Below are 144,179 nucleotides of genomic sequence, written 5' to 3'. Positions count from 1 at the left end.
GAGGTGCGAGAGCAAGGTAGTGTGGCCCCTGTTGTGCCGCTGCTGTTTCTATAGGTTGGTGTCCCTCCACAGTCATCATGAAAGAGCTTTCAGAAGGGGTCGCCATGGTGCCTGGGCTGGGGCTCCACTCCCTGCTGATGTGGAGACCGGGGGCTGCTGGCCTGTGACCGTTCGAGCTGTGGACGTCCTCTCTCCCCCACACAGTCTCTGGATGGTGGAGAGTCAGGCAGGGGCTGAAGCTTGCCTGTGGGGCTCGGAGCCCATCTCCAGACCCTGGGTGCGCTATAGGCTGAGCCCCTTCCTCACGCCTCCCCTTGCTCTCTGCTGTTGCCGGCTGCAGCCTCCCCGACCGCCTTTCCTAGAATCATGAATCCTCATGGAGGAGAGTTGATAGAATATCAAAGTCAGGTGCTCTCCTGTGCAGCATAAATGGCCTCACACCGTTAGCCTTGGCCTCCCTGCCCCTGAAGTCTGCAGCGGCTTTGACCCCGGACCCAAGCCCACTCAGGGATTTCTGCAGCCTTCCCAGACTTCCTTCAGTGCAGGATGGTTGAAATTGAACCCGCGGAATGAAGTAGAGCCCAGAGGCAGACGTCCCTGCACCTGGACTTCGATTATGACAGTGCCAGCTTGGATCCGGAGAAAGGAGAATGTCATCCTGAATGTCATCGTGACCTTGGGGTAGGGAGAGATTCAAAAAGTCCTCAGTCTCGTAGGAAAAATGAGATCAATTGTCCTCCACAGAATGAAGGATGTCTGTTCTCAAAAGGCAGATAAAGAAAATGAAAAGACAAGCTTACAGGGTGGGAGGTGTCTGCTGCACATGCAGCCATGGGACAATTTTTTCCTCAAACTCCTGCAAAGACTGGCAAGATGGCAGAAGCCTGGGCAGGAGACTCGAACAGGCCCTTCACCAAAATAGAACTGCTCGGGACCAGCGAACCCAGGCAGTGGCGCTCGACCGCGCTGGTGAGCAGGGAGGTGCGTGGAAAAGCGTTCCCCCCGCCAGAAGGGCTAAAGGGAAACTGGGTGGTTCCAAGTGGTGACCAGGACTGAGTGCTCCAGGCACCTGTGTGTCTCGCTGGGGAAGCCTGCGGCATCTGTGACAGCAGACGCCATGCACACCCAGGCCCCAGCAGCTCCATTTCTATGCATGTCCCTGGTGGAAATCTGTGCCCTAGGGAGCGCCTGCCGGGTGCAGGTGGTTAACGGTCCAGATCCAACCCTCCCTCTGCCCCTCAGCCTTTATCAAATTCCTCAAGCTGTGAGCTGAAGAGCATGTAAGAATTAAAACAGGAACCGCCATCAAAGGCGCTTATCTCCTTTCTACCCGAAGCATGGAGGAAACGCAGAAATCCCAGGGCTTAGCGATGGCCGACACGTCTGGGCAAGCCGTGGGCACTCCCAGGTGGGCGCAGTCAGCCTCTGCCGCTTTCCTGGCAAAGCTGTTATTAGCCTGGGTTCCCTTGGAAAGGAGGCTTAGAGGATCAGTCCTTCTTTCGCTGTTAATCGCGGAGTCTGTGAGCCCTTTCAAGCATGTTTGCTCTGGTGCAGAGCAGACCTCATCTGACAGGGGAATGGGCAGGGGGCCTGCTGCAGTGAGGGGAGCGCCCGGCTGTACCCACAGAGCAAGCGGGGCGGGGGTGGGGGCAGGCACACGGGGTCAGTGGAGCCTGTTACCACGGATGGTCTGCTCACAGGTGGCCCGGACAGTGGTACCTCTTGTCTGGGCATTCGTTCATTCATCCCACCAGTCATTCGTTCACTTAGGAATGTGTTCTAGGGGCTGGGGATACGGCAGTGAGCAGGACAGACGAGGTCCCTGCCCTCATTGTGGAGAAACCAGGGAACGAGTCAGATAAAGAAACCCATTGCAGTTTAGATGGAGATGAGTTCAGTGGAGAAAGGTAAGGTGAGGAGAGCAAGCAAGAATGATGGGGTCAGAGTTTCATGACCTCTGAGTAAAGGAGATGAAAGGGTGAATTACACATATATCTGGACAGAGAATTCTGGAGGCAGAGGCAGCAGTGTCCACGTGGGAAGAGCAGCAAGGAAGCCAGTGTGCCTGGAGCAGAGTCTGCGAAGAGAGAGAGAGCAGGAAACAGGTCAGAGAGGCAGTGGGGATGTAAATTGGTGGGGCCTTGCGGTCATGGTGACTCTTGCTTTTCCTGAGCACCTTGGTGCCATGGGCGGGTTTTGAACAAAGAATGGCAGAGCCTGACTTGGGTTCTGACAGGATCCCTTCGGCCACGTGTTGAGACTGGATCAAAGACGGCAAGGACAGAAACAGGGAGATCAGTTAGGGGCTCATTATTCAATAATGCCAGTGAGAGATGATGACAGCTTGGTCCCAGATGGTACTGGTGATGAGAAGTAATCGAATTCTTGATATATTTTAAGATAAAGGCAGTAGTACTTCCCTGTTGGAATGGAAGAAAGGTATATGGCAATGAGTAAAGTCAAGGGTAATCCCAAGATGTTTTGGTCCAGGCAGCTGGAGAGATGGATTAGTCATTAACTGAAATGACAAAGACCAGAGGAAGTGCAATGTTTGCAATGCAGATAGAGAGATCACACTGGAGCTTAGTCTGAGATACCTGTTAGACACTTAAGTTTAAATGTCCAGCAAGCAATTAAACATTTAAGTCTAGAGACTTGGAGAGAGGACTGGGTTGGAGAAGGTATTTGGGGGCTGTTGACACATAGAAGGGGTTTGAAGCCATGAGGCTGGGCGAGACCCCTTGGAGCAAAGTGTAGGGACAGCAGAGGACTAGGTTTGAGCTCAGCTCCCTGCTGCCTTGGGCACCTATGGTTCTAGTGGAGTGGTGGAGACAAAGTCTGAGAACAGGGGGTCCGTGAGAAAGAACAACTGGAGGGGAATTAGAGTGTGAGAATAACCAAGTGTTTCAAGAATGGGACAGTAGCTGGAGGCAAAGTCAGGTAAAGAGAGGATTGTTTTGTTTTGTTTGAGTTGGGAGATAAAACAGCAATTCGAAAGGCTGATGGTACAGCAGAGGGAGAGAAGAAGGGCTAGGGCACCAACAGCTCTCATGGATATAAAGATCCTCAACAGGGGCACCTGGGTGGCTCAGTGGGTTAAGGCCTCTGCCTTCACTCGGGTCATGATCCCAGGGACCTGGGATCGAGCCCCACATCGGGCTCTCTGCTCAGCAGGGAGCCTGCTTCCCCCTCTCTCTGTCTGCCTCTCTGCCTACTTGTGATCTCTCTCTGTCAAATAAATAAAAAAAATCTTAAAAAAAAAAAAAAGATCCTCAACAAAATGCCTACAAACTGAATCCAGCAATATATGAAAGGACGGTACACCGTGACCAAATGAGATTTACCCCAGGAATGCAAGGGTGGTTTAACACCTGAAAAGAAACAAGTATAATACATCAAGAGAAGAAAAGACAAAAACCACATGATCATCTCAGTAGACTCAGAAAAAGCACTTAATAGAGTCTGGTACCCTCCCGTGATAAAAACTTGCCAGGGTCTAGGGATAGGGATAGAAAGGAATTTCCTCAACTTGACAAAGGGTATCTACAAAAAACTCACAGGCAACGTCATACTTATGGAAGAAGACTGGAACCTTCTCTGAGATCAGGAAGAAGACGTGCATTCTCATTTTTCTTACTTTAATCAGCACTGTTCTGGAGGTTCTAGCCAGAGCAGTTAGGCAAGAAAATGACATATAATACATCCGGATTAGAAAGGAAGAAAGAAGTAAATCTATCTCTTATTTGCAGATAACATGATCTCATGTACAGAAAATCTTAAGAAATCCATTAGAAAACAATTAGACGTCACAAAAAAATACAGCAAGACTGCAGGATATAAGGTCAGCATACACAAATCAGTTGTATTTCTGTTCAGGGGCAAAGAGCGAACTGAAAATGAAATTAAGACAACTTTGTTTACAGTAGCATCCCAAAGAAGAGAATAGTTAGGAATCAATGTAACAAAAGAAGTATAAAACTTACCGCTCTGAAAGTAATAAAAGATTGTTGAAAAAAACAAACATACCGAAGTAAACAGGAAGACATCCCATGTTCATGGATCAGAAGACTTGCTCTTGTGAAGAGGGCAGCACTCTCCTGTGGATGTCTGGACTTCTGTGCCCAGCTCTGGGAACAGGGGCAGTGCCTCCTAGCCAGCTCACTGTGACAGGAGAGGAGGGACCCACAGAGTAGCCAGGGCTGCCTGGCATCTATCTGGTGGGCATTTGCCTGGGTATTTGGAGAGGACTGCAAGCCCTCAGGGTGGGTCTGATGTTGCACTGATGCCTGAGAGGAGGCAGAGTGAGCACAGATTTCAGCACTGGGCTGTGGTCTCATGTGATCTGGCTCTGCCCTTCACTTGTGTGACCCTGGGTATGCCAGTTACCCTCTCTGTCTTTTTCTGCAAAATGGGAATAAGAGTGTCTTCTTTGCAGGACTGTCAGGGGAATCAGGAGAAAAGATCGATGCAAAGTACTTAGCACTCTCTCTCTTTTTTAATAACAGTGGATTTCTTTTCTTTTTAAGATTTTATATCTTTATTTGACAGAAAGAGAGAGAGAGTGCATAAGCAAGGGGAGCGGCAGGCAGAGAGAGAGGGGGAAGCAGGCTCCCCACTGAGCAGGGAGCCTGATGCAGGGCTCGATTCCAGGACTCTGAGATCATGACCTGAGCCCAAGGCAGATGCTTAAGGGACTGAGCCTCCCAGGTGCGCTTGCCGTACTAGGTAGCCCTGACACATCAGCAAACACAGCACATCTGCCCTCTGCAGGCAGGGCACGTGGCAGGGGAAAAGAAAGATGAGAGGGAGCTTCTAACCCACTCCACAGATGGCTGCTAACCAGGAAAGTAAATCTGGAGGCACACAGCAGTGTTCTCAAGTGTTGGCCAGCATCAGGGTCACCCAGAGGAAGGCCTGAGAAAGTAGGCTACTGGCTCCACCCACAGGCTTCCTGCTCACTTTGTTGCCCTGGAATTTGTATTTCCAACGGCTCGCAGGTGCGGCTAGTGCTGCTGGTCTGGGGCCCACGTTCTGTGAACCTGTTTTAGAATGTGGTGAATGCCTTAAATTCTGCGCCTGTGCTGAGTGCCTTATATTGCCTCATCCTAACCCCAGCCCCGCTTGGTAGAGCAAGAAGAGGGGGCCCTGACCCACACACTCCTCTTCCAGCCACCACCTCTTCTAGCCCCAGGGTTCCCCCAAGCCCCCCCTTACAGAATTCTGCCCACAGACCCCTGTGGAACTCTGTTCCTCCTGCCTGGTGTTGCAAGCTTTTTAACAGCTTTGCTGGTACATTTGCCCTCCTGGTATATATATATATATATATATATCCCTGAGGCCAGCTATCTGTCCACTCTTCAAACTTTGGAAGTACAGGGCTGTGGGCTCATTTCCCTGGGACACCATCTTGCCTTTGACAGAACGCATCTCTGCAGAAGGGTATTTTAGGTTTGGACAGAAGGTCTGTCCAATTACTCGCTGTGTGACCTTAGGAAAATTACACAACCGCTCTAGGCTTTAGCCGCTATGTCTGTAAAATGGGAACATTAATACTAGCTCTCAGGGCTGCTCAAGATACCCGACTTTTAAGTCCCAAGCCCCAGCTCCAAAGGCAGGAGCCCAGCTTTAGATCCGAGCTCGGCACTCCCAAGGCTGGGTGGGCCGGACGAATTACCTGACCTTCCTGGGCCTCCGCTGCTTCACCGGGAACACCTGCCTCCCAGCCTGCAAGGAATGGGAGCTGCTAGAGCGAGTCCTCGGCGCCCCGGGAGGAAGGGACCCTTGTTGGGAGCTGCTGCCGGCATTCATTCCTGCGGAGCCTGGTCCCATCAAGCATTCGGGAAAAGGGGGTGAGACGTCTGAACCCGGAGCTCTCCCGAGGGCCAACTCCAGGCGTGGCATCTCGGGAACTCGCGAGCGCAGGCCCTCCCTCCCGCCCTCCCTGCAGGGTCCGGGGGCCCGGGGCTGGCGGGCAAGACGCTACCTGCGCGCGTGCCGGGCATTCCTGCGCCGCCGCACCGGGCGCGCCATGGGCCTGATGCCGGCCGCGCGGGCCTTCTCCCGGTGCTGCGCCTGCCCCCGGCCGCCCTGCTGCCTGCCCGCCTGCTGCGCGCCCGCCGCCCCAGGTAGCGCGGGACCGGGAGCGGGGCCGCGGGCGAGGAGGGCGCGGCGCATGCGTCTCGCGGGGGCGCGGCGGGGAGCGCGCGAGGGTCGGGGTGCCCCGGGCGCGTGCGTGTTCGCGGCGAGAGAGGCGGAGGCCGCTCTCTCCTCCTATCTGGGGTCCAGGGTGGCGGCCCGGAGGACTGGAGCGGGGACCGAGCGGGTTGGGAGCCCCGGGCTTCGGACTCCAAGCCCAGTGCTCGTCCCACGTCTGTCCCCCCGCCCCCCCGCCCCCGGGCCTCAGGGGGGCCACTGTAGTGGGGCGCGGGGCTGGCTACCACCAGCCGGAGAGGGATCCTCCGCCCCGGGGCTGACCCGCCCTGGCCAGGACCCGGCGACAGCGGCGAGGTGAGGTTTGCCTCTCGCTGTACTACTCCCTTCTGGCTGGTGTCAGCCTGTTGGTGGGTGAGGCGGGGTAACAGCCTCGTGTGTTGTTTTCCTGGAACAGGGCCAGGCACCTGGACAGACACCGTGCAGGAATGGTGGGTTGACAAACGTTGGCAAGGAAACTGAGAGCAGGAAGGGGCTTCCCAAAGTCTGCAGGTCTGGAGAGTTTAAGAATGTTTTTCCTCCTTGTGTCTTTTCCCTGATGTGGCCTGCCCCCACCCCTCCCCGGCCCTGTCCTGCAGTCCCCCAAATAGAGCAGGAGCATGGCGGGAGAGGCCTTAAGTCCCTGCTCAGGAATCTGCCTGAGAGGGAATGCCACCTGCCTCCCTTTCCTGCTGGGCCCTTGGGAGCCCACAGAGCCATGGCCCTGGGCCGGCCCTCCTGGGTCAGGAAGAAGGCCACCTGTACCACCCACCTGCTTCCGTGTGCCTGTGGTGGTGCGCTCTCCCATGGCTGTTCGCAGCCCCATGAAGTGGCAGAGAGACTGAGGACTGTGCCCAAGGCCCTCGGGGACAGGGATCTGCACCAGCAGGCTGACCTGCCTGTGGCCTGCGACTTCCTGCTCTGGTATGGGCTTCTGGGGCAAGGGGAGTGAGAGCAGGGGTTTGCCAGGGGAGAGCTGGCAGGCGAGAAGGCCCAGCTCTGAGCCCATCAGCAGGTTCATCCACAGGAAAGGCCGCCTCTGCCAGTTTCCTCTCTGGTGGCAATGCCGGAGCTTTGTGAAGAGCGTGGGCTGGGACCTCGAGGAACCAGCACACTGGCTGGGTTTCCAGGGATCTGCCAAACCTACTGGAACTGGTTCTTGGCATGGCTCCCTTCCGAGACGTGCCAGGAGGGCTAAGGGAGTTCAGGGCGGCTGCTCCCAGCCCTACCAGGCTCTGCCAGAGGGACCCCTGCCAGGGGAGGGGTGGGCAAGGCCCCCTGGCAGAAGGAGGCCAGGCTCTATAGCCTGAGTGCAGGTGGCCTCCAGGAGGTGGACAGCTGGGAAGGCAGCCCGAGGACCCTGAGCTGGAGTGAGCTTTCCCTCGGTGCTCCACAGATCCTCTCTCCCGGAGGGACGTGAAGGGGCAGCTTGTACCCTAAGGCTGCACAAAATCTCCTGCAGGGCTCCCCACGGCCATGCTGGGGATATGGGCTCCGGTCCGAGGCCTGCTGGTGCCTCAGGCAGGGCCTCAGGGGGCAGTCTCTTAGAGACCATACGGTCATCCCATTTTCTAGATGGAGAAACTGAGGCCCAGGAAAGGAGGCCATTCCTCTCCTCAGTAGCTCAGGTGGGACGTACACCCAGACCAGTGCACATGTAGGGCCAGAATCTTGGTCTTCATGGCCTTCAGTGGTGACTGTTGCCTGCTGCCTGTGTCTCCACCCCAACCCCGGCTCGGTCCTGTCACCAGGCTCAGCGCTCGGAGACCCTGTGTCTCCACCCCCCACCCCGGCCCGGTCCTGTCACCAGGCTCAGCACTCGGAGACCCTGTGGGGCAGTGTTGCCATTTCCCAAAGCCCCTGAGCAACATGGGAGGTCAGTGCCCACCACAGCGGCCGGTCCTTGGCTCTTCAACTACACTCCCTCAAGGCCATCCTCCAAGCCCTGTGGTCCACATCAGACTCCCACAAAGATCTGCCCTGGGGCCTCTGCTCCCATGCCTGACTCCAGCCTGCCTGCTTATCTCCTGCTCATCCTTGTATCCCAGTGTCCGTGTCCCCTCCTCCCCCCAAATCCCCTCTATCTATTTGGAAGTGCCCCGGGGCCCTACAGACTTCCCTTTGCTGGCTCCCAGCCCCATCTAGGAGGGCAGGTGAGTGGTGAGGAGGGATTCACAGGGAGGCCCTATCTGTTCTGAGTTTGGGAGGGGGCTCTCAGAGATGGGGGCCAGCCCTGAAGTAGCTGCTCTCTGTCTGGCCCAGGTCTGCACCCTAGAGGAAGGTGGGGCAGGACATGGCCTCCCAGCTCTGTTGCATTCGCTCCTGGGTGGGGAGGAGGGAGGCAGCGAGGAGTGTTCAGCTGAGTAGGCCCTGGTAGGATGTGCCCGTTTCCAGCCCTGGGGGGAGCAGGGTGAGGCGTGAGTGCAAGGGGGTGAAGGGTGGTTGGACAGATGGACAGATAGAAGGATGTCAGGGGACAGAAGCTGGGAGAGCAGGAAGGGCTAGAACCTAGAGGAGGCTGGATGGGTTTACCCGTTTTGTGGATCTCTGGAGGGAGTTTTAGAATTCCTCTCCTCGGTGTCTCTCTTCCTGACTGTGGCCTTCAGTCACCTGTGAGCCCAGCATGGGGAGCTGAGTGCAGGAGCCCTAGATCAGTCACCCGGCTTCACTCGGTGCTCCTTTGACCTCTGCTCCCAGGCCAGCACTAGTTCAGGACCATGGGTGGCTTCTGGCGAGGATGTGGGCAGAGGTGAGTGTTCCCGCACTCACAGCTCACATAGGATAGGAAGAACATCTAAGCTGTTGGCAAGGGCTTATAGGAAATTTGCACAGACTGAAGAGGAAGACATTCAGGCAGAAGTCTGTGCACCGGCCGGGCAGCAGGACAGCAGACACATTGAGGGCGCTTGAGTAGTGGGTAGAGCTGACAAGAAAGGGGCGGGTGTGTAAGTGGGGAGGGAGGCAGGCAATGAGTGTGCAATGGCAGCCAGCATCCCCCTCCCCACCCCTGCTCCTGGGCAGTTCCCCCTATATGTCTGCTGCTTACTCATTTGAGGTCCTAGCAAATGCCTCTGGTCATGACAGGCATGGTTCCACATTTCTTTTATTTCTATATATATAATTTTTTTTTCTTTTCAGCATAACAGAATTCATTGTTTTTGCACCACACCCAGTGCTCCACGCAATATGTGCCCTCCTCAATACCCACCACCTGGCTCCCCAACCTCCCACCCCCTGCCCGTTCAAAACCCTCAGATTGTTTTTCAGAGTCCACAGTCTCTCATGGTTCACCTCCCCCTCCAATTTCCCTCAACTCCCTTCTCCTCTCCATCTCCCTATGTCCTCCATGTTGGTTTCCCATTTCTAATTCCTGTGAATCAGGACCCCTCTCCTACTTCATCCCTACCACAGTATCCTTGGAGGGCGTCTGTGCCATGCAGGTCAAAGCAAAAGGGGTGAATACCTGTCAGAGCCCCGTGAGTGAAGTTTAGGCTAGGTGTGAGGCAGCAGGGCACGGTGAGGACTGGGGAGAGGTGGCGGGTGCTGGACGATCGTGGGCACAGATGCCACTGGACTCCGCCAATGTTGGTGTTTCAGAATTCAGGCCTAGTGCCTCCAGATCTTTGGAATTTTTTCAAGAGAAGCTGGAAATCCAGATTTTCATGTGAGATCTCTTGATTTTATTTTTTTTTAATATTAAAACATTTTTTTATCATGTTATGTTAGTCACCATAAAATATATCATTAGTGTTGATGCAGTGTTCCAAGATTCATTGTTAATCTGATTTTAAATAACTACTATTAAAATGGTGCACACATCTCCGTAGCTGAACAAGAGCATTTGGACCCGTGCGGCCTGTTGAGTGTATGTAGGTGGTTGGGCCCTGAGTGTAGGGAGAGGGAACAGTGACTCTGTGTCCCTGGCACCAGCTCAGGCCACTCTCAGGCTGGGCAGAGAGGCCAGGACACTGTTAGTGACGGGCCCTGGGGTGGCCTCAGAGAGGCTTCCCCGAGCTGCCCCAGGGAGCCCACAAGCAGTCTGATGGCAGCTTCAGCCCCTGCACTCAGTGCTGTTGACTGGCCCATCAGGCCTCACGCCTGTGGCCAGGGTCACTGCCCCCCCTCCCGCCGCCAGTCCCAGGAGGCAGACAGCTTGTCCTCCCATGTCCTATTGTAGTCTCTTCCTTAGCTCTGCCTGCTGCCCAGTAACCATATCCTTGGGAACTGCTGGTCAAGACTGGGGAAACAGGACTCAGGACTGGTAGGGGGTAGTATCCAGGCACCAGCGTGGGTGGGGAGCAGCAATGTGGCCTAGAACATTCTCTAGGCCTGGAGGCAGCCTGCGTGGGTTTTAACCTTGACCCTGTCACATGCTGAGTGACTCTGGGTGTGCTCTTAAAGTCGTTGGCCTCCCAGGTGTCTGAAAAATGGGGAGGTGCTTAGGGCAGCACCTGGCACCGTGAGTCTCCCTGTTAGCTGTGTCAGTGTCCTCTCCGCACGCACGCACATGCACGGCCGTGCATGCCCCAGTCCACCTACAGGCACACACATGCACACACGGCTCCCTATAGCGTTGATGGCATCCCTGAGTGCACTCCACACGGGCATGTCTTCTAGAAGGAAGGAGTCTCACCCCCAGAGTCTGTATGCTTTGTCCTTGGGTCAGGCAGGAGGAGAAGGAACCTTGACTGAGTCCTGCTCTATGCCAGGCCCTGCATTAGGGATGGATGGATTTTATTTCAAGCTAGCCACTGTGTGGGGAGCTGAGCAGGTGCCCAGAGTCCTGCCAGTGCTCGGTGGCAAGGGAGGGATTGAACCCTCACCTGACTGGTTCCCCATCCTGGGCTCGGTAGCCACATGCCTGGACAGAGTGGGGTTCTGGCATCATGCCCCTGGGGTACCCCCAAAGCCACCCTGTGGGGAAGGTCTCTGCATCACCCATGCCTATGGAAGATGTTGGGCAGTTGAAAATCCTCATAGAGCTTAGGGCTGGGAGAAGTATGTTTATCCTGTGACGGTCACCAAGGGGCGCGGGGAGAGTGCGCGCACGCTTGCTTTATGGATCTCAGCAGCTTCTGCGTTTTGCCTGGACTGCCAGGAACCTCTCAGCCGGCTGAATATTTAGTTGTTGTAGGCCTCGTCAGTCCAGAGTGCCTCTACTTCTTCCTCTCTCCCTCCAACCCTCATTTGCTTTCCGGTCCTGTATTAAATGCTTTGGATCTCTTGCTTCCTGATTTTTTTTTTTTTTTTTTGCAAACGTTTTTGAAATGCAGCATACAGGAAAGTGTATAAATCACAAGTGTACAGTTTAATGATTTCTCTCAAAGTGAACATAGCTGGGTAAGCAGTGCCCAGGTCCAGAAACAGCACATCCAGTGCCCCTTTTAGTCACTGACCCTCAGGGTGACCGTGTCCTGCTCTTGTGTTGCACGTTACATGGCTAGAGTCATGCCGTGGGTACTCTAGGTCTGGTTTCTGTTCAGTTATTTTTTTTTTTAACTTTTTAAAAAAGAACTATTATTATTTGAGAGAGGGTGTGCACACAAGAGTGGGAGGGGCAGAGGGAGAGGGAGAGAGAATCTGAGGCAGACTCCCCACTGAGGACGGTGCCAGACACCGGGGCTCGCTGAAACCAAAAGTCAGATGTTTAACTGACTGTGCCACCCAGGCATCCCTTTTTTTTAAAAAACTTTTGAAAAATTGTTGGTAAGATAGAACTAAGATAATGTTGACCATCTTAGCCATTTTTAAGTGTACAGCTCAGTGGCATGAAGTACATTCGCTGTCCCACCATCCAGCTCCAGAACTCCTTCATCTTGTATAACTGAAACTCCGGCCCCATCCTCCAGGCCCTGGCAACTACCATTCTCCTTCCTGTCTTTAGGAATTTGTTATTCTAAGTACCTCACAGAAGTGAAATCATACAGTATTTCTGTTTTTGTGGCCGGCTTATTTCACTGTCACAATGTCCTTGAGGTTTATCCAGTGTAGAATGTCCATTTCCTTTTTGTTTTTAAGGCTGAAGAATATTCCATTGCACGTATGTACCACGTTTTGTTTATCCATGTATCTGCTGATGGACACTTGGGTTGTTTCTGTCTTTGGATTTTGTTTTGCTTTGCTTTTTTTTTTTTTTTTTTAAAGATTTTATTTATTCATTTGACAGAGAGAGAGATCACAAGCAGGCAGAGAGGCAGGCAGAGAAAGAGGGGGAAGCAGGCTCCCCGCTGAGCAGAGAGCCCGATGCGGGGCTCGATCCCAGGACCCTGAGATCACGACCTGAGCCGAAGGCAGAGGCTTTAACCCACTGAGCCACCCAGGCGCCCCTGCTTTGCTTTTTTAAAGCAAGCCCTATGCCCAACATGGGGCTTTGAACTCATGACCCTGAGAAAAGGAGTCACTTGTCCTACCAACTGAGCCAGACAGGTGCTCCCTACCTTTTGGAATATAATCCATAATATACTGTGAACATGGACATACAAACATCTGTTCAAGTCTTTGCGTTGCGTTCCTTTGGTTCTGTACTAGGACGTGGAATTGCTGGGTCGTAGGGTAATTCTGTTTTACATTTTTGAAGCCATGTGCCTGTTTTCCATAGTGACTGCACCATTTTCATTCCCTTCAACACCGCACAAGGGTTCCAGTCTTTCCACATCCTCGCCAATACTTGCTGTTTTTGCTTTGATAGCAGCCATCCTTTTTTAAGATTTTTTTTGTTTATTTGACAGAGATCACAAGTAGGCAAAGAAGCAGGCAGAGAGAGAGGAGGAAGCAGGCTCCCTGCTGAGCAGAGAGCCCGATGCGGGGCTCGATCCCGGGACCCTGGGATCATGACCTGAGCCGAAGGCAGAGGCTTTAACCCACTGAGCCACCCAGGCGCCCCAGATAGCAGCCATCCTAACGGGGTGCAAGTTGGTGCCTCACCGTGGCTTGACTTGCATTGTCCTAACCCTCCAGGGTGCTGAGCCATGTTTTCCCATCGGCGTGTCATCTGTCTGGTTGTGTGAGCTGCGCGCCGCCATCTGTTCTTATCACTGTCTGGTTCTGCACAGTAGGAGTAGACCGTGGCACACCCACTCATTCTACTGCTGAGGAGCATTAGCAGCTGGTTCCCCATTTGAAGGGATTGCGAAGAGTGCTGCTAAGAACATTCTAGAGTGCATCTTTTGGGGGAAATGGTCCTGGGTTTTTAAATGTAAGCCACGCCTCTTTGGAGGTTAGTGTGGCATAAACAAACCAACCAATAAAATGCATAATTCCTGTTTCCTCATGGCCGGTAAAAGTTCCTCAGACTTAAATTCTGTAGCACAGGACAGGCCCTCAGGTTCCCTGTCGCAGGTGGCCCAGGGTCCAGCTGTCTGGTGTGTGCCCTCCCAGATTCTGATTCGCTTCCTCGGGAAAGAGCCACCTTGGGCCCTGACCACGCCCTCTGTCCCCCATTGTCCCAGGTGCCCTTCCCCCCACTGCTGAGCTGGCTCGCTGAGGGCCTGACCAGCTCCCCTCTGTGCCCAGGGATCTTTGGGCAGCGCCTGGAGGACACCGTCCACCACGAGCGGAAGTATGGCCCCCGTCTGGCCCCCCTGCTGGTGGAGCAGTGCGTGGACTTCATCCGGGAGCGCGGGCTCACCGAGGAGGGCCTGTTCCGCATGCCGGGCCAGGCCAACCTGGTGAGGGACCTGCAGGATTCCTTTGACTGTGGGGAGAAGCCACTGTTTGACAGGTGAGCTCCCGGGGGAGAGCGGCAGAGACGGGATCCCCATCCGTCCCACGCTGCGGGGACTCGTCCCAGGACTCAATCTCCAGGCAGCAGATGTGGGCTGGCATCCAGGAAGCCTGGCGGCAGGATGGTGGGTGGCATGGCTCCCCACAGCAGCACACGTGCTCAGTCCGCTCCCCCCGCCCCTAGTCCCCATGGTCAGAGCACGGGACATGGAATCTTGGCAGCAGCCCGGGGCCTCCTCTCAGGGCTGGACCCTGTCACTGGCAAGGCGCACCCATGTCCACGTAGGCTGTTGCCCCAGGGGATGTGTGTAAACCTTTGGGACTCTTGGCCTCCTGCAGGGCCTCCCTCTTGGCTCTGCCTCCTTGGGGTGACCCATCCCCGGGCCCCTTCAGTGGCAGCATGGAGCAGCAGCTCCCCAGTCTCCTCCACCTATCCTGGCCCAGTGCCCGTCCTAACCTATCGTGGGCTTCCCAGGTCCGGGCTTCACTGTGTGGGTAGAGTCCACTTCACTGAAGAGCCCAAGGACCATGACCCTGGAGGTGGGGCTACTTTGGGGCTCTTCTCCCTGACGGGACCTCTCCCATTAAAGCAGGCTTCATAGGAAGTTCTTCCTGCGTCAAGCCCACCTTGGCCTCCATGGAGCTACCCTTTCTTCTCAGATCTACCTTCACAGTCAAGGCCCTCCTCTGCCCCCAGGATAAACCCAGGGGCTCCTACTGGCAGCCCCAGACTTCCCAGCTCTTCTTTTGGTGCAGAGCACCCTTGTGCCTCCAGCTTCTGCCAGGACCCATCACTGTAGCTTGGAGGGTCTGTCGGTAGATGTGGAGCCTGGGACTGACCCCATTCCCAGGGGAGGTCCACCCTTAGGAAAGAAGAGCTATCGAGGAATGGAAGCGTTACCTTGCAGGCAGAGAAACTGGGACTCTCAGGTTAGCCACCTCTCTCCCAAGTCACACCTACAGTAAGGGCAGGAGCTGATTTGGGCCCCTGGGCTGCCCTCCTTGCCTGTGCATCCTGTCTCCTTTCACCACATGCACTGAGCCTGATCCTGGGGGAAGGAGTGGGACAGGTGATGGCACCTGCCCTAGAGGGGCTTACAAGCTGGTGGGCATCACAGAGCTGTGGGCTGCAGAGCGTTTTCCTTAGGTGCTAGGGTAAGGTGCCTGGATTTAGGATAAGTGTGTATAGGGGGGGCGGGTGGGGGTAGGGTTCAAGTACCACCAAGAAAGCCTTAAACCACCATTTAAAGGGAGAGGCTCTGCAGTGAGTAGGGAAGGAAGGAGAGATTGAGGAAGTGGGTTTCTAGGCAGGGAGGAAAGAAGGCCCGGTACCCTGACTGCCTTGCCAGGCTCCCTAAACCAGGGTGGGGCAGAAGATCTGGATATAACTGGCTGCAGGGACCTGTGGGCCAGGGGGCTATGAACTGGTGCTGCTGCACAGGGTAGGGGCCAGGAGCACTGAAAGGTGAGGGCCTGGAGGAGCCACGGTGGTGCTCCAGCCAGTGAGGCTGGCAGAATGGAAGGGTGGGAGGGCTGCTCTGAGTCCACTTCCCCGGGACGGAAAAGCTTTCACCTCCCTGCCAAAGGGAGACTTATCAGCAGGGCCTAGGCCACACTTCTCTCACTGCCCTTGTCTCCCCGGGCACAAGCCTACAGATCCTCCCTGCTTCCTGTCCCTTCCTCCAGCCTCCTGGGGCTCTAGCTCCGGCAGTGGCCGGCACTGAACCCACAGTGTTCCAGCGGTGGGTGGGGGATGGAGACTGGGTTCAAGCCTGGGCACCCCCAGGGGCTGTGAGCACCCAGGAAGTGGGGGGTGTTGGTGAAGGAGGTGAGGAGGCCTGGGGGAAGCAGTGGAGGGCATGGGCAGCAGCATGGCTGGCTGGAGAAGGTTAGAAGGAGCAGAGCCAGGGGCCATGTGGCCAGGCCAGACTGAGAGCCACCAGACCTGAGGCAGGGAGGGGCCCTAGGTATGTGGTCTGAAGTATATATGGTGTATTGATCCACAGAATCCGAAATGCTGTAGCCAGAAGAGACCCTAGGGATTAACTCAGTGAGACCAGCTGTGGACAGCAGGGCCACGTTCTCCTGGCCCCAGGCTCACCTTTCCTGAGCGCCTGCTGTGAGGGAGATGCAGTCTCAGGGTTTAAATCCAGGGCCCTAGGAAAGCAGATGAAATACCCGGGACCCAGGCTGATCCAGGAAGGTGAGCTTAGAGGAGGTGCCAAGACTGCAGTCTAGGATCTGGACCCAGAGGCCAGGAGGCCCAGGGCTGCTGCCCTCCACTGGGGGATAACCAGCCTGGGCAGCTCCAAGCTGGGGCACAGGAGACTGAGGCCTCCAAGGGGACACGCAGGGCACTGGGGCACTAGAAATAGTGTGATGAACACAGAAGCCCAGGCGTCTATAATGTAAATAGGAACCCGGAGGCTGAGGGAAGGGGCCTGACCTCTGACCTGCCTGGCCCCCAGTGGCCAGTGCCCAGTGATGCCCGCTCTTTCCAGGAGCTCAGCAGGCCAGCATGGCAGGTTCCTTTGACATGGCCCCACACCTGCCATTGGTGAGCCATTCTGGGGGTGGGGGGAGTAAGCTCAGTCTCCCCATCATCCACCCCTGCTGGGAGCAGAGCTCTTCTCATGTTGTACTGCACAAGGGCAACCACCAGGCCAGCAGAAGGGGACCCTTCACTCATCCAGCTCCCTGGCTAACTGGACACATTGAGCACACACGTGGACATGAGTGCGGAGGCTGCCCCTGGGGGAGGGTCACAAGGTGCTGGCCACTTCTGGTGTCCCAGGCCTCATGCACATCCCCCTGCCCACAGCACAACAGACGTGCACACGGTGGCCTCTCTGTTGAAGCTCTACCTGCGGGAGCTCCCCGAGCCTGTGGTCCCCTTCGCCAGGTATGAGGACTTCCTCAGCTGTGCCCAGCTGCTCACCAAGGACGAGGGGGAGGTTAGTGGCTCCTGGGGACCCATCCTGGGAAGCGGGCCTATTGGGAGGTGGGTGTATGGAGCAGGGTACAGACGTTTAGTGACTTTCATAGCCCATAGATCCTGGCCTATATCCTGCTCTGTAAGATGGGAGACCTTGACCCTCCCGCTCTGAAGGGGGCCTGGAGCAGCCTGCTCTGTATATGGGTGGGTGCCTGGAATGTCCCCTGTCTGTGTATGGTCTGCTCTGTGTGCAGACCTCAGTCCCTGGGAGGAGCAGCTACCTCCTAAAGCAGGCCAAGTTCCAGTCATGGTTGGGGGCCTGGGCCCAGGTGTGGGCCCCCACATAGTAGGGACTCCTGCTAAACTACCCAGCTCAACCTCAAGCTACCCAGGCAAGCCACAGGGTTCAGAAACCACCAGACCTTTCATCTATTTATATCCTGCCTCCTCCCAAAAGAATTTGAGACTGCTTCCAGGACAGAGGGCTCCCACGCCTACCCTCACCCTCTCCTGTAGGTGCCTGCCTGCAGCCCTAAGCCAGCTTTGGCTAGAGAAGGACTCTTTGCCGACCTTCGGCCTTGTGGGAGATGAGGGTCCTTACCTGGCAAATATTTGTGCCCCTGTAAGTGTGCTGAGCTGTGGCCCTGACATTCCTCCTTGACCCTGCAGAGGCATACCCTTCACATCAGTTTCCCAAAAGTAAATTGCTTTCCCAAGACTGGTGTCGCCGCTCCTCAGAGGGAGGTGGAGGCGGTGGCACCTTCTGGCCATGTGGGGCCTGGCGGCAGGGGCCTTGGTTAGAGGTCTGGACTCAGATTTCCTGTCCCCGCTTCCAGTCCTCCCTCCAGCAGAAGGGCCTGGAGTCTCACTGCTGGCCCTTGAAATGCTGTTTTTCTCTTTCAATCCCAAGGGGACACTGGAGTTGGCTAAGCAAGTGAGCAGCCTTCCCCTGGCCAATTACAACCTGCTCAGATATATCTGCAAGTAAGTGACTAGGGGCGGGAGCTTCCCTTCCCAGAGGGATTCTCCGTCATTCTCCCACCCCACACTCCTCTCCCTGTGTTGATGGAGCCAGCGAAAAGCATGAAAGAACACAGCCCCTGCACTCCGGGGGCTTACGGTCCCCATGGGAGCAGGCAGTGTTATAGTCCCTAGTGTATATTCCTGAAGAGAAGGGACATACCGTGTGTCCCTTCAGCCTTCTCTGGGTGCCTCTCGCTGTCCCATCCCCCAGGGGTCTGTGTCCCAAGCACAGTGGCCTCGACCCAGGTGCCTGGAACATCCAGGAGAGGACCTGCAGTGTAGCCCTCACCTTGCCCCACGTCTGAGGCATCTTGGCCTTCTTGGGCATCTGTCCCCACTGCAGGTGAGAGCTGTGTGTCCTGTTGCCACACTGACAATAGGCCCTTGTCCCACTGGCCTCTGCTTCTGATGGCCGTCTCCTAGCCCTCAGAGGGGTTAGCTCTGCCCTCTTCAGAGTTGGCTACAGGCAGCTGGCTGTGCCCAGCAGCCGTGGACACATGTGGACGTGGCTGGGCATGAAAGCCGGGCAGCTTCAGCAGATCTGGCTTCAGCTTTGCTTTTCCGCCAGCTGCTTCTTCCTTACTGTACAGGTTTCTGGATGAAGTCCAGTCGCACTCAAATGTCAACAAGATGAGTGTCCAGAACCTAGCAACCGTTTTTGGACCCAACATACTTCGGCCACAGATAGAAGACCCGGTAACCATCATGGAAGGTAATGGCGGAGGGGTGCATGGCAGTGCTGGGTGCTGCCCAGTCTGGCCTCCCCTTGGTCCTGGAAGGGTCCTCAGAAGCATCACCCTGCATCAGTCCGTCCAAGGGCCGGGCTGGTGGGAAGGGGATCTGTTCCAGGGGAGCCTCCCTTCCCCCCCACCAACCCCATGGGGTCCAGCTTGAAAAGAAAAGGAACTTTGCCCTGTGGAAGGGGTCACTGAGAGCAATTAGAATGGTGGGAGAGGCTGGGGGATGGAAGAGGTCAGTGCCCTTGCCCTTGAATACACACTGATGTTTTGGCTTTCCTTAAGTAAATGTTAAGTAGTTGTCACAGTCTCCTGGATGTCAGAGCTGTACCCTGGTGTATAAATAATGATAATAAACAGCAGGAGCAGCTGCGTGCGATAGGCGAGGGCCTGTAGGAGCATCACCTCACTGTCAGCTTCACGGGCTCATGATGCGGTTATTACACCTACTTCGCAGATAGGGAAACTGAGGTCAGGAGAGGTAAGGTGACTCAGCCAGGTTTATCAAAGCCGTTGGTCCAGGCTGGCCCAGAAGCTAGAGCCCACGCTCAGAGGGCCTGTGGAAGACTGTCCTGGCGTGGTTAGTCGGGGAGTCCTGCTGCCACAGATGGGAGCCCCGCAGCCAGCACCAGCTGAGGTATGCAGAGGCTGGCGGGCACTCACGCAGCACGGAGCCAGCTGGAGCCGCTGCCAGGCGAGCTGAGGCCGGAGTTGCCATTCCTTGCTGAGCATGACCTGGAAGAGAGGAGTGTGGGGGTGGGCTATGGAGCTCTGTGTCTGCCTGGGGTGTGGCTCTTGGGGTGGCACTCTCCTTCAGATCCCCCCCTTGGCCTGCCTAGCTCGGTCTCATCCCAGGCCCCCCAGGTTCTCAGCCTGCCAGGTTGAACAAACGCCCAACAGCAAACACTGAGTTCCTGCTTCATCCAGTTTTCTGGCTAAGGATTCTTATTTTTTCCAGGATTCTTAGTTACCTCCAGTGGGAGGGTCCACCCAGCCACCCCTCCTTCCTTATCCCCTGGAAAACTTCCCAGGCTCTGGTCTTTGGTGGAGGGTAACAGGAGGGAAAAAGGCAAGCGGATAGGTACTGTGCTCCCATTGTATTGACCCCCCCCCTTCATTGCTGACCCCCAACCCCCTCGGGCAGGAACCACAGGCACCACAGGCTGCATCTCAGGGTGCCGCGGCCTGGAGAAGAGGTATTGTGTGTGTGTGTGTATGTGTGTGTGTACGTACGTGTGAGAGAGAGTAGGGTCAGGGGAGAGTGGGTTGTACATGTTGGGGACTGCATACATTCGTGTGTTGTGAACACGTATGTGGGAGTGTGTGTGTGTGTGTGTGTGTGTGTGTGTGTGTGTGTGTGTGTCCAATTGCACCTGTAAGCCATCTCTGTCCCTGACCCAGAGCCTTGTGCTGCCCACTGTGTGGACAGTCACACACAGCCCCCTTTGGCAGTACAGGGAAGTGACATGGGGCAGCTGAGAAGGCTGTGACGTCTAGGTCCCGGTTTCCAGGGCCAGACTGCCACTGGCTCGCTCTGCGTCCCCTGTGGGCATAGTGCCTGCTTCTTCCCTACACCCAGTGGGATACAGCGGGCTGCAGGCACAGTGCCCTGTCTGTGTCCAAGGAAGGGGATGTGGGATTTTTTGTCTGCACTAGATTTGGAGGGTGTGGTGGCTGTCCTTTCCTTTGGAGGCAGATGTCAAGCTCTGGCTAAGTTCTCTTCTGAGGTGCAGCCTGGTTCCAGACTGCGGCCACCATGGGTTGGGCCTGGTCTAGAGAGCCTGGACTGGAGACATTCACAGCCAGGCTTTCTCACTTGGTCTTCTTGGCAGGCACTTCTCTGGTCCAGCACCTGATGACCGTCCTGATCCGCAAACACAGCCAACTCTTCACTGCGAGGGCCGAGGAAGAGCTGACCTCCCCGCGTGGCGGCCCACCGTGCACTGTGGGATGGGGCTCTGAGGAGGGCCCGAGGGATGGCCAGCCGGAACCCAGCAGCCCCAGCAGCCCTAGCAGTCCTGGCCTGCCATCACACAGGACCTCGTCTCTGGATGGGGCCACTGTGGCAGCGCTGTCTAGAACCTCCCCCACGGGCCTGGGTACCCGAGGCAGCCATGCTGCCCCCAGCCCTGGGAAGAAAGTGCAGACTCTGCCCAACTGGAAGTCTTCCTTCTGGCAGTCAGGGTCCCGTTCGGGGAGCCCAAAGGCGGGCAGCTCATCCCTGGAGGTGCCCATCATCTCCTCTGGAGGGAACTGGCTCATGAATGGACTGTCCTCCCTGCGCGGCCACCGCCGGGCCTCCTCGGGAGAACGGCTCAAGGACTCAGGCTCTTCACAGAGACTCTCCACTTATGACAACGTGCCCCCACCCAGTGGCCTCTTCCCCAGCACCCCCAGTGTGGCCAGCACAGTGTGGTCGGGTGCCTCCTCTTGCGAGGCATCGACCAGGGGCTCAGTCAGCAGCTGCACAGCCTGCCGGGCCAGTGACTCGTCTGCCTGCAGCTCCCTGCACACTGAGGGGGCCCTTGAGCCTTCCCCTTTCCCCAGTAGCAGCGAGGACCGCAGATCCCCAGACCTGGGCCACAGCCTGGACGAGGTGGGCACCTGCAGCAGCGAGCCCAGCGACCCAGGCAGCCCCAACCAGGACTATGCCCGCTGCTCTGAGGCTCTCCAGGGCCTGGTCACAGAGCTCAGGGCGGAGCTGTGCCGGCAGAGGACTGAGTACGAGACCAGTATAAAAAGGTAAAGGGCTGCAGCCACGGGGCAAGTGCGAGGCTGGCACCCCTGGGGCCGGGCAGAGCCCTTGTGGCCAGCAGCTCACAGGACACTGGCCCTGGTAGTCTGCCTCTGGTCATGGCCTCTGGCTCTGATAGAAAGCCTCTCTGAGGCCAGGCTCAGAGCAGCCAGTCCCAGGAAGCCACTTTTTTGGGACAGTGCCCCCAGAACAGGGCTGGGAATGGAGGGGTGGGGGTCCTCTGTCTGGAAAAGCTCGGGAGCTACAGGGCCTGGCGTGCTGTCAGAGCTCCGTAAATGCCTGCTGAGTGAGTGAGAATCCCAGCCTGTGCTGCTCTGAGCACCTTTAATGGAGGGGCTCAGCATGGAGGTCCCTGTGTGGCCCTCAGGGAGGAGACAGGCTCCCTGAGGTGTGCAGAAACCTGAGGAAGTGCCCACGTGCAGTGCAGACCCCAGGCCAGCCTGGCTGGTGGACCATGGTTGGGCCTGATAAGGGAATAAGGACTTCTTCCAGGATTGTAATCCTATTTCCTAGGAGGAAGGAGCTGGCTGTGCTGAGCCCTGCCCTCCTGCCTTCCCTGGTCACAGGAGGATGCCTTGTGCCATATCGTTTTTGCTCACAGATGGTCCTGGTTTGATCCTTCCAGCCTCCCTGGGAGGAGGGTGTTTTCCAGCTCTGAGGCACCAGGTTCTCCAACCAAGGTCACCAGCAGCGCCTGAATGGCCAGTGTGCAGTGCTTCTACCAGCTTCTCAGGCTTCTCAGCCCCTGGCCCCAGCTGTCTGACCTATATATCAGGCCCCGCCCACTAGCAGAAGGTGTTTGTGGGCTCTGACATCCTCCTTTCCTCATCAGAGATAGTGGAGGTGGAGGGGGTTCCTGCTTCTCACTCGGAGACTGGGATTTCTACAGGGAGCTGGAGGGGCAGTGTTTGGCCCTTTTGCTCTGTAGGAGGTCAGGGAGGGTCACCGCAGGCGATGTCTAAGCCAGGAGTTGAAGGACCAATAGAATTGGACTGAGCAAGGAGAAGGAAGGACGCATCATGAGTAAAACTATGAGGTACACAACTGGGGGGAAACCCCACAAATGTGAGCACTGGGTTGGAATTTACCAGCCAGAGGAACAGTGGAACACCCTGCAGATACAGAGAAAGATGATTACAGCTGAAGATGAGCTCACAGACAAAAACTACAGAATATGTGAGAGGTATTACCAGGCGAAGGCTGTCCTCACACAGCCTCAGAAGAGGTCAGAACCAGCTTCTCACTTCTTTACCTGTTTGTGGAGCCAACTTGAGCTTCTAGTTCTCTCATCTTCTCAGAAGCTTGGTCTCTCAGGGGAAAATGCATTGTTGTTCCATGGGGGGGGGGCTCTGGATAAGACTGCCTGGGGTCGAGTCCCTGCCCCCTGTGCACTGGCTGAGCATCCCAGGCAGCCTCTCTGATTCCAGTGTGTACTGGCCAAATGTCTGTGTGGGCAGGCTCTCTGGGCTCGGGGCACTGCACCCATCTGTCCTGAGGATTGAGTGCCACAGTGGGTGGCAGTGCTGAGCGCAGGGCCCAGTGCATCCAGAGTGCTCAGGAACTTTCACTGCTCACACTCCCTCTTGCTTGGGGGGCTGGAGGTAAGACAAAGCTCACAGAAGCAAAGGGACAGCGGTGTCAGCCCCTGTAGTCCCCTCACTGGCAGGGTGGTCTAAGGAGAGAAGGGTCTGTCGGAGCACAAGAAAGAATGAAGCCCCATCCAGTGGGTCTTTGGGGAATACAACTGCACACAGCAGTCAGTCAGCACTGGTCTGGTCTGGGGGGTTGGGGGAAACCAGCTTTCTGCCCTGCCTCCCAGGACTCAGAACCCCTCCCCTGTGCCAATTCCTGTATTCCTAAAAGAGAATGCACTGAGTGTCTATGATGTGCAGACACTGTATAAGATGCTAGGGACACAGCCAAGACCAAAGCTGATCAAAACTTTTACTCTCATTCTTATTTGGTGGTATTTGGGGGTTGGAGGCGGAGAGACACCAGAAACGAGACAGATTTTAAAAATCTGTGGTATGTGAGAAGGTTCGATAAAGGAGAACAAAGCAGGGTGAAGGGAAGGGGACCATGGTGGGGAGAGGGTTGGAAGGCTGGGCTGAGCCAGAAGGAAGCCTGGGGCAGAAGCCCAGGGGCTGTGGTGAGAGAGGCATGTGGAAGAAAGTGGGGATGAGGGGAGTGTGAGAAAGGGGGGTGGAGGGCAGAGTGTGGAGCTCCAGACATGTGAGTAGCATCAACCTCAGAGGCAGCAGTCAAGGTAGAGAGAAGAGCCAGATTCTGAACATATTTGGAGGGTGTTGCTAATTGGCCAGACATGGGGGTGAAAGAAAACCGACTTAAGAGAACTTTTTGTTTTGGAGTAACTGGAAGGAGTTCACTGAGTGGGACACCAGGGCTGCTGCAGTGGTTTGGAGAGGTAGGGTCAGGAGCCATCTGTGGGCCCGTTAAGGTGCAATGCTTATGGAGTTTCTGAGTGGAGTTGAGGGAGATAGAGGCTGAGGGGTCGTCAGCACGGAGATGATGCTTTGGGTCTGGAGACTGGATGATGTCACACGAAGAACCACAGAGAGAGAAGACAAGGGGCCCAGGCCTGAGCTTGAGAGGGCCAGGACAGAGAAGGAGCAGCAAAGAGGGGGCTGGAGCCCGAGGAGAAGTAATGGGGGGGGGGGTCTGTGGGGTCCCTGCTGCCACTCACCTTGGCGGTTCTTCTGTGTCACAGCATGTCCCGTGCTCCCCAGATGGAGGGCTGAGGCGCAGGCAGCTTTCCTGCCTCCTTCATGCTTAGTGTTCAGTGACAGGGTGGAGGCCTGGGCCTCATCCTGGACAGGATGAGGAAGGATACTTACTCCAGTTTGCCACAGGACAGGTGGTGCGCTGTACGTGGTCTTCTTTGTCCATTGTAGCTGTAGCTCTTGGGGGAAAGGGCTGGCCCCTGCATTTTTTTTCAGAAAGGATACCAGGACTCAGAACTGTTTGTGTTGCTTCATAAACAGCCAGGCTGGGGCTCAAACTCCAGCGTGTTGGTTCCCAGGGGCTGGGCTCAGCATACCCCAGAGGCCTTCTAGGAAGTAGTCATCTGGTTGAGAAGACGGACGTGCCGGCCTTTGTAGAGTGTGGCGTCAACATCCAGAGAAGCATGTCTGGGGGTGGGGGGCATCCAGAGAAGTATCATGGAGGGTGAGACGTTTGAGCTGGGGCGTGAAGGATAAGGAAGTGGAGGTGACAACGCAAATGGGGTTTCCCCAAGTCACGTAGTGTCTGGCTGGGGTCCGGGGAGCTGTGGGAGGTGGGGTAGCCAGAGGGAGGCTGGAGTATGAGGGGCCTCACAGACGAACAAAGGCAAGGGGACAGTTTCTTACTTCCCTCTCCATTTGGGAACCAGGCCTATTTTCTGCCAGCCAGCGGTCCCTTCCTCAGTGGACTTTATATTTTAGTGAGGACTCAGGGAGGTCCCTGGCCTCGAGTGCCCAAGGGCCAAATGCTGATGCTGGCATTTCTGGATCACAGGCCAAGGGAAGGTGCCCTGGGGATGAGTGCCCAGGTCTGGTGAGGACCTGAGAGGCCTGTGAGGCCTGTCCCAGAGCCAGGTGTGAGCCTGCACGCATCCTGCCCCTCTGCGGGCCGTCTGTCCAGCTCCTTTGGAAGGCGTGCACGCAGGCACGAGTTTGCTGAAACCCAGCTGGCCAAAAGCTAAAACGGTGTCTTTCTTCTTGATTTTAAAGACTTGAAGAAGGTAGTGCCAACCTGAGGAAACGAATGTCACAGCTAGAGGAAGAACTAGACCAGGAAAAGAAAAAGTACACAATGCTGGAAATAAAGCTGAGGAACTCAGAGCGGGCACGGGAAGACGCAGAGAAGAGGAACCAGCTGCTGCAGAAGGAAATGGAGGAGTTTTTTTCAACCCTTGGAAGCCTGACTATAGGAGCAAGAGGTGACAAAGCCCCAAAGTGAAGGAGTAGGAAGAACTCCCGTTAACAACGGGCTCGCCCGCCTCTGAGCAGAGATGGCCATCCGCCTCACGAGGAGCCACAAGGCCCTGCAGCTTGGACCTGGGCTTCTGTGGAGCCAGGAGCTCTGGAGCTAGCTGGAGGGAGGGTTCCCGACACCCCCAGGAGGGACTCTTGGGAGCAGCCTAAGCGCCATGTGGGATCTGGATGCTGCTCAGACCATGTAGGGCCTGGCAGCTGTCAGAGGGGACAGTCCCATGACCATTAAAACAGATGACTCCTGGGATGTGAGTAGCCCACTGGGTTACTTTTTTTGCATTCTTTATTAAATTTGCTGACATAGCATGATGTCTGGATTCCTGACTCCTCCTTTATGGTCATGTAGAATGAAGGTTACCAAATTGTTCGCAGGTTTGGAAGTCCCCAAGGTGTCGGATGGGTGGAATGGCCTGGGGTTCAGAAGTGGGTTATGAACCTCCCTGAGGAACACCCAGTGTTGTCACAGTCACCGAAGCTGGATTTATGCAAATCTATGTTTTACTCCATGTTCTCTGTGTGTAAGGCAAGACGATTTTCCTCAGTCCTTCCTTCCCCTCTGAACCACCAGGGCCTCTGCAGCTGGCATTTGTCCTGGAATCCCTCTCAAGCCTTCCGCCATAACCTGCTCGCTTTTGCTTGGCCCCAGATCTCCAGGGCCAGAGCCTATGAGTCAGAGCTTAGCATGAGCACTCTACACAGCACTTCTCCACCCAGGGTGTGTGTGTGGGGTGAGGTGGCATAGGGCCTGTGTTTAAAGGAAAAGAGAGCCACAGTGATGGGAAGTGCCCTTCCTCGGTCTTCCAGGTGTGCCTCAGGCTACGTGCCCTGTTTCCCTGCAGATTTCCCTCAACCTAGTGCTAGTCCCTCTCCCTTCCGTGCCCATTTTACCGTCCTTCTCCAGTTCATCCTCAGACTTCAAAGCTCCAGCAGGGCAAAGCTTTCAAGAAAGCATGTGGCTGGCCACCACCACAAACGTGGAGGCCTGCGTCAGAGCTCTTAGGGATGGGACTTAAGGAGCAACAAAGAAGTGGCCTCTGAGTGGAGAGCACTGGTATCATTTCACTTGCTCCTGCTCAGTGTCCTTACATACCACCCCTTGCTATCCTGAGCACCAAAGTGCCCCAATTTCTGATCACTATCTCTGGAAAATCCCTCAGGCCCAACCACCCATCCAACTGGAGTTCGGTATAAACTACCGCACTGAGGTTTAAATGCCAGTATCTCGGTGCTCCCAAGAAGAGCTGGCTTCATACCATGAGGTACAAGCCCACAGGCCCAAGCTGGCTGTTAACTCCCACAGTGGTGAGGCAGGCTGACCACGGGCCGTCTGCTGGACCACCCATGGTCTTACCAACTAGGAAGCCAGATGCCTGCCAAGGCCACCCAGCAGCATCAGCAGTCAAGAGTTCTCTTGGGGAATTGTGAGGAAGGGGGTCAGTGGAGAGCAACACCCAGATCTACTCTCAGGCAATCTACAGCAGATGATCTGGTTGACCAGCTTCCCCAGGAGGTAAAATATTGCTCTCCCGTCTATTCAAGGAGAAAGAGAAAAGTAATTGAAGCAGCCGATTCTTCAACAAGATAGGAACTGGTCCCATGCTCAGAGGAGAAACTTTGGCTAGGAGAAGATAGGTGGGAACACCAATGTATTCTTACGGTCCTAGGTTCTCTTACTGCAGTCCTGGAATTCTGCCAACTTTAACTCAGCAAGAAGATGCCACCAAGCTATCAAAGGAGCAGGAAAGACAAAAAGGGTTTCACAAGATGAAAAGGAAAGCTGTCTGTCTTCTCTTAGCCATTCATAGTAGCAAAGGCTCAGCTTCCAGCCAAGGCCTGGCCAAAACCAGCTCATGAACCACATCTGCCACCTGCTGGCAAAACTAGGATCTGCAAATGCAATTTTTCTCCGAAAATGTCAGCAATACTCAGTAAAAATTCTGTCCTCCAGTTTCCATTTAATCAGCACTTTCCATTCTATCTGTAAAACATACGGACTTTTGCCTATAAAGCACACTCAGTACCAGAGCCAATGGGCTTTGGCCTAGTAGCCTGTCTCTAATCCACTTAGGTTTTCCCCAACTGAGGTGCATTTCAACAACCTATTCCCAAACTGCGGATTCAAGTGGTACCTATTAGTGTAATGACATTTCAAATTAAGTGAACTGATGAATTATGAATGTGAAAACATGGGAAATTAATGTTTGGAAGACCCTTGAATTTTTGGAATGCTTTAGAAAGAGCAAGGGCAAGTTGCTAAAAAATTGTTAAACTGCGAATACATCAACCATGCAATAGAAGAAAATTGGCAAAAATCTAGGATTCTGCTCTTAGATTACTTCAAAAGTGCTTTAAAATTTGTGTTTGACTTTAAAGGAAAAACTGGAAATGATAAGTCTCATACTAAAAAAAAAGGAATTGGCTGAAAAATGTCCATTAAAAAAAAAAAAAGAGTACAGTTTTTAGGGCGTGTATGTGTGTGTGGGGTGGTTAGCGAAAGACTCCTTGTTTTACCTGGCTGTTGAACAACGGACCAGTCATGACCACTGTACACACCACATTGTAAAAGGGCTTCTGAATGCAGTCCATGTATCCATGTTCCCAGGCCTGTGGGCAGTAAATGGAGTAATAACATGTTTCATAGATTCCCCTACATTTGATGCAGGGCCCCAGCCCTCTGGAGAGTTCTCCCAATATCCTCTGGTTTTGTCACAAAGGGACGTTTTCTCATTTACATGAGCCAACAGCTAGGTAGATAAGACAACGCTGCTGCCTCTTATACCCTTGTCTCCGCCAAGAGCCCCCACCTTTGCCAGAAATCACTACCCTTCCTACCAAGCCCATGGCTACTATGAGGTGCCCAAACCGTGTGGTGGTTGGTGAGAAAGGAGAGATACAGCTACAGAAAGCTTTCTGCATAGAGCAAAGGGCTTGGGCTGGTTCTGCGCAGCTGGAAGACCTTGGGGAAGTTAAGCTGAGTCTCTGTTCCCTCCTGTCTACAATGAGGATAACCTCAGAGAGTTGTGGCTGCACCCACAGGCCTAAGCGTCTCCCATGTGATTAGGCGGTGTTGTTTTCTGTACTTTAAAGCTGAGTGCTTTGGAAGCACAGAGAGGTTAAGGACCTGGACCACAATCATACACAAGTCAGTGAAGGAGTCAGGCTCCCATCCCAGGGAATCTTAATTAAGAGACTGTCTTCTTAATTACGCATCCAAACTGAAAAGATGCTGGTTTGATAGTTTTACCTCACCCCTATCATGTTTTAAGGAGGTCTGCGCACAGGATGCAAAAGTAGTGCCTCTAAGTCAGACAGAGAGCAGAGGGCAGGGAGTACTCCTGACAGATGGGACACCTCCACTGTTTTGTATGCTGATGTGTGTACCCAGAGCAAAAGGAGTGAATGTGTGTGAGAGAGAGAGAGAGACAGACAGAGACAGAAAGGAGAGGAGCAGGGGAGGATGCAGGGCTAGAAGAGGCAAGGATCTGGTCACAGAGGGTGGGATAGCCTCTCAGACTTCATGCTTTAGGAGAGGATTTCCCTGCTGCATTTATATCCACTACAGAAATCCAAAAGGCTTTTCATTATTGTGGGGATAGGGAACAAGACCTATGTCATGGCTTTCATAGAGCTTACATTCTAGTGGGGTAAATTAGGCCATCAAGAAGTACTAAAAGAAGACAACAGGTCCCAAATGGAGTCACTTACACTCAGCCACATCATCATGGAACCAGGACTTACAGTTTGGGCTTTTCCAGAAATGGAATCTTAAATCAGTCTATCAGTAATCATCTGGTCAGTACTAGTTAGGTCATCTGCCGGACAGACCTCAACCAAACCGGCAAGAAAGCAACCTCACAATAACTAACCTGCTTTTTTGTGTAGTGTAATTTCCTGCTCCCTCTGCCTGTCAAAGTTTTTCATTTTGTATAGCTCCTCAGAGATCCTCTCTTTTAGGTTGGATACTGCCCAATTTTTATGAATCATTGAATAAAACCATTAAGATCTAAATTTACCAGTCAAATTGTGTTTTTTAATAGAAGTACATAAGATACATTCAGATTTTGATAACTGCTCTGAAAAAGGTGATCCCAGTGGCATATTTGAGATAAATTGGCCTGGAAGTCCTGAGGAGGTGAATTTGAACAGAGACTGAACGACAGACAGGGCCACCATGCAACTAGAAAGGTGTAAGTAGAAGAAAAAGAGTTGTAGAAGTTTGCACGAGTGCTGGCACCACTGTCAACATGGTGGGTGACAGAAGGGGCAGGAGCCAGGCAAGGCCAGACTCTGTAGGGCCTTGTCACCCAAGGTAGAGTTATTTTAAGGGACACAGAAAAGCACTTGAAGGCTTTGAATCAATGGACGTGAATTGGCTTGTATTCCAACAAGGTTCTTTTGGCCACTGGTGGGTAGTGGATAAATTTGGAGGTGACAGGGAGTGGCTGCAGGGAAGCTAGCCCAGGAAGTGTGGTCCAGGCCAAATGTAGTAGAGTGACAGGTCAGCAACTAGATAGGAATGGTCTGAAGACTGAATGAAGGGTGAAGGGAAGACACTGTGTCCAGATTAATCTTTGTATTAGTCCTGATGTAAACAGGAGCAGAAAAATAGGGTAACAGAGTGAAAGGGAGTGAGATAGAGTCTTTTAAAGATGGGAATTACTAGAGCATGTTTGCTGCTAAGAATGATTCAGTAGAGAAGGAAATAGGATGATGAACAAATGAGGGTGATAATGAGGAGAGAAGTCTGAAAAAAGATGCAAGAAAGTGGAAGGATTGGCTTCCGAGACAAGAACTAGGAAGACAAAGGACATGAACATGGTTGCAGACAGGTGTATAGAAGCGCATACTAAAGTTTTTAAGAAGTCTTGAAAAATGAGGAACATGCTCACCTTTAGAGCAGCAGCCCCATAACTTACTTGAACACAAAAGCCTTTATTCACTTAACTTCTCAGTCTTTTGTAACCCTTGTAGAGCAGAGTGGTTCCAAACTGAAGATTGGAGCCAGACTGCCCAGATTCAGGTTCTGGCCTCACCACAGGCTGGTGGAATAGCCTGAGCAAGTTACTCAGCATCTCTGTGCCTCCATTTGATCACAAGAGGGGAGAACAGTTTTTTACCAAATAAAGTTGTAAAAACTCTGTGAGCTCATACAAAGCACTTAGTGCCTGGTATAGAGTAAGCACTCAGTGAATCTTGTTACTAAGTCAACACAGAACCCCCTAGATTTGGCAGTAGGTATTCTTTGAAGGGTTTTAGGAAGGGTGCCTGATCATTACTTTGGCTGCACCATCTGCCCCTCCTCCACTTCCACACCTCTGTCTTCCCTTAGCAGTCTCCTGAGGTCTTCGCCGTTCCCTTCTTTCATAGTAACCACTTGGGGCTTGGCATGCTTCTTTCTTGATGTTCCCTGCACCCCATCTGTGATTGCTCTTGGTGAAAAGTTGGCTATTTATTTAGGTTTCTTTTCTTTCTTTCTTTCTTTTTTTAAAAGATTTTATTTGACAGACAGAGATCACAAGTAGGCAGAGAGACAGGCAGAGAGAGAAGGGAAGCAGGCTCTCTGCTGAGCAGAGAGCACAATGCGGGGCTCAATCCCAGGACCCTGGGATCATGACCTGAGCCGAAGGCAGAGGCTTTAACCCACTGAGCCACCCAGGTGCCCCTTTATTTAGGTTTCTAAGGCAGCTGATAATGGACAGAGCGGGGAAGCATATCAGAATCATCTTGGGAGGGGCGCCTGGGTGGCTCAGTGGGTTAAGCCGCTGCCTTCGGCTCAGGTCATGATCTCAGGGTCCTGGGATCGAGTCCCACATCGGGCTCTCTGCTCAGCAGGGAGCCTGCTTCCCTCCCTCTCTCTGCCTGCCTCTCTGTCTACTTGTGATCTCTGTCAAATAAATAAATAAAATCTTTAAAAAAAAATCATCTTGGGAACTTGTAAGAAAACCATCTCCTTCATCGTTCTAATTCTGTAGGAGAGTAACCTTCTCCCTCTAACCTCTTCTGAGAAAACAAGAGCCTCAGAGAGTTTAGGGAACTTGCTACAGGTAAGGCAACTAGTGAAGTAAGGATTCTATTTTAGTATCTGGTATTAGAGCCCGTGCTCACATTACTACAGTAATTTCAGAGTGCTGTATATAGTTTGCTCATGACACATTTTGAGGGCCATGAATATTGCATTTCAGAGGACAGAAATAGCATAGATGACAATAGGTCCTAGTCATTGGCTTACCCAGCCCCACATTTATTGAACGCCTACCTCACATGCATTATCTAGGAGTCAAGACAGGTTCTTCCATCCAAGGACTTCTAGAGTGAAGCATCTAGGAGAGAAGCACACAGGGTGCCCACACAGAACATTAAAAGGCCCACAATATATTGCTGTCTTACATCCTGTGGGAAAAAGTTGGGGAATGAGTGAACAAATGAATAAATGAGTTAACAAGCATGCACTGGGTATGTGAAAGAAAATGTCATGGCAGGGAAGGCTCATCAGAGAATTATCTGAGCTAAATCTTAAGCAATGAGAATTTAAAATAGGCAAATACAGGAGTAAGCAAAAGCCTGTGCACAGAGGATATACGATATATGCCACGGAGGGGGCTCAGCTGTAACAGGGTGAACAGCAGGAATGGTACATGAAATAGAACCAAAATAAAATGCTTAACTGTTCTAATTCTAAAAACAAAAAACAAAAACAAAAACAAAAACCTATCGATTTTGAAGCATTTCTCTCAGGAATTATTCTTACCAACCACACAAAGACTGGGACTACTTGGGATGGAAAAATGACTTGAAGGTCAGAGTGTACAAAAGTTCTCCTTTGCTCTTCGACATTTCTCTACAATAAACCATTTTTTAAAAAGATCTATTTATTTTACATTAAACCATTTCTATTCCTTTCCAAGAGTAAAGTCAGCAATTGCACTTGCTTACGCTAATTATTTTTTTTTTAAGATTTTATTTATTTGACAGAGGGAGAGAGAACACAAGTAGGCAGAGAGGCAGGCAGAGACGGAGGGGTAAACAGGCTCCCTGCTGAGCAGAACCCGATGTGGGGCTTGATCCCAGGACCCTGGAATCATGACCTGAGCTGAAGGCAGAGGCTTAACCCATTAAGCCACACAGGCGCCCCTACACTAATTTTTTTTTTATAAAAGTACACAAAGTCATCATTATAGTAGCCCTGTGAGACCATCTCCCATCTTCATGTGACAAACGAGGCAGCACCAGGCTCAACAAAACTGAGACTTGTCCAAGATGGCCCAAACTCTCCACCTGGAGCTCAGGCTAACCTGGATTCACAGGATTCAGTAGGTCCCACCTTCTCTGGAGGTCCCTGGGGCCCTGTCTCTTCAAGACACATGTGCTTTTATCTCCTCCTTTTTGATCTGTTCTGGCTCCTCAGTCTATTTTTCTCAACACGTGTCATGATTCTATTTCCTGCCAACTTTACAAGAGTCCTCTTTACTGCTGCTTCACCACTCAATGTTTAGCAATCAGATCTATGCCCCCACCTATCCAGGTAACCCTAAGCCTTACATATGTTATACCCGACAGGAATTCCCTTTTTCCTTCTGTCCACAAAATAACACTAACGGAAATGGTTTATGAGCCATACAAGCAGATGACACACCTCACAATGGAAGGAGACTGGAGAGATATTCAATAAGGGAGATATTCCTTTTTTCCCACTCTGAAACATTTAAGTGGCAAGCTGATGTGTGTTCCATCATGGTCTCTTCAAACTATGATGTACAAACTGGAAAATACACTATTGGATGTTACCTTCCCTGCACATCTTGTGCGCTGCCAAATCCTTGGAGTTCAGCCCCAAATGCTCGTCTTTGCCATTTCACCTAGCTAATGGCAACCTGAGTCCTCTCTCTTCTATTCTCATTGTGCAAAAAGGACCTCCGCTCCCTCAGCTGACTATCTTTGGCCTCCCAGTCACCAGTCACCACACCTCCAGTCTAACCAGCTTGCTCCCATGACACATGTCCCTCCTAAAGCAAAGGTCTGGTCACATTACTCTTTCTCACAAACTACAAGTTCCTACTGCCTTTAAAATGAAGATAATTTCTCCAAATGTTTCATTTCTGATCCCCAACTTCTCAGACTTCTCTCTCAATATATTCTCTTCATTCATGCTGGCCATTCCACATTCCTTAACCATGAACCCACTTTCAAACCTCCTTGCTTTTCCCTTAACTTTGGAATACCCTTCCTTATACCAAGGCTCAAAAAATGCCTCCTCTGTAAAACCCTCATTTCTTCTGACCAATCTCTCCCTGTGTTCCTTCAGCATGGTTCTTGTTCCTCCACACAACACAATTTCAATCAGGCTGACCAAACTGTCATCCATTTTTCTATCTTTCATTACTATAACCCAGCTTCCAACAGAGAAACTTAGACATTTATGCATTCATCAACTGACAAAATTAAATGTTAGAATTCTAACATTAACAAAGCATATCTGAACTGTTTTAATTTCAAAGTTCAAAGACATCCTGGTGCATTAAGGGTAAAGCTAAAAAAATTCTTAAACCCTAAAATCAGTACAAATCGATTATTTACATGAAGTCAATGGACCTTTGAAGGTACAATACTAAAATAAATGGAGTACCTAGCCTGGAAAGGATAAACTACTCCCATCTTACTCAGCGTCACTAGGGTATTACAACTGGGTGGATATTGCCGCAACATTTCGATGTCTGCTTTTGCCACCCAGTCTCTCCCTGGAGGCCTCTCCAACGACTGTGATAAAACACAGTGAGTGCACGCACGAGGCTGGCAACCACATCAGCTGATGGAGAAGCAGTGATCAGGTAAAGACCTACCTCCGGTCCTGTCCTTTTCTCAGAGCAAGGGAGTCTGAGTGCAGGTGAGGGTGGGGACAGCATGTATAAGATGGTTTTCTGGAGCATGCGGAGCAAGATAAAGGGGTGCAGTCCTGTAGAGACATCCTAGATGTATATAATGAGTGATCTTGATACTCACAGAGCAGTGTGGCCAGCACAAGCAAAGAGAATACACGCTTGGCAAAGGTGAAAACACTCAAAGCTGAAATCCCAGTTTATTTTGAAATAGACCCTCTTTAAACTTATTTTGACCAAGTGGCCATGATGACTGTTCTCCCACATGGTTACCAAGAACTAGTAGGTTAAGGGCACTGAACAAAATTCCTTTTAGGTAAAGTTTCTCTGGAGATTTTAAACACAAAGAAAACCAAGATCAGACAAACCAGAAAACCAGGGTGATATTTTAGGCTCTTCCATTCTATATAAATCCAAATCTAAGGAGCCTTAGTACTACTACCTCTTGATCCCAATCCACAGGAAATCTTGAAATTACCCAGAATTTTAATTTTGTTTTCAATGAAAAAACTCTTAATTTCATATTTTTCATACCACTTTTTTCTTTTTTATTTAAAATATTATAACCAATTAACATACTAGGTAACAATGTTTACATTCCAGTGGTGCATGTTTAATGTCTAGGGCATGAATGATTAAAAACCACAATAATTATCTCAGCATTCCCTACAAAGTGCCCCATTTTGTTTTGTCTAGAGGAGAAGGAGAGGGAATGGAACACAGGGAAGGAACAGGAATGAGGAAGGAATGGTATCCTAGAGGGAGAAAAGCAAATGTCAATTATCATATGTAGGTTTCCAGGTTTTAAAACCCGTTGAACAGGATAAACTGTAATGAGAAAATAGATGTCACAGTCCAGGTAGACAGCTAGTTCAGTTTAACTTCATCATTCAGCTAAAAGATTAAGAGCTTCTCAAAAATATACCAAATATCGGGCCTACAAAAGTAATTTATTTCTTCGTAAAATTTACTAAGATTTATTCCTTTTGTAAAATGTAAAGAATGGACTGGTATCACGAGCAGGTTTCTACTTATAAAAACAGACAGTAATAATGTCCAACGAACACATCTAACACAATTTTCCAAGATACACAGTGAAAGATTTTCTACGTGAGTCTCTCTTACTGATGCAAGGTATATATTTTACACACTTATTGGTATTTTGTCGTCATTGGCTATAAAGTATTTAACACACATTTATAATTCACACTCAGTAAAGAGCTTACAATAAGGGCAAGAGCTTACTTGGGAAAGCATAGAAAATTAGTGTGAGGTAGTTCAATAAAAACCTAGTTTAATTTGTAAGTTATTGTGAGAATAGAACATTGTGCAAAACTAATCCACAGGTAATATTTCTCAGAAGTTTCAGGAACAAAGAGAATCTAAACTAGAAATGACCAGAAATTGCTACTCTTACAAGACTCTCCTTAGGAGCACTTAACTAAGAGCAGTTAGTTTGAAATTAATTAGGACTTTTGTTTTCCTTGTGAGTTTTCTAATCGTACCCCAAACTATACATTTCTGCTTCAATGCCCTTTACCTCTTCATCTTTCTTGCTATTAAGGAAAAATCAGTTTCCTCTGATTCAGGAAAAACCTAAGAGAGATCATAGAAACACAATGTACACTAACATGTAAAGGATACAGAGGCAACATTTCAGAGGGCTGCTAATGACAGAACAGTGGTGTTTGGTTTTTCTACTGAGAAGAGAAGTTTACTGGGGTCATGGGGCTTCATGCATTCACTCTACAGCTAATGTGTGACTAATGAACACTCACAAACAAACTACAACAGTATTTTTGAAAATAGACTATGTCTTTACCTCAAAATGTTGTGCAGGCTTGTGCCTAGGCAACACTGAGCAGGTATGTCTTCATATGTATAACACATACTGGCCCACAGTATAAACCAAGTCTTATCTGTAACCCCAAAACAGTTTCATTTGCCCACTGCTGATCTATCAGACACTGATGTCCTCTTCAGCCTCATCTTTTTAGACAAAACAGCAGGATTAACATGGAAGAGAATAATGAAAGGGCTTACAGGAAAGTTTGCTGCTTTGCATACCATCAAGCTTCTCTGTACTATGAAGGGAGGGGGCTGTGTGGTAGCCCCCTCATTTGAAAGGCTGGCATTTCTCTTAGGAAGTCTGGTGTAAAGCACTGTGCCTTGAACCAACCTGGAAGAGTGCATACCAGGAACGATCAGCAGCCAAGGGTGTGTGACAAAATGAGAACTGTTCAGCAAACAGTATGAAAAGAGTTGAGATGCTCCATTTATGTATATTATAATTAAGCAATCCCAACAACACAATCATTTTACAAATGATCAGTATACATTAGAGAGTAACAGAGTAGTAACCAGGAAGAACTGTGTAGAAGGAATTAGTGTCTCTTTCCTACAAAGCTGAATAATAAAATAATATAAAGTTGAATAATAAACCTTAGTCAAAATAATTTTCTGACAGTAAGATGATGGGTATAACATATAAAGTTGAAAAACCAAAGTTATAAGAGAAGCAAGGTGGCTTTACATTGCTTGACAGAAATCTTACTTGTAATTTCTCTTAAAAAAATCACACACAAATGTTTAAGATGTTTTAAAGGTTCAAAAAGCTTGTGAAATAAAAAGAACCAGTACATCTTTAGCTTAACAGATTTAAGAAACAAGGGAAAGTTGCATTTAGATACTGCATTTTAAAAACCTAGGGCACGCAACACTTAACAAACAGACTTTCTTTTCAGGATAGAATTTGTTAAGTATTTTAGTTTACATTAAGAATTAATTCTACATTAAGAATTCCTTTTCTCTGAATCAACTGAAACATGCTGGTTGGCAAGGAGGAGCTGGCATTTACAACAAATGTTACAAGAACACCTGGTTTTCCTTTCTTAATCAAGTTCTCTAACAATAGAGATGGCTTACTACTATCAAACAGAAAATATGGGAAACTTCTGAAAGCATGTCAATTGTTAAAGTGCAACAGTGAAATAATCTATCCTAGGGGAAATAAAGCTGATTAACTGCCAAATACAAACTAAGAACACACTCATGCTCAAATTTCTGCTAAAATCGTAAATCCAATTCTGTTTCTATAATTCAAGAGGTGTTACAGTCTCAAAATTCTAATTTGCTTAATAAAATTAATGCACCATGTTGTATGAGTAGAAAAGGGATTGATAATAAGGCTGACAACTTCAAGAAGCTAGAAATCATGACTTGAAACCGTCAAAAACAAACCTGTTATTTCAAAGCACAGAAAAAGGCTAATGTATTTTAATCCTAAATATTGCACATTAACAATAACCTAAAATACCTAACTCAAAAGAATCTTGCACTACATATACGAACAACATGCCAGCGAACTTTCAGACACTGCATATTGAGATGCGCCAGTTCTGGCTCCTGTTGGTCATGAATTCCCACGGGCTTTCTGCCTAGAACCTTGACACTTACTTAAGTATCCATTTCCCAGTTCATTACGTGAAATCCTTCTTGTTTCAAAAATAACAAAAGGTGCCTGGGGGCAATACAGAGAACTTGTATTTCAGAGATAATGAAACTTCCGTGACATTTCCTTAAGAAAAATTCAGTTGTGGAGAAAGAATTCTGCAGGTATAAAATGTAAACAGTTAACATACACTTGTCAGGAGCAGCGCCATTCTAACACTACTCAACATCCACATTGCATGTTTTATTGAAAATCAGGTATAAAAAAACAAAGACTCAGACTAAATAACCACCACTTATGCCTGCTCTGCTCAATGTGAAGAAACAGTCCTTAGAAAATGATATCCTATATATGGCTGTGTGCTACTATTTTCAGATGAACGGTAGGTATATTGCTCATTTGATACATCACCTACAGAATTGAAGTAGGCTTTGGAACCTCCCAACAGTTAGTATAAATATGATTATGCTACAGGTAGAATCAAATGGCCAGAAAACACCTTGAGAACTGGTGCTCAACTGACTGACACTGTGATAGGAAACCAGAAAGGTCCAAGGTCTGAGGGCCTGAGGCTGCAGGAAAGGGAAAGACCAGACTCTAGACCACTGCTGGGACCTACAGCCTGAGTAGATTAACTCAGTGTATACAAAAACAGGCTCATAGCTAGAAGAAGTGAACCATCTGTTTATTTGCATTGAAATGTATTATTCATGAAGTATCCTCTTGACTTTATGTGATCATAAGCTTTGAGCATGCCACAAATTTGCAGAAAATACCATATTCTTTTAACTTTACTTTTGTTGTGTGGGGTTGGGGAATAAGATGGTGGTAGTAGACGCCCAGCATCTTCGAAGACATGTTCTGAGTTATACTGCCATTTAGATGATGGGGCCTTTGCCAAAAAACAATGTAGGGTACCTACCAATTGTTGTAATTAAATTAGGATTGGCAAGTAGCAAATATTGGAGGTTTTTTAACGCGTTCATCATTTACAGTAGTTATTCCTGAATACAACTGGCTACAGGTTATTTTCCCTCACTCCTCTGGGGTTATTTCATTGATAAGCACATAACCCTGAAGGACAGCATCATGAACAAAACATTTGAAATAAAATTCTAATAAAAAAAACTATAAAAATCTTAAATAATTCATGATATAGGCAAGTCACCACATAATAGTTGTTTTGATAAACAAAATTTTACAAATTCAGTAAAAAAAAAATCAGCAGCATAAGATAAAGCAAATATGCAAAAATTTTAAACCATGATAAAATAATTAGGTTTACATTATACAGTTAATTACAGCAAAAATACAATACAGTTTTGTTGCTGTTTTAAAACACAACTTAAGTTTTAAATTACATCACTTGAAATTAAAAAAAATAAACTACTTTACTACAAAATGAATTCTACATTTTTGAAAAAATCACTCAAAAATAAGACCACTGAATTGTTTTCAAAGTAGTTCTATCAATGACTAAATGACTCCCCATCCCCCCACCCCCCAAAGGCCCAAGTAGTCATCTACAGCAGCCCAGAGGTCCAGCTGATGCTTCTAGACTGCTGTCTGTATCTGAGGCCAAAGTCGGATCTGTTGACATTGAAGACACATCATTGACAGACGATGATGACGATGGATGCTGAGAGCCATTGATCACTGCTGCACCTGTGCTATGAGAAACAAAACAGCAAATCAGTTGCAGACAGAGTTGTACACCGAGCTACCTATACTGTACTGGCTACCTCTAGTGGTCAATACCTTTTTTTCTCTTGGCTTTGAAAAGGCTCATCAGGTTGTGCGTGAATAATACTGATAACACATGCAAAAGTGTCTGTACTGCATTTTGTCAGAGAGATCTCAAAGAGATACATGACCCAAAAAGTTAAAAACTACTGCCCTAATAAAAATGACTTATGTTATCTTCTCACTGTAAACTTCAAACAGTACTGTTACTTTTTTTTTTTTTTTAAAGATTTTATTTATTTGAGAGAGAGAGAAAGAGAGAGCATGAGAGGGAGAAGGGCCAGAGGGAGAGGAACAAGTAGACTCCCTGCTGAGCAGGGAGCCCAACTTGGGGCTCCATCCCAGGACCCTGAGGTCAAAACCCAAGCTGAAGTCAAAGTCAAGACACTAATCCTACTGAATCACCCAGGTGCCCCCTGGTCATCTTGTTTTAAAGCAAAAGTCAAGACAAAGGCTAAAATCATTTTAAAAGAAAGGGCCCCTTAGTTTAACTGTCCCGTTTTCTGTGAGGTTACATGACTTGGCAGGATCACTAAAATGCCTTAGGTAAACTCAAGTCTTGTTACTTTTACTCCAATACGTACTTGACAAGAGCAAATATGGATTTTTTAAACAGATAAAGTAGGAGAAGACTGTTTCCTTTACTGAAAGTATAGCTAACAAGCATCTCCTGAATTAGAGGAAAAAAAAAAAGTAACAGGCATATATAACCAATACAGAAATCCTTTCAAGAGGGCTGGGTTAGGAATAGAAGGGAATGTGGGGTGGGGGGAATATGTTAAAAGCGATTTATGTTCTAAGTGAGTACTTTTTTTTTTTTTTTTGGTAAGTACTTCTGAACTATGGGATCACTAAATAAGGGTCAGTGCAAATTTGAGTTTATTAAATAATGAAAGTTAATACAGTAGTTCTTAAGAACATGTTTATGGAATAAAAGCAATGGTTTCCAAATTGAGAAGAATTTCTAGGGCTGCATTTGAGGCACTCAAAGATGCTAAAAACAAAGCCACTGGAAAACTACTGCTCCAGAACCCAGCATTTCAGTGTTTGAAATTATACTACTATTTTAATGATGAACAACAGAATACTTTAGAATACAAAAGGTCCTCTGAGAGCTTGTCTTCAAATGCAACAAGGAAATAGCCAGGAGCTTGGGAATAGGCAAATCTTTAGGATGCTGGGGAGGAGGCTGGGAAACAGAAAATGGAAACATTAGGGACAGAGCAGGTGACACAAGGTAAAATGAACTAAAAAGCACACTGCATACACTTCAGGTGTGACCCTCTACTTCAAATTCCATCCACAGGACACTAGAGAATGTGCCTGTTCTGACTGAAGAGTACACAATACAACGGCTAGCTTCGAAGACTGGTAGTGAAATATTCAAATCGTAAAAAAGTTCCACCAAATATACATTTTCATGCCTCTATTTTTAATCCAAATTCCATTTTATTCAAACTTCTTAATCTGATAAAAATTAACTTTTATTTATTTTATTTTTAAAATTATTTTTGAAGTAATCGCTATCCCCAATGTGGGGCTTAAATTTACAACCCTGAGATCAAAAGACGCATGCTCTACCAAAGTGAGCCAGCTAGGCACCCCAAAAACTAACTTCTAAATGCATTAAGTAGTTAATTTTTAATCTGAAAATCAAATACCTATGAAAAGAAAAGTACTTGTTTTTTTTTCCCGAACTTTAAAGCCATCAATTCTCAAATATTTGAATGGCAATAGTAGGAAAAATGGTTAATTTCAGGTAGCTGGGTCATTTCCCTCTCAAGTAAGTCTACACCCTCAAAGGCAAGCAAACTCACTGTAATATTACCCAAACCAAAATAAAAACAGTAAAGTGGGAAAAATAATATGTTTCATTTTATTTATTTATTTGATTTTTAAAGATTTTATTTATTTGACAGAGAGAGAGACAGCAAGACAGGGATCAAAAGCAGGGGGAGTGGGAGAGGGAGAAGTAGGCTTCCTGATGAGCAGGGAGCCCGACGCAGGCAGGACCCTGGGATCCTGACCAGAGCCAAAGGCAGATGTTTAATCACTGAGCCACCCAGGCACTGCTCATTTTTAAAAATCAAGTTGAAATGGTATTGTGAGTCTTTGATATTCTAATTTATCAAACACTTTCTTCTGTTTTTACATATAATCAACTGAATATTTTTATTACAGGTTGATTCACTAACAGTTTTCTCTGCACCCTATAACTGAGAATACAGAAAATGTCTAGAAACCTATAGTCCTGTCCAAACCTATAGTCCTGTCCTTTCCACTTATTTTATAACCACAATCAAGTGTCCTTTAAGAACCAATTTCTTTAAATAAATTAAGAACAGATACAACTGCTCTAACTCATGAAATTAAGTTTATTCAAACATTCAACACTTCAGATATACCACTCATTGGGAGAGGATTCTGAAGTATAAAAGTCTCCAAATAATGGACTTTTCAAATCCCACTTGAATCTCCAACATGAATAATTTACTTATGCTACTACTATACATCAATACAATGCCAATTAATTTTGCTATTAAAGCATTTATAACATAGCTTTTGTTACAACTATATTGTAGGTAAAAGCTGTCAAAATCAATTTATATTTTCAATAGAATCTATATTATAATTTGGAAAACTCATTCCTGATCAATGATCTTAAAAAATAATTAAAAAACCCATAAATAAAAAGTGTTATAAAAAGCCACAGAAATTATTTAAACAAATATATGTTTATAGTACAGCAGAATGGGCATTTGAAACTATGGTTAAAAACTGTACACCCAGGATCTCCTTTTTTTTTTTTTTTTTAAATGTAGAAGAGTTTTAGAGGGATGATTAAAATGTTATTGTTTTACTCAAATTCAAGACCTATCTGTCAAATACTACTTGGCCTTCAAGGTTCAATTCAAATTTCATCTCTTTCTAAAGCTGCCCTAACGTCTATAGCCAAGGGTCTGCTGTCAGCCAAAGACCATATGAGATGCTGGAAAAAACCATGCCTTCTGAAGTTACTGGTAAACATGGCTTCAAGTAGTAGCTTTTTTACATATTGGTAATTTTATATTCATTTACTTTTTCTAAACTTTAGTTTCCTCATCTGTAAAATGTGCACAATAATCTCTTCCCTGAGGCCTTAGGTAAGGTTTGAATGAAATAAAGTACATAAACCACCAGTGCCTGTTGTGTAGTATGCACTTAATATATACAAATTACCTGCCATTTAACTTTCCCCCAATGCTTTATGCTTTCATAAGTGCTAAAATAAGACAGCTTATGATAAAAGAGAATATTTAACTCCTGCAAACCCGTTTTCTTCTTAGGTATGGAACGATTTCTTTTTTTTTTTTCAAGATTTTATTTGAGAGAGAGAGAATGAGAGAGAGAGAGCATCAGAGAGGGAAGGTCAGAGGGAGAAGCAGACTCCCTGCTGAGCTGGGAGCCAACAGCAGGGTACTCCACCTGGGATTCCAGGATCACGATCTGAGCCACAGGCAGTTGCTTTACCAACTGGGCCACCAAGGCACTCTATGGAATGATTTCTAATGGCAGTTTTACTGTTACTGCCTTAATTTAGCAAATCAAAAATACCAAAATGAGAAAGATGGTAACTTAGTATCACATGTACCAGATCCTTCAATGAAACCTTAGTCCATCCAAAGTAAACACTATTAAAATCCTGGTAAGCATACTGAATTGTGAAAAAATTCTTCTTTAAAGAGAACAATGCCAACAGAAAAAGGTTTTAAATTTCTCTTCTTTAGTGGAATGTCAGTATTATAGAAAAAGATGTACATTTTATGAAATCAGTTACCAATATGTTAGTATGATGTATTGGTATAACATACCAGTGCTTGTTATTAAGTACCAGTGCTTTCAAATTTAACTACCCAAATTGTATTCCCTATACTTCCTTTTTTTTTTTTTTTTTAAAGATTTTATTTATTTATTTGACAGAGAGAGATCACAAGCAGACAGAGAGGCAGGCAGGTATTCCCTATACTTCTTAAAGTTTGAACAAGAACAGTGGTAAAAATGGGGAAAACTGAAGGATTCATGCAACTGAAGATTACAACAGAAGAAGTAAACTGCAACCTTAACCAAGCTTATATTGTAACCAACCTAAAGGAGAGGGCTGTCCCCTTATAACTCCATTCTTGGTTCTCTCCTCCAAGTCCATAACTTCTTTGTATATCAACTCTGAAAAAGAAGTGAACAAAGACAAACTTTTCAAAGTCTGAGAGCAAACCTCAAATACCTATGTTTTAAGTAAAACATTTTTACACACATTAACTATAACAGTGTTCTTTCAGTGGCAAAGAGTCCCTTAAGTGTCAGTGTAAGATTCAAAGGTATTAGTAATAATTCCCTGATCCAGAACTATGAACTATACTAAAAGAAACAAAATCTCTGCTATAACTAATGTTTCTAAAGTTGGATTAAGGATAGCGCTGGGGTTAGAAGCTTTATCTTTTTTTACTCCACCAGCATTTTGTACTATACCATATCATCCTACACATCATACTACAAATGCTCAATTCTGTCTCAGTGAGGCCTTGAATCATGTTTGTCTTATTCACATCTATTTCCTGAGCTGTGGCATAGTACATTAGGAGCTTATCCAGATAGCTGTTAAAAGATTTAAATGTGAGCATGTATGGAAGTTTCTTCAATCAGAATGGAATATAAATCCATTTTTATTTTTTAAAAGAGTAGGTAGCTACCCTCCAAATCCTTTTGATTTGAAGCATGACATGCTATCACAGTCAAGAAGATTTCTGCATGGAAATCTTGTTGTTGTTTTTTTTTAAAAACTAGACTTCTGTACTTCTTACTGCTCCAACTGAAGAGACAGCAGATGCTGTCCTGAGGCTGTATGTGCCTCCTGCCCTGCGTTCTTCTATGTCAAGTATGATGCACCTTGTGAGTCTGAATGTCTACTTCAGAAGAACCTTCTAGTGGATGTTATATCACCATTATTCATCTTCTTTGGGTCATGGAATCCTGTGAGAAGTGCATAAGAGCAATGAACCCTCTTCTAAGAAAAATGTACAAGCAGAACATGTTCAAAGAATTTGAAGGCATTTAACTTCTTAAATTAAACTAATAAAGAATCTAATTATAAAGTAAAATAAGTGGACATATAGGTATGAAAAGGAGCTAAAGACAGCTAAGTTTATTTGCTATGGTAATCTTTTTGGTCTTAGAAGGAGAAAAATAGGAAGTCTGGATAGAGGAAAGAATGGAAGATGCTTTTCTTGAAAGAAACAAAAAGGAATGATAAGTATTTCAAATAGGAGGATTTTTTTTTTTTTTTTTTTTTTTTTTTTTAAAGAGAAAATAACACCTGTTTGTGAAAAGGTATTAGGGCATAGGAACCAAAGCTAATCAGGAGTACTAACTAGGCAAAGTTAATGGTTCTGGCAATGGGCTTTTCTTTTTGTTATAATGCTAAAACTCTTAAGCAGATCTTAAACAAAAGGCAGTTTGTGGGTAACTGAACTTCACTCGGACTAGGAGAAAAAGATACAAAATAAAGGTAAACATGTTTAGAGTAATCAAAAATCACAGATACATCTTTACACACAAACAAAAATACAGCTGACTGCTGAGCAACACAGGTTTGAAATGCATGGGTCCACTGATACGTGGATTTTTTTTTCAATGAATACACATACAGTACTGTAAATGTATTTTGTCTTCTGACTTTCTTAATTTTTTCCCTAGCTTACTTTATTGTAAAAATGCAGTATATAATATAAATAATGTAAAAAATATGTGTTAATCAACTATGTTATTAATAAAGCTTCCAGAAAACAGCAGATTAGCAGTTGTTTTGGGGTAGTCAAAAGTTGTATGTGAATTTTCAACTGTGTGTGAGTCAGCACCCCAACCCCTGTGTTGATGGGCCAACTGTACTATGCTTCACTAATTTTAAGATGCACTTTTTCTAGTTTAATAGCTATGAAATGGAGTTGCATCTTATAATCAATGATGCAGTGCAACTGCCAGTGTTTTCTCTTAGAGATATAATTATGTGTTTTACGACTGGTGGCCTATTAAGATTACAAGAAACATATAAATGTCAATTGTAAATATAATGATGTATAAAAATATCAGGTAAGATATTTTAATACATACTTTGGTCCACAATTATATCCTTGTACATTACTTATTACATATACAGATGTACTAGGTTCTACTCAATTCTATCATTCTAGTGAAGTCTATAGAGTCTAACTATATGTTTCTCAAAAGTTAACTCAGAGAAAACTAATCTTGCTTATTCCTAAGAAAAAAGAATCAAAATCCTTCTTCCCAAACAGATTCACAGTTGGAACACTTGTTCAGGTTTATACCTCCCCACGACCATTAGCCTTTCCAACTATTTAGGTACTTAAGCTCTTAATAACATGTCTCCATTTTAAGATCAGGTAAAGAAGGGACCAAGCGACCTGTCCAAAGTCACGTAGCTAAAAGTGGTCAAATTACTAAATGACAACAAATCAAAAGGAAGTAAACAGGATCTAAAAATTGTCTGCCTCAATGATCCAGTGAATCTTCTAAAGAAAGAAATATTTTAACATTTCTATAACAGTGCATTATTAATGTTTACCCACATTCTCAAAGTAGAACTACTATATTAGATCCACAAAGATTAAAAATTAACTCATTCTGTTGGTGAGGGTGGGGGTAAAACAGACATTCCTACACAATGCTGACAGAAATATAAACTGCTATAATTTCTTTGGAGAGTAATCTGGAAATACTTGAAAAAAATCCTTTGGCTTAGCAAATCTCCTTGTAGGATTTTTCTTACAGGCATGTTATTTATTACATGTGCACAAGAAGACTACAGAGTTGTCTGTAACAACAATAGACTGGACAGAACTTAAAGCTCTTCAAGAGGGAGTGAATACAGAAATTATGACACAGCCATCAACAGAATACTAACCAGCTATTAGACCAAATGAGCCAGATATGTGGGGCAAGACGGAATAACCTCAAAGATAAATGATTATATCAACAAAGTTAAGTGTGCACAGTATACAGCCATTTGTGATTAACACAGGGTGGGAGAGGAAAAGAGGGAGAAACCAAACACAAGTTTGTATTATCTGTACACTATGGAAGAATGTAAATATTCTAGAAAGCATCAAATGTGCCGTGGTGGGAAACCTGAGAGATTCAGATTAAGTCAGGGACAGAGGAGACTTACTTTCAGCTTCTGTAAAAATGTTAACAATCTTTTTACCAAGTATCAGTTATGAATAATAGAAAGTATTTTTAATTTCCTTAACATGAATAAATCAACATAAAGATCCATAAGCTCTTTCGGTTTCATCTCTGAGAATCTGGTGAATGTTACCTTTCCATTCTTCTATTGTATGTTCCCTTTCATCTAACTGCTTGTCAGGTATCTTTGGTGGTGGCTGAAAAACACAAGGCAACGATAACTGAGTCAGTTTATTGGGAGTATATAAATTCTTTATAATTATCTGAATTATTAGCCAGACAGAGACTTTAAAAATTACATCATTAGACTAACACTGACCAATCATCAACAATCTTCTTACAAAGAGAATAGTTTTGGATGACATTTCATGGCAGGAAAAAAGATGTTTAACTGTCTTTTTCTTTTCTTCTAGTTTTTGAAATTGTCACATTTATATCACAGAATCATGTTATGCTTTGGACACAAAAGTTTGTTTTGTAACTAGTTTTCCCAAAGTGCTCAATATTCTAGCGCATCACGTACTAAAGCAAAAAGGCAAGAAACAGTGGGATCTAACTTTATTTTGTGTGTAGGGTGCTTGGATATGCTCATTAACTTAAGACGCTATTCATGCAAAATCAGAAAAACACCACAACCATTTATGTATATTTTTAAAATTAAAAAGTCTCCTCCAAACCTATCTTTAATTCAATATATTCTTCAAACATTAAGAAAAGAACTTACAGCTTCTGCTTCAGAAGGATCATACCAGACATTGATATATGGGTGCTGGAGAGCTTCATCTACAGAAATCCTTTTAGATGCATCAATTACCAGCATTTTGGATAACAAATCCCTTGCCTGACTGGCTGTAAAAATAATGATGTTAATGTACATGTATTTCATAGAAGTTTTTAAATAAATTTATTTATTTATTAGTCTCCCTTAGAGACTTGAAACTATCATTTATCAAAAAGTGTATGTTTTAAAAAGAATAGATTTTACTATAAAATCGTGCATATGATCAAAAAAATAAAAATGAAATAACAGAAAAAATGAACTAAAACCTTCCACTTTGTTCCCCTACCCAGAGAGAGCACTGGATTATATCCCTTAAGAACATAAACACACACACACACACACACACACACACACACACACACACATGACAAACACACACACCTCAAATGGGACTAAATATACATATTTATAAAAAGTACCTTTAAGTTTGTTGTGTTCCGAGTCAGCTGGGAAAAGCACATCGGGGAAGAGTTTCTCAAAGCTATATCCAGCATATTTAGGTCTGTTTTCAACATAAGTCCTTACTGTTGGCTGTAGTTTCTTCATGAATTCAGGGCATGGTGTTCCAAGCTGTTCAATAACTTTATTCCACTGATCAATATCTAATATCAAGTAGCTAAGAAAAATATTCTGTATCTAATGTTCAACACATTAGCCATAGCTATATTAAAATAACAAGAAAATGGCAATTTAAAAAATTCCTAAGAAAGAATGTGGCAGTTATAAATCTTCTGTCTTATAGCCACCTTGTAAAAGGCAATGACTGTAGATAGAAAAGATCAATAAATAAGCTTTGTTAACCTTACTGTATGTGTATAACTACTAATACTGATTTCCATTAAAAGAGAAGCTTAAACCCACAAATTCTAAATACAAATGATAAGTGACTCAAGGAATAAAGATAATTACTACCCACAGGACTCTAAATTTAAACTGTACACAATTCTAGAATACCAAATCTATCTTTTTTTCCAGCTTATCAGAAAATGTGAATGCATTTCCTAGAGGATAAGCAATTATAATCTGTCCTACATTTTTTTTTTTTAGTTTTCTGCACTAACAGAAAATAACCAGTAGCAATAAAAATGATGGCTTTAACAAAAGTGGCATTTTCTTTTACCATTCTTTGTTTAGCTTATGTTAATTAAAATGATTTTAAAGCTCTAACTTAAGACAACGAGACTACATTTTGGTAAGTCGTGAGGTTAAGATTCTCTGGTCTTTTTCATCCTAGTCTTTATAGTCCAAGTCCTTCATGCAGACTAACTCAAACTTTCTTATAACCCAGTAAGTATGGCTTTTCCCATTCCTCCTCCTGCAACAATTCTGAGTGTTACTAACTGATAAACACATAACAGATCACTGTTAATAGAAATACTAAAACTAGTCTGATGAACAAAAAGAATGGATCCAAATCTACTCACCACAATATAAAACTATTACTGCTAAAATTCTCAGATGAAAAAAATCAGTATGTTATGTTGAGCAATGAGACAACAACCAAAAGCCACAAAACACACAGGACATTAACAAAAGAGGAGGTGGCTGGGGGAACAAAAGGATGAACAAAAGCAAAAGACAAGTCTAAAATTCATATTAAATCCTAAGTACTTCTAGACTTATTCAAGTGTATAATTATTAGAAATTTTAATGCAAGCCATGATTTTTGATTTAGGTTAAATAATCAACTCAAAGCCAGCAAGTAATTGTGGATAATTAACTTGAGCAGTTGTCAGAATTAACATATAAAACAATAAATGAGGGAAAGGAAAGTCTATGTCAAATAGCAGGTGGTATTTTGAAAGAGTAATTTAACAATATTTTGTTATTAGGGAGCGACAAAACATTATACCTAACCAAGCTGAAGTGCTATCATACATTTGACCTTTAGAAACTACATTTTAGGCCAAAGATAAGGATACGATCTGTACCTGGGAACAAAACACCACCTTTGATCATTTCTCCCATGATGCACCCAACTGACCAAATGTCAACTGAAAACAAAATGCAATGACATTAACATAAAGATTTTGGTTAAAATTAAAAAAAAAAATTAAACATTAAAAAAAATCACATACACCATGTATACTTTAAAATTATAGAAAGCAGTATAAAATAAAAATGAATGACAGAGAATGTGCTCTAACTACCAGCAGAGACTGTATGTCCTACTGCCAGATGCAGCCTACAGATAGTTCGGCTTCTTGTCTCAACAATTTTTGAACTACAACAGCCACAGACTTTATATTTACAATTTTTGAACTATAACAGCCACAGACTTTATATTTGTTTAAAGAAACCCATATGTATGAATGTACTATATTTATTTTCATTAGAAAACATAAGGAAGTTCATCACCTAACTAATTTAACTGCTGCAGCAGCACAAGGATACAGTCCCTTCCTGGAAAGAGGATTTTGTGGCAAACCATTTCTCCCATAATGCACCCCACAGACCATAAATCCACTATATGTTTGCAGCACAAAAGAAGGAAAAGCAAAGCAAAACGTCGTTAAAATCAAAGAAGCATAATATGACTACATATATAAAAACTGCAAAACATCACAAAAAGAAAAAAGTGATTTTAATTTTAGCTAATGGAATAATTTAAAACACAAAATATTTTTCAAAAGGCTTTGACTCACAAAAGCAAATGTGAAGTATATAGCCTTTTAACTACATATCTAATTTTAAAGTGAGAGCTATGCACAGAAATCACATAACTGATAAATCTATACATTTTGTCTCTAAAAATTGTTTATAAAATATGAAACAGAACTGAATACATCTTTGCAAATAAAGCTGAAAATGAACATGAGGCAGCAAAATTTAAAGTTATTTAAATACTATTTTGAAGTTCAACTGTGCATTATACTCTCTCTTTAAGTCAAATTAAAAAAAAGCATGAGCAGAAATAATTTAGTATATTAAAATATTTAACAGAAAAATGTGTTTCTATGAGTCATTACAGTTAAAAAGTTAATTAAAAGCTCTTCAGAAATTTTCAAACTGGATTTCAAACTGGATAATTCTATTTGAAAAGTCCTATGTTTATTCTGAATTAAAAGTTATTGTTTCTTGGCAATGTCATGCTACTTTTACCCTATTATCCCAAAAGGAACAAGTGCATAAAGAATGAACAAATAATCAATGAAGAAAACTTTGTAAAAAAGTATATTTTAGGGGCACCTGGGTGGCTCAGTGGGTTAAAGCCTCTGCCTTCGGCTCAGGTCATGGTCCCAGTGTCCTGGGATCGAGCCCCACATCGGGCTCTCTGCTCTGCAGGGAGCCTGCTTCCACCTCTCTCTATCTGTCTGCCTCTCTGCCTACTTGTGATCTCTGTCAAATAAATAAATAAAATCTTTGAGGAAAAAAAGAAGTATATTTTATGTTTTCCACCTAAAGGTTTTTAAACCCATAAAACCAAACTGTTTTGGTTTAAGAAGTTAGTTTTCATTGGATTTAATATTTTCCACAGATTTATTACCTAAAAAGGTCTCCTCATTGACCTACTAACCCTCATCAACTTTTAATGGGAGCTCTAATCAATGCTGAAAAGAATCTGCTAGACCAAAAAAAAAAAAAAAAAAAGGCAATTTGGAGATCTCCACTTGGTTCATTAATATACCCTGACATTTTATATCTCTGGTTTGAAAATTTGGTTAAAAAAAAAAGAGGAGGAGGTAGCTAGATTCATTGTGGTGATCACTTCATAATGTATATGATAACTTGAATCACTATGATGTACACTTGAAACTAACAATAACATTATATGCTTATTATATACTTCAATTTTAAAAAAAGAGTAGGTGGTTGCAGTTTAATAGAAGAGGGGAAGAATAAGCAATTTAAAAAGAAAGCCTTAGAAACTTCCATTTGTTTTTGAAGTTTCAAGGTCCTTTTTAAGAGCAAAAGAAGAAAGGGGAAGAAGTAAGTGTTAAGGAGAGGTGCCCATGCTGGTGGACTTATGAAATCAGAAGTCTGTACTTTCTAATAAAGTTATCATACAGAGACTGCCAGCCCATTAAACAATCTTAGTAACAAAGGTGGGAATAAATTTTGGAAATCCTGTAGAACTAAAGTTTCTTTAAAATTTCTTATTAAAATTCATATGAATCTACATGATTCAACTTTTAAGAATAAAATTTTAGAGGAAAAGGTAATACTCATAAACCAGTTCAGAGAACAATTCTCTTCCAGGGTTTTGATTTTTGGAATAAATCTACCACAGTAAATTGTCCCTAGAGATTTCAGAGAACGACAAACTTTAAATATCCAGGACAAAATTTATGTAAGTAACCTTAAGAAAAACATTTTTTTAAACAAATTTCAAAAGCTGCAAGTATGAGAAGATATTGTCTGGGTTAGTGAAAACCTCAAAATATGGTGTAACTGATTCAAACACAAAACTAGCTTTAAATGGCCTAATTGCTTACTCTATTAGTTTAAATATATTCCATTGTATTACAGTTTGCAAAAAGCTTTATGGTAGCTTGCAATAAAAGACAAAACAAAGTTGTTAAAACAAGTGGGGGTGGGATGTTACTGAAAGAAGGAAGTTCTAATGTTTAACCTTACTGCTAACGCTATCATGATTAAGCATTATATTTGACTTTGTTTCCTGAGGCAAAAAAGGACGATTAAGTGATCTATACAATTCCTATCTAAGACAGGAAAGCATGTCACTTCTTTATATGATAGTTTGTCTTGGTGCTAATTTCTGGTAGGAAGCTATCTCCAAGATCACATTTACAGGACACTGAGTGACACAGTATCTGTGACAATTGATAGCTTTATAGCAAATGCAAAAGCAATCTTCATGATGGTGACTGGAAGTCTCATTTCTCAAAAGAAAAGAGTCTAATACTAAATCCGACTCACTGAATTCTAAGGTATAAAGCAATTTTAGAAAGTAAGAAAATATAACAGCATGTTAAAGAAAAGAATAATCATAAATACTTAAAGTATTTGTTTTTAATTAATTCAGAAAAGCAAAGGAAATTAAGCTAAAATCCTCAGTTCAATGTTGTCTTTTTAAAAAACACATCTTGAAGACTGAAGTAATAGTTTCTTGATTCAAAGTGAACCGCTGTTTCAGATTCCTTGCTAAAAAACACACCTAAGGTCCTATTCTAGGGAGTATTTTGGATGAAATTACCACATTTCAAAAGTTATAGTTTAAGTCCATAATAATCCTGTGTAGATTTATTTATATCCTAAATATCTGAGATTCAACAAAACTCCTTAAATTACATGTATGTACACACATATACAGAACATTTTTAAAAATACGTGAATACATGCCTGATAATTTTCTTCAACCTTGATTCTAATGGGGAAATATTTAATTGAATATACCCACATAAAATAATGTCATCTTTGTAAGGTGGGACACAAGGCTTTGATGAAATACTGTTTCTTCTGAAAGATCACCTTAATTAATTATCTCATCAGCTCTGCAGAATGGCCTCACTGTAGCTCTTAAAGTTTACACTAAGTGTTATAACTTTAGTTTCTTAAGGTTGGAAGTATGTTCAAATATCACTAAAGTAAAGTAGGATTATACTAAAGATAAACTGTCAGTACACGATATACTTCCTTGAGCCCCTGTTAGAAATACTCATTTTCAAGTTATGGGCAAGTGAACGGCATATATTGTTTTAGGAGCCATAGCAATAAATCCTTTATCCAGTTGTAGTGTTGATAGTTATGTACTTATATTTAAATAAACAGGGGCCCCAACTTTTTCCAAACATTTATAACAAAATTTATAATTACTTTCAAACTTTTGATAAACATTTCAGTGATACATTTAACTTTTATGCACTTCAGCTTAAATATTTACACAAGAAATCTGATAAACAAAAGCAAAAAACGTTATTTCAAGTAAATAGTGTTTGCTGACCGTTTTCTTTGTAGCCCATCCCTAGGATGACCTCAGGTGCTCTGTAGTAGCGAGTCACTACGTAAGGTGTCATCATAAAACTAGTTCCTGCAGTCCTGGCCAGTCCAAAATCAAGAATCTTCAAAGTGCAGTCTGATTTTACCACGATATTACTGGGCTTTAAGTCCTTCAAAATATTAAAGACAGAAAGTGACTGCTATGATATATACAAACATTTTACAGTTCACAAGTTATTAGATCACTTTTCAAAAAAAAAAAGATTTTATTTATTTATTTGACAGACAGGGAGTGAGTGAGTGAGCATGGGACGGGCCAGAGAGAGAGAGAAAATCTCAAGGAGACTTCTTACTGAGCGGCGAGCCTGACATGGGGCTCCATATCATGACCCTGAGATCATGACCTGAACTGAAATCAAGACTTGGACGCTTAACCCACTGAGTCACCTAGGTGTCCCATTATTAGATCACTTGTAAAACTATTCCTGATAACTACTGTAATTTCTCTCATTATAATCAACATTACTACTCAGATTCATCATAACAGGCAATTCTGAAAAACTAGCTTCATGGCATTTTTCACTTATGAATACATACATACATATTAGAGAATTTGTAATGTTTTATTTTCTAGAAATTGTGATTAGCTAGAAATTATCAATGAAGTGCAATAAAAGCAATTTGTAAGGCATTTCGAAGTTATTATAGTAAAAAAAGAATCATTAAGTTAGCATTTATGCTCACTTGTGTACTAAATTACCAGATTTTTAAAAAATCTCATTTTTAGGGCAGCCCAGGTGGCTCAATTGGTTGAGTGCCCAACTCTTATTAATTTCGGCTCAGGTCATGATCTCAGGGTCATGGGTTCCAGCCTGTGGGCTCTGCACTCAGCAGGGAGTCTGCTTGAGATTCTCCCTCTCCCTCTGCCCTTCCCTCTGCTAGTATGTTCTCTCTCTCTCAAATAAATAAATAAAATCTTTTAAAAAATGAGATTTTTTACAAAATACATTATCTCAGCAAAGTAACACAGCCTGTTCAAGAATTACATATTGCAAGCTTTGATACCACTTCAGTGTCTACTGTGATGGGTAAAGACTAATGGCTCTTTATACTACTGCATTCTAGCCTAGAAATAAGATTCCAACCTTAAATACTTTATTTTGGAAAGGTTAAGAGCACAATACAATTTTTTTTTTTTTTTTTTGTTAAGATTTTATTTGACAGACAGATCACAAGTAGGCAGAGAGGCAGGCAGAGAGAGAGGAGGAAGCAGGCTCCCCGCTGAGCAGAGAGCCCGACGCGGGGCTCGATCCCAGGACCCCGGGATCATGACCCGAGCCGAAAGCAGAGGCCTTAACCCACTGAGCCACCCAGGCGCCCCACAATACAATTTTTTGAGAAATAATTTTTATCAAGAAAAAACAGTTAAAAAAATGCTTCAAAAATAGTGCCTGAAATTCATTTTTGTATAACAATCTATACCTTTCTACAGATGCTACTAACATTGCTAATTATATATGAGAAGAATAAGTGAATTTGTATAAATCTGTGGCAGAGGAAGTAGAACTAACTTAATATTCCAACTTCTCCCCCATACATACATACAGCTTCCTTTACATGCAAGGCCTAACCGTGATTAGTCTAGTCAAAAGGATGGAGTGGGAGCAAAGAATAGAAGGGCCATGCACAACATCCTGTCATCTCTTCCCCTGCTTTATTGATTAGTACCATTCCAGGTGGACCAGGTGGACCATTCCGTCAGCTGAGGTTGTTGAGAACCTAAGTAAGGCAGAATCCTTTCCCCACCATGATCTGCCCTGGACACAGACTATGGAAAATAAACCTTAGTTGTGTTAAGCTACTGTGAATTTAGGGTTTCTCACCTTGGCATAGCCTAGTGGTAACACTGTAATTTATAATAAGAAATACATATTTGGTCTTTGTCCCAACTACTGGCACAGAGCTCCTAAAACCTTAGAATTATCTAAAAGGTAAGAGCAAAAAAGATGAAAGGAGGACCTTTTGTTATTCATAAGAAGTCCCTTTCCAGGCACCTGGGTGGCTCAGTCAGTTGAACACAGGACTCTTGATTTTTTTTTTTTTTTTAAGGACTCTTGATTTTGGCTCAGGTCATGGATGATCTCAGAGTTGTGAGACTGAGCTCCATATGTCTGGCTCCAAAAGATTCTCTCTCACTTCCTCTCCCTCTGCATCACTCCCTCTCTCATCCCTGTACTCCTGCTCTTAAAAAAAAAAAAAAAAAAAAAAGTCCCTTTTGACCATACAGGAGTTTATGATATGAGGTCTTTTGGAAAGTTCCAAAGGATGGGGGCTGGTTGCGGGGGCGGTGGGATGGGGTGGGGTGGGGTGGGGAAGACAACAAAGTAATTAAAGGGTTGGAACTTCTAGCATTTCTTAGCCCACACCTCCAAGGAGGGAAGAGGGCTAAAGCCTGAGTTCCATCATCAAAGGCCAATGATTTAATCAATCATGCCAGGTAATGAAGTCTCCATAAAAAAACAAAAGGACTGGTAAGGAGAACTTGTAGGTTGCTGAACATGTAAAGTGCTGAGAGACTGGTACACCCAGAGAGGGCATGGAAGCAGTTCCCCTTCCCATTTACCTTGCCCAATACCTCTCTCCATCTGGCTGTTTTTGAGTTATGTCCTTTGTAATAAACTGGTAATCTAGTAAGTAAAATGTTTTCCTGATTTCTGTAGTAAATTTCTGTAGTAAATTAATTGAGCCTGAGGAGGGGGTTTTTGCAAACCTCTGAATTCCAGCCAGTAGGTCAGAACCACAGGTAACAACCTGGGATTGAGATTGGCATCTGAACAGCCAGCACTTGTAGGACTGATCCCTTAACCTGTTGGATCTGATGCTATTTCCAGGTAGGTAATATCAGGATTGAGTTAAAATACAAGACACCCAGCTTGTGTCCAGAGAACCTGGACTTGCTTGTGCGGGAAAAACTACCACACATTTGGTATCAGAAGTAATAATATAAGAGTAAAGGAGACACCTAGAAATGTTTCTCCTTTATACCTGTCTATTCCAACACTGAAATTAGTGTCAGAAATGGGGTGTTACTATTATGAACACAGGATCATAGCTTAGCAGCGTTAGCAGCAGGCAGCAGGGAAACTAATACCAGAGGGTGGACATGCGATTCAGGTTATGTAATAGCAATACATTTCGTGATACTGCCCCTTGCAATAATTTGGAAAGCACAGCACTTGCATAATTAACCTGAAACTCTAGAACAAGGGTTGACAAATTAAGGCCTGTCTGTTTTTTGTGAAGAAAATTTTATAACACAGTCCTGCCCATTTAACCACATACTGTATACAGCTGCTTCTGTGCTACAATGGCAGGAGTTGAATAGCTGTGAGACTCTATGACCTGCAAAGCCCAAAATATTTACTATCAAGACTTTATAGAAAAAGGTAGCTGATCCCTGCTCTAGAAGAGATTGGAAAGCAAAACTTTAGTAGTGTGTTGGTGGCTACTGGCAGCATTTGAAAGAATTGGCCAGTTTAAAAACAGAAATGAAAGGGAATCAGAATCTAGAATTTTAGGACCTTGCCGTTCTAGAAAAATTAAATGTTACTAAACCTTTAATAAAAGGGGCAGATTGTCCAGTAAATCTCTTCCCCACCAAACTCAAGATATAGATATTCCTTGACTTCATAATGGGGTTATGTCCCAATAAACCCTTATAAGTTGAAAATATCATAAGTTAAAAATGCATTTAATACACCTAACCTATCAAACATCATAGCTTAGGCTAGTCTACCTTAAACATGCTCTGAATACTTATCTTAGCCTACTGTTGGGCAAAATCATCTAACGCAAACCCTATTTTATAACAAAGTACTGGAATATCTCACGTAATTTATTGAGCAGTGTACTGAAGTGAAAATCAGAATGACTCTATGGGTACAGAATACTTGTAGGTGTAGCTAACTGGGAGCTGTGGCTCACTGTTGCTGCCCAGCATCAAGAGAGATTAGTGTACTACATACTGCTAACCCAGGAAAAAAAATCAAAATTCAAAGTATGAAATATCACTTTTCACACCATTGTAAAGTCAAAAAATTAGGCTGAACCACCATAAATGACCATCTGTACTCTTCCATTTTATTAATGAGCACTGAGAGATTATTTGTTGAGGCAATGGAATGTGAGGGAATATGATGTTCACCCAATCTGAAAAATACACTTGATTTGATTAAATATACTTATTAAATACACTTGATTTAGCTTGGTTTCTCCTCTGCTATCTTTCACCATGAGAAAATCATGTGCCTCAGAGCCAGCCACTCCTTCAGCCTAGATGCTGAAAGCTGAACAAGGAAAAACCCTGTCTGACCCCATGATCTGGAGCAGTGCCACACAACCAACCTGCAGAGCCCTGAGCAAGCAATGTTATGTCAAGCCACCAATACTTTGGATTTGTTTTTCAGGCATTATTTGCACATAATAAATCTGAAAACCCTGAGGGAAAAAGAACTGCATTCTTTCAGTTGATGAAAATGTCTCAGACTTGCCAACAGAAAAGCCTGAAAGTTTAAAGGCAGACATTAAGTCAAAGATATACACCCAGGGACTAACAAATATGCTATGAAAATAACTATAATTAGGGGCGCCTGGGTGGCTCAGTGGGTTAAGCCACTGCCTTCAGCTCAGGTCATGATCTCAGGGTCCTGGGATCGAGCCCCGCATCGGGCTCTTTGCTCAGTGGGGAGCCTGCTTCCTCCTCTCTCTCTGACTGCCTCTCTGCCTGCTTGTGATCTCTCTCTGTCAAATAAATAAAAAAAAAAAAAAAAAAGAAAATAACTATAATTAAAAAGAAGGTTTCTAAGTTTCTGAGAGAGCTGACTATCAAAAAACTCCATTAGGCTGTGACTTTTCTAGCCTGAAAACAATGGTTTTCAATTCAGGGCAATTCTGCCCCCAGGGGATAGTTCGCAGGGTCTGGAGACATTTTTGGTTGTCACAATTGGGGAGTACTGGTGGCATCTAGTGAGTAGAGGCCAGGAATGTGCTAAACATTCTACAGTACACAGGATAGCTCCTCAAAAGAAACAACTCTTCATTCAAATCATCAACAGTGTCAAGACTGAAAAGGACTGCCTTAAAAGGACACTTGGGCCCCCAATCTTGTACAGAGAGAGTAAGCTGAGAAAGCTGAGCAGACCCCAAGGAGAACGGAACACATTTTCCAATAACCACTTTAGATATACTCAAAAGGACAGTAGAAAAGAAAGACTCTTCACAGAGTGGAGCCAGGTACTACACGAGAACAGTGGACAGAGCATTCCTTGCAGAAATGAGATTTAGGAACTAACCAACCCTCACTCCCACTTTCCCCAAAGGAAGTGACACAGTGTCTTCCCAACAGAATGTCTTTTTTAAAGTAATTTTAAAGATGTATTTATTTATTTGAGAGAGAACATGTGTGGTGGGACAGAGACTCTATGTCAAGCACGGATCCCAGTACAGGGCTTAATCCCCTGATGATGAGATCATGACCTGAGCCAAAACCAGGAGTCAGATGCTTACCTGACTGTACCACCCAGGGACCTCTGCCCAACAAAATTTCAAATTACAAATGACCAGTGACTAAACTTTCAATTTCCCAAATGGGACTGTTTACTGGATCTGAAGTAGAGATTACGCTCCATCGCTTCGGAAATAAATACCTTGACAGACTAGGACTTAGGGTTATCTCCCCTAACCAGGGGGTGAGTGTACTATGTGTAGAATCAAGGGAGCAAAGAAATGTTTGATGACCAGAAGGGTAGACTATGACAGAGACTAATGCTCACCACCATTCTGAAGTCTGCCTTTCACATTTCCCTGTCCCTTATAATTAGGCAGGTCCTCATGTTCTGCCAATGGGCTCAGAGCAGAAGTGATGTGTGTCACTTCCAGGCCAAAGCATAGAAGAGGCAGTACACTTGGCTTTCTCCACCTCTGAAACAATGACCAGGAACTACATGCACATGGTGGAGACTGGGTCTCTGTTTTACTGTGTGGAACCCCATTCCAGTCCTGACTTGTACTAAAACCCTAAGGGATATTTTACCAGGCAAACCATCTTAGACCACAGAGGTATTAGGCTGGGGTGAAGGGTATTTAGACTTAGTAGTAGACCAGAGAGATGAGTATCAGTTGTGGCCTCAAGACCACCTATAGGAGTGGGTGTGACCCATTAAACTTCTTGTAAGTTACTTAAGAAACAAACATCAAATAAAACACTGGAGGAGCAGTCTCCAGAACTTACTGTATGAAAGAAATAGGAACAAGTGACACCAGAGATGTCCTACAGTGAGTCCTGAGGTGTCTGTTCTGATCCCTGGTTCAGGATCCCTTCCAGCTGCTAGCAGTATTGGTTGCTGAGTTTTCAGCAAATCTCTCTCCTGGAATTGTCTTCAGATGCAGAGAGCCACCTTTTCCAAGGTCATGCTGCTCCTCAAAGTCCAACTGAGTCACCAGCTGAGGACTCTGGAATGACTGTATCCAATTCAACTTTTCCCTCTGTCCAGTATTACTTCCTTTACTCCCTTAAAAGATGTTGATGCTAAGGGGACTCCCCAACAAACTTCTTACATGTATATCTTCTCCATCCTAGAGATTGTTTCCCAGATAGCCTGACCTAAGATAAAGGCACATTCCTCTTCATAGGCAACAAATCCTCGTATATCTTACTAGCTCAAATTTATTATGTAAGTTTTCTACAGTTGTACTGTATTTTTACCACTTTATCCATCCACACTAAGGGAATATATTAAAATATCCCAATTGTATCATGTTTGTATAATTCTTCTATTTTCCACAGTTTAAGGTTTGTGTATTACAACTCCACTGCATATATAATGTTCTTGACAGTTACTTATCCACATAGTAGATTACATCCTTTTTCCTCATAAAGTCACTGAAAAATGCTTTGTCTCTGGCCCCACCATATTCAGTGCAGTTGATTAAATAGAATCATCCTTGTTCTCTTGTTTTATTTTCCCAGTACATCTTTGCCAATAACTTTGCTTTCAGTCTTTGGAAGCTAGCTACAATTGTTTGCATTACAGAAGCACACAGCTGTTGTTGGTACTGTGTGTCAAATTTGAACTCTGTTCATTAAGGGATTAATCCCCCTTACCCATTATGTTATATATTGGTCTTCTGGTAATTTAATGTTTCCTTTCTAAGTTTCTTTCTATTTCCTTTGTTTCCTCTTCTATCATGTAGTCTGTGATTTCTGTTTTACCCACCTGCTAGCCCCATTAATCTGAAAATTTTCTATTTGGAAGGTTTTACTTTACTAAAATCAAATTAACTTCCATGGAGGCAGATTACTGTCCTGGCCCACAGGGCAAAAGAAACTCATTAGCCTCATACAATATATAATGGGATGAGGAAGAGAATATACTTCCCCATGTAAAGAGAATATATATATATTTCTCTTATGTTGCCTAAAGATGGCATTAAACATAACATTACTAGCAGTTGCATAGGCTATACAGCAATTCAGTTAAAATGATAACTAAGAATAAGCCTAAATATCTCACATACACAATTGTTGTAAAATAGATAACTTGAGCACAAATCTCTGTATTCATTTTGAGTTAGGTTATTTGACACAAGATAGCTCAAAGATATAATTCCACTGAATTAAATATTTTTCAAGAAATTCCTCTCAAATTAGATGCTATTCTCTTCAAAGAATAAGCTAGAACTAAAACTAAAATACAAAAATACATGTCCACACAAAAACCTGCACACACACATTCATGTCAGCATTGCTCATGATAGCCAAAAAATGGTTAGCAAGCCAAATGTCTCTCAAATGATGAATGGATATACAAAATGTGGTATACATCCATAAAGCAAACTATTATTTGACAATAAAAAGAAATGAAGTACTGATACATGATAAATAGATGGATGAACCTTGAGAACTATGCTAGGGAAAAGAAGTCAGACACAAAAGACCACATTATATATAAATAATTCCATTTATATGAAATATCCAGAATTGGCAAATATATGGAGATAGAAAGTACGTTAGTAGTTGTGTAGGGCCAGGGGTGAAGGGAGTAACAGGAACTGAAAGCTAACAAGTACATGATTTCTTTAAGGTTGGTGAAAATGTTCTAAAATTATATTGTGGTGACGGTTGTACAACCTTTGAATATAACTGCACACTTTATGAACTGTATGGTATGTGAATTACATGTCAATAAAGCAGTTAAAAAACAGATTACAAAAATATAAACTATTTCTGTATATATGAGAAATACAACTCTGATAATCAGTTCTATGTAATTGGTAATGACAGCAGGATATTTTATATACTACTTCATTTCAGAGCAAAACTAAGCTTATACCACTTCACATAAATCAGAGATATACAACTTTCCCAAAATACAATTAAAGGAAAATGGAAAATGGAAGAGTAGACTGCTCCACAGAAACACCAAAAAGAGCAAAATGGATCAGAAAAAACTTTTTCAGAAATCTGGAAAACAGTCAAATGTTCACAACAACCAAGTAAATGCAGAATCAAGAAAAAGGCAACTTAAAAACAAGAGGAAAGGGGCGCCTGGGTGACTCAGTTGGTTAAGCGACTGCCTTCGGCTCAGGTCATGATCCCGGAGTCCCGGGATCAAGTCCCGCATCGGGCTCCCAGCTCCATGGGGAGTCTGCTTGTCCCTCTGACCTTCTCCCCTCTCATGCTCTCTCTCTCTCTCATTCTCTCTCTCAAATAAATAAATAAAAATCTTAAAAAAGAAAAAAAAAAAGAGGAAAGATGTGTGGTGTTTTCACTAGCCCTTGTCCCACCCATCTTCCTGGTTGGGTGGGAGGGTCTTGAAGAAAGCAGCCTGCATTCTCCCTGTGGGACTCTAGATTGGGCTAGACAGAGGGCGTTCCTCAAAAACACTGTGAGGCAAATGAATAACCCATTATGCCTGTGACAAAACATTAAAGTTGAAGAAAACATGACATGGCATACCATCAAGTGTGCAACATATGCATGATGGAAGTCCCAAATAAGAGGCAAAAAAAAAAAAAAAAAGAGCAGAAAAAAATGACTGAAAACTTACAAATTTATGAAAGACATAAATCTACACATTCAAGCTATTCAGTGAACTCCAAGGATAAAAGCAAAAGAGATCTGCACTGAGACACATTTTAAACTGCTGAAAACCAAACACAAAAAGAAAATCTTAAGAATCAAGAGAAGCAACTTGTTATTTGTAAGAGATCCTCAATGAAATTAACAAGTGATTTCTCAAAAGAAATCATACAGGTCAAAAGGCAGTGAAAAGATACATTTAAGCTGCTGAAAGAAAAACAGTGCCAAACAAAAATTCTATATCTCCTTCAAAAGGACACTCAACAGTAAACTGAAGCTGTGAGAAGAAATAAAAAATACTAGTAAAGGTATACACAAAGGTCAGTATTACTATGTTTAGGGCTTCTAACTCCTATTTTTTTCCAATATGATTTAAAAGACAAATGCATTAAACAATAATTACATTTCTATCTTATTGGGCACACAGTGTATAAATAGTAAGCTACAACACAAAGGGGGAAGAACAGACTGTATACGGGAGTAGAGTTTTTGTGACGATAAAGTGGTAATAATTCAAAATAAATTGTTATTAGTTAAAGAGACTAATCACAATCCCAATGGTAGCTTTTAAGAAATAATCCCTCCAAAGATAGAAGAATATGTATTTTCTAAGCACACATGGAATATTCTCCAGAACAGACCACATGTTAGGTGACTGAACAAGTCTCAACAAATTTTAAAAGATGGAAATTATACAATGTATCTTTTCTGACCACAATGGAATGAAGCTAAAAATCAAGAAATAAGGAATACTGGAAAATTCACAAATTTGTGGAAATTAAACACATACTCTCAAACAACCAAAAGGACAAAGAACAATTCATAAGGAAAATGAGAAAATACTTTGAGATGAATGAAAATGAAAACACAACACACAAAAATTAAGGGAATACAGAAAAAGCAAGCTCAGAGGACAATTTCATAGCTGTGTTATGAGCTGCTAATAAGTCTGTGTTATTTTGTTATGGTGGCTCAAGAAAACTAATACAATGTAAGTAAATAGAAAGACACTCATGGGTGTCCGTGAATTGGAATACTAAATATAGGTTAAGAAGACAAAACAACCCAAGTAATCTACCGAGTCAATAAATGAAAGCTTTATTAAAATTCCAGTGGCCTTTTTGCAGAAATGGAAAAGCTGATATTCAAATCCACATGAGTCACAAGGAGCCCTGAATAGTCAAAACAATGTTTAAAAAGAAGAATAAAGTTGGAGGGTTCACTTTCCCATTTTTCAAAACTTACTAGATGGCTACAGTATCACTTTATCTATTTTTTTCTTTCATTGATTGTGCTTTTGGTACCATTTGTAAGAATTTATTGTCAAGTCATTAAGGTTTACCCTTATATTTTCTTTTAAGAGTTTTATAGCTTTAGCTTTTATGTTTAAGTCATTGACCCATTCTAAGTTAATTTTTGTGTATGGTGTGAAGTAAGGATCCAAATTCATTCCTTTGCTTGTGGAAATCCAATTGTCCTAGCCCCACTTATTAAAGATACTTATTTTTTCCCAATTGAATGGTCTTTGACACCCTTGTTGAAAATTACATAGGTAGGTGATTTTACTTCTGGACTCTTAAAAGTTCTCTATTCAACCAGTCTATGTCTGTGTCCTTACAGCAGTTCCACATAATTCTGATACTTGAATTTCATGAAAACTAAAAACTTTTGTGCAACAAAGGATATCAAGAAAGTGAAAAGACAATATACAAAATGAGAGAAAATATTTACAAATCATGTATCCGATCAGGGTCTAGTATCTTATATATATTATACTTATATAATATATAAAGAGTTTCTATAATTCAACTTACATATATGTATATATATAATATATAAAGAACTTACATATATAATATATAAAGAACTTCTATAACTCAACAATGAAAAGACAAAAGAACCCATTTAAAAAAATGGCCAAAGGTCTTGAACAGACACTTCTCCCAAAAAGATATACAAATGACCAACGAGCATATGAAAACATTCAACATCCTTAGTCATTAGGGAAATGCAAATCACAAGGAGATACCACTTTGTACTCACTAGGATGGTTAGAATAAAAGCCAGCAAGTATTGGCAAAGATTTGGAGAAATCAGAACCTTCACACATTGCTATGGGGGAATGCAAAACGGTATAGCCACTGTTGAGTACAGTTTGGTAGTTGTTCTAAAAGTTAAATATATAATTACCATAGGCCCCAATCCTGGGAAGATACTCAAAAGAACTGAAAACAGGAACTCAGACAAATACTTGTATATGAATGTTACAGCAGCACTATCCACAAAAGCTAAAAGGTAGAAATAATGCAAACGTCTATCAGTGGATGAATGGATAAACAAAATGCAGTACATATATACATTATTATATCATTCAGTCATAAAAAGGAATGAACTATTGATACATGCTACAACATGAGACTGGCAACATTATGCTAAGTTAAAGAAACTAAACACAAAAGGTTACATATGATTCCATTTATATGAAATATCCAGAAGAGATATTTTCATATTTTCATTTTCCACAGTCACAGAAAGCCAACTGGGATGAGGCCAAGGGCTAGGGAGAGAGAGATGGGGACTGATTGCTTAATGGGTATGAGGATTCTGGAGGCAATGAAAATATTTTGAAATTTTGTATCGGTGGTAGATGAACAATGTTGTGGATATAGTAAATGTCAATGAATTGAACCCTTTAAGATGGTTAATTTTATGTTAGGTGAATTTCACCTCAATAATTTAAAAAAAGAATATGATAATAGTTTTTTCTACTAACCCGATGAATAATTCCAGCAGAGTGAAGGTGCTTGATTCCACACAGCATCTGATAGAGAAGGTAGGACATTCTCTCATGATCTAGTTCCATCTGAATCACTTGGCAAAGATTTGCATCCATGAGCTCCATGACTATGTAACTTCATGGGTGAAAAAAGATGACAGCTAAAGTGTACAGCAACAGTCTAAGAATAATGTATAAACATAAAATTTTAATTATCACACTTACACATCTTGAAATTCTTCTAGGGATTTCTGTGGTGTGAAAACATTCAAAAGGCCAATTATCTGTGGCAAAAGCAAAGAGACAGAAAAATTAGACAGCACTACTACTAATAATACTTTCATTTAGGAACAGCAAATACATGGGTTAAAAAAAATCCATCGTCAGTATAAAAATTTTGAAATCTTATGTTCTAAGCCTAAGTACTCTCTCTTATTTTACATATTAAAACTTTACGTCCAGGGATTGGGGGTAGGGAGGGAACCAAAGCACACAGGATCTTTAGGGAGGTGAAAATACTCTGTATGGTACTATAATAGTAGATATTATGTCATTACACATAGGTCCACACCCAAAGAATGTATAACATCAAGAGTGAACCCTAATGTAAACTATTGACTCTGAATAATAAGGATGCATTGAGTGATTATAATGAATGTACCAGTCTGGTGGGGGGGATACAGATAATGAAGGAGACTATGCATGTGAGGGGGCAGGAGTATATGGGAGATCTCTGCACCTTCCTCTCCTTTTTGCTGTGAACCTAAAAATGCTCTTAAAACAAAAAACAAAAAACAAAAAAAACCTATCAACAGAAGAGCGCCACATACCCATTCCATTTATGAATACTCAATTATCAAGGATCTATATTATACAATTCTCTATAAAATTTGTAAGCAAATTTTAAATATCTTCTACCTGCTCTTATCTAATTTAATACCTGTATATAATCTCAACCCTCCCTGTTAACATCCTCAGTTTTCATAGTACTGAACTTTCCCAGTTTTCTTCATTCCCAAACTATTCACTGGTTCATCCAGAGACATGCCCTCTTTCCCAGCATTCTGTCTTTCTAATCCTTTTCTTTTCTCTACCTGTACCTTATTACCTATATTACATAGGCAATATATGCTGTTGTTGGGTATTTTTTGTGTGTGTTTGTCTAAACATCTCTATGTGGATAATTTCCAAATATACATTAAAAGTCCTTGCTTAGGGGTGCCTGGGTGGCTCAGTGTGTTAGGCCTCTGCCTTCGGCTCGGGTCATGATCCCGGGGTCCTGGGATCGAGCCCTGCATTGAGCTCTCTGCTCGGCAGGGAGCCTGCTTCCCTTCCTCTCTCTCTGCCTGCCTCTCTGCCTACTTGTAATCTCTGTCAGGTTGATAAATAAAAATCTTTATTAAAAAAAAAAAGTCCTTGCTTAGTTTGTAAGTCTCAAATATATATTGCCTATATATTGCCACTTCACATGAAAATCTCAAAAATATAAAATTGAACTCATTATCATTCCTATCCAAACCCTTTACTTTTCCAGAGTGCCTCCTCTTTTATAAGAGAAGGTTCAGTAAAAGAGAAGGCTCACAGTGATTTTTTACTTTTTCAGTATTTGCACCATAATAAATGTTGAAAAGAATACTATCTCATTCTTCTGTCAGCTGAACTTTAACCTCTTCTTCCCATTCCCTGTGCTACTATATAGATAGAGGATTTTAACATCTCATCTAGATTGTTCATGCTATAATTACTTCTCACATTAAGGTTCCCTAAACAATGGTTTCTATTGTATTGCCTACAATATGGTTAAAAAAAAAAAAAAAAAAAAAAAAAAAACAAAAACCAGATGATATTACTGACCTCTTCAAAAACTTAATGCCAGAAAAAAAAAAAAAATTCCAAAACTCCCTTGCAATACATTCAAAGCCTTCCTTCCAGGACAGAACATCAACCCAGTTCATCTCCTGTTAAACTCTCTATTAAACTTGATACTTTAGCCATCCTAAATAAGTTTAAACAATGTTACCTTTAAAAATTTTCAATGCCTTTAAACATACTCCTCCCTGTCCTTGTCACATTTATCTAATGAATCCAGTTACCTTCAAAATTGATTATGTAGCCTGACAACCTCTAGTCCTTGACAGGTTGCTGAATATTTTCTTTACTTAGTCCCCACAATATCTTACATGTTATCATGGCATTTAACACAGTATCATGTAGTCTCGTTTTCAAGCCTCATCCCTATCACACCAAGATCTTTGTTAGAAAGAATTATTCACTTTTTCAGCCCTGGCACCATAGGGAGATACCTGACACACATTTTTAAAACGTTTGTTGACAATTAGGGATAGGAAAGTTTTTCTAGACCAACTTCATGGGACAGAATCTATGTCATTCATCTAAGCATAAAGCTTTGCTTACAGAAGGCATTCAAATATTTCTTCAGTGAATAAACTCAGAAAAATAATTTCCAGATCAGAAAAGGTCCAACAAATTTGTTTAAGATAGGGAAAGTGATAATAAAAATGCATCTAGCTGCTCTAAATGAATTAATTCCTGACTCCTAGATAGATGAATGCACATCTAGAGACTTGGAGAAATAGTAAAACTCTTCATATCTGAGAAATCCTATAGTAGAAGAGAAGTGTTAAAGATGAAGAGCGTATAAAGACAAGAGATTAGTGGTTGCTTAGAGCCAAGAGAGGTGGGAGATAGGAAAATGAGAGCTAAACAATATGGAGTCTTTCTGAGGTGATGAAAATGTTCCAGAACTATGGAAAGTCACATATACCAGTGAATATACTAAACCATTGAATTGTACACATTAAATGAATAAACTGTACAGTATGTGAATTGCATCTCAATAAAGTAGTTATAAAATAAAAAATTAAGACACCTGTCTTACTTTTCAAAAAGGAAAGTAAAGGAAATTATATCAATCAAAGACTGGAGAGTCAAACAAAAGTCAAGGACTGATTAAGTGGTTGATATATAAGTACTCTGAGAGAAGTAACACTTACTAGGAGCAGGTAAAAATTCACTGACAAACTGTACTTCCTTCTGTGAATAAAACGACGACAACAAAGAATAGCAGCAGTAGATCAGAAACATGACCAGAAACATGAAAATATGAAGATCTCAAAAAGGCATCATAATATCCATGTGAGTAAGATGAAGAATTCAGGAGAGATGGGTAGTTTTTATAGTTACACATGTCATTTTTGTGGTATACTCAAGGGTCACTAATGAACTAATCCAGCAATTATGAAGGCATCCTGAGCAAAACTGGGATGTGAAACTAGCAAGTGAAAAGTCAGAACAAAGGAAAAAGCAATCCCCAACAGTCTGGGAAGAGAAACCAGATTTCACATGTGAAATTCTAGGGAGGAATAGGAAGTACTATACTTAACTTCCAAAACCAAAAGACAAAAAGTAAAAGATGGGGGGCACCTGGCTTGCTCAGTCAGTACAGCATGTGACTCCCGATTTTGAGGTTATAAGTTCAAGCCCCAAGTCAGGTGTGGAGCTTATTTATAAATAAAATCTTAGTAAAAGACGGGAAAGATGTGTCTATTACCAGGCCTGTGACAAAGAATAATTTGCTAAGACAATGTGAATCAAATGGTGACCTGATTTCTAAATAGGATTATAATGTCCATGGTTAAGAGGAGGTAACATGCCTCAGTCATCTTGGAGAATTCAATCAGACATGAAGTACTGTGTGCTAGGTGACATACTAAAGTATGTTTGGAGATAAGTGACCAAGTTGAAAGACAAACTCAAAAGCATCTATGAAAACAGTAGGAAATGCAGAACGATTTGAATGTACCTAGTACCACTGAAGTATATGCTTAAAATGGCTAAGAATAGTGAATTTTATATTATATATATATTATACATATTATATATATAATATTTATATTATTTTACCACATTTAAAAAAAGAAATTAAAAAAAGAGGTGGGAAAAAACAGAGATGTTTAGACCAACGAAGAGATTATCTGTGTGGAACATGAAACTGCTGAAAAGGCAAAACATTACAAAAACGTCCATCCATTAGGAGTATAAAAATTCCATTATTATTTCTGGTTTCTCTATATCGCTGACCCTTGAACAACATGGGCTCAAACTGTGTAGGTACACTTATACATGGACTTTTCTGGGTAAATATAGTACAGTACTGTGCGAGAATTTTCCTTATGATTTTAGTTAACGTTTTTTGTCTAGCTTACTTTAAGAACACATATAATACACAAAATATGTGTTAATCAACTACTTATGTTATCAGTAAGGCTTCCAGTCAATAGTAAGCTATCAGTTGTTAAGTTTGGGGTTGTCAAAAGTTATATGCAGATTTCAACTGCACAGGGGGTTGACATTCCTAACTCCCACATTGTTCACGGGTCAACTATATTTAGTTTTATATTCATTCTCTGAACAAATATGTTTTAAACATCTACTCTATATCAGTACTCTTGTAGGTGCCAAGGGTACTGCTTGCATGGACCCTGCCATCCCCATCAGAGGGTGAACTATGTGAAACAGGCTTTCCATGCCCTCCATCTAGTCGATGGAACCAAGTTTTTTTGCAGTCACCGAGGCTCGGGAAATAGAAGTCATTGGCCATGTACCCAATGCAAAACTAAGCAATATCACCACCATCATCGCCATGAAACAGACTACAAGGGGGCATGAGCAGCTAGCTCTATCTGAGGGCAGGAGGCCACCAGCAAAACTCTGACAAGCAACATGGCTGGCTCCTATCTAGAACAAGAATGGCTAACACGACTTGTTCCCTATCACTGACTTTAATCTATACCTCTTTTTAAATGCTGTTCTTTCTCTCTGGGAGGCCCTTTTCCTTCAACAATCCAATTTTTACCCCATTTTAAAGAATTAGTCTAAAGCCATGTTTTCTCAAAGCTTTCCCATTTCATGAAAGCTCATGCAATCTTCTCTCTCCTGAAATCTCAGCACTTATTTTCCATCTACCACAATTTGACAAACTTCCACTGCTTTATAATATTTGGTATTTCATTATGTATTTGTCTTCAAAATAACACTATATGTTATCCCAAATAAGAAGCCTCATCCTTAACTTCCATGAATTTCCCCCCTCAGTGACTAATCTAGTAACTCCAGCACATAGAGTGCACAGTTAGCTCTCAAAATGTTGTAAACTGTGTTATCTGCAATCAGAAAGCAGTGAGCTTATTTTATTTTACAAACTCCTTTGGACAAATACCACAAGACCTCTAAAGTCAGATGCTTTTGGTTTAGCGCTTCATAAAACTCTCCCTTGTATAATTCACTCCTAGTTTATTTCCTCTAGGCTGAGAGAGATCATTCCATTAAAATAATCATAAAAGCATGCTTAATTAAGTTTAAAGAAGTGTAACTATGTCTTCTCAAAATGAAAGTTATATGTTTAAGTCATTATAATCATTAAGGAAAAGGAATTAAGGATATTTCCCTAATTTCATTTAAATATTTTTTCAAGTTTCTGCTAAACTGCTTTATAAAATCACAGACTATCTTCAACCTAAAGTGACCAGTGAGTATCAGTATCACTTTAAAAAGTGTGAATAGGGTAGGGAGAAATGATTTGAATTTTGTATCTAATATTATTGAATAAAATTCCACTGTCAAAGTAAAATGGGAACAATTTCATCTCTGTGCTAAGGCTGGAGTTTTCTGAAATGTCAGCCTGACAGAAAACAAAAAGTGGAGAATGAGATCAAGCCTAAATAAAGTTCTTCTAAAACACCTACTTCTTTTAAAACCCCCTTTGCAAATTAAATGTCAGAAAACTATACAATCTAAATTTCAGAAGCTGTCTTCTTTTGATATAATTTGAGAAAAAATTTACAGTGTAGATATACACCCCTTTTAAATAATGTTTCAATCCAGAAGAATTTAAAGCATCTAATATATTTTTTAAAGTTTTTGTTATGTATTCATGAACAAATCTTGATTTCAGCTATACTTAAGAAATTTTCTAAAATGTTCACTTACATTTTTGTGATTAACACATTTCATAAGAACTAGCTCTCTGTAAGCCCGTTTAGCATGAGTCTGGTTCTGAAATGGCCGGCTTAGCTTCTTGATAGCAACATTTCTTTCAAGAATGGCATCATAAGCTGCACTGTAACAAGAAATTCAAAACCAACAAAAAACCTTTAGAATGTGCAAAACTGAATTTATGAAACATTCATGCAGATTCCTTACTTTCTCCAAAGATAAAATGCAATTGTATCAATTTCCAATCTTTGATATTCAACATGTTTCTTCTATACCTATTACAGCATATTCCAACAATGTATAGCATTGTTAACTGTTTCTTAAAATGCTAATATATTCAATGGACTGTGAAGACAGACACAGTGCTTGTTCATTGGGTGTCCTCCAAGATCCACCTAGCATACAATGGGCACTCAATGCACAAATTTTTAATGAGTATTCAGGTCCAATAGATAGCTTCAAGCCTAAGGGAATCCTTCACCCTGTACCTACATCAAGGAAAGACAGGATTAAAGAATACATATGGTTGGGGCGCCTGGGTGGCTCGGTGGGTTAAAGCCCACCTGCCTTCGGCTCGGGTCATGATCCCAGGTCGTGGGATCGAGCCCCACATCAGGCTCTCTGCTCAGCAGGGAGCCTGCTTCCTCCTCTCTCTCTCTCTCTCTGCCTGCCTCTCTGCCTACTTGTAATCTCTGTCAAATAAATAAATAAAATCTTAAAAAAAAAAAAAAGAATACATATGGTCATAAATTCTACCCAAATACTTGCTGAAGAATTCTACATAAGTAGATCACTTACATCTTCCATGGACACAACAAAATGAATGCAGAAAGAGAAAAGAATACACATACAAAGGTATATAAAAGGTTATTTTACAATATAAAAATTACTTAAGATTTATCTTAAAGGAAGAATTAAAAAATCAAGTTTACAAATATAAATGCCGGATCGCAGGACATTGGAAGCTGCTTTGTAACTGTTAATGAAACTCCTATAATTTTGTGACATAACACCATCCTCATTACTCTTCCTATCTCCTACCATGTGATGCTGACTAAAAAGCATGTTTTGCAAATGACAGAGCAGAGAAAGTAAAGCACAAATAAGGAGAACTATCTTAAAATTATAGAATATTATGATTGAAAGAGACTTTAAAAATCATTTGAATTCACCACATCTAGAGGTTAAATTGCCCAAGGTTTAATCAGAAAGTTAAAAGCAAAGCTGAGACCAAAAGACGAAGACATGAGGTTATTACTTTTCATACTGGACTACCTAAAATACTGTAGGACTTCTGTTTTTGTGATATTTGGAAAGTTTACACACTGCTAATTAAAATTATTCTCTCATCTAACTAAAAACTTGAGTTTGTTCTCTAGCTATCTCACTATATCAAACGTAGTGAAGAAATATGTATTAAGACATTGGTACTCTGGCATAAATGGACACATCTACACATAATATATATGCCTTAACTATAGTGTGTGTGTGTGTGTGTGTGTGTGTGTGTGTATACACACACATATATACATGGCATATACAAAACAGATACACATAGCAAAACAGACATAAATATTATAACCTTAAGTTAGAAGATGTCATATTTACAGATATGTTCTCCCCAATTTAAAAACAAACAAACATTAGGGGTCATAAAAAAAATAGAAGTTTTGACTATTTCAGATCAAGTATGTTTTATTTGTAAGCACTGAATTCATTTCTATTAACATTTTATTCTGTTAAATCAAAGTAATATTTCCAACTCTGAAGTATCTGAGTAGGCTGCATCACTTTGTATTTAGATTTAGAGTTAGATTTCTAATAATTGATACTTAAATGTGCACAAACTAGAGATCCCAACCAGGCCCCTATGAATCTTACTATCAATGGGCCCAAAATAACACCTTTAAAAAAAAATTAAGTTCTTCAATTGATTCTGATGGTAACAGAGTGAGTTTTAAAAAAATTTTTTTTAAAGATTTATTTACTTATTTTAGAGAGAGAGTGAGAAAGAGAGAGAGAGAGAGAAAGAGAGAAAGCACACAGTGGGGAGGGGCAGAGGGAAAGAGAAATTTAAGCTGACTCCACATAGAGTGTGGAACCCCATGTGGGGCTCGAATTTATGACCTGGAGATCACAACCTGAGCTGAAACAGAGCCAGATACTTAACCACTGTGCCACCCAAGTGCCCCCAGAAAACATATTTTTATTTATTTTTAAATTTATTTGAGAGAGAGCGTGTGTGTGTATGCACACGAGCATGGGGCGGGGCAGAAGGAGAGGGTGAAGCAGACTCCCCACTGAGCAGGGAGCCCAATAGCTAGGATCCTAAAATCACAATATGAGCTGAAGGTAGAGGCTTAACCAACTGAGCCACCCAGGGACCCAACAAAAAACATTTTAAACACTATTAAGAAGCTTATAAACACTAGTACATTCCTTACAACAACCATGTAAATTTGGTGAGAAAACTGGCTTAGAAGTGTTAATTTGCTATGAGTCACAAATACATCATAAAGCTAGAATCTGAACCACGAGCTGGCTTTCAGAATCCTTCCTGTATGCAGCACACTATTTTCTTTAAACTTAATTTGTGGTTTGCTAAATGTGGTTGGTTAAAATGACAACCAACCAGCCAATAATAGTTTATAAAATTACCCAAATTCTGAAATTTCTGGTATTATAAATTACTTCAAGAGTAAAGAAAGAGAGTAAATGCTACTGTTCCCATTAGAGAAATCTGTTAGATTTTAGTACTATACCATAATTCCTATTTTTTTTTTTAAAGTAGGCTCTATACCCAGCATGGAGCCCAACATGGGACTCAAACTCAGGACCCTGAGATCAAGACCTGGGATGAGATCAAGAATTGGACACTTAACTGACTGAGCCATCCAGATGCCCCAAGGGCTGAATTTTTATAATATATTATCACAGGTAAAGTCCCCTCCCTTGTCTCTATTTTCAGAGGTAAGCATTATTCTGACTTTGGTGTTTATTAATGATTTTTACACTTTCCTACCTATGTATGCATCCATAAATTTATGGTCCTATTTTACATATTTTAAAACTATAAATGGTACAATAATGCGTATATATTCGGTATTTTCCTTTTAAACTCAACACTTCATTTCTGAGATTGTCCCTGTTGAAACCTAGTTCATTTTAAATGTTGTATAGTATTTCACTATATGACGATATCACAATTTTTTATTCTCATGGATAGACTTGCTGCTGTTACAAATTTTTGCTATTATAAATGGTGTTGCAAAGAACAACCCTATGTATGTCTCTTTATGTACATGTGCAAGAGTTTTTCTAGAACCTGGGAGACCTGCAGGGTCATAAACACTTCTGATTTTTTTTTATACTCTGAAATGAATCTGGTTCAAAAAGAGGTAATACACAATTACGTTGGAGTGACGCTTAGAATTCCCCCAAACATTAGCTTATTATGCTAACTTAGTGACCTAAAATCATTAGCAGAACTGTCCCAAAAAGTGTTCTACCCTTCATTTTATAAAGAATTATGTTGGGGCACCTGGGTGGCTTAGTCAGTTGAGCATCCGACTTTGGTTTAAGCTCAGGTCATGATCTCAGGGTCATGAAATCAGGCTACATTGGGCTTGCGCTCATCTGTAAGTGGGCTTGAGATTCTATCCCTCTGAGCTCCCCCGCTCCCCACCCCATGCGTGCTCTTTCTCTAAAACAAATAAACAAATCTAAAAAAAAAAAAAAAGAATCATGTTGATCTATAAACCCTAGGCCTTTCATAGAAATTAGCCAATAAATCAATTTTAAAGATACATATGAGTTTTGAAACACATACAATGAGATGATATTAATTCACTTCATTCCCCAGTGCAAAATAAGCTTTTTGAAATTCCAGAGTTTCATTATAGTATGAAAGTGAAGATTAAGTGAAGCTTCTTATTAAACAACAAGCTATGGGAATAGATGTATATATGGAATTGACAAGCATGCCACTTATTGTTTCCTGATATGGGTATTTGTCTTTACATGGCTTTTGACCAAGTATTTAATCATACTTTATACTTAAAAGACGGCAGTGCTGATTTATAAAGCTGCATTTAATGAATAATAAAGACCACTAACCCAAGAATAAAAAAGTTTGCCATGTTACAGCTTTAATTTAAACTTCATAGTTTTATTTTAATTTTTTGAGGCAAGTTAAATATTTACCAAGGTATATATAAGAAAAGATGGCAGTTAGTGATTCTTTGCCTAATTTTTGGAAGTAAAAACTTACCATACTATTCCTTGAGCTCCTGAGCCTATAGGTTTTAAATTCTGATATCGTTTCAAGACTGTAAATGTAGAATCTCCAATCTCTACACTATAAAAATTGCTGTCACGCTTGCTTCTGCTCATGATGGCAAACAATTAATTTAATGGCTTCATCCAAATATTCACCGAGAAGCTGCAAAATGGAACAAAATGTGATGTTAACAAAACAAATTTATTTAATCTTAAAATTCAAGTCCTCACCCTCTTCACTGATAGTAACACAGATTGCTATACCATATTAAAAGAGCTGCTTCATTAAAACAAACTGAAGGTTTTAGAGGGGAGGGGAGTGGGAGGATGGGTTCGCCTAGTGATTGGTATTAAGGAGGGCAAGTATAGTAAGGAGCACTAGATATTATATGCAAACAATGAATCATGGAACACTACATCAAAATCGATGTACTTTATGGTGACTAACATAACATAAACATACACACACATACAGAAAAATAATGGTTAAAAAAAAACAAACCACAGTTAGAAAAAAATACCACAGAGATTGGTTAGCTTCTGTTATACTTACGGAGATGATTGATAGTTACAACAAAATGTTTACAAGGGTTAACAGCTTCTCTACTATAGGTCACTAGTATTAATATGCATATGTGTCTTAATTTATTGGAAAACTGTAAAAATGAAAAAAACAAATAATTAAACTAAACATGCTTTTAAGGTCACTTCCATAGCTTAAAATTTAAAACCAGTCCTTTTTATGTATTTATTATAAAATATGGAAACCTTAATTTTTGTGAGAAACTGATAAACTTACATTCAAAAATCATTCACAATCTCATTTAGTGTGACATGGTAGAAACAACCAACTGCAGGCTAGTAAGCTGGTTAGCATGTATGATCCCTACGTAACAAATACAGAACAGCATAGTGCTGTCACCATAACAAACCCCCTGATTTCCAACAATTAAGTGTCATGCAGATGTGAGGTTATAATGGTTGAAAGGATGAGAAGAAGGGTAGAAAATATAAGATAAAATAAGAAGATATAAAATAAAGTTAAAAATAAGAAAATATAAGAAAAATATATAGAGAAAAGCATTTAGTATATTAGGATGTGAAATAAAATAATACTGTTTTGAATTGTGTGGTGCCTCAAAAGCATGATCTAAGTTCTGACCACAGCTCTTTACCACATGCCCAACTACAAGCCAAGGAAGTCTTTTTCCATCTATTTGAGTTGCATTTATTTACAAACCGATTATCCATTCTTATTAGATGAAAGTGCTCTATTTCAAAATGCTCCGCACATCCCATAATAAACCAATTAGGTCTAAAGTATTACTGTGTTTGTGTGTTGTGTGTATTTGTATGGTTTTAAGACAATGGTAACAAAAACAAAATCCTGATAAGATTTACAATGCAAAGAATCAATTTAACAAATACTAAATGCCTAACCTGTGCCAGACACTATACTGGGCCCTAAGGCCAGATACATAGAAGCTCATGAACTGGATTTTAACACAACTGAATTCTTAGAGCAGGATGGGAGGCACTGGGAAGTGAAGAGTGAGAGTACCTTGACCAGCATCCTAGCTGCTGCTAGGAGATTATATTGCAAGAGGAGGGGAACAAAAGCTGGAAGAGGAAAAACTAGTAAACTACTGTACTAATCTGGATATTGTACTAATCCAGATAAGAGATAAAATTAAAATTAATGAGGATTCTCAGATGTGATGAAACTAAACAAAAAAGTCCAAACAGTGTAAGCTTTAAAAGAGAAGGCAAGTAAATTGAAAGCAATTGAGAAATCTGATAAATAATTTGGACACATTGAAGAGGGGCCAGAGAACTATTTCCAAAATCAGTAACTAAACTAGTTATGTAACACTACAGAGAGTAGTGCCTGAAATGACAAATGTCATTAATTGTGCCTAAGAAGAAAGACCAGAAGCTTACAGAAAATGTTTGGTAATGATTTAAACATTTAGATATGCTCATAGGATGATCAAATACAGGTATTAGGTACCCAGACCAATTTCCTAATGTAACCTGAATTCCCTCCTGTCTACCACTGTAGGGAAATAGGGAGAAAGAAAAGTGAAAAGATTTGGGAAGAGAGGGAAATGTTGGGTGTAAGGCCCCTCATCAAATATTCTACATATTGATCCTGGAAACTCGGTCTGCCCAGGGCCCGGAGACCGTAATAACGGTCTTTGGTAATGTGCACATATGGTCAGAGGCAGAGCACAGAACCTCCATAATAGCAAGGAAAGGCTTCTCTCTATTCCCAGAACAGAATGGCCTGGAAGCAGGGGTACCCATGGTACATAAACAGAAGTCTAGAGTAAGCTGTGGCAGCAGCTGAGCAATGACAGGTAATACAACTCCCCAGGAACAGGCACAGCAGAGTACACCAGGTTAAGTAGGTAGGCCAGTCAATGGTACCCTCCAAATATGCCACAGCTGCCATTCCCACAAACGAGAAATAGGAAACTACTCACTTATGCTCTCAGTTGCACAATATTTAATACCTGAGTCAAATTCTATGCTGGGTACAATAAACACAACAGTAATCAGCAACTGTCTATCCCTTAATGGAGCTTGCAGTTAAGACAAATAGACCTTATGTTGCTTAGTATCTGCCTGTGTATCAATATGGCTCCAAAGACAGTATGAAGGGAAAGGACAGGATGCTAACAAAAGCAAAACTATACTAGTCTGGGCTCAGGAAAAAATTATCTTGATGCTGTGATGTTTGAGCAAGATCTGAACACTGAATATGAGTTAACCAGGCATGGAGAGAAGGGAGCTTTCTAGGCAGAACAGACAGCACATGCAAGGTTTGATGAATGTATACAATCCTATAACCACAACCCAAACCATGATATAGATTATTTCCATTACTAGAAAATGTTCCCTGTGTGAGTCAATCCCTGCCCTCTATTTCCCACAAACCTCTGGCAACCAATGAACTGCTTAGTTGTATCTTTCCTAGATCTTCATATAAGTTAAATCACACAGCATTATGTAATTTGTGTGTCTGGCTCTTTAATGTGACATAATTTTTTTTTTTTTTTAAGATTTTATGTTTTAAAGTTATCTCTACATCCAACATGGGGCTCAAACTCACAAACCCAAGATCAGGAGTTCCATGTTCCACCGAAAGAGCCAGCCAGGTTCCCCTGCCCTAATGCATTTACTATTCACCTGTGCTGCTTCCCTTTTTACTACCAAATGGTATTTCATCATGTGGATATACCACTGGGACATATGGATTGTTGCCAGTCTGGAGGTTTACAAACAATGCTAGCAGAAACATTCACACATTTTTTTATAAATTAATTAATTAATTAATTTATTTATTTATTGCCATTCATCTTGGGTAAATATTTAGGGGTGGAATTCTGAGTCCCATGTTCAACTTTTATAAGAAACTGCCAAAGTTTTCCAAAGTGGCCATACCATTCTTCATTCCCAGCAGCAAAATAAGAGTTTTTACCTGCTCCACATTCTTAGATTGCCATTTAACTTTAAGTATGCTAGTGGTATACAGTGGAATTCTACTGTAGTTTACATTTATGTTTCCTAATGATTAATGGTGTTGAGCATTTTTTCACAGGCTTATATGCAATATCTTTTTTTGGTGAAGTAGCTAATTAACACTTTTGCCCATTTAAAATAGAATTGTTTTAATACTTACTTGTATATTCTGGAGATACATCCTTTATCAGATGTTGTGCAAGTATTTTTTCCCAGTCTGTGGCCTGCCTTTTCATTTCCATTTTCTTAAGTGTCTTTTTTTTTTTAACATTTTACTTTGAAATAATTTTAGAACCACACAGAAGTTACAAAAATAGTACAAAGATCCTAGCTATCTTCACCCAGCTTTACTCAAATAAGAGCATCTGACATAACCACAGCACAATTATCAAAATGAGAAAGTTGACGTTGGTGCATACTATTAGAAAAAGAAAACCTGGGGGCACCTGGGTGGCTCAGTGGGTTAAAGCCTCTGCTTTCGGCTCAGGTCATGGTCCCGGGGTCCTGGGATCGAGCCCCGCATCGGGCTCTCTGCTTAGCAGGGAGCCTGCTTCCCCTCCTCTCTCTCTGCCTGCCTCTCTGCCTACTTGTGATCTCTGTCAAATAAATAAAATATTAAAAAAAAAAAAAAAAGAAAGAAAAAGAAAACCCGACACTGGTACAATACTATTAAACAAACTACAGACTTTATTCAGATTTTACCAGTTTTTACATGTACTTTGTATGTAAATTTATCACATACACCTATTAGTGTAATAACAATCAGAATACAGAAGTGTTTCATCTCATCAAAGAAAATCCTTTGTGCTAGCCCTTTATAGAATTACACACTCTTGCCAACCCTACCCCTGGCAACTAGGATGCTTCCAACCACTACAATTTTTTTTTCATTTAAATAATGTTATGTAAGTGAAATCACATAATATGTAACCCTTCACAGTTTCCAATATATAGGCCTTGCAAAATTTTGTTCAATTTTTCCTTAGTATTAATATTCTGGGTACTACTGTAAATGTTTTAATGTTAACTTATTTTTAAATTTTCAACTGTTCATTGTTAGTACATATAAAAAAAGTTTTTTGTATAATAACTTTGTACTAAGCTCATTTATTAGTCTTAGTAGCCTTTTTTTGTGGATTCTTTGAGGATTTTCCACATATACAATCAGTTTCATTTCTTCATTTTCAACTTGGATGCCTCTGCATTACTTTTCTTGCCCAACTGTACTAACTACCATTTCCATACAATCCTGAATAGAAGTGGTAAGAGCAAACATCATTCCCTTGGTTCCTGATCTGAGGGGAAAGCCATTCAGTCTTTCACCACTAAGCATATAAATGACAGGATTTTACTAAATGGCCTTTAACAATTTTCTGTAAAACATTGTTAAACAATGTTTAACAAACATTTACTAAATGGCCATTAACAAGATGAGAAAGTTCCCTTTAAGTCCTATTTCACTAACAGTTTTTTGTATTAATAAGCAATGAATTTTTTTTAAAGATTTTATTTATTTATTTGACAGATAGAGATCACAAGTAGGCAGAGAGGCAGGCAGAGAGAGAGAGGAGGAAGCAGGCTCCCTGCTGAGCAGAGAGCCGGATGCGGGGCTCGATCCCAGGACTCTGGGACCACGACCTGAGCCGAAGGCAGAGGCTTTAACCCACTGAGCCACCCAGGCGCCCCATTATAAGCAATGAATTTTGTCAAATGATTTTTCTGAATCTACTGAGACGATCATATAATTTTGTTTTCTTAGTTGGTTCATATGAAGTACCCTGATTTTCAAATGTTGAACCACCCATGTATTCCTGTAATGAATCCCACTTGGTCAAAAGTATCCTTTTTATATTACTGATTCATTTGGCTAAAATTCTGTTGAAGGCTTTTCCATTTATTTTTATGGGGAATGCTTGTCTGCAGTTTTCTTTCACGGTTGCATAATGCTAACCTCATAAAATGAGTTGGGAAGTGTTCCCTCCTTTATTTTCTGGAAGACTTTGTGTAGAAGTGATATTACTTCATCTTGAATGTTTGATAAAATGTCTCCATGAAAACTTCTAGGATAAGTGTCTTTTTGAGGTAAGGTCTTCACTGCAAATCAAAATTTTATATATACATATATATACATAGGACTATTATTCAGGTTATCTATTTCTTCTTAAATAAGGTTTAGCAGTTTTGTGTTTTCCAAGGAATTTGCTAATTCCATATACGTTGTCCAATATAATATCTATAGGATCTTTAATCATGTATCCTCTTTCAACCCTATACTGTAACCTGTCCTTTTTTCCTTTTTTTTCCCCCCTGATCAGTCTGGCTAGAACTTTAGCACTATTTTTGAGCATTTTAAAAAGTTAGATTTTATTTATGACTTTCTCTATTGTTTTGCACTTTTCTGTTTCTCTGGTTCCTGCTCTTGTCTTTATTTCCTTCTTTTTGCTTGTTTTGGGATTGCTATTCTCTTCTAGTTTCTTAAAATGGAAGCTTAAGTGTTGGCTGGAAACTTTTTAATATAACCATTTAATACTAAAATTTACTCATCATTTTAGCTTCTTCCCACAATTTGTTATCATATCCATATAATAAAATAAATACAAACACTTATATAGGCTTTACTTTATGCCAGGTCTTTCTTATTTCAAGTGCCTTATAAATTTTCTTTAATCCTCACAAAGGTTTTCCAGTTATTTATGGCTAAAGGGTAAATTCAGTTCTTGTTACTACTACTTGGCTAGCAGCATAAATCCCAAGTACTCATTTTGTGTGATGTTTCCTTATGTTAAGATTGGAATTGCTCTTTTTCTATCTTTCACATGATGAAATTAAGTCTTAGAAAGGTTAATTGCTTATGGTTACAGAATTAGTAAGGGGTAGAGTGAAGATTTGAGTCCTTCACCAACACACTAATATTGAGTCCAAAATTAAAAAAAAATTCTTGGTGGTGAAAAAGGGTTTGAAGGGAGAGGAACAGTTATAAATACGTTGAGTCTGAGATATCTCTAAGACATCCAGATGTACATATCAAGTATCTGTAGCCAGATACAGAACTGGACCTCAGAGGGGAATATGGGTAAAAGATAGGAACTTAAGAGTTGTTGTTGAACCAATGAGAATGACGTTACTCAAGAAGAGTGAAGGAGGAAGGGAGAGAGACCCAAGATTCAGCTTTGTGAACAGTCACATTTAATGAGCAATTAAGAAAAAAAGATAAGCCAACAGGGGAGCCTGGGTGGCTCAGTGGGTTAAAACTTCTGCCTTCAGCTCAGGTCATGATCTCAGGGTCCAGAAATCAAGTCCCGCATTGGGCTCTCTGCTCGGTGGGGAGCCTGTTTCCTCCTCTCTTTCTGCCTGCCTCTCTGCCTACTTGTGATCTCTGTCAAATAAATAAATAAAATCTTTTAAAAAAATGATAAGCCAACAAAGAAGTCAGAGAAGCGATAGCTAGACACAGAAAATGAGAGAACACACTGGAGAAGCCAAAGGAGGTGTTTTAAAAAACAGTGGCCAATAGCAGTGAATGCTGCAGAAATATCAAAGAAACCACGAGTAGAGTAATGGGGTTCATAGAAGCTAGACTGGAATGAGCTGAGGTATAGGTAGGATATGATTTTAGAAACAGGTTAAGTGGTATCAGTATTTCTTAAGAGACATTTAGCAAAAAAGAGAGGAAACTCATAGAGGAAAGTAAATGGTCAAGGGAGAATAATTATATAAATACATATCATAGTATAGCATAGCATATACAACAGAAAGACAACATAAACACATTTACCTACTATAGTAAGAATCCAATATAGAGAGAGTGAGAATAGGGGAATGAAAAAGAAAAATGACGTTTCAGATAGCATCATCTCTCTGAAAAGGCAGAAAGGAATGGGATCCAGAACACATGCATGGCTATACAGATGGAGATACTAGTGTAGCTGTGCCATCAGAAAATACCATCAAGACTGAGATGGAAGGATCAACTTCCAAGACGAGGACATGAAGGATATTAGTGACATTACGGAGGAAGTATTTGTTCTCCTGTTCTCTCCATGATGATACTGGAACGGCAAAGAGTGTGAGGAATAAATGGTATTGGTCACTGATGACTCTCATGGCCCCTATTCAGGAAGTTCTCTTCTTGGATTAAAAACAAAGGAACTATAGTTGTAGAATTTACATGTGACTGGTTAGGGGGCTCATAGCAATAAGAGAAAAGATAAGCATTATTATCCCATTCAACAGATGACTAAACTGAGTCTCAAAAAGGCTAACATACAATCAAACGTGGAAATGTTGAGGTTCAGCTCTAGTCTTCAAATTTCACCTCTTATTAGTTCTCTAGCAAAAACACAACTCAATGTCAACATGGCTAAATTATCATCCCCCAAAACTCTCATGCACCTAAAATTTCCTCATTTCTCTTTCCTTTTTGTGAAATATTTTCACCGTTTTTTTTCTATCCCAATTCATCTACTCAAGACTAGCTTAAGTATGATACTCATGAAGCTTTTTCTACTCAAACCAGCATGAACCTAATTTCTCATTCAAACTACTCTGTATATTTAAATATGCAGAGTTTATTACCAGACAGCAATCTCTCTCTCTCTCTTTTTAAAGACTTTATTTGAGAGAGAGAGAGCGAGAGAGAGCGCATGCAAGGAGAGGGGGAGAGAGAGAAATCCCAAGCAGACTCCATGCTGAGCTCAGAGCCCACAAGGATTCGAGGCAGGGCTCAATCCATGACGTGAGCTGCAACCAAGAGTCAGACACTTAACCAACTGGGCCACCCAGGCATCCCCAGCCTGTGATCTTTTTGAGGGTAAGGACTGTCCTCTACATCTTCAGATTTTCAACATATCAGCTCTTTGTAACAGTTATAATTTAATACTAACTGCTTAAAGAAGTTCGCCAAGAATATGAATCTTTTTAAAGTCACAAATTACATAATAAATTGTTCTATTTTCATCAGTGTTTTCCTTCATTAGAAGGAAAAAAAAGATTGAATTAGTTTTTTATGACTCAAGGTTTATTTCTGTGATGTCTACACAAGGAACAAAACTCCACTACTATCAGGTTTGCCCACCTATAAAATGGCTGGTCTGGTAAGCCTGAATGTGGAGACAAACAAGTAAATAAAAGAGTAATATTAAAATTATTTAGGGGAAAAAAGAGTGAGTTCAATGCAGCCACACTAAAAGGCCTTACAGACAACAGAAAATAACTTGGGTTGCATCACAAATATATTTAATGGCTAAGCTTAGAATTTAGCCAACTAACTTCAGAAGTTACCCTACAGAAAAGTGAAACTCAACAAGCTCCTATAATCTTGCAACAAATAAGCTATTAGTAAATATTAAGACTTAAGAAGCTTATTATTAAAACAGAATGAAGTAAAATCAACAAAGAAGAAACAGAATTCTCTACCTGTCCACCATCTCTAAAGCTGAATGGTGTGAACATACAGACACTACTATAATTTTCTTTTTCCTAGAGTATATTTTACACTCTAGCTTAGTGATTTTTCCAATTTAAGTGTTCATAAAAATTAATTTTCAGGAATGTGTGTGTGTACACAAAAGAATTTTATATTGTCTTTTATGAATTAGTGAACTTTCAAGAGTGGTTCTGACTTTGGCTTTATATACTGACTTTAGACTCTAACTCCAGTGTATAAGAGTCAAATCTAAATAATCCATAAAACTTGCACAGTCAAAATCAATCCTAAAAATTATTTAAATCATCATATACAATAACTTCTCAAGGCCACACTAAATATGAGATGTTCACCCAATGGGAAACACAGGAACTAATTAAAACAGAACAGCAGATTCCTATATGAAGGGCACAAGCAGATTCCTGTCACTTCTTTGATTTTATCTGTCCATTAAGACAGGCATGGCTGGATATTTATAGTTAAACTCATGTAAGATGAAATGTCACTACCAGAAGCATTAAAATAATGAAGCTTCTAGGAAGAGGTCAGAATCTTAGAAGAATTAATTCACCAAATTCTGACTTTATGAAAGTAAGAAGCTAAATGAACCTATATGAGGGCTGAAATAATGCCCCTCTAAATTTGAGACTCTTCCTTATTCTCCTTCTTTTGTGCACTACTCACTTACAAAGAGGAGGTTAGAACCTATTCCCACAGATCCTCTGTTAAAAAAAAAAAAAGGTAGAGGGCAAATCCTTTAAGCATTAGAATAATTAGTATGCTTCTTTAGTTATCCACTGAGTGCAGAGAGAAAGTATTCCTGCCAAAAGATAACCTGGTGCCTGGGCCACTACCAATTCTTTCTACTATGCAGCAATCATATCTAGTATGCCCTCTTTTCTAGGAGAATTCAACCCCCACCACAAAGGGAGTGGAGGAAGTAAGGCCCAGTTTGTACTTCAGCAACTGGTTTTTATAAGATCTATTTATAAAATAGATTTATCTCTTAATTGAGCTTACCTGAATAGGTTTATTATATCACAACCACAAAATAATGCTAACACCAGTGTCCCTTCACAATTTCTGTATTTTGAGGTGGATCCCTTTAATTAAAATAGCAGCAGCCACATGAAATCCCTAAGCTTCAGAACCAGTTTCTAAGACTTCAGACATTCAAATTATTTATTAAAGATCTCGGGACTTTATAGCAATGTCCTCGGCAGTAAAGTGGCATGCTTCTGACTACTTTTGAAACAAAAGTAACAACCCAATATGTACATTCTATTACCATTCACATTTTTCTTAGCTGGTATCCAAGATTCTAAAATTACTTTGTCCTGAAAATGGCAAAAATCTCAAAATATTAGAAAGCTAGCTCTGGGCTGCTCAATTATATCTAGATTGTTAATGTTAGAGGTTAAAACGCAATGGGAATTTTCTCAGTGACATTCAATTTAATAAAAATAAGTAACCTAGGGACGCCTACGTGGCTCAGTCGGTTAAGTGTCTGCATTCAGCTCAGGTCATGATCCCATGATCCTGGGATCGATTCCTGCATCAGGCTCATTGCTCAGCGGGGAGCCTGCTTCTCCCTCTGCCTGTGCTTGCTCTCTCTCTCTCTGGCAAATAAATAAAAACCTTAAAAAAAAAAAGTAACATAATTTGTAAGAATATACTATATCTCAAGGTACTCAAAAGGTACTTCCATTTTAAAGCTAAGAAAAATGTATACTTGTAGATTCCTATAACATTTTTTTTGAGTTCTTAGGCAAGAAAGAATACCTATAGCTTTAAGGCATTTTTACACACTATGGTACCTTGGGTTAACTCTTCTGCTATTGGAAAAACTGATCATACAAAAGAACTCATTCCTTGAGAAAGATTCAAATGCCTGACGTTTTCTAATTATAACTTTTGCCAAGTCTTCTAGTAATAAGATTCTCAGGCTCACAAGAGAAGAAAATGTTGATCACATTTAACCATCACAAGAGACACTTCCTAAAACCACAAATTAGGAATAGCAAATGAGAAGTGTCCTAGATGCATTTTACAGGGAATTTTATTCATATTAGTTAATTCCACATATAATTACCACTAGTTTATCTTGCCAGCAGTGTAATTATGATCAGAATTTTGAAAAAAAGTGCTAGGTAGGTGTTGGAAGAAAGTGATTCCATTACAAAGAACTTTCTGTAATTAAATATGCTGCTCCCAGGAGAAAAAAAAATAATCACTGAATTTCAGAGTAAATCACACTTTGTTTCAAAATCTGAAAGCTCAGCAAGATGGGGAAGAAAAACAGCATTTCCATCTAACTGTGATAACCAGATATAACAAATCTAAGCTGAAGATTTACAAGATTAATAAAAAGGTTTAATTGTCTAGTTACAAATCTATAATCAATCACTCAAAAATACCTTTAATTTTAACCTCTAACTCATCTTCAGTTTGCTCTTCACTAAGTAAGACCTATACCTTGTACCATAAAAATCTCTTTTTTCACTACCAACACAATAACAGCAACAAAAGCTAGAGACTAAAAACACAGATTTTTTTCCTGCATAAATTTATAGTACATACTAAATATTTCTCCTCTAATCCTCCTCCCCTCACACTTCCCAAGAAGATTTATGACTTGCTGTTATAATTCAATAACCTAGATATGGAAAAAGCTCATGAAATCACTGAAAAGGCAATTTAAACATAACATGGGTGTCCCACATGTTAAATGGCAGAAGTGATAAAATGGCTTTTTCCTTGGTTTGGATTTTTTGATTCATGAAAGACAACAGTGCTAACCAACTTACTGTATTTACTTGTTCTTAAAGGGGACGCTAACAATTTTAACCTATAAAACAATGAAGTACTTTGAAGGAAAAAGATCCTTGAATAATAATGTCTAATGATATGATGCAACAAAAGGCACACAGGAAGAAAGCCTAGAAAAGCAAAGTATGCTAGACTCACTAAGTACAAGAATAAGTGATCTTAGGATTAAAAAGCCCCAGCAGGACTATAACCCTGAATAATCAATAATTATGATACTCCTGAGGCATTAAGAAATTAAATGACCAGTGTACTCCATTTCAGAAAGCCAGAAACTGGTTAATAAATTTTTACAAAGAAGCTAATCAAAGTTTTATTTTTTAAATGTTAGTATATAGGGAGACAAAAATCACACATAATACACATCATAAATTGGCAGTAAACATGTTACCAAAAGTCACAATTACTCCTCAAATCCTTACAACCACCCTTCATGCTCCACTATCTCCTGAATCCTCTGAAGAGCCACTAACAAGTTCCTAAATCCAGGCCTGCTCAATCAACTCCTCCGGAACCACTCTGCAAACTGCTGTCAAACCTTGCAAGCAACTTTTCTCTACTTCTTTTTCTCATTCCTTAAATGCATACCATACCTAAGAAGACTGTACCTTTCTATATATTTCTCTTCCTTGGTAAATTCACGACTTCAATTATGATCTCTGAATTTTGTTTCTGGCCCGGACCTCTCTCCTATATATTCAACTGTCTCTTGGTCATGTGAGTATGTTCCATAGATATTCAAACTCTAGTTAAAATCAAACCTTTTTTCTAAAACTTGTTCTTACTTCCGTATCTATTTCCTTTGTCAGCAGTACCATTATTCTAGTAACAAAGGCTGGAAATCTCTAAAGAAACTACTCGTTCATTTTCCTTTAGAGTCACTCTCATTTATTCTTTGCAGAAAAGGACCTCCAGGCTTTTAACAACTCTACCTTCCCATTAGTCCTCTCATGTTTTTACTTTTTTCCTTCATCTTACATTCCAGTGGTATTAGTTAGACCACAACTAAGCCAACATCCCTGCTCTATTCTTTCCAACATCTTTCCAGGGATATCTGTTTTACCAACATCCCTGCTCTTTCCTTCATATACCATCCTGAAATAGCACAGTATGGACCAAACTGGCTGCTCCTCCTCTTGAGCCTACACAGAAGCTGCTGAACAAAAAACACAATGGTGCATACTGGTATTGCTTTTCAAGGCCCATAGTCTAAGCTTATTATTTTTTAAATGTTAGTATATAGGGAGACAAAAATCACACATAATACACATCATAAATTGGCAGTAAACATGTTACCAAAAGTCACAATTACTCCTCAAATCCTTACAATCACCCTTCATGCTCCACTATCTCTTGAATCCTCTGAAGAGCCACTTACAAGTTCCCAAATCCGGGCCTGCTCTTGAATCTAGAAAACCCTAGATTTCCCTAGTCAGCTATCTTCCCTAATTTCTACAATACAGTTGACCAAGGAATGGCACAGGATTTGAACTGTTCAGGTCATTGCATACATGAATTTTTTTTCAGTAAATACACTACTATAAATATATTTTCTCTTCCTTATGATTTTCTAGGTAACATTTTTTCTCTAGCTTACTTTAAGTATACAGTATATAATACATATATATAATGATATATATATGATATAGTCATATATATATATATATATATGATATAGTTAATCAACTATATTATCAGTAAGGATTATAATGAACAGAGGGCTATAAGTAGTGAAGTTTGGGGAAATCAAACGTTAGATGCAGATTTTCCACTGTGCAAGGCCTGGTGCCCCTACCCCCGCATTGTTCAAGGCTCAACTGAATCTATCTCAAATAGTCACCCTGTTTCTTAAATCTCAACCCTACCTTACTTAGAGATAAAAGCGATCCCTTCCTAGAGAAAACGAAAGTCAGGAAATACTTTAGTTTCTCTTGCCAAACCAATATCCATATATTTATTTTTGCTTCACTATTATACTGTAACAGTGCTCTGGATAACTCTCCTGTTGCTCAAATAATCATCACTCTTTCTCCTAGCACTCAAAAATGACTAAGGCTCTTAGTCAAAAAAAAAAACATATACACACTTAAAAACCCTATTTCACTATCAACAGCAATCTCTAACCATAGGTCCCTCTCTCTCCTTCCTCTCAAATTCTCATGTTATTCCGACCTCTTTACCCCTCATAGAGTCCTCAATCCTCTGCTTCCGTTTTCACTTCCATTAAACTCATTTGCCAAGGTGCTCAACAAATGCCTTGCTCTGAAAGTCAACAGAACTGTACTTCTTATCACTGATCAGCAGAATCTGGCCCTGTTCACCACATTCTCCTTCTATGAGTTCCCAAAAGCATTGCATGTTCTGATTTTTCTCACCTTCCATTCTTTCTTAGTCTTCCTCTGCAGGCTCCTTTTCCCTGCCTGCCAGCCCTTAAACAGGACTGTCTCCAGGGCTCTCCTGGCTCTTCTCTTGTTATCTCTTCCAGGGCCATCTTACCACTCTCATGACTTCAGTTACCACTTAAAACTAGCTTTTGAACATTTATCTACTCTTGAGCTTTTTCCTCTGCCCTAGATGCATACATTCAATGGTCTATTAGGCATCTCCATTTAAATGTCTCAAAGCTACCTCAAACTCTGCATCTGTAAAAATGAAGAATTCATTCCATCTCTTCCAATCCCCACTGAACCTTCTTCTATGTTCTTTTCAGCTCTGGGTACTATCATCATGAACTCAGCTATTCAAGCCAGAAACAGACATTATCCTTGATTCTCTATTCTCCCATATCCAATTTACCATACAATTCTGGAGATCCTATTTTTAATCTATCACAAACTCATTCTCTAATGCACCACTCTAACTCTGACCAACATTATTTATTGCCTCAATCACTGTATTGTCCTATAAAGGCCTCTAGTCCCCTGCCCTCAATTCTTCACTCTGATGTCAGACTGATGTTCTGAAACTGATTCTCAGAAATTTACCCAGCCCTCAACTCACTGCACCCCCTTAATTATGAGAGGGGCGGGCTCTGAAGCCGTTGTTTCTGCTATATGCTCTCCTGGCCATGGGCTGATTAGACTTAGGGGAGATGACTGACTTAATGAGTCACTTAGACTTTCTCCAGGGGATGTGTTATTGGGAGAAAAACTAAGAGGCTGTGGGTTAGCTTTGCAGTCAAAGGAAACAGAGAAGCCAGTAGAGAAAAAACAATGAAGTAGAAGCTAGAGACAAGATACCTTGTGGGGAAGGTGAGGAATACGGAGACAGAGAGAGCCTTGATACTAATTCAGGACCCATTTTTGGTCCCAGACCCTTGTAAGATACAGCTGCACTTCCTATCCTTGCATATGCTGAACTTTTTTGGATCACTTTCATTGTGTTTTGCTTTAGTTTCTTACTTAAAACTAAAAGATCCTTAACAAAAATAATCCTTCTAACATGCAAATTTGATCCTGACTCTCCCTTGCTTAAAATCATACCATGGTACCCTTTGGCTCGTAGGACAAAGCCCAAATATTTCATCAGGGTTTCCAGGTCTATGGATGACTTGTCCCTGGCCTCCTCTTCATCCAGGTTACAACCACAATCTCTCTCACCTCCAAGGTGACACAGTTTCTTTTTATCTGCAACATACTTCTCCCCACTCCCTTTCCTTAGTTAAGATCTACTCATCAGCAAGGCTTTGAGTTTAGTGGTCTGTGCAGTCACTCCCACGGCACACTAGATTTCCTCTATGGCAATATATGCATTACCCTAATTGTAAACGTCTGAATTTCCCATTGGACTAGTAAAAACTCTGTTATGGCAAACAGTGAATGTTTTGTTCACAGTTGTGCTCATAGAAATGCACAGCAAATACCCAAATACTTATGAATGAACAGAATCAGTTGCCAAACTGTGTTGATTTCACTCTGATCTTGATAAATTTCTATAGATACTATCCTATTCAATCTCATTTCTTCTTACCTAAATTCTTTCAAAGAATTTGTAACTAATCTCTCTGCCTAATTTCAACCCATTCAAATCCATCCTATTTCCTCTAACAAGCAGATACTAAAAGAGATGTTAATTCTCTCCTCTGCTTAAAAAACTGACTCGAGCAAAAAGCCCATCCAAGTGAACTACCTTTATTTCTTGACACATATCAAACTTTTCTGCCTTTTAAGTCTCTGTTCTCTTCTGTGAAATGCCCCTCTCCATCTTTTCCAAGTGTTCAAATATAAGCCATCATATTACGCCAGAAAATGGTACTTTTCATCTGAATTTTATCTATACTATTTATAAAAACTTAGTATTTTTTATACTGTACTAAAAGTTACCTATATATCTAAATGTAAAATTTTATGTCAACCAAAATATGCCAAGTTTCTTCTTTATGCAAAGACAAAACATATAACACAATTCAGTGTAAATGATGTAACTGAGTTATTAATGTCCCCAAACATGGTAATAATCAAGACTACTATATTACAGTAATAAAACTGCATCTGTCTACAACACAGACTGCTCATATTTAGAATGTTTTCATTACCAAGGGTTGCTGCTTTGTGCTGGTTAACGGCATTCCTAAACAATTAACTTGAAACTTACTTTGTATTAACTAAAATGTCTTAATTGTAAAAGTGAAGAAATAACCAACATATCTCAGTGAATATTAAAATTTTCATTTGTGGCCTTCGTATCTGAGATGGCTCTTGGTTTAACACCTTCTAATCGTTCAGTTAAATATTCAAGTCCAAAAGACAAAGTGAAATAACGTTTCTGATTACACAGCAGAGAAGATTCAAGAAAGCAAGATTTTTTTTTTTGAAGGCAGCTATTAAAGTGTAATAATAAATCTTTCCAAATATCCAACTGCTTCAGAATAGATGGTTGCCAGTATTTAGGGTGAACAGTTTTCAATCCTATATGGCACGTTTTCCAAACTATGATCCCAACCCACTGACAGATCATGAACTCAATTCAGTGGATTAGAAATTTTTTTAATGAAACAGAAAAGAATAAAGAAGATCAAAGAGCAGCTCATGTGTTAATAAGTATTTGTGAAACTTTTACTTTCACACACACACAGTATGTACTGTAGAAGAGTATTTTTGTGATGTTTTTGTAGACCAGATATTTGTTATGGACCACAATCATAAAAGTCAAAATATGGGTGTGTGGGTGGTCCAGTCGGTTAATGTCCAACTCTTGATTTTGATTCAGGTCATGATCTTGGGGTCGTGAGATTGAGCCCCACCTCTGGCTCCATGTTCAGTGCAGAGTCTGCTTGAGATTCTTTCCCTCTGCCCCTCCCCCAAACCCTGCTCATGCACATGCTCTCAAATAAATAAAATAAAATATTTTTGCCCGTGTGTGTTGTAACTATCATTGGTGTGTTACTGGCCCTTCCCCAAACCCTGCTCATGCACATCAATAAAATAAAATAAAATCTTATTTATAAGACACAGGGGCATAAAATATATATATTAAAAATATTCATTTAAAGAAATATTCATTTTTTTAAAAAAACCTCCATTTCCAACTAACAGTAAGTTACAGTGGGTTAAATATATGAATATACCTTGCGTTCTCTTATTACATAGGGCATTCATTCATAGCTGCTTCAAATTATGGAAAACAAATTAAATAAATTGTATTCTATATGAATTTTCATTTATTTTTTATTTTGTACGACTTCACTTGCCAAGAACATTCTACAAGCTATGAAGTAGAACGTGCTAGTTATTAAATTATTATCTATTGTGACATCTCCTTGAATCAGGAAGTGACTAAACAATAAAATATGCAATTAAGATTTAGATTAAGTTGATTCAGCAAGATACAATTGGTATTCAATTGTCATACTGCCATTGTAATTTACTGAACATGCTCATTTCTTGACCACTTAAGAGTTCTTTCCCTCTGTTTAAAAAAATCATTCAGATACACAGCATTTCAATAACAAATGGCTAGGAATTCCATGTACTTTTTTTTTTTTTTTTTGGTGGGGTCTGAACTCAACCCTGAGATCAAATCCGAACCGAGACCAAGAGTCAAACGCTCAAACAACTGAGCCACCCAGGCACCCCGCCCCACATACTTTTTAAAACACCTCTGCCAAAGTTTCTTTATAGACAGATAATTTTACATTTCCCTCAAAAGATGGAAAAAGAATCTCCCTAGTTTATCATTATCTAGGTTATCAAGAGTTGGCAAAGCTTTGGATTTTCCATACAATGTAACATTTTATGAATATGGTAATAATACTGTCAATGCCCAATAATACATAAAAAGGAATAAAAATCTCAGTACATCCAGGCAGTATGTAGGATAATTTATAAGGTGACAGGAGAGGTATAAATTACTCATGCATGGTCATGGGAAGACGACATTGTTTAACTGCAATTTGATGACACAAAATGACATCCATGTGCTCAAGTCAGCAGTACTGATTATTTTTGTTTTCACAGTTGTGAAGGTACAATAACAACTCTGAAAACCTTGAAGGCTATGTACCTAAAGACTCTTTAGTAATACAATGGAAAAGGAAGAAGACTACAGAGCCAAGAAAAATGATACTGTAACCATAGAGAAATTAAATACCTGATATATAAATATATTTATATTTGTATAAATATATATATATATATATATATATATATAAATACACACACACACATTTGTATTCCTTTGTATCAGTCTTGTTTACTTAAGAACCTTGGATAACAAGTACATATCCTGTTTTACACAGTTTAGCTATATGATCCTTAAACAATAGTGAATAAAGGGAGTTTTATGAAAAGAAATAAATTGTTATCTAGTATAATACCGTTAATATTTTGTATATTTTTATGTCAATGACTTGTCTTTTTACTCTAAACCATATAATACATTGTCAAACTGATGGAAGTAATTAGTCTTCATCACCATGGGTACTAAATACATACATATACAATACTTTAAAAAATAATGTTAGGTACAATTTCTCTGGATAAATCAACTTTTACACAGAGATTACTATCATTCTAAAGTTATGTCAAAGACAGTATGACTGACTACTCTAGTTTCCTAAAACTTCTTTATAATATCAAAGCTGTTCAAAAGATCAGTTATCAGAAGCAATCAATTCACTGTTTGGATTATCTGCCTTTTCTGCCAAAATACAGAAGCATTCAAACAGTTAAAATAAACATTTAAAATGGTTCAGACGCTTCAGAAAATAATCATTTCCTCTTGGTCAAAACAATAAAAGCAACCCTTGATATCCCAGAGGATATCCCTTTTTCCCTTTTTGGAGGCACAAGGACCTTCTTCCCAGGAGACAACACTGATGCCTAGAAAGAATAAAAGCCTTGAAGCAGGTCTTACCATGGATCCAAATTTTGCTTCTCCACTTACTAGCTGTTTGATTCTGGGCAATTTACTTAGCCCAATTGATTCCTCAGTTTCTACATCTGTAAATCGGAGATACCTTTATTTATCTTTCAGGCTCCTAGGAGAATCGATTAAATACTGTACATCACTTAAGAAAATGGAACATGATCAAGCATTCAACCAATCTTATTTCCCTTTCCTTTCCACTTAAAAAACTCAGAACTAACCATAAACATAAAATATTTCTAAAAACTACAGCTTTAAAAAATTATTTATTTATTTATTTGAGAGAGAAAGAGAATGAGAGAGACAGAGCATGAGAGGAGAGAGGTCAGTGGGAGAAGCAGACTCCCTGCAGAGCAGGGAGCCTGATGCAGGACTCGATCCCAGGACTCATGAACTGAGCTGAAGGCAGTCGCTTAACCAACTGAACCACCCAGGCACCCTAAAAAATACAGCTTTAAAAAATCTTATTTTCATACAATATCAACAGGGATAATGTCAAAACAAGATAAAACTCTCCTCATGATATACACATGATTGATTACAAATCTAACCTCCATCAGTCATTCCATTCTACCTATCACTTGGCTTCAAAAACTCAAGGAAAAAAATTAATAGAGTGGGCTCCTTACTGATAAACATGTCCTGTTTATTCTTCTGGTGTTTTTCCCCACTGCCTAGTACAATGCCAAATACATGAACACTCAATAAATATTACTACCGAACTGCAGCAAACAGTCCTGATATGCCTCAAAAACTCATAAAGTACCACATTCTGCAAAATGACTCAAGAGACTATGAGTCAGGAAGAAAGGGATGAGTTATTAACCTTGTGCCCAGTTTGAGGGAATCTATATATAGATTATTGGCAACTGAACCCAGGCTCAAAACAGCTCTTACAAGCAAAATACAAAGTCTTCTAAGCATTGTAATACACTTTATCTTCTTTACTTTTATATGAAGAATACTTCAGCTACTTTTCAGATGTTTGTAAATAATCAGAAAATGTGGGGGATTTGTATTCACAAATACATAAAGCACTGGAATAAGTCATCCAGATAAGAGCTCATCCAGACACCTTAAAAGCAAGCAGTACTCAGAAAACAAAAATCACATTCATAGCAGGCAAATAGCAGTAAGTGCTGCTGAAGTGGTACACCTGAGCCATCTAGTGGATATGAGAAAAAAAGTTTAATTCTGTAAGAAAATGCCTATTGTCCCAATTCTGTTCTGTGAAAAAAGTGTGTATGTTTTGGGTAACAGTAAATTATAATCTATAAAAGATAGTAAAGAACTAAGAACAGGTATCGGGGAAAAATGAAGATTAAAGTGGTGACAAATTTATCTGGATGGAATTCAGATTTTACGGATAATTAAAGATGAATAATACAAATACTCGTTTTTACATTTTTCTTAAAACCATATAACCAAAATACATGTAACTATGTAAAAGACATTACAGAAAATAAGGAAGATTTCCTCCAGAGGCAAAGGTCTGAGGAAGGGCTACAGGCAGTAGAAACAAGGTGGCAGCCTCTGGATTAAAAGAAGAAAAGGGAACTGGGAATAGAGTGATAGATGATGACATCATTCTGCCTGAGGACTCCCATGCTATTAGGGTTAAGAGGACCCTAGCTCACTTAGGATATCGTCCTTTTCTCCAAAACTCCCCCATAACTTCCAACAGAGCAGGAAGCCTTAGGAAAATGGAGAAGATTTAAACTCCAGGCCCCAGGAAGGATAAGTACTCTTCCAGGTACTCAAATCAACAGCATTGCTTCTCAAAGTCAAATATGAAATTTAAAAGCTTCAGAAGCCACAAATTAATTGAACAGTGTGATATGGGCAATTTGCTTAAATCTGGGGGGGGGCACTTTTTTCTTATCCGTAAAATTATGGTCTTGGAATAAATAAGAGGCAAGATCACTTTTAATTCTAAAATTTAATGGTTTTTAGTACCCTCCCCCAATAAAGAAGTTAACTAAAAGAAAATTGTGGTTTTTTGGTTTGAATTTTTTCCCATCAACTCACATTATCAATAGAAACTGTGTCTCGGGGCGCCTGGGTGGCTCAGTGGGTTAAGCCGCTGTCTTCGGCTCAGGTCATGATCTCAGGGTCCTGGGATCGAGCCCCGCATCGGGCTCCTTGCTCAGTGGGGAGCCTGCTTCTCTCTCTGCCTCTGCCTGCCTCTCTGCCTGCTTGTGCGCTCTCTCTCTCGCTCTCTCTCTCTCTCTGTCAAATAAATAAATAAATAAAATCTTTAAAAAAAAAAAAAAGAAAAAAAAGAAACTGTGTCTCAAGCTCCAAAGAGGAAATAAGATTCCATTTTATTTATTTATTTGACAGAGAGAGGCAGGCAGAGATGGCAGAGATCTCAGAACCTTGAGATCATGACCTGGGCCAAAGGGAGAGGCTTAACCCACTGAGCCACTCAGGCGCCCCTCCAAAGAGGAAATAAAGATGACTTCCTGACCCTAAAATGCAGAAACACCAGTGAGCAGAAATAGGACACTAACTCAAGTTCATATTAATATGCAAGACAGAAAAACAAGGGTCTAAAGATTCAAATACAATACTACAGAAATCTTTGAAGCTAAGATTTAGCCTGAAAAAAAGCCAACTTTTGCTTAAATATCAGTATGTATCATTCTTTCTGAGATTTACTTACGGAGGGGAAAGGAGGCGGAAGGGATGGGTATATGGGTGAAAAGAATAAATGGTAGAAAGAAAGACACAAACCGCCCTACCCTTAAAAGGAGGCAAAACTAGCAACTGTCAAGAAAGAGTAAAAAATAGCCCATTTTGTTGGGCATACAAGCCTCATGAAGGATCTATATAGCTGGAAATAAGAGTAGGAAGGTGGGATGAATTTATTTTTGCACTGTAGACCACACGGAACCACCTGAGAACTCTAAGCAAGGCAAATGAACCTGGCCAGGTGAATGGAAATGAGGGAAGACTTGAAAGTACTAGAAAGAGAATTAACAGGATATGCTAACCAGCTGAATATATAGGCAATGAGGAAGAAGCTACTAGAATTGAAGGCAATCTAATGTGTGTGCCAGGAAATGTAGGGGTATTATTAACCCAAGTAGAAAACACAATTATGCCATGTAAATTATCATTTTATGTATGAACTGATAAGCTAAAGGTGAAAGCTAAGGAGTACACCTTAAGAAAGACCTATATTTAAGTTGCTGGTTGTTGCTGTTTGTTTTTGTTTTTGTTTTTAAGAAAAAGTTAAGGAAGAAAGTAAGAGAATGGGAAAGAGGAAAGGAGTAAGAAAAAAAAAATGACAACAGCACTCAAGGTAAGAGGGAATATGTGGAGAAGTATATTTTAAGAGAGAGCAATGCCAGTAGTGTGGAGTGGCTTGAAAACTGAAAAGGAGATAAAAAGGAAAGTGGTAAAACCTATAATACATTTCCTTTTTGAAAAGGGTAAGCATTATTCCATATGTGATATGGAAACATTTAAGCCTAGGAAAGGTAAGCTGAAAGGATTCACGTTCAGTGGCTTCTGTTTTGGCACTGAAAACAACGTAAGATTCCAGGGAGCATAAGAATAGATAGGAGGTAAAGGAGGAGAACCCAGGAACATGAAGAAAATGAAGCCATTATAAATTAAGTGCAGTGGTGATCAGAAGTCAAAAAGGGGAGTCAATCAGAATAAATAATGAGACTGGCAACACTAGAAAAGCAGAAAGATAAAAAAACTGTTTTTAGAAATGACAATTTTGATCTTAGTAATGTGATCAGGTGGTGGTGTCTGAGAGTTATGGAAATACAAAAGCAGAGCTCTAAAAAGTAGGTCAGGTTCCCAATTCACACACAAGAGCAGCTAGCCAATATCATTTTCATAATATTGATCAATTCAAGTCTTTCACTTCTTTTGATCTTATTTTGGTTATTTATATGTTCTTGAAAAAAAAAATCAACCATTTCATCAATATTATAGATTTACTGGTGCATAAATGTAGAAAGAATTCATCTTGTGAAACTTTGCATATATCAAAAGTGTATTACATATATACATACTTAAAGAATGAAATGAACATCAGTGGATTATCACTTATTGCCAGTTCCTTGAAATTCCCTTCCAATGCTCTGTCATCGCCAAGAGGTAACCATTTATCCTTAAGTTTGTGGAATCGTTACCTTTTGAGGTAATTTTAAGACCTTTTCTTTGTCTTTGGTGTTCTGCTGTTTGACTGTAACGAAGCTAAGTGAGGATTTCCTTTTATTTAACCATCTTAGGTTCCTATGATTGTTGAATGCATAGGTTAGAGTTGTTCATAAGCCATAGAAAATTCATAACCATTATCTTTCCAACTGCAGTCTACTCCCCAGCCTCTCTTCTGGAAGGCCATTTAAGTCAATGTTTAGACATCATTCGGTCTCCTAACTACTCTTTCACAGTATTCATCTGTTTCTGGGGTGCCTGGGTGGCTCAGTTGGTTGAGTGTCCGAGTCTTGGTTTTGGTTCAAGTCATGATCTCTAGCCCAACCGTGCTGAGCATGGAGCCTGCTTGGGATTCTCTCTCTCCTTTTCCCTCTGCCCCCCACCCCCAACAAACATATAGTTTTCATCTGTTTCTTTTGAAAATATGCTGGATGTTTCCTCAGATGTATCTTTCAGTTCATTATTTCCTTCTTTAAGTTTAAATAACCTGTGGCAAAATCCATTAGCTGAGGATGCTTTTAATGAATTTAAATTAGCAAAATTTTCAATTCTATAAATTCTAGCTGGTTCGGAAAAAAAAAATCTTTTTGGATATTCTTTAAAGTCTCTTAACCTTGAGATGCCTGGGTGGCTCAGTCAGTTAAGCATCTGCCTTTGGCTCAGGTCATGATCCCACGGTCCTAGGATCAAGCTCCACATCAGGCTCCTTCCTCCGTGGGGAGCCTGCTTCTCTCTCTGCCTGCTCTGCCTGCTGCTCCCCTTGCTTGTGCTCTCTCCCTCTAACAAATTAAATAAAATCTTAAAAAAGAAAAAGTATCTTAACCTTGGAATATATTTTCAACATCTTTTACTTATTAAACAGTTATTTTATATTCTGTGTCTGACCATTCCTGTTTTCCAGCAGGTCTGCTGCTGACTCCTGTTTATAGTTTTTAGCTTCTTTTTTTATTTTGACTGTCAGTTGTACTACTTATTTGGAATTTTATTTCTGGGAAAACTTTCACCCTGGGATAGATGAGTTTCTCCAGTGAGAATTTGTATTTGCTTCTACCAAGAGCCTAGAGATACTCACAGCCACTGCTTGACCACTGCAATCTGGTAATAACTCCAAATCAAATTATCTTAGGAAAATGGTTTTTAGACTACTTAGGTGGTGTTAAATTCAAATCATGAATCACATGAACATCAGCTGGGTTCCTCAAAATTCTTAGCAATAATCTTGCCCCAACATACCTAGATTAATGGTCTCAGAGTGTGATCCCCAACCAGCAAAGTCAGCATCACCTGGAAACTTACTAGAAATGTAAATTCTCAGGCCTTATCACGTATCTACTGAATCATAAACTCTGGCAATATCACCTAGCAATATGTGTTTGAATAAGCCCTCCAGGTGATTCTGATATATATTAAAAACTGAGAAGCACAGAGAAAATCAATTTTCCTTGCAGTCTTGACGGCTGATGGGGTTGGTGGAGGTTTCCAGTTTAGCCCACTGAGACTCAGCTTTAAGGGGAAAAGGATGAGTTACTAGACTCCACACCTCAAAGACCTTATTATTTCTTCAAATTCCTCAATGCCTCCTGGGGCTGAGGAAATTCAATTTTACAAAGTATCACAAATGCCCTCTGAATGAAAATCAGTTTAAGTGCCACATACTTAACTTTTCATAGATCCCATGCCTTCACCTATTTTTTTTTTCTGATAATTTTTGATGGTTTAGCTAGAATTCTTAACTTTTTATTTTGAAGTAACTATAGATTCATAGAAAGTTGCAAAGGTAGTACAAAGAGGTCCATGTACCCTGCATCCAGTTTTCCCAAAGGTTATATCTTATTGGACTACCATATAAAATCAAAACTAGGAACGGACATTGGTATAACATGTGTGTATAGTTCTACATCATCTTATCACATTTGTAGATCTGTGTAACTACCACCAACACAATCAGAATACAGAACTATTCTATCATCACAAAGACTTTATAGTCATATCCACCTCCCTCTCTTTCCTCACCCTCCTCTCCCTAATGTGTGGCAACAACTAACCTCTTACCTCTTCTCCATTTCTATAGTTTTGTCATTTCAAGAGTGTTATATAAATAGAATCATATTAGCTATTCTTCGAGATTGACTTTTTTCACTTGCAGAAATGTCTTTAAGATCTATTCAGGTTGTTGCATGTATCACTTTCCTTTTTTATTGCTAGACAGCATTCTACAGCATGGATGCACCACAGAGAAATCATTCACCTATGGTAGGACATTTTAGTTAACTGTTGCTGGCTGTTACAAATAAAGCTGCTATGAAAAATCAAATACAGGTTTTTGTATGGACAATTTTCCTTTTTCTGGGATAAATGCCTAGGAGTGCGATCGCTGGGCCATATGGTAAGACTATGTCTAGCCTTTAAAAGACTACCAAATTATCTTCCAGAGTAGCTATACCATTTTACATTTTTACCAGCAATGTATGAGAGACCCAGTTTCTCTGCCATCCTTGCTAGCATTTGGTACTGGCACTTTTTTACTTTAATGGTTCTGATACTTGGGTAGATATATCTCATAATCTTAATTTGCACTTCCCTGATGGCTGATGATACTGAGCAACTTTTTATATGTTTGTCATCCCTATACCCTCTTCAGTAAAACGTTTCTTCACATCTTTTGCCCATTTTGTAATTGGACTGCTTTACTACAATTAGGTTTTAAGAATTCTTTACATATTTCAGTTATGACTGCTCTGTCAGATATGCGGTTCGCTAACATTTTCTCCCAGTATGTAGTTTGTCTTTTCATCCTATTAATAGGTCTTTAATGGAGCAAATGTTTTTAGTTTTGGTGAAGGACAATTTGATTTTTTTTTTTTTTCTTACATGAATTGTGCTTCTGGGTCATGTCTAGGAACTCTTCACCAAGTCCTAAATCTCAGAGATTTTCCCCCTGTGTTTCCTTTTAAGTTTTATGGTTGTAGGATTACATTGAAATCAATGATCTATTTTGAATTAATTTTTGTGTAATGTATGAGGTTTAGGTTGCCGTTCATTTGACTGTCTATATATACCCCATTATGCCAGCATCATCTGTTGTAAAGACCATATCCTTCCTCCATTCTCTTTTGCACCTCTACCAAAAATAAACTGGCCTTACTTATGTGGAGTCATTTCTGGGTTTCTAGTCTGTCCCAGTGACCTACAGGTCCGTCTACCAGTAACATACAGTCATAATTATTTTAGTTACATAATAAGCCTTGAAATCATGTAGAGTAATTCTTCCCACTTTTTCTTCCTTTTTCAAAATTATTTTAGCTATTCTATTACTTCCTTTGTCTTTTCACATAAATTTTAGGATGATTTTGTCTATACCTACAAAAATATCTTGCTGAGATTCCGATAGGGATTTTGTTAAACTTGTTTATCCATTTTGGGAAAAGACTTCTGCACTTCATTGAGCCTTCGAACCTATGAACAAAATATTTCTCTCCACTTATTCAGATCTTAGATTTCTTTCCTCAGCATCTTATATTTTTCACTATACAAGTCCTACACATGCTTTTCTAGTTTCATATCTAAGTATCTCATTTTTTAAAAGCAATTACAAATGGTACTGGTATTTTTAATTGGAGTTTCTACATGTTCATTGCTATAGTATAAGAAACTGCTTTTTGTATGTTGGTCTTGTATCTTGTGATCTTGATCAACTCACTTGTTAGTTCTACACTTTTTTTGTAGATTATCTGGAATTTTCTACACATATGATCGTATCTTAGGAAAATAGGAACAGTCTCATTTCTCCTTTTCCAATCTGTATGTATGCCCTTTTTTCCCCTCTTGTGCTGGCTGGGACTTTCAACACTATGCTGTATAAGAGTAGTGAAAATGGACATCCTTGACACCTTGTTCCCAATCATAAAGGTAAAATATTCATTCTTTCATCAAGTATAACATCAACTGTATGTTTTCTGTACATGATCTTTATCAAGTTGAAAAAGTTCCCCTCTATTCTTAGTTTTCTGAAAGCTTTAGTCATGAATGGTGTTCAATTTTGTCAAATGCTTTTTCTATACTAATTTATATGACCATGAGATTTTTCTGTTAACATGGGTGATTACACTGGCTGATTTTCAAATACTGAACCAACCTTGCATCCGTGGAATCATGTCCACCTGGCCACAGTGTATATTTTATTATATATTGCTAAAATATATTTATTTATATTTTGTTAAAAAATTTTTGCATCTATATTTATAAGAGGGATAAAACCGGTCTGTAGCTTTCTTTTTTTGTAATGTCTTTGTCTGATTTTGTGACATGGTTAATACTAGTTTCATAAAATGAATTAGGAAGGGTTCCTTCATCTTGTACTTCCTGGCAGAGATTATGTAGAAAAAGTGTGAATTCTGCAAGCATTTGGTAGAATTCTCCAGTGAAACCATCTGGGTTTAGTTTTCATTTTAAAATTACAAATTTTATTTTCTTAATAGTTACAGAGCTATTCAAATTAAATCACACTGTGTGAGTTGTGGCAGCTTGTGCTTTCTGAGAAATCGGTTTATCAAAGCAGCTGAGACTTGTTCTTTGTTGAGAATTTCTATTTTTTCCTTTATTTCAATTATGTTTGCAATCACTTATTTGAAACATTTTCTTGATACTGCTTAAAAATCCTGTCAGTTAACTATGACATATGTGTTATCTTGATGCTGGCATGTATTAACTGTCTTTTCTAATTTTAGTTGAGACACTTCTGGTTCTTGATATATTTTCAATTGAAACCTGGATATTTGAGGTATTATAAGACCCTGCATCTTATTTAAATATTCTGTTATAGCAGGCTTCCTCTAACATTGCTCTGGAGAGGTAAGTACAAAGCCTCATTACTGCCTAGCATGGGTGGTAGTACAGATTCTTCCCCAGGTTTTTGTTGACCACAGTGGGCTGGGAGAGAAGCTGGAGCTCTCTGCTATTCTTGGTTAAGGTGGGAGTTCAGGATCCTCATCAGTACTGCTCTGGCTGAAAATAGTACTAGTGACTACTCCCCAAATCACCTCCACTGACACCATGTGGGGAAGGGTTGCCTTGTCATGCCTTAGGAGAGTGGAAGTCTGGGTCCCTACACAGCCTTTGCTAATCAAGGTGATTTTTTCTATGTATTTGGCTGGAGCAGAGTGGTTGTTGCCTAAAAGTTTTCTCTCCCACTAGGCTATTCCCTTCTTGGTCCTTGGCTAAAAAGAGGATGGACTTTCACAGAATTTTATCTGAGCCCAACATTTCAGGGTTGCCAACTTCTCCACACCCACTCTCCAATATATGAGGCAACAAGAAAACCCAGGATTTACCATCATGTTGAGTCCTAAGGTCCCAAGCAAACCTACCTTTTCTCCACTTTTCAGACCCTTATATTTGTTTTATCCACAATGTCCAGGGTTTTTAGCTATACTTGAGAAATAGGGGAAAGTATATCTATGCCATCTCTTTGGAAGCCTCACTTTAAAGTTCACATTTATATTTTCTTCAGTGTTAAGATTGGTTAAGAGGGGTAGGCTGTGTGTGTGTGTGTATGCTAGAGTGTGGGGTGTATATGTGTGTTAAAAAAAATCAGATCTTTGACTCAAAGAGATGGTCCTATTTCATCATACCCCTCCCTGTGCCACTACAAATACCTGGCAATTTTACTTATTACAAAATATTTGGAATTGGCTTTCTAGCAGAAAACAAAAGAACCCAAGGCTTATATACATGATTCAGAAGCCAAATTGAGTAGTGAAGGGAGTTAAGTCAACCACAAGGAAATAAAGTGGGAAATAAAGTGGGGAATAAAGTGGGGAATTCACAGGAATATTGGATCAAGTCATAAAACTGGGAATTCTTGACAAGTTTATCTAAATCTTTAATATTTCCTATGGTCTTATTTATTCTCTGCATACTTTAATTTCAGAGTAAAATGTTAAAATCTCCCACTATTATTTATCAATAAAAAAAGACACTTTCTGTTCTGTTAATGTTTTATCCCTTTAATTCCAACACATCTGATATTAGTAGTATTCTTAGTATCCTTTACAATTTCATAATCTTTTTTTTAAAGAAGTTCATGAATTTATTTTTAACATTTAACCATCCTGAATCGCTTGGTTTTCAAATGATTTTCTTTTAGAAAGCATCTACCTACCTTTTTTCTGACTCTACCAGGATTTCAGTGGGCAGAGAGGAAAAAAGAATGAGAAATATGCACAATCATATTAAAATCACCTAAAATTCCTGACCTTCTGCAGCATTTTAACTTTGTCCCATAGCAATTTTAACTATACGATTTGGTCATATTTACATATATACCATCTCTGCATGGACCAGAGGCATTTGGAGGATAAAAAATTTTTTATTACTTTTTAAATAATTTCCTGAAGTATGTAACACGTTGTCTTATTTATATAAGATATTTAAAAGATATATTTTGAATTTATATTAGACAGGAAGATTAGTCTTACAACACTAAGATGCTAGAAAAATCTATCAACAATGGGATCCTAATAAGCAGTCTGCCAGTTTAGATATGTACGCTGAGGATCGCCACCAACAAGACACTCTGTCACCTTCTATACAGTGGCCTGATGTGAAACTCCCCAAAGCAGGAATGCACAGAAGAACTGCTTTGGTTAAGTACATGATGAAAAACTAATGACTACTGGGAAACAACAGCAGACGGCCAATCTGGCAAAAACATTAAATGGGGGTAGCTCTTTAGGAATGAAGATGAAGAGGAAGTTATAAATAGAACCAGAATCTGTAAACGCAAAAGTGGCTCACAAAAATTTGTGCAGTATAAAAAAATGAATATAGAGAAGCAAATCTGTTACCCTAAACTTTCTATAATTCATCTGGACCATATTCCCTTATAATAATTTTCAAAGGTGACAAACTATAAGTGCCTTTAAATTATCTATGGTCACTGAGGAAACCCATAATTAGAGTCAAAATATCATCTGGTCTTTGTTTACCCTGATTCTATTCTATTTTACCAACTACTCAACTTGCATTCCCTTAAATGTATCCTGGCTAAATGAGAGAGACTGGAGATATACCAGCACATACATACATGCTATGTTCAATGGGTAATCTGTCTAGAATTAAAATACTAGAAACCCACATATCAAATAATGCAGGTTTATAACTAATAAGTTTATAGCACGTATTTCCATATATTTTTTTTACATCTGTCACCACCTTCTTTTCTTTGTCTCCATCACTTCTGGCTCCCTGACCTCTACTGCCTTCTTTTGAAAACAGTAGAAATAGGGTACCTGAGTGGCTCCGTCCGTTAGGTGCCTGCCTTTGGCTCAGGTCATGATCTCAGGGTCCTGGGACTGAGCCCCATGTCCGGCTGTCTGCTCAGCAGGGAGTCCGCTTTTCCCTCTCTTTCTGCCTCTCCCCCAGCTTGTGTGTGAGCGCTCTGTCTCTCTCTTTCTCTCTTGAATAAATAAATAAAATCTTAAAAAAAAAAAAAGGAAAGAAAAGAGTAGTAATAAAACCTACAAAAGCTGCAGCACTTGCCTTGTGAAGCAAGACTGCAATCAACTGAAGCCTTCAGGTCAGGTCAAGTGAAGTCAGTTATTTTGAGATCTGGGCCTAGCACCTACCACCTCAGAGAAAAGGGTGATACAATTCATAATGGCTATCATTTCATCAAAAACATTACTTTTAATGCCCAACCAAATGCCCATCATCATCCCCATGGAATTCTATTCCTCTCTGACCTGTGACCAAGGCTTCCACACTTACTCAACCTTCCCTATCTTTACATAGAGCCACTAATTCTGCGGCTCCCAATTCCCCTATATTCTCAATCTTTTTTTCCAAACATTTGCTTTGCTTCTTTGCTTTGAATAAAACCTTGTCATCTCAAAACACCACTTATGCTGCCTCCTCAAATGGTGGTATACGTATCTTGCTTACTCCCCATTACTACTATTATTCCCATACTCTCTAATGAGACACATACACAAAAACTTGCTCCTTTAAAGCTCATGTTACTCAGCTATAACACTCATCCCCCTCTTTGCTGCTATGATCTACCGGTCTCCCTGTTACCTCCCCTCATTCACTAAGGACTTTCCTGCTTAGTTAAAGTCTTCCCCTTTACCCTAAACCCTATCATCCACAGACATTATCAATATCCTTGAGATCAAACTGTCTAAAACTATAATCTTTCAGTTTTTTTGACATCCTCATCTACAATAAGTCTACCTCTCCAACTAACCCTAGCTACCTCTTCCCCTGCCCACTATCTGGGATTGAGTCATCATTTGAAACTGACCCACTTACAGAAAACAGTTCAGGTATGCCATTCTAACTACAATCTCTTCTCCAGGTAGCCTACTTATAACCACCCTCACAATAAACATTCTTTGAACTCAGATAGTCTTCTAGTACCTGAACTTTCTACTTTCTCCCTATCTATCTTCCTTTTACTGCATATATATATATATATATATATATATATATATATATATATATTTTTTTTTTTTTGCCAGTTTAAATTCCATGTTCATTCTGTTAAAAATACTCTTAGGAATATCTTAAACTCCTTAAATTCCTGTTTTGCAAAATCCCAAGTCCAGATGAACTCAGATACCTGCTTTTGTGATGCTCACGCCCAAGTGGAGGTAGAAAAAGTAACACAAAAGGACAGATACAACTTTCACTTCATGATCAACCTCAATGAGTGCACAATAATGTCTTTTCTCTGTTAAAATTACTTTCCATTCTCTACAAAATTTATTTAAAATTTTCTCCCATCTCTTCAAATTCCCAATTCCCATTATTTCTTTCTCTTTACAGAAGAGCAGCTCTCAAACAAGAAGTCTTGCAAGTTCTGGCTACTAAGCAGCCTATATACACTGTTAACATCCTCTAATCTGGCTTCTGCTTCCATCAGAGGTCTCGAAGATTACCAATGAAATACTTTGTCAATCCACATTTAACCTGATCTTTCAAAAGTACCTGAGATAGCTGAGCAATTGAATCTTTGAAGCATTCTCTTCCCTTCTGTTAAGTTGAAAAATGCTTCCCCCAAAATTGTAGGTCCTAAGAAATGTATATGTGATTTAGTCCCTGCGTCTTGCCACACAGCTCCTAAAAGAAAATCTTTGCAATTTCTGCAGTGGTGAGTGTCTTTTGTATGCTAATTAGATGGCTGGGGGCTGGGGGCCATAGGTAGCTTCAGGATAGGTACTAGTCCAAAGCATGATTAGAGGGTTGGCACCTCCAGCCCCATCCTCTGACCTCCAAGGAGGGCAGAATGGCTGAAAATTGATTACATCACTAGGCACTGGTGATTTACTCAATCTTTTTTTTTTTTTTTTTTAAGATTGTATTTATTTATTTGACACACAGAGAGAGAGAGAGAGAGACAGCACAAGGAGAGGGAGCGGAAGGCAGAGGGAGAGGGAGGAATGTGGGGCTCAATCCCAGAACCCTGGATTATGACCCAAGCCAAAGGCAGACCTTTAACAGACTGGGCCTAACCAACTGAGCCTGAATGAACCACCTAGACACCCCTGATTTAGTCAATCTTGCTTACACAGTAAAACTCTTTATAAAAACTCCTAAACAGTGGGGTTTGGAGAGCTTCCAGGTTGGTATACACCTCAAGGTGCTAGAACAGTGGCATGCTTAGAAAGGGCATGAAACTTCAAATTCCTCCCCCATGCCTTGTCCTTTGGATTTTTCTTCCATCTGGCAATTCCTGAGTTGTACCCTTTACAATAAACTAGCAATAATAGGTAAAAGTGCTTCTCTGGCCTCTGTGAGTCATTTCTTGCATATTATCAAACTGAGGTGAGGGGTTGTGGGATTCCCCAAACCTTGACTTTACAGCCATTTAGTCAGGAGAAGCCAGACTTACAACTGACATCTGAAGTTGGGGCAATCTTGTGGTATTAGGCCTTTAACCTGTGGGGTCTTTTAATAGTGTCAGTCCTGAATTGCAGAACACCCATCTGGTGTCCAGAAAATTGGAGAGTTGGTTGCTATGAGAAAAAAACCCACACATTTGGTGTCAGAAGTGTTGTGTAGCTAAAAACAGCTCAGGGTAAAGCTTTGGCAGATATGATTACATTAAGGATCTTGAGATAAGATTATCCAGATGGACCCTGAATGCCATCATAAATATCCTTACAAGGCAGAGAATGATTAGATAGAAAAGGGGAAGCTATGTGACCACAGAGGCAGTGAGTGGAGTGGTGGGGCCACAATCCAAGGAATACTGGCAGCCACCAGAAGCTGAAAGACTCTTGAGAGGGAGCTGGCCATGCCAACACCTTGATTTTGACCTAATAATACTGATTTCAGACTTGTTACCTCCAGAACTATGACAGAATATAAATTTCTATTGGTTCAAGGCACTAAATTTGTGATAATTTGTTAAAACAGCCAGAGAAAACCAATACCCTGGGGCTTCTTTACTAACTCACTGTCCCAGTATGCTGAAATCAGTTCGTGGGCTTTTAATAATTAATCATTCTCCACCTAGACACTGAAAAAAAAAAAAAAAGAAAAGAAAGAAAAAAATTCTTCAAAGGCTATGACTTCTATTCCCTTACTGATTCATTTCACCCACATCCACAGCATGGATGTTGGTAACCACCAACAGAACATATCCAAATGTGTATTTTCAACTCTGACTTCTCCTCTGATTTCAAACTCAACTTGCCTACTTGATAATTCCATTTAGATGTTTCAAAAGCACCTCTAATTCAACACCTCTAAAAACCAAACCTGGTCCTTCTTCCAGTGTTCCTTGTCTTAGCAAATGGCATTCTGCCCTCCAGTCACCATATTAACCTTCCCTCAGTCCTTGGGATATGTTAAGACTCTCTCCTGATAGCTTCTGCATATGCATTTTCTCAGCCTAGATTACTCTCTCCGAGTTCTACTCAACCTACTTCTCTCCTTACTATTGTGGAGCTCCTGCTCATTCTTTCAATCTCCAATTTCAGCTCAGCTGACAACTTCTCAGGAAAGCTCTCCCTCACTCTGCAATCTAAATTGAGTGTCCTTATACACCTTCATGATACCAAGTTCTCCTTCAGATCATTTACCAGAGTTCTAACTGCTCGCATATTTTTGTGATTAATTCTCTTCTCCACTAAACCATAAACTCCAAGATGGCAGGGAATGCTTGCTTTCTTCACTCTATATCCTGAAAGCCTAAGCATATTGCCTAGCATATGGGAAACACCAAATAATATTTGATAAGTAAACAAATGAAAACTGAAATATATTGCTTTAGATATGAGTGGCTTGGAAGTCACCTATACCCTTTACATTTAATTACTGGGGTTATTACATTACCTACTGCTTTTTAAAAGTTTACATTATGCCAATTCACTTTTAGGAAAGACTTGTATAAGTACCTGTTTTTGCTAATCAAAAGAAATTCAAAGAGAATTTCTATTTTTATTAAAAAAAAAAAAGGCAAAGAAAAAAAATAGCAGTTAGCATTTAAAGGCAGGACACACCCCAAGCAACAACAATATACCACCAAGCTCCTTCCCAGCAACTACACTCAGCATCTAAGCATCAAACGACAATAGCTTTGAACTGTGTCTGTGAGCATCTGTGCATTATCTCAATTTATTTTGTGCATTTGTTAGCAAAGTGTGTTCTGAGGGATCAGAAAAGCCTAAGGTTATTTTAGGTCTGGGAATGCTCAAAAACTTTTTAAATATATTAATGGTGACTGCTTCTTTGCTTTATGCCAATTTAGCATACAAAGGTGTCACAGGAATGCTCTACTTTCAGATGGGGGAAAGTGGACCTGTAATATGTCTTAACCCTAATCCAGACATTAAGATTTTCCTAAAGTTAAAAAAAAAAAAAAATCCATTGTCCATGTTATCCATTATATATTAAATATGGTTCAGTTCCTTCAAAAGACCAGTTCTTGAAGCATCTCTAAAAATAAAAATTAATAAAGCTGATATTTCTGTCTGGCATGTTGGAGGATAAGGATCAGATTTACCCTCTTTCAGTAACTAGAAAGCGGAGAAAACTCAACGCTATTATCAGACACTGGACAACAATACAACACTGTTATCAGACACTGGACAACAGAGAGATTAGGTCTGCAACCTCTGAAAAAAGGAAAACAAAGTAGGTAAACTCTGTATCTGCCCTGCAGTTCTGCCTGGGGGCCCTCTCGAGACCACTGTGGAGAACACTGCCATACTTAACAGCATGGCAGCTTCAAAGAGTTGAGAAGCCGTATCAGGAAGACAAAGGTGTCTGGAATCTTGAGGGCAGAGGAGAGAGAGAAGAGAGCTGCTCAGAGGAGAAAGAGCTCCAGAAATCAGCACAGGTCCTCTTATACCTTTGGCTGAATACTAATCTACACAAAGTAAGGCAAAATTCCCCAGGACTGAGGAACATGACAACTGCCAGGGAGCTACAAAGATGAACAATTTCCAGAACTCATTCAGAAACAAGGATAAAAATAACCATACTTCAGACAAGGAAACCACAACTTTAAAGTACTGAAAAACAAAATGTCAATCCAGAAATACATACCATTTGCTTTTTTCATTCTCATTCACAAATGTACAAGAACTTTCCAGAGCCTAAGAGATCTGTTATTTCGTAACAGATATTACTTTTTCTTTTGGAAAAGCTATTTTTCACAAAAAAAGTTGTTCATGTTAAGAAAAAAAGTTATCCATGTTAACTTGTAATTGGCTTATTATTTTACAAAAACTGGTAAGTATTTCTTAAAGTTCTTAATTTTAGTTTCTAATAAGGTAAATTTTGAGAGCTATAGCCTATATAAAGAAAATGCCTTTGAAATCCTCACTTATTTTTAACAACATAAAAATATTTCAAGACTAAAATATGTGGGAATCATAGCTTTAGAAGCAGTGGACGAATCACATTACTGATCATTCCCTTGTGGTGCCAAAGAGCCTATGCTAAACTTTTTCATTACAAAATCAACTTTTCTAATACAAAGCTTTCTGGTGGTGTCAGTCTGAGTAATGCATATCTTTAAAAAGAGTTTTTCCATTCCATCTAAGTTGTTTAGTTATTAGTATATACTTGTCTATAAATTTCCCTTCATCTGCAGGATATGTTGCCACATTCCTTTTTTACTCTAGGTATTGGTAATTTGGGGACTCTCTTTTCTTAAACTAACCAGTCTGGCTTCAGATATCAATTTTGGTAATTTTTTTCTCAGAAATTATTAACTGTATAAATCTTGGCCCTCAAGTACTTCACCCAGACAGGGTTTTTGGTGATGGCCCTGTGAGTCCTCATAAGATACTATGTCAATAATGATATAATGAAATATTTCAACATTCAGAAGATCTGCAGACCTCACTAAACCACTATTTTCCAAATGATCAATGCACTGGCATAGGATTCATTTAAATGCAAGACAGACCAATGGATTTTAATATAATTGAATATGAAAAAATTATTTATATAATTTCAGATTTCACATGGCTGTTATATTGTCAAATTTTAATGTAGTATAAAAGAGGAATATTAAAATAATCTGTATGATGAAATGGGAAGCTCACATTAGCACTGCAACTGTATACTGAAAAATAATGGCTGTCTCAAAGGTAAGGCACCTGTGCAACTAATAGAGTTGTGAGCTACTTTTTCATGGAATACCATTTTTACTTGAAAGAATGAATGACACACAAACTATTAATTTGGAGTAGGGTATCTGGAAGATATTTTCTTGAAAATGAACAAAGCAAGGTCAAGGGAAACAAATGACAAAATTTACACTAAAGATAAAATTCAAATTTTCAAGTGAAAATTAAAATTCTGGAATATTTAAACCTGTCCTTGTGAATCCTGGCAGCTTCCTAAGATATTTCTAATAAGATAAGCAGTGATATGAACAAATAATTTCTTGATATCCTATAATGCAGCCGCTCTAAATTTCTGGGTCTCAGGATCCCATATATTCTTTAAAAAAAAAAAAAAAAAAAAAAAAAAAGGTTTTATTTATTTATTTGACAGAGAGGGACACAACGAGAGAGGGAACATAAGCAGGGGGAGTGGAAGAGGGAGAAGCAGGCCTCCGGCCAAGCAGGGATCAAGGGATCAAGCAGAGCTTGATCCCAGGACCCTGAGATCATGACCCTGAGCCAAAGGCAGACGCTTAATGACAGAGCCACCCAGGTGCCCCTCCCATATACTCTTTAAAATTATTGAGGATCCCAAAGAACTTTTACCTATAATTTATACTGATTATATCTATCAATATGTACTATATTAGACAGTAAAAACTGAATGTTTAAAACTTCGGTTATACTTAAAATACAATAATAACAAACCTATTACATGTTACTATAACTAGTATTTTGGTAGAAAACACTTTTTTTAAAACACTTTTGAGAAGAGTGCCACTGTTTTACATTTTTACATATTCCTTTCCCTGGTGGCTTAATTTTAGACAGCTGGATTCTCTTATGTCTTTCTGAGCTCTGTTGCCACATCACAGGTCAGGTCATGTGGCCTCTGGAAAACTTGAGAACAAGCACAGAAAGGGCAAATAACAACTAAGTATTGCTATAAAAACAGTCTGACTTCATGGAACCCTTGAAACCCCTTCCTATATTTTCTACTGTTAAAGTTTAGAGATGTTAACAAACCTTAGCAGACTGAGATACGGTGACCAACACTGCAAATCTTTACAAAACTTCTTACTTCACTAAGGACACATTTCTTTTAGAGCAAAATCTATTTTTCCAAGCTTTCCCTACTCTTCCTCTCATTAGCACTAGATAACATTCTTTTCAAAAGAAATGTTCCCTAACTTTAAAGAATCATCAACAGGCCTTAATAACCAAAGGGAGGCAGAGAAGAAAGAGAAAATTACACCAGAAAATAGGATGCAGTAAATCCCATGTTAACATACCAAAGCACTCAAATTAGAGTTCTAAGAATACTGAATTTCCAGCAAAATATTCTCTTAAAATAAAAATACTTCCTATACAGTACCAGCAGAACTATGTATACCAGTAAACTTGTTATAACTATTCAGCTCTCTCGGTACCTTATATGAAATCTTTTCACTTACTCTCCTTTTATAACATCATACTTCAAAATTCACACTCTAATTTGGTTTACTGAACGTTTTTATTAAGGAGATCTTTTTGGAGATCATCACTGTTCAAGAAAATATTTGTCTCTTGAGAAAAAGAATTGCAGCAAAGGGCCAATAGAGCAAAACAATAAAATACAAGGCTCTGAATTCTTCCAATTAGGGATCTCAAGATTCTATTGCTTAAATAACTAATGCCCACAATGCCACACCAAAGCATTACAGGAATATGGTGTCACCCACTACACCATAATTAAGAAGAAAGAAAGGGCAGAACTTGATGCAAAATCACATACAACTCTTCCACTTAACCATCACAGGAGAGGCCACACATAGCAGTGATTAAAGCTCAGACTCTGGAGCAGATTATCTGGATTCAGATTCTGGCCCCACCACCCTGAGCAATTAACTTCACTGCCTGAGTTTTCCCATCTATAAAATGGAGGAGAGAGTAGAGTAATGGAGACTGTCAGAAAGACTAAATGTGTTAATTGTTAAGTGCTAGGAGACAGTATTTGTTCAAAAAACAAGAAACAAAAAACAAAACCAAAACCCTTAAAGCTCAAACACTTTAAATATAAATGATGAAATAATTTTAGAGATGCAAAAAAAGCCAAATGAAATAATTCAGAACACTGCATACTCAATTTTCTAACTTCTTAAAAAGGTATGCAATGTGGTATGCAATTATCTCTTAACAGAGCACAAGCCCAAACTGCTAAAGTTCAAGTCACCTTCAGGGACTTAATAGAAGAATCTGAGTGTATTTGAATACCTTTATGCCTACACATACTGAACAAGAAAACATTCTGTTTTTGAAATAAGGAAGGATGCAAAAAATAAAAGCATGGACAGGATACCTCTGTTACTCTGCAGACTGCTGAAGAAAAGCAAAAAGCATAATCCCTTGTGGCAAATCTGTTCAAAATCTAAGTGAAAGAAATGAATAATTATGTAAAACTGAGACTAAAACTAATTTCCTAAAAAATGGAGTGTTCCAGGCTGAAGCAGGGTAAGTACAAGTTGAAACACAGACATCTTGTTCTGCCAGGACGTATTCAATGACCAACAAGGTCAGATCAAAATGATAGAGCCATCACTTCAAGAAATTCCCACTGGCCAAATCTAGAGCCATGTTGAGTATGAAAAAGAATAAAGACACATAAAATAAGCAAAAGGGGGTGGGGGAACAGAGCAGAAATCAATGGAACTGAAAACAGAAAAACAAAACAACAAAAACAAAAGCTGTTTTTCGAAAATATAAATAAAATTGATAAACTCCTAGCCAGACTAAGAAAAAAAGAGGGAGAGACACAAATTACTAATATAAAACATGAACAGGGGTCAACACTACCGATTGCAAGTATATTAGAAGGACAGTAAAAGAGTATTATGAAAAATTCTATACTCACAAATGTGTTAACTGAGATGAAATAGGCCAATTCTGTGAAAGATAAAACCTAACAAAGTTCACACAAACAGAAACAGATAATCAGAACAGGACTTTATCAATTAAAGAAACTGAATCAATATTAACCTTCCCAAACTGTCAGCACCAAGTCCAGCTGGTCTCACTGATGAATTCTACCAAATATTTAGAGGAAAAAAATGACATTAATTATGAATTCTCCACAATCTCTTCCAGAAATAGAAGCAAAAGAAACATCCTCTAACTCAATGACAACAGCATTATCCTAATACCAAAATCAGATAAAGACAATACAGGAAAAGAAAATTACAGAACAGTATCTCTTATGAACATAGATAAAAAATCCTCAACAAAATATCAGCAACAAAATCCAAAAATATATAAAAAGAATTCTACAACACGACCAAAGGGTATTTATTCCAGGTATGCAAAGTTGGTCCTAAAAACTAATGTAACCCACCACATTCATAGGCTAAAGAAAAAAAGTCATATGATCATATCACTGGAAGAGTAAAAGCCATTTGACAAAATCTTTTTTTTTCTCAACTGACAAAATCTAACACCCATTCATAATAAAAACTCTCAGAAAATTAGGACTAGAAACCATTCTCTTCAATTTGATAAAGAAATTCTCTAGCAAAACAAAACCCTATAATTAACATAAATTCAATGGTGAGAAACTGGATACTTTCCCTCTAGGTTCGGGAACAAGACAAGGATGTCCCCTCTCATCACTCGTATTTAGTATCATACAAAAATTTGTGACTACTGCAGTAAAACAACAAAAGAAAATAAGTATATATATTGTAAAAGAAGCTGTTCTTGTTTGTCAATGTGATTACATATGTAGTAATTTCTAAAGAATTCACACACAAAAAACTCCTAGTTGATAAAGTTGTTTCCTTTTGGGTATAAGTTAATTATGATACTGCTCTAAACATATACATACTGGAATTAAACAAGTAAATGGATCCTGTATGGTAGGAGGCAGGTTTCTCACTGTTAGAGGAAATTACTATCACTAAGGAGAGAATGCCAGAAAGATCCATTTGGTAATGGATTAGAACTGAAGACAGTAAGCACTCATGTTTAGCTTAATATAGACACAGATGGTTATATAAAATATTTATAGATATGTGTATAAACACAAATGTGTATGTGTTATTAATACATACATTCATTTCTTAGCTCTGTCTGCTGAGAGTGACTAAGAAAAGCCACATCCCAGTAGCAATAAGCACACCTAGCACCTAGATCTTGGTTTCTAATTCTCTAGTACCATTCTCCAATATAAGGAAATAGAGTTCCTTGGAAAAGTGGTTGATTCTAAGAGTGGGGCAGAAAATATACAAGATAGGCTGGAAACACTTTGTAGTGGCAGAAAGTAAGGAAATCCTTTAAAAAAAAAAAAAAAAGAAGAAGAAAGAAAAAAATTACCTGCTTTGATAGAGGTATGTTAAAGGAGCATAGGTACCACCTGGAAGACCTCTCACTGGCCAAAGCTGGAATAATTTGAGCAAGAAAATAAAGTAGAGCTGGGTTATAACTCAAAGTATAAAATAATCATGAACTTATAACTGATACAAATTACTGAATTAATAAATCAGAGAAGATACAAATTACTGAATTAATAAATGGGAGAAGAGTTAAAACTCTCTGCAGAAGGATCCCACTAATTTATGCACTGTACTCTTAAGAAGACAAACAACTCCTCTTTGAGTGTGTACTCTTAAGGAGACAAACAACTCACTCTTTGAGTGTGACTGCATATAGTAACTTCTTGCACATAGTGACTTCTGCCAAACAGTACAATGGGGAGTAGAAAGGGAGTCACTTTATAGTGGAAAAATCTGACAAACACTATTTCAGCCAGGTGATCAAGGTCAACATCAGTAGCTCTAAACTATGTTAACAACATGTACCTCTGATATCATGTGATGAAAATGGCACTTTACCTCTATGATCTGTGTCCTCATAATCCCAGTCTAAAACTTAGAAAAACTTCAGACAAATTCCAACAAAGGGGAATCCTACAAAATATCTGACCAATGCTCCTCAAAACTGTCAAGGTCATCAAAAACAATGAAAGAATGAGAACTCAATGACAAGAAGATTCTAAGGAGACAGGTCAACTAAATATAATGTGGTATCCTGGATAGGATACCTGACACAGAAAATAACAGAAAAAGGACATTAGGTAAAAACTATGGAAAACTGAATAAACTATGTACTTTGGTTAATAATAATGTATTGGGGTGCCTGGATGGGTCAGTCCTGGGATTAAGCCCAGTGCTGGGCTCCCTGCTCAGTGGGGAGCCTGCTTCTCCCTCTCCCCCTCCCCTCCACTCGTGCACACACACACACACACACACACACACACACACACTCTCTCTCTCTCAAATACAATCTTTTAAAAAAAGTATGTATTGATATTAGTCTACTAATTGTCATAAATGTACAAGACTAATATAGGAAGCTATTGATAATAAGAGAATCTGGGTGAGGGTATAAGGGAAATCTCTGTAATATGTTCTCATTTTTTCTGAAAAGCCAGAATTTCTAAAAAAAGCCTACTAAAAAAGGAATAGTGAGGGGAAGGAGGGGAAGGAGGCAAGATGGCATTAAAGTAGGGGACTTTATTTCATCTGGTCCCTTGAATTTAGCTATGTAACTATCAAATCATTCTGAGCACCTATAAATTCAATCTGAGATGTAAAAAAATAATTGCTGGAATTCCACAAATAGAAAACCGACCACTTTTTGCAAGGTAGGGGGTGTGGAGAAGTGAATCTGAGGGGATATATCAGAATATAAATGGTGTGTGTGTGTGGGAGGGGGGAACTCCATAAGCTGGCTACTGGAAAGTGATATAGCTGCAGAAAACCTTCAGGGAACAAAAAGCCACAGAGAATCACCCCAAGCAGCTTACACTGAGCCCAGTCCCAGGCAAGGGGCAGTGCAACTCTGCCCAGGCAAAGACATCAGAGAATCAGTACAGCAGCACCCTCCTCCAGAAGCCCAGCTGGAAAAATCAGGAAAACACTAAGTTTACTGAGCACACAGAAATGCAAAACTCCAGTGTCAGGGAAAACAGTATATAGAATTTGAGATTTTTTTTTTCTCATGATTCTTTTATATTTCAGTTTCAAATTTTCCTTTTCTTTTTTTCATTTTTCCCTTTTCAACGAGTTTATTTTATCAACTATTTTTATGTCTTTTTTTAACCTTTACTTTTACATTTATACTTTGTAAATATATTCTTCATTTTTTACTTTTCACTGTATTCAACTTTATTTTTGTACATATGCAAGTTTTGCTTCTTTTACAATTTTGGGATTTAATGTCTTCTAACAAATAGACCAAAAAACAGCTAGGACCAAGTGGATCACCCTGTTTTGTCCACTTGGGAAGATTATATTCTCTCCCCCCTCCCCTTTTCTCTCTCTGTCTCTGTCTCTCTCCTTCTCTCTCTTTTTTTTTTTTTTAAAGTTTCCAACCTCTTTGGATTTGTTTAGTGTGAATTTTGCTTGGATCATGGTTAATATTTTTTATTTTGTTCTCTTGTTCACCTGTTCTCCTCTAGGCAAAATAACTAGAAGGAGGAATTTACAACAAAGGAAAGAACTGGGGTAATACTGTCACAGGCCTAATCTATATGGATGTCAGCAAAATGTCAGAGCTGGAATTCAGGATAGTATATATAAAGTTACTAGCTGGGCTTGGAAAAAAAACATTAAAGACACTAGAGAATCTCAGTGCAAAAATAAAATCTAATCAGGTCGAAATAAAAAATGTTTTAACTGAGATGCAGTCTAAAATGAATGCTCTAACATCTAGGGTAAATGAGGCAGAAGCGTTGACACAGAAAACAAGATGAGAGGAAGGAAGCTAAGGAAAAGAGAGAAAAATGAATGGATCATGAGAGGAGGCTTTGAGAAATCAGTGACACCATAAAGCAAGACAGTATTAGAATTATTAGGATCCTGGAGGAAGAAGAAAGAAAGAGAGGAGCAGAAAGTATATTTGAGCAACTCATAGCTGAGAACTTCCCTAATGTGGCAAAGGAAACAGACATTCAAGTCCAGCAGGCAGAGAGTGCGCCCCCCCCAACCCAAAATCAGTAAAACTAGATCAACACACTAGCATACAATAGTGAAGCCTGCAAATTTCAGAGATAAAGAGAAAATCCTGAAAGCAGCTCAAGATAAGAAGTCCTTAACCTACAGGGGTAGGAACATTACACTGGCAAGCAGACCTATCCAGAGACCTGGCAGGCCAGAAAAGGCTGGCATGATATATTCAGGGTACTAAATGAGAAAAACATGCAGCCAAGAATATCTAGCCAGGCTGTCATTCAGAATGGAAGGAGAGATAAAGGGTGTCCAGGACAAACAGAAACTAAAAGAATTTGTGATCAATAAACCAGCCTGCAAGAAACATTAAAGGGAATCCTGTAAGCAAAGAGAGCCCAAAAGTAACAGACCAGAAACAAACAGAGGCAATCTACAAAAACAAGGACTTTAGAGGTAATACAATGGCACTAAATTCATATCTTTCAATAGTTTCTTGAATGTAAATGGGCTAAATGCTCCAATCAAAACACACAGGGTATCAGATTGCATAAAAAAAAAGCAAGACACATCCATAGATGCTGTTTACAAGAGACTCATTTTAGACCTAAAGTCACCTCTAGATATAAGAAGAACACAGACAGCAACCTCTTTGACCTTGGCTGCAGTAACTTCTTGTTAGACATACCTCCAAAGGCAAGGGAAACAAAAGCAAAAATGGACTGTTAAGGACTTCATCAAGGTAAAAAGCTTTCACACAGCAAAGGAAAGAGTCAACAAAACGAAAAGGCAATCTACAGAATGGGAAAGATATTTGCAAATGACATATCAGATAGAGGGCTAGTATCCAAGATCTATAAAGAACTTATCAAACTCAATACCCCAAAAACAAATAATCCAGTCAAGAAATGGGCAGAGGACATGAACAGACATTTCTCCAAAGAAGACATTCAAATGACCAACAGACACATGAAAAAAATCCACATCACTGGGCATCAGGGAAATACAACAAAACCATAAGGAGATATTACCTCATACCAGTCAGAATGGCTAAAATTAACGAGAGGAAACAACAAATGGTGAAGATGTGGCGAAAGGGGAACCCTCTTATACTGTTGGTGGGAATGCAAGCTGGTACAGCCACTCTGGAAAACAGTATGGAGGGTCCTCAGGAAGTTAAAAATAGAGCTACCCTTGGACCCAGAAACTGCACTACTACTTACTCCAAAGGTACAAATGTACTGATCTGAAAGGGCACCCGCACCCCAATGTTCACAGCAGCAATGTCCACAATAGACAAACTCTGGAAAGAGCTCAAATGTCCACCACCAGATGAATGGATAAAGATGAGGTAGAAATACACAATGGAATATTACTCAGCCATCAGAAAGAATGAAATATTACCATTTACACTGACATGGGTGCTGGAGAGTATTATGCTGAGTGAAGTAAGTCAATCAGAGAAAGGCAATTATCATATGGCTTCACTCATATGTGGAATATAAGAAACAGCAGAGGACCATAGGTGAAGGGTCGGAAAACTGAATGGGAAGTCATCAGAAAGGGAGAACAAACCATGAGAGACTCTTAATTATAGAAAACAAATTAAGGGTTGCTGGAGGGGAGGTGCAGGGGCGGGGGGATGGGGTAACTGGGTAATGGACATTAACGAGAGCATGTGATGAGATGAACACTGGGTGTTATATGCAACTGATGAATTACTTAACACCACATCTGAAACGAGTGATGGCTAATGGAATTTTAATTAAAAAAAAAAAAAAAGGAATAGTGACTGGAATGATTATAAAAACACTAAAAAAACCCCCGCAAATTTCTGTCATACTGAAAGAGAGAGAAGAGAGAAATAAAGTTGTTTGCCACCATTGGCGATGACTGCTAACTAATTTTCAGAGTAGACATCATGTTCAGAGTTTCAGAATTCAGTTTTCAGAGTTAAAAAGTTGATTTAGCAGGGGCACGGGTGGCTCAGTGGGTTAAAAGCCTCTGCCTTCGGCTCAGGTCATGATCCCAGGGTCCTGGGATCGAGCCCTACATCAGGCTCTCTGCTCAGCGGGGAGCCTGCTTCCCCCCCACCCTCTCTCTGCCTGCCTCTCTGCCTACTTGTGATCTCTGTCTGTCAAATAAATAAATAAAATCTTAAAAAAAAAAAAGGCAATATTGGTGGTGGGGGGAAGGGGAGTGGAGGTAGGGAGACTTGTAGTACAGCAATCTCCCCTTGTCTTTCCACAAAGCAGATGAAGCTCCTGATTTACCATCAGCAATGTCAATACTAGCCTAATGCTATTCACAATATCTATGTCATTCATCTCACTTTGTCTCATCACTTAAGCATTTTATTACCTCACATCATCACAAAAAAGGTAGAAATACAGTACAATAAGATATTTATAGACCACATTCACATAGTTTTTATATAATTATGATAATCTTATATCCTTATTAATCTCTTATTCTGCCTAATTTAGAAATTAAACTCTATTATAAACATACATATATTGAAAAAAAAACAGGGTCTGGTACCTGCATTTCAGGCATCCACTGGGGGTCCTAGAACATATATTCCACAGATGGGGAGGCATATTAAGTGTCTAAAGCAATAATAAATATTATGCATGAACTCTGATTGAACCCTAGTTTGAGAAAACCAAATGGACAACCAAAGAAACCCGAATATAGACTAAAACTTACAGCTTCTTTTTAAAAGAATGACATCTGTAGGAAAATTTGTTTAATTTTTGGAGATGCACTGCAGCATTTAGGGGTCAAGCGCATACACAAGAAGTCTCTATTGAGAGAAACGTAAACAAATACTACAAAATGTTAATAACCATATCCAAATGGTAGTCTGGGGTGCTCATTGTACAATTCTTTAAATTTGCATGTTTGAACATTTTTTAAAAGATTTTATTTATTTGAGAGGGAGAGAGAGAAATGGAGCACATGCATCAACAAGGGAGGGGCAGAAGGACAAGCAGACTCCCCAGTGAGTAGGGAGCCCAACAGAGGGCTTGATCTAGGACCCTGAGATCATGGACCTGAGCCAAAGACAGACGCTTAACCAACTGAGACACCCAGGCACCCCTGAATATTCTTAAAGTAGTTTGGGGGTGGTGAGGAGGAATGGGGGGGGAGGCCGCCCGAATGAACTGTAAAGCACCAAAATATAGTAATAGCAGATTCTATAGACACATTTTAAACTAGCATCCTATAACACATACACTGCATAAACATTAGGAAGGTGGAGCATGGAGGGAAATCAGTTTAAGAAACACGTCCCACCTTCCGAAAGTTTAAAATATCAACCAAACACTGCTGATAAAATCACCTCAGACAGGACACCTCCAATGTCTCTCATTTTCTCAGAAGAAAGGTGACTACAAAAGAGGTATCATTTTCATTGTTCAATTACAATAGTTGAAGAGTAACAGAAAATTTTATAACTTAGAAATTTCAGTAATACAGGAAATGAGTTGGAGGCTCAAGAATATAAATGAACTCAAGAAGAGCATAAGTTAACTAAAATTAAAAGCTATATGATTTCCTATTTCTTATATTAATAACGGATTTCACAGAAGTAAGTTCTTCTTAATCCCTTAATAGAGGCTGTGCTGTAGATATATACTGCTACAAAGCATAACCATTGGCCCCAAAGTCAAACCCTCCTTAATGACTTAGAACAAATTAAAATTAAATTTGTGGAACAAATTTAAAAATTTTACTTAAGATAACGGAATAAATACTTCCCTGTGCCTGTTCCACTACAGCTGAGATTCTACAGCCACATAACTGTAACAATCTCATGCTGATAAATGTCAGCTCCTTTTACACATAACTGTCCTCTGATAGTCCTAACAGACATGAAAATGTTACCTTAGCTTTATCTCTCCCAAACTTTGCAAAAATATCATTCTCTCTGCCATTTGCTTCCTCCCTTTTCTAATCCTGTTTTTCCCTTTTCTAATAATTGCTATACTATATATAATATGGCTACATAATACATAATACATATATAATAACACTAGTACCCAAAATCTCACCTAGAGAAAAACTAAAACTATATATACTGGAAATCTTAAGATATAGACCTTCATCAAGCTAACAAATTACTTTGGTGAACCAGGTAATTGAGACCAATCTCCTACTGAGAACAAGAAAAACTGGATACCTCCTTCCCCCAGGTAAAAATCAGAAAAACAAACAAAACCCCCACACCTCTTTGAAGGTATCAGAATGCTAACAATGCAGTAAAAAAAGGTAAGGAGGCTAAGATTTGAGACAGTAAGGAAATTCTCAGAGGTGGGCCAAGCATCTGGGGCCATTTTTCCTAGGTTACATCTGTCAGTTCCATAAGGTAACTGAGAAAGCTTCACAGATCTACAAGGCTGGAGGAGTTAAATATGGGAGGTAAGGGCCCAAGGCAGTATGGGAGTAGGGAAACGGGGGTTGGGGGAGACTTATAACACCCGTGGTTTTATGTTAGGACCCCAAAGAATCATATCCTAAAAGCAAACAAAACAAAATAGGCCAGCCTTTGCAAAGTGTGGAGCCCATCTTTGAAACATTTTAGTATCTGACTGGATTAAGATGATACAGGATAGTTCACTATCCTATCTAGTTCCACTAGATAGCCTCCTACTGAAAGCAAACACAAGTCTTTCATGGAAGGAGGTAACATCATCCCTAAACCTCAAACTATCTCTAGGTTTTTGCATGTGTAATGCCTTAATAAGAAACATCCAGGTAGAAAAGATGAAGACAGCATGATGAAAAATTGAATAATACAAAAGCCTACAGGAAAATATCTACAAAGGATCAAAATAATAAAGTTACCCTATACAGACATGCTTAACATTTTCAAAAGATTTTTTTTTTTTTTAAACTGAGAAGGTACCTGGGTGGCTCAGTTGGTTAAAGGTCTGCCTTTGGTTCAGGTCATGATCTCAGGGGCCTGGGATCCAGCCCGGAGTTGGGCACCCTGCTCAGCAGGGAGAGTGCTTCCCCTCCCCCTCCGCACCTGCCGCCCACCCCCCCCCCCAGCCCCCTGGCCCCCCGGCCCCGCACCGCCTGGCTCCTTCTCACTCTCTTTCTCTCTCTCAAATAAGCAAAAACTTTAAAAAGACAAAAAATAACAAGAGAGTCATGAAAAACTGGCCCAGGACAAAAGTCTGCTAACTTTGAAATTTCAAACCATACCTCATTTCCTATTCCTTAGATTCATCGCTGATTAAAAATTCCCACAGCTGTTCTAAACCTTCCTTATTCAGGTTCCCCCCCCGCCAAAAGTATCTACTAAAGAAAAATGTGTCATTCAGTAAAAGGAATTCTACACAAAAAGGCCCTTTAACCTGCCTTATTGGTCCAGTCCTTGAGAGGGAATATAGTCCATCCATTTGCCATAAGAGCATGAACTGTTATAGAGAACCAACACAGCTCAAATTGGAGATTTCCAAGCATTTTACATCATAACCCATTATAGACAACCTCCAGGTGTATCTGTATATAAGCACACTCAACTTAATTGAAACACAAATTTCAAAAAAACTATTCTTAGCTAAAATAATCAAGACCAGGTGGCTGATATAATGACTGGCATATTATAGATTAATAGAATAGAACTGATAGTCCAGGAAAAAAAAATTTTTTAAACAAGGATGATAAGATAGTTCGATAAGTAAGCACAGTATTTGCAACAAATAGTGCTAGGGCAATTGCATGTCCATATGCCAAAGAATGGAGTCAAATCCCTTCTGCACACCATACACAAAAAATTTTACTCAAAATAGATCACAGGACTAAATGTAAGAGCTCAAACTATAAAACTTTTAGAAGAAAACACAAGAGTTATCTTCATAACCTTGAGCTGGGTGATGGTTTCATACATAAAACACCAAAAGCACAAGCAACAACAAAAGAAACAGAAACTGGATTTCATTAAAACTAAATCTTTTGTGCTTGAAACAATACTATGAAGAAACTGAAAACAGGAGAAAATATCTGCAAATCACATGTCTGATGAAGGAATTGTATCTACACTACCTGAAAAACCCAGCTTAATAATAAAAAGGTAACCCAACTTAAAAACAGGCATAGAATCTAAATAAACATTTCTCCCAAGATAGACAAATGACCAATAAGCATATGTAAAGATGATCAATATCATTAGCCATCAGAGAAGTGCAAATCAAAAACACAATGAAATAGCACTTCCCATCCATTAGGAAGGCTATATCAAAAGACAGTCACAGGCATTGACAAGACGCAGAGAAACTGAAACCTTTGTACCTTGCTGGTGGTAATGTAAAATGGTGCAGCCACTTTGAAAAGCCAGTATGGCAGTTCCTCAAAATGTTAAATATGGAATTATCCATACGACCAGCAATTCCAATCCAATGTGGTTATATATCCAAAGCAACCAAAAACCTGTCACACAGAAACTTGTACATAAAGTCTATGACAGCATGACTTACAGCCAGCTAAATGTCCACCAACTGAAGAGTGGATAAATAAAATGTGGTGCCCCTGTAGAATAGACTATTACTAGGCCATAAAAAGGAATGAAGTACTGATACGTGCTACAAGATGAACCGTGAAAACATTACGCTAAGTAAAATAAACCAGCCACAAGACCATATGCTACATGATTATATTTACATACAATGCCTAAAATAAATCTACAGAGACAAAAAGTAGAAGATAAGTGGTTGCTTGGCGCTGGGGAAAAGTGGGGGTTTGCACAGGAATGGGGAGAGTGACTGCTAATAGGTATGGAATTTTTAGAGTGACAACTATGTTCTAAAAGTAGGCTGTGGTGATGGGAGCACTACTCCATGAGAACACACATTTCCCCCTGCCCTGAGTATTCTCCTTTTCATCGCTAAGCCCTACATTTTCCTTTATCTACCATCTCTGTTTCACTTCATGGCTAATCTTTAAAAAGTTGTCTACATACACCTTACCTGCATTTGTTCATTTCTCATTTACTCAAAAAAAAATCTTCACTCAGTGTCTTTTAAGTGACTTCAATTTGCTTTCTTTCTCTTCATTTTAATAAAATTCATCAACATCACAATTACCCAGTAATCGCTCTCTGCCTGCTTCCTCATCCATAATATAGGAATAACAGTAAACAGAGACTACCTCATAGAGGTGCTACGTTATGTTTAAACACTTTAACACAGGTAAAGTCCCAAAATAGTGCATGATAAATGGTACGTACTAAATACCTATCAGCTATGACATTATTAGAATATTCTGGATTCTTCTTTTCCCTTGGTTTTGATTTTTTATTTCTAGCTTATTCAACAGTGTGTGTGTCCTGGAAGAGTAAACCACCTCCGAATTGGGGGAGAAGTGGCAAGATACAAAATAAACTACGAAATATCCATTAAACAATTAGATCCCTACTGAATTTCAGCCAAGTATTTTCACCCACAACATAGCTACCCCAAACCCAACAGTCAAATCAAAGTCACTCCCTCAACTCCCTCCCCTACCTTCATGCTTTCTAGACTTGCAGATTTTTGCCAGTATCATTTTTCTAAGCCTAAATCCTTCCTGTCCACACTCATTCGCTGCTCACTTCTAAAGGGTCAAGCTATATAGAAGTTATATAATCTACTACCTAGAAGAATCTAGATAATAGATTGTTTTCTATGTGCAAGCACCCAGAGGCAATTTCCAGCAGACTAAGTTACACTACTGGAAATTGCCTCTGGGTGCCACGCACATAGAAAACAATCTATTTGTATTATCAAATAACAGACAAAAAAGTTAATTACCAACTCTGCATTCACTGTCATATAATCACTACCTTGTCTTTCTGACATTTTAAAAACCACAATTCAAGTTTTCTTATATTAATGTTGAAAAATTTCACGTTGCTTTAATTACTCTCATAATCCCTCAATTTCAATTACTATTCATATCCTTTAAATATACAGCAAGTACAGGTATTTTGATCCTTATTTTATACATTGTGGAGGAAAACTATGTTTTAAAAATCATTGCTACCAATGCAATAAAAGAAAAAACTAGGAGTATAAAAGTTGGGAGAGGGAAGATAAAAAATTGGAGGAAGTAAAAGAAGGATGTATGATTTATACTTGAAAATAAAAAATTGGGGGTGCCTGGGTGGCTCAGTCAGTTGAGTGCCTCTGGCTCAGGTCATGATCCCAGCGTCCTGGGACATAGCCCCATCTCTGGCTACCTGCTCAGCAGGGAACCTGTTTCTCCCTTCCCACTCTGCCTGTGCTCTCTGTCACGATCTGTCTCTCTCAGATAAATAAAATCTTTAAAAAAAAGAAAAAAGAAAGAAAAAAAAGAAAAACTCAACTACAGAATTATTACAAATAGTAACAGAATTTCTAAAAAGGAAATTATTTAATATAACTAGTCAATAAGCAAAAAAACCAGCTTTCTTATATATAACCAGGTAGCTGAAATGGAAAAAAAGATGCCATTTCTAAGAGCAAAAGAAAGAAAGAATAGCGCAAAACCTAAAAATGCTATTAGGAATTCAAAAAGGGACTTGAAAAAAAATGAAAAGATTAAGTTTTCCCATATTCTTGGATAAAAAGAACACCATAAAACTGCCAATAAAAAAAAAAAAATCCTAAACACAAACTAAATCTTTGTGATAGAAGTTAATCAAGGTGGGAAAGGTGGTGGAAAGAAGGACATATTAACTTGAAAAGGGCATGAGTAAATTTTCTGGGTGATGGTAATGGTCTATATTTTGATCTGGGTACTGCACAAGTAATATACAGGCAAAATTCATTAGGCTGTGCATCTTACTATATGCAAACTTTACCTCCATAAAATAAATAATTAAGTTATCCCAACAGAAATGGAAACTAGACTAAATGTATTGACTGTAAAATTTCATATAAAATAAACAAGATGCAGAGCACCTGGGTGGCTCTGTTGGTTAAGCATCTGCCTTCAACTCAATTTAAGATCTTGGGGTCCTGTGATCAAGTCCCATATTCGGCTCCCTGATTAGCAGGGCGTCTGCTTCTCTCTCCCTGCCCCTCTGCCCCTCCTCCCTGCTTATGCTTGATGGAACATGCGCGCACTCTCTCTCTCTCAAATAAATTCTTAAAAAGTAAAAATGAAAAATAAACAAGATGAAAGCCAGAAGAAATTCTGGAAAAGAAATGAGACGTAATTAGTCCTAAGAGAAAACACAATATAAAAACATGACGGTTTGATTCCCAAGTAGGCAGACAGATCAGTGGACCAGAAATGGTCCCAAATACACTTAGCAATCCAGTAAATTATTAAGGTAGCATTTCAAATCTGTAAGACAAAAATGGATTATTTAATAAATGATGTTGGGACAACTGGATGGTCATGTGGTGACAAAAATAAGGTTGAACCTATACATAATAGCTTACCCCAGAATAAACTCCAAATAGGTAAAAAAATTAAAAATACCAAAAGGCAGAGAGAGATGAACAAAAAAACCATAAGAGTACTAGAAAGATAACATTTGATAATTGCTGGATAATGCTGAGTCAGGGAAAGACTTTCAAACAATGACATACAATTTAGAAGTCAGTAAAGACTGGTAAGCACTTTAACTGCTGGGGAAAAAAATTCAGCGTGATAAAACCACCATAAACAAACTAAAAAGTAAAGAACAAATTAGGAAAAATACTTCCAAAAAATAGCATACAGCTATTTTTCCTGATATAAAAATAAATTCTACAAATCTGAGAAGTAATAAAAGTGACATAAAAATAGGCAAGAATATGGACAGTTCACAATGAAGAAAACATAAATAGGCCTTAAAAGACAAAAGATGTTTAATGTTACTCATAATAGCAGGGCTGATCGAATGTAAGTTGGAACAGTTTCTTCAAATGTTATTTTGGCAATATCTATCAAACTTAGAAAGCATATACATTCTAGGAATTCCACTTCTGGCTATGTATACTACACGTTTCTATACAAGTGTTAAAAAAATGTATATATAAGGAATCCACTGTACCATATCTTTCCATAGCAAAAGGCTGAAAACCATCTAAATGTATATCAAAAAGGGGGTACTTAAATCAATACTATACTTGAATAATGGTGTTATGGACTGAACTTGTGTGTCCCCTTTGGGAATTCTGGAGGTAATTAGGACTATAGGAACTCATGAAGATGGAACCCCATGATGGGATTAGTGTCATAAAAAGAAGAAGAGAGAGCAGATACTCCCTCTCTCCATGTGAGGACACAGTGAGGGGACATGTCAAGCCAGGAAGAGTCCTCACAGGAACCAAATCTCTGAGCACCTTGATCTTGCACTTCCCAGCCTCCAAAACTGGAATGTTTATTGCTTAAACCACCCAGTCTATGGTATTTTGCTATAGCAGCCCAAGCTGACTAAGACAAATAGTCTTAGTGAAGTGTGTTTAAAAAAAAAAAAAAAAAAAGAATAAGCATGATATTTATGTCCTGATATGACTAACAGGAAACCATCCTAAGCTATACTGTTAAGTTAAAAATAAAAGCTAAAGGATACTGTGCATAGTATGCAACAACTTAAATGAAAAAGGTGAAGGCAGAGAACATACATTACACATACAAGACATACAATCCATCACTGGCCATTCTAAAATCTTTAAAGTTCAGAAAAAATATTTCCTTATAAGTTTAGTACAAACCTATTTGGTGTCAAAATCTGACAATAATTTCCATAAGGCTTTATAATTTTTATCTTTATTGTACTATTTATGCTTTTGTTGCAGAAATACTAATGTATTTAATTACAAGATGCTACAACATTCCCCTCCAAATAGTGATTTTGAATAATGCAGTAAATGCACTATATTACCTTTCCACAGCACCCCCCCCCAAACAAAACTTAATTCTGAAATACAACTGGATCAAGGGTTTTTGGACAAGGTATTATATATCTCTATTTACTTACACATACATAAACTATCTTTGAAGGGATTCACAGGAAACTTAACAGTGTTTCCATGTGGAGGAACTGTGTGGCTGTGCAGAATGGGAAGGAGACTATACTGTACATCTTTTAAAATCTTTGAAATTCTGAATCAAGTAAATACATTACCTAAGATGTAAATAAAATTACTAAAACTTTTCAATTCTCAGCTACATGCTTTGGTTTTTGTTTGACTAGAAAGTAACCCTTTCTTGAGTCACAGAGAAATCTGTGATGGCTTTCCTTTATTTCATTTTTGGTTGACCCGTATGGCAGCTGAGAGTCAGAGAGTCATCCTCTAAGGACCAAGTCAGGGAAGGGTGAGTATCCATACCTCGTAACAGCTTTTAGCTAATGTTTTGAAGCTTCATGACAACCAAAGGTTTTTCTTTTCTAGTGACCCCAAAAATGTTTTTTTCTAGTCACCCCAAAAATATGCTGGGGGGGCTTGGGACCCTCAGCAACAGGAAGCACTGAAGCCCATACTTCTCAATATTAGAAAAACTTAAGAAATGCTCCTACCATAAATCTAGCTGTAAGTCATCAAAGCTTCAATACAGGAGTTTGAGGACTCTGATGAGTATTTGAGTAGCATCTTTTCTATCTGCTTTTCATATACTTCCTTTAATACTTTATTGTGTTCCAAAATGGATTTGAGGATAAAAGGTTTATCTTTTTTTAGCATACAGATTTTGACTTATCTGTACCACACTCTCAACTTTAACCAGAAATTAGGAAAGAAGACATCTTCCTTTTTGTGGCTTATCTAGTGAGTACATTTTAAAAGGTAATGTGACAGATGTAGGGTTTTGAAGTCCCCAAATGCTCCAACATCCAGCACTCAGGTTTCAAGATTAAAGAAATTCCCGATGAAATGCCTATCAATATCTGGTTTCTTGCATCAGGACATAAATGCACTTACATTTGTCCTTATTTCCCATCAGGTTATACTCATGAAAAGTAGAGACTAATTTCTACTTCCTGTTGCCCCCACATCACTTAATGAACACCACCTATGTAAAGCCAGTGTCATTTCTTAGTTCCTGTCCTCAGAGTGATGTACCAATGTAACCACAGAAACACTACACAGAAAACTCAGAAAAACACAGGAAAAATATTTCCGGATACTACTTATAAATAACTTCCCTCATTTTTCTAGAGGCCTCTAGAAAATGCTTAATGAACTGTTGTGGTTACCCAGTCTCTGACAAGTTTGCAATCTTCACAAAGTCACAAATTCCAGTAAGACTAAAGATGGAAAAGCATTCCATTCTCTTCAAATACAGAAACAGGATACAGCTACTCCCAGCTCCTAGATTACCATTCTTTTAGAAATCTGTCAAAATCAAACTAGGAAAGCTTAGACAATTCTCTGCAGTAGGAAAGGTAAACACAGCAAAATAACTTTGTATCAGAGAATATGGCAAATAATTTTTTTTCAATATTTGCTTTTAAATTAAATTTAAAGCAGAGAGGATTACTGGTCCAAATGTTAAATCATTCCAGTCAATTCAGATTAGGTGAGACAATCCAATTTTAAATAAACCCCCAAAGATGCAGAGGGAAACAACTGGCATTTTCTGGAGAACTCAGTATACATGAAATTTGTTTTTAATTTACTTGGCATCTTCCATTTGTTCCAAGTTAAAAATAATAAGTGATAATACAGCTAAAATTTCCTGAATAGTTACATCTAGGGGTCCACATACTGTATTAGTGCCAAGCACTTTACATGCAATGCCTTACTTAAACCTTACAGCCCTATGAGATTATGTGCTATTATTATTCTCACTTGACAAATAATAAAACAGGCCCAAAGATAGTATATAACCTGAACTAACCAACCCAGCCATATAGTTAGTTAGATTTGGATCACGAATTTGAACTCAGAGCTGACCTTAAAGCTTATGGTAACAACCACTATTACGTTTGGGCTCCTTAACTTCCTAAAGGACTGGCAGATTTTAACCAAAACTGACATACTTCCAAAGGGTAACAGGAGACAGACATATATGTGTACTGTATTAGCCGTATCTCTGATATAACCCATCACTCTGAAGAAGAATGGCAGCTAATATGTGTTCTAAAAGACCTTATACACATACATATTCACATGTAATTTAAAAAATGGATTTCAATGAAATTTAGCCTGCCCAGATATTTGGGGGCAGGCTTTTGTTTGTTTGGGGGAAGCCCTCTCATAAATCTTTTAAGAGAATATAAATTCACTATTTAGATATGCCTTTATTCCTATCCTTGATCAGAAGCTTCTTAAGGCAACTCATTTTCACATCTTCCACCAACTCTCTGAGAGTAGAGTCTCATTAGTAAAGCATGGTGCTGTGGAATGAATAAAATCTATCATTCAAAAAACTCAAGCTTACAGTGAAATTTTCATTTGTCTTATAAGAATGGATTACACAAAATACTTAATTTTTTCTGCTTCTGAAAATTACAAAAGTCTAAGTTTCATTGCTGTTCTTGACACAGGATTCTGATTATCACCCACAAACTCTTTGTCCCAGTATGTTTTCTGAAGAAAAACCTATCCCAAGAACAACGTTTCTATAAAAAATAGCTCCAACAGCCTCTGCTTACAGTTCTAAATTCAAAAAGGTTAAGCAACTTTTCTATGGCTCAGGAACTTGTTGATGACAAAGTCTAGAAGACAGAACTGAAAAGTGAACCTAGGTCTGATTACTGGACAGGTCTAGTTTCACCTATTGCCCTGATAGGACAGCTCTTCTTTCAGTACTCCTGTCTCGTTTTAGGTAATAAAGTCTGTTGACTCAGAACTCATTTCTGAAATCAAAGTTCAAGTTAATCTGCATTAGAGTAAGAAAACTAATTTTCTAAATGTTCATGTAAAGAGCTCATGACTAAGACAATAAGCATCACAGCTCTGAAATAAGCAAATGATTCATATCTAGAACTATGTGGCTACAATGACTTCCTTGCACTACATGAATCCAAACGACTTATTCTCCATACCACTGATTTGACCAGAGACCTCTATAGAGCTGGCATCTTAATGTCAGATATTATTTCATACTTCTACATGTGCCACACAGTGGCTGAACTATCTAGATGATTCGAGTATGTCCAAACTCAATTCACAGACAAAGCAGACTAACTTGAATCAGACTTTTATTCAATAACTTCCTCGACTGTCTCTAGGATAGTTTGTGACTGACTGGTCACTTAAATTATTTCAAGTTGCTTCACTGAGCACTGAGTATCTTCACAAGGTCATTTCCATAACATTAGGCATTGAGTTAAGATTCTAACCTCATTAATTTGGGTAGAATTTATTATTAAATTAATTTCCTCTCCAAGTGGCCTTTCTCTGAGGACCTAAAGGAGTACAGGGATATAGTTTCCCACTCTGCCAGGACAAAAAGACAGCCCATTTCAAACTTATTAATGGAATATACTCACCGAAAGAATCAGTGCTATCTCTTCCTTTAAACATAATTTAGAGTGGAAAGGGGAATAACTGCTCATGGGTAGAGTTTCTCTTGGGTGATGAAAATGTTCTAGAATTAGATAGTAACGATCAATGTAGAACTTTGTGAATATATTAAAAACCACTGATGCACACTCTAAAAGAGTAAATTTTATGATATGTGAATTATATCTCAATAAAGCTGTTATTTTTTTTTAAACCAAAAGAAATTAAAAAACAACACAAAACAAAAAACTGGTTTAACATGTAGCCTGACAGTGAGCTACTGTCAAAGGATTTGTATTAGTAACCCTTCCTGAAATTTGACATCCTGTAACTAGGTGAAGTACTAAAAGTTTGGTATCTCAAGATTTTCATTCCTTATCTTAATAAAGTAGCATTTCCTTTTTACTTGTATTCTACATCAGGCAATAATGAGCTCACCTCAAATTCTTTCATATCCAAAACAAATGCTAAAATTTATTAAGTAATGAGTGGAAAAAAGATAGAACTTGAATAAATAAGTATTATTTGGGTTTTTAGGCACATATGCTTCACCAATAGTAGAATATTAAATTAAGTTAGGCCCAAATGCTTCACCAAGGTAGAATTTTAAATTAAACATTTCTAAAAATGCAATTAGAAATTAAACATCTCTAATAAAACTTTTTATGTAGCTTATTTCCTATAGTCCAGCTTTTCCACTTATAAATGTCATCAGAAATTTTTCAAGCAATATTCGCAAAAACACAAACTCAGTCATTTTGGACCCCTATTGTAATAACATTACACCTGTGTGTGATACACAGACTTTTAGACAAGGTTTTGTTGTAAGATAACAAATTAGAAGTGACGGGGAAAAAAAGGTAAGAAAATATTCAGGGGCGCCTGGGTGGCTCAGTCAGTTAAGTGTCTGCCTTCTGCTCAGGTCATGATCATAGATCTGTCAGGCTCCCTGTTCAGTGCAAGGAGCAGGAGAAACCTGCTTCTCCCTCTCCCTCTGCTCCTCCCTGCCCCCCACCTATAAGCTGTCTCTCTCAAATAAATAAAATCTTTAAAAATAAATAAATAAATAAAATATTCAAGAGCCCCTACTGTGGTACCACATAATACATATGAACCAATCATTTAGACATCTGAAAGTGCCAGTCTGCAAGAGGCTTTACAGAGAACTGCAAAGACTGGATTTAAGCCTGGATTTTAAACACTATTAATTGTAAAGAGCTTTTCATCAATCTGACTCTTTTTGAACACTTACTCTATTTCAGGCTAGGTGTCAGAGACAGATGCAAGACAGGCCTGTCCTCAAGGAAGTCCCACTTTGATCGCTTGCTTTTGTCAGGCACAGCACTAAACATGTTCACGGACAGCATATGACCACCTAGGTTTAACCCACAGCAGGGTAATCTAAGATGAACATTACCAATGACTATAAGACTGTAAGGCTATTAAAACTTAAAAGTTAAATTTGTAAATAAAGAAAGCCGTTGTACATTTAGACCAATCTCCTTATTAACTTCCCAATACATTCTAAGTTCCAGATTGTACTAAAACGAAAACACAACAGTAAAATGACCCAGAGTACAACTATACCTTTTTTAACACACACCACTTACATAATTGTCTCATTTAAAGGGACATCTATTATAGTTTCGTCAAAGCATCCTCTTCCATTAAAAGATATTTCTCTTTACCTTCAAACTCTCCATCTAAATACAGTACTGAACAGTTGCTGAATGAATGAATGAAATAAACAGATGTTCTAATTGCCAAAGATATTTGCTGGATGCTTATCTCAAAACACAATGGACTGACAGACCAGAATTCTATTGAAAAGACTACTGAATTTCAGAGGTAAAAATAGTAACCACTGAACATTGATACCATGCAGTCAACATGTTATTAAGTTCACAGTAAACATCTGATGGCGAACTCTCAGAAATTAAAATGAAAAGCGTTCATCAAAATACTCTAAAATGGACTTGGTTCTACCATCTAAGGATTGGGAACACAAGTGCAAGACAAAGAGAGGAGAGGGTGGGGTGAAAAAGTCAAAAGGTCACCACCGAGTGACCCTCAAGAGAAAAGCCCGATGACCACTAAAGCTCGCTCCCAGCTTGATGGACACCTGCCGCGCCAAGTCGAGGGCCCAGGCTCCCCCTCGCAGCCCAGAGCTGAAGGCCACCACAGCCCTTTTCGGCGCCGCTGCCTGCATTCGCCCAGAACCTTAGCACAAAGAAACCACCGAGAAACAAAACACAGACCCCGTGGGCGCCGGTCGGCGTCGGGACCCGGTGACCGGAGGAGCGCTTTCGACTCCCCATTGCCGGGAGAGGCAGCCAGGGCGCGGCGGGCCGCTCAGGCGCCTCCGTCCGGACCTTCCCCGAAGTGTTTCAGAACTTGCCACCCACCCTCCGCTCCATTTTCCCCTCTGGACGAGGATGCGAGACCCCCGTGAGAAGGGCGCGCGAGGACAGACGGGTGGAGATGGGCGGCGGGCCGGGGACTGACGGACGGGGAGCACCAGGGTCCCGCAGCCCCACGTCCCCTGACCGGCCCCCGCCTCCCGGGCCGCTATTGTTCCCGCGCCGCCCCCGCCGCCGCGCGCCCCCCGCCGCCGCGCGCTCCCGCCCCCACTCCCGGGAGGGGGTCACGGCTGAGGAGAAGGCGGCGGCGGCGGCGGTGGTGGTGGCGGCGGCACAATAACATAAACACGGCGGGGCCGCCGGCCGCCCCGGCCCTGCGACGCCCGCCGCACTCACCCCACAACGCAGAGAACGGCGACAGGAAAGCCCGCCGGCGGGACTGGCGCCGTCCGGGCGGTCGCCACGGCCGTTACCCCCAGGGCTGCTCACGGTTCCCCGCTCCTGGCCCCGTCGTCCGGCCTCCGCCGCTCCGCTGAGTAACAGGGACGCGGGCCGTCACCACGCACGCCCGCCCACGTCATCGCGCAGGGCCCCGCCCCCGCGCCTCGGAAATGGTCCGCGGGGCGGGGCAGCCTCGGGGCCCGGATTGCGGGGGCGGGGCCCGCAGTCCGGGGGCGGGGCTACTCTAGGGGCAGGGAGGACTGGCGGAGGTAGCCTGGAGGCGGAGCTGCTGGGAGAGTTTCTGATAGTCAAGTGTGAGGGGCGTGTCAGGGAGCCGGGCGGGGCGGGGCGGGGCCCTGCTCCAGGCACGTGGCGGCGTGTGGCCAGAACTCCAAGCTTTTGCCCCGGGGCATTCCACTAGTGGGAGCCAAAGCCTCAGGGGCTCCTCGCCTCAGGGTTTGAAAGTGAGGTGCACTTAGGCCAGACCCTCCCCATCCCCTCCCGGGGAGCAGACACCCAGGTCTGAGCACACAGCGGAGAGACAAAATGCTCCTTACCTTGACCGACAACACATTACATTCTGAGGACACCTGTCCAGAGCCCAGCAACCTACAGCAAGTAATTTTTCTTTTCAGCCACCTGGAAAAAGCCGTCTCCTCTTTTCCCAAAATCCACCTCGTGCCAGATTGAATGTATTACCTTATTTATCTCTGAGCCCCACAAAGCATGTATTTATTATAGAAGTGACAAATTGGCGAGCCCTTAAATATCCAACAATGGGTGTCTAAATTACATGCATCCATGCAATAGAATATGTCTTAGCAATTTAAATGTCATGTGTTCAAGGAATTTTTTTTTTAAGATTTTATTTATTTATTTGACAGAGATCACAAGTAGGCAGAGAGGCAGGCGGGGGTGGGGGGGGGTGGTTAGCAGGCTCCCTGCTGAGCAGAGAGCCCAATGCGGGTCTCCATCCCAGGTCCCTGAGATCATGACCTGAGCGTAAGGCAGAGGCTTAACCCGCTGAGCCACCCAGGTGCCCCAAGGAATTCTTAACAATACAGGAAAATGCTGACAGTATATCATTAAGAGAAAGAAGCAGGTCTGTATATAATGACCCTACCTACATATTATGTATACATGGAAAAAAAAAAACTGAAAAGAAATTTGCCAAATTATTTTAACAGTACTTCATCATTGGACTCTGAAATGAAAGGCGAATTGGTTCTCTTCTATATTTGGGAATTTTTTTCCCATGGTTTCTAAATGAAACAATTATGTTCATAATCAGAAAAAAGTACAATACTTTAATAATGAATACATAAATATTTGTGGAATAAATGAGTAAATTCAGGTACACTATCTCCCCATGTCCTGTTGGGCTGGCCTGTTCCCAGTGATTCTGAAATGAAATATATATATGAGCAATCATTTATACATTCTCTCCCCATTTCCTTTCTCCCTCTCAAGCTTCTTTATTTCCTTCCTTCCTTTATTTCTCCAATAAATATCTATTTCATGCTCACTCTGTGCCAGGCACTGTGCTAGCCCTAGTAATACAAAGGAGCTTACAGATGTAATCAACATAATGTGGAATTAATAATGGTAAAGAAATGCAAAATGATTACTGCATTATAATGCAAACTGATATGGAAACAAAATATTATGAAACTTACTGTTAAAGTTAGTAAGGCTAGGAAAGTCTTCCTGGAGAAACTGCCTCTTAAGCTAAGAATAGATTTAACCAGGCAGAAAATGTTTCAGATGGAGGTAACTTGGTGTGCAAGGGTCCTGTGATGAGAAGGAGCAGAGTGAGTTGGAGAAATTGAGTTGGTCAGCACTGCTGGAAGAACAAGAAGGAGCTATGAGATGAAGTAGGGAAGACAACTGATATATTGCAATCATACTACCCATGTCTTTATCCTAAGTTCAATGGGAAACCCTGACATGGTTCAGCAAAAGGGGTGGCATGGGCAGAATGGCATCTTAAAAAGATCTGTTATTGCAAGGAGGCCAGGTAGATATAGCAGTAGTCTAGATATTAGATGATAGAAGCTTGGTCTAGGGTGATGGTAACGGAAACAAGTTAGGGGAAGGATCTGAGGACCATTTAGGAGATCCAAAGCACATATTTTGGTGATGAGTTAGGTGTGTAATGAAGGAAAGGGAGTCAACAAGAAAAATTCATAGGTTTCTGGCTTGTGGCCAAAGGTAGATACTGGTTCACTGAGATGGCTGTCCGAGCAGAAAATGAAGTTTGAATGGAAAGACTGTGAGAGCAGGTAGTCTCCCCTCTGATTTCCCCCAACTCACTTCTCGATAATTTTGATATGCAGCCGAGATTGAGACCGAGTGCTTTAATTTAACATATTTTCTGTTCTTTAAGATCTCAGAGCAGGGGCAGTTGGGTGGCTCAGTCAGTTGGGCCTCTGTTTCAGCTCAGGTCATGGTCCCAGGATGCTGGGTCCAGGGCTCAGAGGGGAGCCTGTTTCTCCCTTTGCCTGTTGCTCCCCCTGCTTGTACTCTTTCTCTGTCAAATAAATAAGTAAAAATATTTTTTAAAAATCTCAGGACAACCTGCCCTCTCCATTAGCTTGTGTTTCAATTTTTCTCTTAATCTTTACTTTTATTATTGGCTCTTTTTTCGAATGTTCTGCCACCCATCTCCCATAACTTAGATGTGCCTCTGCTATATTTTCCTCTTTCCATCCACATCCAGATATTGAAGATACTGAGTACTTATTCCCTGGAGAAAGAGAGAAAGGGAAATGAATGAGAGGAAAAGAATATATTGTTGAAGTCCTATAAATAATAAAATCCTTGTTATTTTAAATAAGCATATATTTAGGAAGAAGCCTTTCCACTAGACCTCTGGACAAAGATGCTCTTCTTTATTTACAATTACTTAGCCTAGAATTTCTTCTAAGCTGGTGGAATTTTGCCATTTTGTATCTGAGGGTAGGTTCCAGGGCTCCTTGTGTCAAAACCAGCAAGATTAACTCTCAGCTGTGGGTTAACATAGCTGTATCAGGCTGGCCAGCTCTGAGCTTGTTGTGGGACTAAGAAGGCAGAGGAGAGGGGAGATTCTATTCTGGAGAAAAGGCAGGGGCCGGGGCCGTAACCCTTTAAGGTATGAGGTTTGAAATGAACACCAGCTACGTAAAGGAGAAAGCAAGCATTTCTCCTGAATCTGAGGCAGTCTGTGCTCTGACTGATGCTTGAGGGATGAGCAGTCCAAGGTAAATAGTGGAGAAATTTATTTCTGGGGATGCCAAGTCATGATGACTGGATAAGGTCTCAAACCCAGACCCCAACTTACTCACCACCCCCCAACACCACCCACAGTATTCTATTTCCTTGTAGAGTCAAGGTGTGGTTGGTAACTGTCAGCCTATGCCAAGCAGAGAGCAGGACTTCCCTCAGAATCAGCAGGAAAAATGGGATGTCACTAATACCTTCTTCTCAAAGGTATGACCTTGGCATGTGGTTCTGTCTACCACCAAGCAATCAAGCAAGGTCTACCATGTGAAGGAATGTCTGTGTAGAGACGGGGACCATGCTGTTTGGATTATCTTGTGAGGGCACATACCCATGTACTTGGAGAAGACAGAATCACACAAAAGGACATCAGATTCAAGTACTTGGTTCAGTCTGCCCTCACAGCAGGTTGGGATTTCAGAAGGCAGAATTTTCCCACTGTTTCAGAGGTCAACAGCCCCAGGAGGGAGATCAGACAGGATGGAAAGAGGCAAGCCAAAGAGAAAACCAATACAAAGAGCCGGTCTCAGGGGCAGAGATTGTGATCATAAAAACAAAACAAAACAAAACAAAACTACACAGACACACAGAAAAGAAATCCCCCCAAAAACCTAGCCAACACACTAGATTTCCTCCTACTCCAACAGGTCCTACAGCTTATAGATCAGAGAGAAGATTCTTGAGAGTGCTGAGTAAACCGTGAAGTCAAGGAGTTTTGAATAGTACTCAATAGGGATCAAAAGCCAGGGATTCAAAATGACGTAACTGTAGACATTTCTCTAGAATCCTTGTCACCCTGGGTGGAGAAACAGAGACAGCCCTTGAAGAGGTGTATCCGGCAGCTGGTGGGGGGTGGTGGTGGTCCTGGGCTCGTTGAATGGAAACAGGAAGGGCAAGGAGGTCCAAATAAGGACCCTGGAACCCAGGCTGAGCATGGGGATCAGTGAGGTCTGTAGAGGACACATGGATTGGGGCCAAATTCACATAAGGAACAAGGGGCTTCTGTTCTTTAGGACTGAGAATGGTTGTCAATGCATATAAGGGAGTGCAAGAGGGAGGTAGATAGGACTTGGATGAGCTACGCAGTTTAAGTTTTCAATGTGGAGCAGCCCCTAGGCATGTTTATAACTGTGAATGCTTGGTCTGAAGCAGAAGTACAGATCCTTTAAACTAAGTGATAGAGAAACTGTGAGCCTTTTGTGTTTGGCAGGTAGTTTGACCAGATGTCCCAGCTTGTCTAGGATGGGCCCACATTATATCTTTTGCGTCTGTGTAATGATTAATAGTGTTTCCCAGACTTTCAAATGTACCCAGGTTTGAATGATTGCATTTATCAGCAGTGGCAGTAATAGAAGCCAGCAGTGGTGCCCGCGACCCAGGACAGGAGAGGGGAGTTACATGAGAGCCATGCTGAGACTCCAGGAGGAGACATCTTCCCATGGGACTCCAAAAACCCTCCCTTGGGCATCTTCATAAATAGGAACTCTTCAGCCTGAACACAAGGACAGAAGCTACCCACAGTCCAGCTTCTAAAGTCATAGTTCTGGATAGAGGACTTTCATGCTAAGTATTCAGCTTTGGGATAGCTAAACTCTCTCTTCTCCAGGCTTGTTACAGAGTCAAGAGATGGAAAAAGCATGAGAAAGGTATCCCAGGAAAGTGGAGTGAGAGATAGTTTGGATGAGTGGCTGAGCTAGTCACTTCCGTCTTCCTGCTGATGGACTGAACTAGGCTTCAGCAGCTGGAGGTGGTCAGTTTTCCATACCTGTCTAGGATGTACTGCTCTCCCTTCTTCCAGGCTTGGAATCCTTCTGGATCTTAGGAGCAAGTATCAGAAAGAGAACATTGGAATAAAGTTAGCAGGCCTATGGAAGTATACAGCCTCTGCGAAGGGTTTTTGTCCCAGTTTGGGTGTGTTGGTACAATGATGCATATCCTAATTGTCTTGGAACCGCTCACACTGTGCCCCTGGATCTTGACCTCGTGCCTGGAGAAGATGATCTGGCACAAGGCCAAAGTTCCCGTTGGAGGTGAATTGAAGTCCAGAATTTCATATCATCCTTATATGACTCTATGAGAAGTAGTATCAAGACTTTTGTTCAGATAAGGAAATCAGTTTAGAGAGGCTAGGTCATTTGCCTAATGTCGTCAAGGTCCTCACCTGCAGTGTCTGGAGTTTGAAAACTCAGAGCTGGCTCTAGTCCCTGCCACTGCTGCCTCCCAAGGAATGTGTTGTTTCTTCTTTAATTTTGAAGGAATGGTTGCCTTGATTAGGCAGTGCTGCTCACCCAGGGATCCTCAAGGTCATCCTGACAAAGAACCCTGGCTTTTCCTGATCTAGGAGATTGGCTGTGGTTCCAGGGGTGGCCAGCAGGTGTCGTGGTCACTGGTCACTTGCAGTGTGCGGAGTCTGCGTTGTTGGACATAGGACTATTCTGTCACTGTTCTTTGAAAGCCTTTCTTTTCAGCAACTTGACAAGAGCAAAGAAAAACATCCCAAACAATGCATAGCAGTCCTTCTTACTTTATGAACACCTTCCAACATTTGGATGAACACTTCAGTCCATGGGAAAAAATCATATTGACATTGAGCTCATGACCCAAGAGAATATAAAGAATTCCTAGATTTCTAAAAGAACTGTTTTATTTAAAAATATTTTTTTTTCTACATATAATAGACTATAGGGGCACAGAGTGGCAGTGTTGCAGGCCTCCCCAGTACTAAGTTGTTTATACACAGACCTCATTTACCATTCTCTTTTGCAGGCTGTGAAGTGTGCCTGCCACAGGATTGATTTCAGTAAATGATGATGATTAACTTGTATCTGTGTCTGTGCTCATTTAATTCTCACAATCGTTCTATTTTAACAGAGAGGTAAAGTAATTCATCCAAATTCCCATGGTCACCAAGTGGTGGGATTGATGAATGAGTGAGCGATGGAAGGATTGAGAAGCTTCATTGTTATTATGCTTTTCCAAGCCTGGCCTCAGGAGCCGGGGAAGACCTGGAGAGGCAGACCTCTCTTCCCCAGATGGGTGGACTGTTGAGGGAGTGGGAAGGAGCACAGCGTGGTGGTGCATAGCTGTGACTTCAGCTGAGAGCAGGGGCAGCAGGACAAAGTTATAAAGTACCACCTTCCCATCTCAAGGCCCAACAGCAGCACTTCCATCATGAGTGAGTATGAGCCAAAGCCAGTACGGGCACTTTATGCATGAAGCCTGCCTCATTCATCAAGGAAAACTTTTGGGCAAGAAGTGGTGGGAACATAGTGTACCTGGCCCCTTTATTACAGAGCAAATCCATGGAGTCTGCCTGTGATGCAGAAGGAGAAATGACAAAGGATCTGCCCTGGCCAAGCTCACCTTCTTAGTGGGAGAGAAACCATCAAAGAATGGGCCCCTTTTCTGAATTTTGTGATTCCTTTCTCAGTTGGGCACGCAAGAGGTTATTTGTCTCTTCCTAGTACCTTGCCAGCAGCTGGAATACGTTGCCATGGAAAGAAAGGACACAGGAGCTTGGTATCTTCAGTGACTTACAGAGTTGGACCGCAGAACTTTGCCATGCAAATCTTATTGAAGTATGCACCTTCTTTTCAATTATGATTTGCAGAAAAGCAATGCCCAAATTTTATCTCAGTGAATAGTAGCAATACTAACTGAGGTCAGTCATTCCAAATCCCACACAATGGTCAGAGTTCCCTGTACCAGACTGGCTAAGCTTTAACAGAAGTTGAAAGTTAAGTCCCCGGGGCAGATAAGTAAAGTGGCAGGTCCCAGGCCCTGCCCCAACCTTTCTGTCTGGACTGCTAGTCTCAGTTGGTTCTGTTCCCCTCCCCTGTATTCCTAATTTCCCTGTCCTTTCTGATCACATACAGATCCCACATAGCTTAGCCCTGTCCTGGTCAGCACTACCCAGCCCTAGGACAGCCCTTCTGTGATATTTACCAGGCTCCTCTTCCTTTTGTATCCAAAGCCCCCTTTCTGCCAGTCTTTTTCAAATTTGTCTGCTCCAGATTCGGAACCTGGGTGTCTGGTCTTTAGAAATCTCTGCCCTCCCCCCACTGACAGGACACGCAATGTCAGAAGCAGAGCCAGTCTTTGACACTTGTCCATGCCTTGTCCCAGTTATCTTCTCCCCTCCCTGGGCCTCCGTGTGGCCTTTCTGATTCTCTGACCCTCCACTCAGCTCTCACCCCCATGGACCCACCTGCTGCTCATCATCATTGCTATTCCCC

General features: G+C 40.6%; 2 protein-coding genes across 4 annotated transcripts in view; one reads left to right on the top strand and one right to left on the bottom strand.

Moving 5' to 3' along the window:
• The window catches only part of LOC111145094 (Rho GTPase activating protein 22), a 167,231-nt gene extending 141,569 nt beyond the window's left edge, over positions 1-25,662 (top strand). For both annotated transcript variants that reach the window (XM_022499727.1, XM_022499728.1), the window contains 6 exons: positions 13,702-13,909; positions 16,733-16,865; positions 17,757-17,830; positions 18,460-18,581; positions 20,439-21,348; positions 25,093-25,662. In XM_022499727.1, the coding sequence (XP_022355435.1) occupies positions 13,702-13,909; positions 16,733-16,865; positions 17,757-17,830; positions 18,460-18,581; positions 20,439-21,348; positions 25,093-25,321 (1,676 nt within the window). In that variant the 3' untranslated portion in view covers positions 25,322-25,662. The remainder of the gene's footprint in view (positions 1-13,701; positions 13,910-16,732; positions 16,866-17,756; positions 17,831-18,459; positions 18,582-20,438; positions 21,349-25,092) is intronic.
• A 9,098-nt stretch (positions 25,663-34,760) lies between these two features.
• Positions 34,761-136,677, bottom strand: LOC111144860 (mitogen-activated protein kinase 8). 2 transcript variants are annotated; one of them, XM_022499409.1, is made up of 12 exons: positions 133,873-133,959; positions 75,545-75,715; positions 71,269-71,398; positions 65,485-65,543; positions 65,257-65,395; positions 53,349-53,514; positions 49,366-49,437; positions 47,863-48,045; positions 47,387-47,511; positions 46,796-46,859; positions 43,549-43,626; positions 34,761-39,345 (listed from the first exon to the last, which is right to left on the bottom strand). In XM_022499409.1, exons 2-12 carry the CDS (start codon positions 75,664-75,666, stop codon positions 39,200-39,202), a joined length of 1,284 nt encoding a protein of 427 aa, XP_022355117.1. In that variant the 5' UTR covers positions 75,667-75,715; positions 133,873-133,959; the 3' UTR covers positions 34,761-39,199. The 2 variants fall into 2 exon arrangements, with proteins under 2 accessions (XP_022355117.1, XP_022355118.1); XM_022499410.1 differs by lacking the exon at positions 133,873-133,959 and adding an exon at positions 136,642-136,677 and having other exon boundaries at positions 39,200-39,345.
• Positions 136,678-144,179: the final 7,502 nt, after the last annotated feature.

This window comes from Enhydra lutris, unplaced genomic scaffold (genome assembly GCF_002288905.1).
Source record: "Enhydra lutris kenyoni isolate GAN:26980312 unplaced genomic scaffold, ASM228890v2 scaffoldscaffold12, whole genome shotgun sequence".
NCBI classification, from domain to species: domain Eukaryota; kingdom Metazoa; phylum Chordata; class Mammalia; order Carnivora; family Mustelidae; genus Enhydra; species Enhydra lutris.
The sequence above is the reverse complement of the archived record's forward strand: the minus strand, read 5'-3'. Positions and strand labels throughout refer to the sequence as shown.

Coding starts and splice junctions, on each gene's coding strand:
- LOC111144860 (XM_022499410.1), bottom strand. CDS start 75,666: ATGAGCAGAAGCAAGCGTGACAGCAATTTTTATAGTGTAGAGATTGGA. Junction 65,396..65,484: donor CTAGAAGAATTTCAAGATGT/GTAAGTGTGATA, acceptor TCACCCATGAAG/TTACATAGTCATGGAGCTCA. Junction 47,512..47,862: donor GGAACACAACAAACTTAAAG/GTACTTTTTATA, acceptor TTATTTTTACAG/CCAGTCAGGCAAGGGATTTG.